General features: G+C 38.5%; 1 protein-coding gene across 17 annotated transcripts; it reads right to left on the bottom strand.

Moving 5' to 3' along the window:
- Nucleotides 1–5,239: 5,239 nt before the first annotated feature.
- On the bottom strand, nt 5,240–113,733 carry ptprfb (protein tyrosine phosphatase receptor type Fb). 17 transcript variants are annotated; one of them, XM_043260325.1, is made up of 38 exons: nt 113,344–113,733; nt 100,191–100,360; nt 85,039–85,184; nt 83,588–83,729; nt 69,768–69,953; nt 67,970–67,987; nt 64,402–64,512; nt 61,199–61,210; nt 60,473–60,487; nt 59,949–59,960; nt 57,877–58,146; nt 56,395–56,976; nt 55,486–55,619; nt 54,404–54,548; nt 52,377–52,682; nt 49,916–50,109; nt 43,777–43,803; nt 37,967–38,084; nt 36,506–37,084; nt 35,246–35,343; nt 34,447–34,703; nt 32,195–32,276; nt 31,260–31,484; nt 26,863–27,020; nt 24,781–24,792; nt 22,524–22,636; nt 18,945–19,042; nt 14,182–14,305; nt 13,879–14,054; nt 11,692–11,811; nt 11,449–11,603; nt 11,025–11,310; nt 9,875–10,053; nt 7,266–7,392; nt 7,054–7,179; nt 6,540–6,694; nt 5,651–5,786; nt 5,240–5,401 (listed from the first exon to the last, which is right to left on the bottom strand). In XM_043260325.1, the coding sequence occupies exons 2-38, from the start codon at nt 100,285–100,287 to the stop codon at nt 5,333–5,335; spliced, it is 5,790 nt and encodes a 1,929-aa protein (XP_043116260.1). In that variant the 5' UTR covers nt 100,288–100,360; nt 113,344–113,733; the 3' UTR covers nt 5,240–5,332. The 17 variants fall into 17 exon arrangements, with proteins under 17 accessions (XP_043116260.1, XP_043116274.1, XP_043116268.1 ...); XM_043260339.1 differs by lacking the exon at nt 67,970–67,987; XM_043260333.1 differs by lacking the exon at nt 61,199–61,210.
- Between the last annotated feature and the right edge of the window lie 30,446 nt (nt 113,734–144,179).

Raw genomic sequence — 144,179 nt, forward strand, 5'->3', positions numbered from 1 at the left:
TCATCAAGAGTGAACAGATAAATCAGTAGAGGAGGAGTGCTGTCACAGAGAGAGACTGTCCAAATTTCCTCAGAACATACTTCTTAGTAAACTAAACTTTTTTTTAAGTGAATTGAATGTTTCGTTACAGTTTTGTATTTTTTGGGTTTTTAAGACTTTGAAAGAAAGGTTCATTATGGCTAACAGCAGATGAACTAGAGAAAAGGGAGAAAATTAGGGAGAATGATTTCAGACGAGAGTATTGCTGGAGGACAGACCAAAGTAGTGCTCTGATTCTCTCATAATTGAGAGTTCCTCTGGCATTTAGGGAGAGTATGACACCCAGAAAGTGCTCTGAATCCCAAAACGATTCAGACTTTTTCTGGCACTACTAGCAAAGGGGAAAGGGCTTCAGAAGCACTTACTGTCAGCCACAGGTCACTTGAGACCCACATCTGATCACTGGTTATAGACCTACTTATGGTCTACTAGGTCAGCGATTCTCAATTCCAGTTCTCGTGCCCCTCCTCTCTGCACATTTTGGATGTTCCTCAGACGTTTGTTCTTTTCGAACGTATGTGCTCTGTGAAGTGGATTTTCCGCCATGATTCCAGTTCAAAGCGAACATTCAATTCAAAGTGCATTGAAGTGTGCGAGATGTAATTTAAATCAGATTAATTTATTTACAGCACAAATTTGTGAATGAATGTTCGAAGCGAAGGATTTCCCTTGCTCAGGGAGTAGAGAGCAATGAACACTGTTTGGAGACCATGATGTTCGAAACAGTTTGTGCACGGAGCTCTCTTCTTAAGAGCTGACCTGAATCAAGTGTGTTACCAAAGAGAGATGAAAATATGCACAATAAGCAGTGAGACGAGAGGACTGGGATTGAGAACAGCTGTATTAGGTGATATATTCTTATGATCATGGGTCCATTTGTCTTGTGTTGTGTATTCTAAGTCTTTGTGTAATTTATTACCATTGTTGCTTCCATGTTTAGCTGTCTGTGCTACCCCATAGCATGACTCATTAGTAATTATAGTAGTTAATTAGCTCCTCCCTCTCCTTTTTACCTCATCATCTTATGCACCCTTGCAAGACATTTATTCAAGTGTGCTCTTAAAATACTTTTTAAACAAAAAATAGGAAAGTATACTTTGTATATTTGTTATGTAAATCTCAGAAATATAAAAATACAGAAATATTTGGTATATTTGATAAGTATATTATTAATTTATTTGAGCTGTACTTGTCCTCTAAGAAGTTTTCATTCATTTTCATTCTGAACAGAATTTCAAAAAGCAAGAAAAAGCGAAGAAGCTGAATCACAACAGATTCTTTCACATATAATCTAATATGATCATCAGACATAAAACAGTTTCAAAATCGTGTAACGATATGGAATAAGCTGCTGCCCCATAAAGAGATAACGTTATGAAGCGACAAGAATACTTTTTGTATGGAAAGATAAAACAAAAATAACGCCATAGCTTCACTGTTCGCTGCATGCAAATAGCATACAATCTTCTGTGCTGGCAACACAATGGATACGTTTTCTACATGTATTTACACTTTGATTGAAACAATGGAAAATGATGCATCTATGTGTTGTGACTGACACAGAACAGTGTACGCTATTTGCAGCAATACTCCCCAAAATGGCGCTACGGAGAAGCATTTGTTGAATGAAGTTTTCCTTCCATACAAAAAGTATTCTGGTCGCATCATGACGTTGCGGCTGAACTACTGATGGCAGATGGACTATTCTGACAATGCCTTTCATACTTTTCTAGACCTTGACAGTATGTTTTGCTTGGCAGTCAATGGGACAGTGACAAGCCTCAAGTCAATGGGCCTCAAGCATGTCTCTATGCAGATGCTCTTGCTTTGGCTTCCTTGTGCATAAATGTTTGTTTTACTTCATTTAATAAACCATATCTGCGTGTGGGACCTTGCCTTTGTCTAATGCAGCATTACATGTTTTGATGGTTATAAATAATGATAGAAATAATTCTCTCATAAACACTTTAAGATGAACAGTAATAATGGTTTTCAAAGTGAGTGGACTTAATTTATGATGCAATTTAAACAATGATGCCTCCTCAAACCCATAATTTCTCAATGGTATAAAAAAATACATAGGGCAACACAAACAAACCGAGAATGTTTAAAGCATTTTTAATGTAAATAAGACACCTAAGCCTACTAAACCAACTGCTTTGCTTTGACTGCATATGCTTCTATACGGATCCATTCTAATTAAAATCTCACATATTAGCTTCTTGGGCGAGCATCCATCATAAAACATAAGACTCATTTAATGCAATGAACTTCATCCTGATTAAAATAGTCATCCATAAAAACTTCACTAACGTGCCACTGGTTTCCCTTCCAAGATTTTGTATCATATGCTCATGTAGTGGTTGGATCTTTTGAGCAAAAAACCTTTTGACCTAAACATGCTTGCTAACTGCAACGTTGTTCAATAAAACAAGTTCAACAAATAGGCCAGGTTTATTTTAGATTTAGTCTAACTTATTGTCAGTTCTGACTGAAGTGTTCATATCCACTCTGCATCATTGGTTGAGCAAATATTATCAATAGTACAAAAAATATATAATTAACAGAGTTGGGGAGTAGTTAACTGTAGCAACACTACTACCTTATTTTCAGCTTGACTGTAAAACTACATATGCTTTGAATATGAAAATTGATTCGAATGGTCAAAATTGGTTTAAAGATCGAATATTACAATTGGTTTACTCAAGCACGTTATTTGACAAAAAAGAGAAAGCGAAGAATAAAAAACCAACCAAACAAACCACTAAAACAATCCCAAAATATATGCTACTGTTTTAAAGAGATGAATAAGAGATTTCAGACAATACTGACTGTGCAGCTTATGATTATGAACAACGTTGTATGTGCAGAAAGCAACACGAGAATGCATGCATTAATGAACTTAATGCTGGTAAACTGAATGCAAAACGAATTGTTTGCTCAAATACCCACAACACACACACAAAGAGTAAGCAGCTCATCTTTCAATTTTCAGTCATATTTACGTTCAATATTACAGCATGTGCTTTTTTTAATCATTAGTCCATTTTTTCCCCACTTAATAGTTGTCATTAACTATTAAGTAAAATGATAAAAATGACATTTTATTAGGGATAAGTTTATTTAGCTGTTGTTGAGTACATGAAGAACTGTTCTCAGCATCTCACCAAGGATCAGAGAAATATCAGTCAAAGTACACAATTACCCGATGAAGCATTTCAAAGCTCTTTTAGTACTAATTTCATAAATGCGTAATATGTATACACTACACATTGCCATTGTCAGTCGGGTGAAATAACAATGGATATTAAATATTGTCCCTTCAAATAGATTCAAAATAGCTAATACAATGCAGCGAACTATTTTTTGTCTATAGTTAAAGCAGCTTCCTTAACACCGCTCATGAACCCAGTTACTGAATGAGTAAAGATAATGTAATATATAAAATGACACCACTAAACATCCGTGACCGCGTGAAGTCACTTCTTTTAACTCTGTTAAACTGTTTTTGGATCGACTGAACAGTATTCGCTTTTCAAAAAAAATGTATAACACGTTGGATAACTACAGCTAAAACCGTCACAGATCCGAGACCTTAAGGGAGTGTGTTTCGAGGGCTTTATGAAAGCAGTGGGTCGACCGATGAAGCAGCCACAACACACACAGAGGCGATGCTTTGTACAAAAACCAATTACTGAACTTTATTACATTGAGTTTTTTCCTGCAACATTTTTTATTCCAGTTTTCTTATTAACAAATAGAAAACAGACTGTGTATACAACAGATCGAACCTCTACAGCACTAATCATTCACAAGGTAAAAATGAACTTGCCAACATGTTCTGAACGTATGGCCGGGTCTCCCTTTAACATGCCGGTTGTAATCAAGCAGGCATGAAATGACGTCCTGTAGGAATTGTTTTTACTTTGACTTGTGCTGCCTCACCCCACCAGAGGAGACCGCCAAATGCCTGGGGGTGCGTGGATAATACAGTAGATATAACTTTTGTACCATGAATAGATTCACACACAGCAGTCTCTCGTGTAATTTTCTCTATGTTGGTATATCAAGAAGAGTCCAGGATATAACGTTTTGAGAGAATTATGGACAATAGAGCTGAAGCTGTTTATACACTGTATCTATAATAGTATTTATATTTATTCATAATTATAAATTTATGTATATATATATATATATTTCTGTATAAAAAGAAGAGTTGGATTAAACAGAGCTGACTCTCCCTTTGGGGGAGTGGTTTATACTGTACAGGTGCCAATGGCGATTGGTCTCATTTCAATATCAGGTCTTCAGTTGTCACTGAGAAGCGGGACGCTTTTCGTTAGGATTGCTTTCAGTTGCCGGTAAGGTCCCTCACGCGCTCTCATCAGAAGGTCGCACCTAACCCCTACCGAGTTCTGTACAGTGCCCATTTTATTAGTTAGCTGATTTACTTTCTTCTACAAAAGGCTTTTCTTAATTTAGTACCACTAACCCAAATGCATATGTCTCGCAGTTGGAGATTTTTCTTTTATCATTGAGATAGACAAAGAACATTACAGGCTTCTCCAAAAGTGAACCCGCTCATTGTAGCCCAATAAGACCAATTCTACGTATTGAAGGAAACAAAAACAAAAAAAACGAAAAAAGAAACGGTAAAATCATGTTACAAAGTCAAACCATCAGCAGCTTAGAGAACAGCGATTCTCTCGTATTAGTATCAGGAACATGTTAAAAATACATGTTCTTGTGCTAAAATAACCTATTATGAAGAAAATCAAAAATAAAACAGTACCAATTATGGAAAAGGTAGACCCGCGGAAAAGGCCATTAAGACAAGAGATGATTAAACACAAATATTCTACATAAGAATAATAACAATATTGTCGTACTGGATTTTTTAAAATAATTACAAATGATAACCATGATTTATGCTTTTTCAAAAAAAAAAAAAAAAAAAAAAAAAAATGAAAGAGCAAAACAGAAAAGAAAGAAACAAGAAGAATTAGTGCTACCAGTAGCCTTCGACTGTAGTGTGGGTTGGCGTATGCTAAAGAGAAACTAGAATATAGTTTTTTTAAGATGGTGCTTCTTGAAAGAGAGTTGTCTATATTTCTTAAAGCAATCTCTTGGTGCCAGTCAATAACGGACTGCTGTGATTGGTTAACCAGCCACTGGATAGCCTGCCTTTCCCACCCCAGATCTCTGTACAGGATGGGGATGGGAGCGGTGGCTCAGAAGGAACACTTGGTGCACTCCTGAAGAGTTGTACCAGAGGGCTGTGGTCCAGGAGTGGTTACGTTGCATAGTGATCAAAGCTCCCCAGGTACTCCAAAGCGGCTCTGTAGCACAGCTGGTACTGGTCCTGCAGGAGAAAAAAAACCAGCGTGTGTCAGCGGGACAAACAATCACCTCCTTAGCTAATAACACAGAGTTGATGCCATCTCAACCTACTGCTAAAGCTGCTAGGACACCATGCATGAAACGTCCCTGAAGACACCACTGAAGCACGTTAGCGTGTTGGCAATCAAAACTTGTTGGATAAGTCTAAATCTAAGTCTAAACCAGCAGCTTTAAGCATATTTTTATACAATTTTGGACAGTAGCACAGTACCTCTGTCTGCACCATGGCAGGTCTTTGTGTGCGCAGGGTCTTAACGGTCTGGAACAGATCCACCACACCCTCATATCTCATCCTCTCCAGGACAATACTTAGAGTGATGAAAACACCTGTTCTTCCCACTCCAGCACTGAAAAACAACAGCATCTGTCAACTTAACACCTGTTACACAAGGGTGAAGGATCTGCCTGACACGTAATAGCAGTCTTGAGCGTAATTTAATAATGAAAATAAATCATATGATTATAAGTGTGCATTTATTATTAGATAAAAATATATTTTAAAATGATTCAATTCTAAAAATTTACAAATGATTATGAAGATGATCAGATGCTTTAAACATCTGAAACATAAAAATTGCAAAACAAAAATTGTGTAAAATTTTGTAAAGGTTTCACAGATTATTAAATTAAAATAAGATCATTAAAAGTGCATTTATTATTACATAAAAAATGTATTCTGAAATGATTAAATTAAGAAATTGATAAAGATAATGACTTAAATATAATTACAGATTATTAAAATAAAAATAAAATAATAAAAAAATTAGTATGCATTATATTAAAAAATTAAGTTAATAAATAAAGTAATTAATAAAACAAATAGGTGTTAAAGTAAAATGGTTTATGAAATAAATAAATAAATACATTTGTGCAGTAGTTGTGAACTAAATGTACCCATCCACTTTTAATGTGCAAAATGTATATTCGGTAATTAGCAGTGTAATAAGCGCGCTAATGTGTAGTCATATGGTCATTATTTGAAAATTAACATTCAATATATCTTCACGATGATCATTTGCTTAGCTGACTGTATATTATCCCTTATTTTCATATTTTGCTGTACGTATTTACATCCAGACTTTAGATCACGATCAGCATACCTGCAGTGCACAGTGATTGGTCCATCTTGCCCAAACTGCTCCTTAGTTTTATGAACTTGGCCAATGAAATCAATGAACCCCTCGCCGGTTTTTGGCACTCCTTGCTCTGGCCAATCAGTGAACTGGAACTGCCGAATGGTTCTAGATTGACCGTCCTAAAGAGAATCAAGAATAAGGGTTTATTAGACTGCAGCTTTTACTCTCACATCCGCACACAACAGCTGGATGCCATTCGCAGCAGGGAGCCTCTGTCCATATGCTCACTGTATGACCGTGTGTGTACACGATTTAGCTACAAGCTTATTCATAACCTTGGTACTATTTATAGCCGCCAGAAAGCTCTGAGGTCCAAAGGATGTGAGAGTGGTGTGAAACATACGCCGCCAGCAACAGATTGCTCACACACCCCAGCGGTGCCCTCAAGTACCATCCTGAGTGACATTCATATGAAAAAAAAAACAAACACAAATAACCCTCCTCTGGCAGACTCCTGCAGGTGATGGGGTGCACGTACCCTGGCATCTGTGACTTTAAACTCTCGCAGGATGTACTGGGGCATGTTGTATTCAGCCATGGGATCCACCACGAAGTACTGATAGCGGGCCGAGCGCTCAGCTGGCCAGTACTGGTGACACTTCTCCTGCAGGATGTAAAAAAAAACAGATGATTAAATCTCCAGGATTTAACACACCAGGATGCGAGTTAAAAGAAGGAAGGAGCTTTTACCCGTCCCATCTCTCTGAGTTTGGTCAGCATCACTACAATAGTGGAATTGTGCTCCCATAACATCCTCCAGAAATCCTCAGTGGTCTCTGCTAGAGGGCCCTGAGTGGCAATATAGGCCTTTTGCTGTCTGTGGACACACAAAAATGTCTTTTAAGACCTAGATGCAAAATAACAACGACCATAACAATGACTAGAAAAGAGCTGAGCCTAAACATACCAATATAGCATTAGCAATTTTGTAATATGCCTTTACAACCTGTATTAATTTATTAATGAAATAAAACTATTTTCTTTTACTTTTTAATTTATTTAAAGTTTCGAATTTGAGCTTTTCAGAAATTTTAGCCAATAAACTTATTTCATTGCAGTTAGTTGCCAAAGAAGTTATAAGATAATTTTCCTTGATTTTTTAATTTCAGATTCGGTTTAATTATTTTCTTGCTGAATATTGCCCAATTGATAGCTGCAACTAACATCTATATATTACTAAGAATCTTTTTTTTTAAATAATTGTGATATAACATGTCAGACTACTTCAAGCATATTAAGTAAAGTAAATAAATAAATAAATAAAAAACATATCTCTGTGGAAAAAGGTCAATGTGCTTTAAACTCAAAACATCAGAAACCCCACCCCCCGCCCAAACTTTTAAGCCAATCAGAAACGCTCTCTGCCTATCAATCATCAGGTTTGGAGATGCGTCTTTGGAGGGCAGGGTTTTGTAAAGAGGGCGTTTTGTTTAAGGAACGACAAATAATTTCGTGGCTGGAAGTTGTTAAGTAATCACTTAAAAATGACAATTCGATTGTGAATCGATCTGCTGTTCCACCCATATATATATCTTGCATGGCCACCGGGTGGCAGCAGTGTACTTTGCTAAAGCAGCTCGGGCAATCAGTGTGCACATGGCACACACATCACTGTCTCATACAAACAGTGCCACGGGTTAGCAACTAATGAAGGTGCTGGAGGCGAGGCAATAACATGGAACTGGGAGATTAAAGTCTGCTCAGGGCCTTGTTCCGACAAATAAAGAGACGGCAGAGAAGAAGAGAGGAGAGATGGGGAGAGACGAGCCAGAATGAAGAGCAAAGAGGAAAGAAAGACCCCCTTCCTCACCCGACCACTCATTCCAGAAGACACAAACACACACATATACACACACACAAATATGTCGGTACGAAGAACACAAAGCAGACGTCAGGGACACGCTGCCTTTGACAAAGCCAAATTACCTCTATATTAATCATGCAGTTCTTCCTTGGAGGTTATTTTCCCCCAATCAAACAAAATGCAACACGAACACTAAAACGGTTATAAAAGGCAGACACAAAAACAGCTCTAATGACGTATTCGCTCGGCTGGCGAGGCTCTTTGTAAACTAGTAAGAAGGTCAAGCGTGTTTCTGTGCTTATCGCATTAACGCGCTGTTTAAAAGCGGCTTAATTGCTGTTTTTTTGACAAGACAACACGTCTCAGAGAGAACCGACCCAAATGCTCGGCTAAGGTTTTCTGAAGGTTTTAGAAATAAGACCGGTATCAATTACGCACCGGCACAGGTGGAGCTCCTCCGGAGTAGCTCTCATTAAGTTTTAATTCAAACGAGAGGGGCCGATGTATCAAGCCCCTAGACATTTTCTTCACAGACTCTGTGACATTTCGTGCCCACGCTTCGTTTTACGGCAAACACGACTGGCCTTTTCTCTCTCGCTTTCCCTTCTCTGATTTTCTCAAGCGTTCACCCCATTGAGAGCGCCTCCTTTTGTAATTCAATAAACAGCTGTCAGACAGAGTAAGGCAACAAAATATGTGAAGGCTGAAAATGTGTAGACAGACTGCACTATGCTGCTCATTGTTTAGGGGAATATTGCAGTGAAGGAAAAAAAAAAATAAAAAAAGAGTTATGGATCATCTCATTTACCACGTATGAGAATGAGCCTTGGTGCCTGATGAAAACAGAACAGGAGGAACGAGTAGTAGGCAAGAAATCTACTGATCAAAACCACTGGATTTATTCTGAGACAGATTTAGAGGCATAAATTAGCAGTTGCTAAGTGAGCGAGAGGAGACAAACTGTTGAATGAAGTTATTTATGTTTTCTTCGCGCACAAAAAGCATTCTGGCAGCTTTGTAAAAATAACGGTTGTTGGATGGAGATGGAGAATTGATATGAAAGAGAAATGTAGAAATGATATGACCCTTGTTAATGCAAGTGATCTGAGAAAATTTATTTGTTACTGTATTATTGCCCTCTGTCTCTCTCTATATAAATGTATATATAAAACAATTACAAAAATGTGTTATTAAAATAAATGGTGTGAAAATCAATACATTTCGGGCCCTGGATTTATTTTTATACCAGCAAACAGAAACGAGCGAACTCTGATTCATGATTCATTGAATGCGTTGGAGAGAGCGATTCATAATGCAACTCAACTGCGTGTGCAGCCAGTTTTTTTCCTTTTAGATCCACAACTGACAGAATCTTGAATGGCTCTAACAAATATGTTTATAGCAGCTGCTTGAAAAAATAAAATCTTCTAAACCTTGAGAATTAAAGCAAACACGCTCCCCCATGTTTTTGTAATGGTTTGGCACTGGCAGCTACCTGTATCCATCGATGCAGCTGGCATTGATGTAGTCAGACCCCTCCACTCCTCGGATTGGCTGCAGGCACACCCGTGTGGACTCGAAAGGCATGATATTGACGAGCCGGTTCTTGAACTTGTTGCAGGGCAGGTTGGCGCTGATGAATCGCGAGGTGTGGGCTTTGGAGTTGGCGAGTCTCTGTGGAAACAGTGTTGGGTTCAGAGGGCTAGAGCGTAAACAAGCTGGCAGAAACATAGAGGAAAACGATCTGAAACTGAATATTTTTTAAATGCAGGGGAGCCGTGTCCTATAGAGGAAAATGGCACTAAAAGCGTGTCTGTTGTGATTGTAAATTGAAGGTGAGCTCTGCAGCGGTACAGAGGGGTGCTGGCGTAATGGTCTGACTGGGAAAGCGAGGGCGTGACTGGCAGGAAGGCAGAGAAAGCACAGATGGACATCGGCAGAGAGCGCATAGAGACCGTTGGCTCTACTACAAGCTCTGTCTGTATTGGGTACGGCCAGATGCTGTTTCTACTTCTAGAATCCGCTCTGAGTTCAGCATCCTAGTTATACCAGCGTTCACTCATATCCCAACAGCTCTATTAACAGATGAAACAGTAAAGCATTTTCAATGAAACTTCATTAGGTTTGAGGTCTAAGGGTTTGAGGCATTAGGGTTTGTTTACATGCACAAATTTTTGTCAGTGCATTATAAGTAAGATATATTATTTTACACGTGATTAAAATGAAAACACTTTCATTACTTGAAATGAAAATAAAATAAAATGTTAACTAGGAAAACACACACACACACACACACACACACACACACACACACACATATATATATATACATGTATATACATATAAAAAATTATTCACGCAAAAAAACTAAAAATGACAAAGCTAGTGAAAATGTAAAACAAAAATGCATTGGTAATGATAATGTTACAAAAGCTACCTACTCATAAGGATAATTCAAAAGGATAGAGCTCATTTTTATTAAGTTACTGATAGTCTTTGTTAAAAGTACTATTCATTTTTAGTGGTAGGTCTAGTAATAAGGATAGACCTGTGCTAGAAATAATTCTAATAAGGAAAGCATGATTGAATGCACCTTTAATATGCCTCTGTAAATGAGCAAAATCAGTGAGGTGATGTGCAGTCACCTTAAACTCCAGCTCCATTGCTGTGACGGTCTCTCCCGGAGGCGGCTGGGTGAGCTTCTGGATGTGGGCGTAAAGGTTTCGGGCAGGGACTTCTGTGTTTCCACAGGTGGCAGCTTCCAGCAAGGCCTCGTGGATGAAGATGTACTGGTCCTCCGTCTGCACCATGTAGTTCCTCTGGGCTCTCATGCATGTGACGTGGCCATAAATGTCTACCGTCTTCTCGTGTTTCATTCGCTCCAGCATGGCGTCAATAACTATGAAGCAGCCCGTGCGGCCCACTCCAGCACTGAGACAGACAAGCTTTGGTTACACTACAATCTTTTCAACCAGTTCCAGCAAGTAAACCTACAACTGTTCACTTTACAAGAGAGTTTTATAAGTGAAAAGGTCAGCAGTAAATGAAAGACTGGAGACCGGCGCTAACCTGCAGTGCACTACCATGGGTCCAGCATCAGGAGGGTTGCAGGCTTTGACCCTGCGCAGGAAGGCTAGGATGGGGGTGGGATATTCAGGCACTCCGTGGTCTGGCCAGGCCATGAACTGGAACTGCCTGACCTCACGCTTCTCGCTAGAGCCATTCTGTTTGAGCAAAGTGGGAGAAAAGAGGTTAAGTGGCTGAAAATGTGGAAACTTACTACATAAGAGGACGAGGCAAGCAACTTTTTACCTTGTAAAGGGCAAAGGTGCGCACACTGTAAGTTGCCAACTCAACAGCGTCAAGCATGGTCACTTGGATCATTCCGTAAGTCTCTGTGCCACGAATGGGCCAATACTGGTCACACTTGACCTGTTTAAGAGGACAAGAATGAAACACCATTAAATAATGCACGAGTAAATGCCTAATGATTTAAGTACCATTGAAATGACAGACACTTGAATTTAAAATAAGTGTTTATTGTTATTTAAACTATATATACATACATAAACATATACATACACACATATACTACTTAAAATCTAAATATATTTTACAGCCTTTATGATATTTCAATTTTAATACCAAATCAGTATATTTGAATTCTATTTCACAATAGCACAATTTTTACAGTATTTATATTTATCCTTGATGAACATCAGACTTTCTTCTATTAAAAAAAAAACCCTGTCACAAAGAAAAATACTGTATTTACATACTATAAACAAACTATATTTACACTGTATAACGTGAATGTTTTTTTAATATCACCAGCAAAATTTGTGTCAATATACTATATTCAACATATGAGCAAACCACCTGTGCCGAATAATTTACAAGGACAACGTTTATTTTTGAAGTAAGAATGACAAAGTAGAGATTTCTCTAAATTGTGTGTTTTGTTTAGCGTTCAATCATCTATTTCGGACAAAGACCAACTAAAAAACGACACAGAGTTCATTTCTTCTTCAAGGTAGGTCCTGTCAGCAGTGAAACTAGGCCAGTTATTCTGTCTCTGTTGGAGGTTTTCATCACAGGGCTTGGGGACGCCCTTTACCTATGAAGTAATGCTTTATAGGTACACAGTCTTGCCAAAACCCACTCATTTACCACGCTAGCTCTGCCAACACATGTCTCTTTCTCTATAAGCCTTTAGCTCCCATCTGACCTCCCATCCATCAACAAAAACCTGAGTGCACGCATTCTCCAGGGGGAGGAATTACAGGTTATCTACTGTCAGATATGACATTTGAGCTGAACAGGAGACTAGTCGACAGACTGGCTCTCTCACCAACCCTGGGTACCACTGGCCTGTTGCTGCGCCCAGCACAACAGCGCACAGTGATCCGATACATAGAAACGCAGGTCTCTTTAGTGCCAAGCACAGACGGATGTTTTATAGCACGAAGAGAGTTGTGAACCATTGTGGTGTGTCATCCAACAAAAAGGATGGCAATGGTATTTTGTCTTTTATTTTATTACTATATTTTGTGAGGTTGGATAGGAACTCATACTATTATGGAGGATACCTCAGGGTGAAGAAAGTGTTCTCTTTGTACATAGAGTTTTATGCACTCTGCACTTGCACTATCATTCAATGTGTGTTTTTTTTTTTTACTCTTTCCCCACCAATTTTTGATGATTTACGCCTAAATTTGACGGCCTTGAGAATATTTTCTGCTATGCGTATACGCACATATTATATATCAAAATAAAGAACCCAGCCTCTGCTTTCTATCTTTGTGTGTTCATGTTTTATCATCACTTGAATGCAGGTACGTTTAGTCAAAAATAAAAAGTACTGCATTTTCAGGCAAAATACATTCATCTCAGATTCTTTCACCTGTAAATAATTATTTGAACAATTGAAATTGCATTCAGTAAACATTTTACATTTAAAATCCTTAACAATAACAAAAATAAAAAAATCACAAAAAAAGAAAATGAAAAATACTATATTTACATACTATAAACAAACTATTTTTATTTATTATTATTATAGCATATAGTATAAGGACCAGTTCTCAATAGGTGTTAGTTGCTTATTAGCATGCATATTTGTAACATTTTGGGTGTTTATTAGTACTTATAAAAGCACATATTCTGAATGACCATATTCTACATTCCTAATCCTGCCCAATACCTATTTAACAACTACCTTACTAATTTGGACCATATATAAAGTGCATAATAAAGTGTAACCCCCTCCCGCCCATTAAAAAAATATTCTAAATTGTATATAAAATATCACTCATTCAATAACATAGTATTTTCGTAGTATTAAATATTAAAATAAAAATAACATCACATAAAAATAAAATAATAAATTAATAAAAATAGGTGCAGGAACTACTCAGTGAAGGTTAGATCACATGAATTATTAGCTTTGAATTGATGTTTAATATGGTGTTTTGACTTTTCGATGACCCTAGTACTCACCCTGGACTTCTCTTCCAGTCTGGTCATCATGACTATGGTACTGGCTCTCTGCTCCCAAACCATCCTCCAGAAGTCGCTCAGAGTCTCAGGCAGAGGGCCCTGCGTGGCAATGTAGGCATTCTGCTTACGGTAACCATCAATGTAGTTAGAATTGATGTAGTCGCTGCCTGGAACACCTATAGAGAGAGACAACAATTCACTTGTGGCCCACTTATTTGTGCTAATTGCACGCTTCCCTTAAACATACACACATCTGTCACCATAATGAAATGTTAAAGGTCAACACATTTGTTTGACTTTTACCGTCCACGGGGGTGAGAACAACTCTCGAGTGGTCGTAAGCAATAACGTTGGCATAGCGGTTCTTTGGCTTGTTGACCTCCAAGTTGGAGTTCTCCCATGTGAACTGCTGGCCTGGATCAATGGACTGCAGGGGAAAGATGAGAAGACAAAGAGAAGGAGGGGAGAGAGAGAGAAAAATCTGTTCAGTCTTTTGAGGCACCTTGTTTGAAGCTTGATACCATAGAGTGCCGCAGGGGTAAATTTGAACTAGCATCACTTCAGCAAGAGAGGCTTTGTTTCTATAGCAACCCGACGTTTTGAACAGAGACCCGCAAGAACCAGAGCTGACTTTGCCACCAGGGGTTGTTAGAACTGATGGACTGGCAAAGCTCAAGAGTGGTAATTTGGATCCCTTTGTGGGTATATTGCAGTTCTGTCCCCTTACTAGTCATCATCTGCCCTGTAATAACAGCAAGTTCATCTACTGCATTATCACAGGCAACCAACAGATGGCTTAGTGCTCACTGACACCGTAATTCAAACATGATCACTGTAGGGGGCTCTGATAATAGTACCACTGACTCGGTATGTCCATACCTGAGCTCATCGGGGCATATGGCTTTGATGCTAAAGATTACGCTGAGAGAAGGGAGCGTTCAGACGCTCGACCCGGACTAATGGATTACTGGTGTCCATGTGGACTTCATGCCTGTGCTTGATTTTGTGCCTGCTGACAGGAGCGAGGAGGGAAGAGCAATGGCTGAGGAATAGCAGACCCAACAGGGAGAGTGTGGATTTATGGAGACAGACAGGAAGCTCTAAAGAGAGAGGACAGATGAACACATCTGGAAGAAAAGCTTGCATATATCACTGGCTGCATGCATGAAGTGACGACTCTGAATGGGTAACAGACGTTCCAGATGAGGCCTTTTTAACAGAGGTCAGTCTGCAATGTACAAATGCTTCAGGGGTCATGCCAAGTTACAGCTGTTAACATGTATTACTAAAAAGAAAAAAAAACAAACAAAAAAAAGAATGGGATCAATTATGGTTGACATGATAGACTATTGTTAATGTTGCAAACATTTAATAGTTATCATCTAACTGCAGTCGGATATCTATAAAAAATATGCATAAATAACCTTTATCAAGAAATCTGTGGCTGGATGTTTTATTGGCACAATCATTTTAAAGCCTTTTAAGATGTTTACAATTTAAAATAAAGGGAAGAATTTTGTTATCTGCTCACACTTTGTTCCTCTAGTTTGTTTTTATATTCCAAATTCACAGCTATAACAGAACTCACAAAAGGGAAGCAGAAAATGAACAACTTGCTTATAAAAAGGTTGAGACACAATTGGTATTAATAATAATGAAGTTGATGTTCCTTTGGATTGAATGAAGCACGGTGTCATGTGTTTAATACCCAGGAGCACAAATACTGAAATGCCTGTAAGTCACTGTGGATGAAAGCATCAGTCAAATAAATAAAATGTAAATTTTCTGCAAGAAATGAAAGATGCACTCTGCATGGAGCTGGATACTGGATTCCTCATCCTGACTTCAGAGGATTACTCAAGGGGCTAGAGGTGGGGAGGCACTCTCTCCTTTTCCTTCTCAAGTCACAGGTCTCCTCGGCTCAAATGACACCGGGTCGTATCGTAGCATTGATCGCCTGCAATATGCAGCAGCTTGCTCGTCCAGTCAATAATGTCACGGGGTCTCTTGTTATTCAGCATTGATCTGCCAGTTCTGGACAAGGCACTGCTTGACTCAGTGTCCATCAACCTCCACACCTTTCACTTGATTTGGCATAACATCAGCCTCATCTTGGATCCTTTCAAACTTACGCCCTTGTTTTCGATGCCTCTGTAAACAGCCATGAAGAACTCTCTTCAAAACATAACTGTTTTTAAAATTTTTCACATATGAAGGTAATGCTCAAAAATAAACAGCAACTCAGTGCTCAATATAAATAAACTGCCACATTGAAGTATCTGACGTGCTAAGTGTTCCTCTGCCAGTTTATCGGCAAGCATCTTGGAGGAACATTTACTTTGCCGTAAGCTTTCGCACGCAAGTACAGGTAATGTGCGAATAAGACAGCTGGAATGCTGACTGGCAGTGCTTGGCAAACAAGGGGAACAAATATGAGCTGTCACTACATGAGATGACAACTTGAGAGATGCGGATAATGATAGCGGTGGGAGGTGAGTGCCGGCTCCTATAAAAAGCTTTGGCTCTAGTGGGTTGACAAACATAAGCTCGTTACTGTTGAGAATCAGTGTCTGATGGGAGAGTTAGCTATTGCTATTGCCACCAGTCAAGTTGAGGAATGATCTACAGAGCACTTTAAATGCCAAGTAAAACATTTTTGGACACCCCTCAATTCAAATTCTAGTTCAGGATTATGCAGGGTAAAACTTTGAAAAACAACTGACTGCTGAGTTATATTAGTATGTATAACTGGGTGTCATATTGGTTTTCTGTAAAGATCAATCTTGTGGTGTGGTCACAGTAACGTTGACTGATTACAAGACAAAAGAACAAGAAGCTGAGTAAATTCGGTGGAAATAAGCATACAGCACAATGAAACTGAGCAACGGATGCATCAAGCAGAGCACCGAGCCAATAAACGTGCTGGTGTCCCACTGCCTTGCTCATGCTGGCAGGACTAGGCTACTCCCATTGGCCCAAGAGGAACCATCTGTCCCCTTGAGAGGGGGCCTTCCTTGACAGGAGGACATGACATCACGACATGCCAAGAGCAGGTTGTGAGCACCGCCTGGCTACGGAGGGCTTGTGTGGTGAAAACGACAAACGCATTGGAGGGAGGAGAGATTTGTCACATATGGTTGCTGAAACAGCTCGACCAGTCCCTCAAAGTGTCACTAAACGTCTGTGGAGAGGAATGAATAAAAGGAGGTCTATAAAAAGACAAAATCCTAGTCGTATTTTATGTACCCCCCCCACAGACACGTGTGTAATTACGGAAAAAGAGCTTTCCGATGGTTGGAGTGAAGTTTTAATTGCAGTTTTACTATAAATACAACTGTGGGAAAAAAAGAGACCGAAGTGAGACAAGAAGAGCAAAGGAATAAATGGAAGAAAGAGAAATGTGTGTGCAAGTTGAGTTTGCTTGTAAACATCTCTCACATTAGTTAAGACAAATCTGTGAATACACCCTCACTAGAGCTGGGCGATATATTCTGCGATATATTTACGTGTATCTCTTCGGTAAAGCCGGTTCTTTGATTAGCGGTAACTCTCAATCAGTTAATGCACAGATCACTGACAAGCTACGCAATATTGTGTTCAGTATTGCAAATTAATCGCCTGCGAAAGTGAACGGAATATTGCGTAGTTTGTCAGTGATATACGGCTCTGTGCATTAACTGCCGCTTATTTTGAAAACAGCTGATGGAGATAATCAAAGAACGGGCTTCACTGACAAAATGCCCATGAATATATCACAGAATATATCGCCCAGCCCTAACCCTCACTAAGTGTTTGTCTCAGCAAAACTGACTGGGCCAACAGCATCTGATGTTTTAATTAAATAATTCCACACCTTTAGGAGGACGACTGTCAGTAATGTTAAATAACGCTCTCAGAAAAAAGGTTTAAGAGGCTTTTCTCTCAACATCAGAAAGAACTGACAAGGGCTTTGTGTGTATTGAAGATTTATAGAAAGAGATCATGGGAAAATTAACATCTGCCTGTCTGGAAGAGGTAAGTGTGAGCAGCTGTCATAACACCGGATGTGGGTGCTCTAAGTGTTAATGGCAGGAGAATCCATTAGAAAACAACAAAGTAAGAAAAGTATGCTAGAAAATGGTTTGAAAGACAGACAAGACACAACAATCAAACAAAAGAAACAAAAAAAACAAAACAAAAAATTGAGTTTCTGCAGAGAATGAACACTTAAAATAAAATCACTCTGGCAGCGACAAGCTTCTACAAACACTGCTAAAAAAATGAACAAAAATTGTACCTTTGGGGTACAACAGATTGTCAGTGGGGCAGTACTCTCAAAAACCTGTGTCATTTCTAGCTCTAAAAGGTGCATATTAGCACTTCAGCAGTTTTAAGGTACTACTATGTACCCTTAAGCAGTAATTACGATACAAATGTGTCCTTTTGAGTGTACTGCCTGCACTAACAAGCAGTTGCAACCCCTAAAGGTACAAATTTGCACAATTTTTCTTTGCGGCGAAGTTACAAAATACCATTCATTTTCAATGAGAGTTGGTGGTTTCCGGAAACATGAGTGAAAAGCTCAACTCTATGCAAATGAGCAGTTATGCCGGCTACAAATTAGAGTGTAGATAGTGACCTTTCACTTGATACATCTAGATATTGTAGCTCAAAGATAGCTTTTGCCTAGCAGAGGATAAAAACAGTGAACCGGGGTGCCCAATCTTGTTTTTCCCTTTCTGCAGAGTTCAGGTCCAAGTCTGCTCTGTTTTCAAAGATCTTAATTAGCTGGCTCACACGTGTTTCATTAGAGTTGGATCTGAACTTAGCAGAAGGGTAGATCTCCAGAAACAGGATTTGGGAACTCCTAAACTGTGTAGGTAGCCAAGCTTGCTCCTAAAGGACCACATTCATGCACACTTCAGTTCCAACCCTACTCCAACACAACTGCCTGTTATTTTCAAGTAACCCCAAACATCTCAATCGTGTCAGTGAAGCTTAACTTCTGGTCCTCCAGAAGCAGGATAAGCAACCCCTGTCCCAAAGAGAGCAGATACAGCAGCTGAATAAGTTTAGTTATTGCCTACCTCATACTCCTGGGAAAACCGGAGAGAATCGTTGGCCTTGAGTCGCTCAATGTGGTCTGCTAGCTCACAGACAGAAATGGGAGGATGTTCCCTCATTCCTAAAAAAGAAAATAAGACAATGGAAAGTGGTGAGCACGTCACACCTGATGCATTGTAGCGTTACAACGGGGAGCAAGTCTGTCAGTTTTGAGTTTTATACGACATAAAGAGGTTCTTGCACCTTGATGTGGCATGATCCCTCTGCGAGATATGTGTTGACATATGTTGTGCCCGCTTACATCTATCAAGCTCTGAATTTCTTGTCTGGGGGGGTCATCTTAGTACCAAAAAACATTTTCCTGCTACTGCGAGCGCCTCTGAACGTATCAAGGCTATACATGCTCAGCTGGATCTGAGGAAATGTTCAGCCTGTGTGTTGTTTGATGAGGAAAGGAGGGGGTTTGTAATAGAGAGGATCTGTCATTAGGATTCCAGTGGTTGAGGATGAATGAGCAGGACTGAGATGCTTAATGGGACATGGTTGGGTATGATTCCCCATTATGAGTTCATTATGCCCACAGTGAGCACAGTAATGTCTGGACGAGCCCCCTGCCAGCTACTTCATGCAACCGTTACTGCTAGACAGTGGGCGGCAGGATCATGGGGCCACTCTCTTAATCAACCACACCGACATGATGCCAGAAAACTGGTCTTGTCTAGATAGCTGACGCATTTTACATTTCTTCTGTGGAATATGCGATACAACACATGTGAGCTATATTTGCGACTTTTCACACATTTTATCTGAAGCGAAAAAAGTCAGAAGAAAGATTTACAGCACAGGTAAGGATACTGTGCATTTAAATGCTCAAGAGTGCATGTTAAATTAAATTGTCAGTGAAAACTTTAAATCATGAATGAAGACATCCTGCCACCTTGTGAGACCGTCATATGTACAGTGTATGTGAGCAACACTAGACAAGGACAAAAAAATATGAAAATTATGTCTATTAAACAATTTAACCATACTCTAATTGGGTATCACTGAATATTGTATCCTGAGCCATTATCAAATAAATATCTTTCTCATTTGACATGTTGTTTTAGTTTGTAGCAGAAAAGTAGTCCACATATTTCACATCTATCATCATATCTTATATAACATAAATAGCATTTGCTATTTGCATATAATTATCACTGTCTTCCAGAACACAAATATAGCAAGTGAGACACATAGTAGTCTGTATATTTAGAGACTAATGGTGCAATAAGCTGCACCGTGAGCACATTAAGTGTATACAGCACAGGCTACATCCATGTTAAACAGCAAGTTAATTAGGCAGTGAAGAGCTACAACCCAGCATGCAAAGCAGGGAAAGGCAGATTACAAGATGTCTGGAATTGAAATGAACGTCCAAGGTCATTCAAGTGAAAATGCAAACAGATATGTATGGATAAGGGTCTTATAAGTAACAGACTTACTGATACATTCAAGACAACAACAGCAAATAAAGCTAGAATAATAAATTTGTGTGCTGTACATAACACACTCTTAAAGACAAAGTCATAAAAAAAGAAATAAAGGAAGAAATGCATTCCTACCTGGATTTGGGTGTTTATATATTACAGAAGAATTCTTTTTTTTTATTTCACTATATATATATATATATATATATATATATATATATATATATATATATATATATATATATATATATATATATATAACAAATTTTTATCTCGCCTTTTCTTGACCTTTTAGAAGACTATTTTCATAACCACTGCGCCATATTCTAATTAAATCATATCTTCACATATGCTGTATTCGTACAGTATCTGACATTATCTTTTTTTTAATACAATAATTTTTTAAATCATCATTTGTATTCAAATACAAGTAACGTTTGCACAATTGCTGGTTGTAATTAAAAATGAAACTGCAACTGAGGGAGAGTCATAAATGATTAATTATTTTCACGCAATTAACATTACACTTTCTCATGTTTGGTTAACCCTTTTTTTAAATTCAGCTTTTTAAGTTATTAACATTTTAATGTTGGATTTTAATCTTGAATTAAGACATTAACACAAAAAAAAAAAGAGCAAAAATAAAGGAAGGTGTAAAGGTGTATATTCCTGCCTCAGATATGGGTTTGGGTGTTTATGCATTACAGGAGAATTCTGTCATTTTTCCTTTCATTGAAATGTCTTATAGTTAACCCCCTTTTTAGAATTAATAATTAATAACATATTTACGCTGGATTTTCACATGGTAATCTTGATTTAAGACATTAAAATAAGCCAACATAAAGGAAAGCATAATAATAATAATAATAATAATAATAATAAATGTTTACAATGCCAATAACCAAAAGAATACATTTTTTATAAAACACCCCCAGGGAATAAAAATACCTGTAGCTGAAGAAAACCCCCTATATTAATATATTATCACATAATTTGTACCCATAAACAACACAAAAACAACTCAATCCAGTGTTTCAAAAATTAATCAAACGCTGAAATGTGAAGTGCGCTTGTAGCCACTCTGCTGCCATATGAAAACCGCTGGCTGTGGCAGCGGGGATTCACGGTAAGAGAGTTGTATGGCTGTTTTGCCTGTGGTAATTATGTGCTCTTCAGGACTGAAAGGGTCTGTAATAACCTGGCTCGACTGCCACCGCTCAGCTATTAGAGGAGAGAGAGGCAGGCCTGACATTTTCTCTTAGCGTCACAGATCTGCCTCTCACTCACCTTGGGAATGGAAAGCAGGAAGGCTAATTAACAAAGAGGGGTTGAAAGAGTGCAAGAGGCCTTTGGGTGAATTGAGTCCATATAAGACACTCCAAGGAGATGGAGAAGTAAAAAAACTAACAGCTGAATTCAGAGCCACTAATAGTAATATAAAATATTGTGCTTCATTACACTTTCCTACAGCTACTGCTTATTTAGTATACTCATACTCACACACAGTCATAAAACAGTTAACTGATTTTTAAATGAAAACGCCTGTTCTAAAACGTCATTTTAAAAAATGAAAAAGCTACATTGCAATAAAATATAAATAACAGACAACCAACCACCTAACAGCATTTTTGTAGAGCAGCTTATATCTGGCTTTCAGAATCAGTGTTATGACTGAAAGTGCCTCCTCTCTCATGTGCCCTGTTTTTTTTTTTATAGCTGTTGTGGGTGGGCTGTGAAGATTGGAAGATACGTACGGCAGTAATAGATCATTCTGATTACAAAGACGCGCTGTCACTTCAGTCGCTGTGTGCCTGCATGTGTGCATACGCATCCTGTTTATGCTAAATGACATATTCGGTGGCATATGCTGACGCGTGTTTGCGTACAGAAAAAATAATATCAGTGTTACCGAACAAGATACAGATGATATAGCACAATGGATGATGTGCATGCATTGTGAATGTAAGGAAGGGGCAGAATTTGTCTTTGTGCATTGTGCATATGGTGTTAAGCTCAAATATTACACACACTGAGTCAGAGGAAAAGTGTATGCGTGCATATGGTGGAGAACACATGGGGCTCTGGCAGATTGTTAGCGTGTGTCTACAGTACATATGGTGTATGGTGGGTTACCTGGTGTCTGATAGTTGAGTCTCCTCATTTCTACAGGATCAGACGAGTTGGCCAGAAGACAATCCTTCACACCGCCAGAGTGATCATCTTTCGGTAGGGGGGACGCCCTCTTCCTGTAAGAGCAAAATGGAGTCAGCGTGAGTGTTTTTGTTGACACATTCGAAGAAGTCAGACTTACCAACAGAGAAGGCCAACATATTTGAACATAGCTTTGAAACGGACAGCGTAAAAAAATTAACAAAGAGGGATGGGACTGCAAAATGTGGACACAGCGTCTCCATAACAAATTAACATCTATTAACACTTGTGTGTCCTGTGTTGGAGACTAAAAACATGATTTAGTGTACTGTAGATATTTATATAATATAATACAACAATATATGATAACATTATATATGTTTATATATTTTTTATTATTTTAAAACATAATATTTAGTTAATTTTAAGTTTTTATAAAATGTATAAAATATTCTGCTATATATTTTATAGCAAAATATTTGTATTAATCAAGGATGCATCAGACTAATACTAAAAGAAACAGTAATTCACATTGTAACAAAGGAATTTTAAAATATATACTAAACATGAAACTAAAAATCCAGAAAAAAGCATATGAGCACTAGATCAGCATATCAGAGGGATTTCTGAAGGATCATGTGAAAGGAGTAATGGCTGATGAAAATTTAGATAATATAAAATAAACTCTTCATATTTTAGTACAATGATACAATTTAATATAATAATATATTTTGCTTGGTATATATTTATTACATCTGCAACTTTCAGGAGTATACTAAAGCCTACAGACGACCTCAAAAATAAAGCTCGACCACAAGCCACGGAGCTCCAAATTTGTCTTAAAGACAACAAATGAATCAGTCTAAAAAGCACCAGCTTGATTTCCTGTTAAAGCCTCACTGCTTTTAGAGTACATTAGGAACTCCCTTCGGTATACACAAGGGTCAAAGTGATCTGAAATAAAAGCCAAACAGCGTGTTTGTTCAGCGCTTCACTCGATTCTGTTAGCAAGCTCGCTAAATATTCAGGGTGCAACGCTCCTTGTTTGTGGGGAAAACAAGGCGACTAGGTAATTAGCACATCAGCTGGATGGCACAACACCGGTAATTACGCCACTGTAGCACCTGCACTCCCGAGTGCACTCTTCCAGCAGGTAAAGCTGTTGTGCAAGTACACACACACACACACACACACACACACAGGCGCACAACATCTGTCAGTGGAAACCCATCCTCAGACACACGGACACAAATCCCTAACGAAAATGGGAGAGCCAACTGCACGGGAAATTTCACATCTCACTGCACTCAATTTGTAAGGTTCTGAGCACAGTTTTCTAGCTTTCATAAAGCCAGAAGAGCTCAAACGAGGCTGACACCAGCGAGGCGGGCAGCACCGAAGGGTTTACAGCATATGCCGTTTAACAGAACTGGGCGTACCGCTTCGCTAATCACTAGAGCGCTGGACACGTAGCCCCTCGCCTCTATTGTACGTACAGTAAGTCTCAGCACGCTTCAATTATTCAGTTTGGAGTTAATACATATACACCGGGGGCTAAAAGGATCCATTTGTACTGGGTTCAGAATAAAACGCAGAGATAAAAATAACAGAAAATGGCCATTTTGCTCTGTGTGAGAGAGAGGGAGAGAGCGTATGTGCGTGAGAGAGGCATTTCATACATTAGCCAGTAAGAAGGAAGGGGAAAAAAATGAAACCGAACAGTTCGGTGGAGGGAAATGTCAGCTTTGAAGATGAGAACATTTCTATTTCGGCAGCCGCCGGGCTGGCATTTCTTTTACAATGGGCCATTCAGGGCTCAGGTGAGACAGCAGAAAAGGCTGAATGCACGCACACTCAGTCTGAGTGACCTTCAGGAGGAGGTGAAGGATCAACACGGACAGAATCAACACAGCACGGCAAAAACAACAACCAAACATCTCCAAAAATAAAACATGACGATCACAACAGCAAGCATGCACCACTGTAAAAGACGTAACCCAAAGGACTGGAGCTTTTCAAGGACAGCAGGGTGTGAGGGTGAAATACTGCCAATCTCTATTCAGAAAGGCAAATTCAGCCAACAGCTTGTTTTGGATGAACCGAGCGAGTCATTCAAAACAACAGTGACGAGTGAGGCCACACCTGCAGACCCTGCAGCCTGTGAAGAGGGACACAGATGACACTTCTGAAATGAAAACTGTGACAGAAAGACACCTGTCCATGATCTAAAGGTACATACCTCTCCTGTTTGCTGCATTTGTATGGAGCGGAGGAAGGAAGAGACATGTGATTAGAGGCTGTCAGACACTCGGAGACCCAAGTGAGTTGTGCGGCTAACCTTGTGTTTCAAAAACGTCTTGCAGAAATCTGACTTTGCTTTTGAAGAGGTATATTAAAAAGAGAAAATTAATGGGTACTTATATGAAATATAAGTATAAGCCTCTGGTTCCGCTTATGAATATCAAGTAGGTGATTCAACATAATTTCTTCCCACATTCGGGGACGTGCTGAAAACTTTTAATTTATATGTAAAAAGACAATTACAGGTGTACCAAATATATGTCAGAAGTATATTAGTTCTCTTTTTTAATTTCAATCTTGTTCATACATCATAACATATCATGTATTTATTATACTTATTAACGAGTGGTCATGTAAATGTGATAAAGAACCGTGTTCTTTTATCAGAGTAAGGTCATTAACGGCATAAACCGCTCACAAGAGGTAGTTTTTCGCCTCATACTCCGCTCTTGCGCCGCATGTAAATGCAATAACTCGCTTTTTGTCGGCTTATTGAAGTGTGCATGTGTGATAAGCGACAGGATTGTATCATTAGTGCAGATATAAGCGCATAAAAAAGAGAGCAAACGTTTTACAGTAAAGAAAGAAAGACGGTATAACACAAAAGCAGACTTTTTCATTATTCAGAAAATGAATGTTCTCATCTCATGCAGCAGAAGTAGAAGTGATGAGACTATATGAGCTGTAAGTTTCCCGCCGACACGTTGCAAGCTTAATTTCCCAACAATGACACTTTAAGATAGTGACCAATTATTTCTATAATCTAGTTGCTTATTAGCATTCCTATCATTACCAATGTTTAATTAGCACATATTCTCCACTAACACATCTAGATCCCTAATCCTACCCAATACCTAAACCTAACTATCTTACTAACCAATAATAAGCAGCAATTTATTTATTGAGGCAAAAACTGAAAGCTAATGGTTTGTTAATGTCGAGAATAGAACCTTAAAATAAAGTGTCACCGAAACGCCTGTTAGCAACAAACAATACAGGTACTTGTGTCCTCCAGCTACAACATGACTTTCGTTGTGAACAGGAGAGAGAAAGTAAAGGCCAGTTATCGGTTCTGTGGGCATACAATAGCAGAGCTACTCGCCGGACTATCTGGCTCGCAGCGGTGGGCAGCGGAAGATGACAGCTTTTAGAATAGCATCAGCAGGGTGTGGCGGCACAGCCACATAACCGCTCGCCTGCCGAGAACGAAAGCTGACGCTGCCGTTTCGCTGTTGCATCTTCTCCCAGGAACGGCCTCGATTTGAGGCACTGCAAAGCTAAAAGAGTCCTGTAACATCAGGGGGCCTGAAATGGTGGATTTGTGTTGAACGCTGAGAAAATCAGAGCAAAACAAATGCAAGGTTTGCTCTGAAGTAAGGGATTTTACAAAAGACGGGCTGGAGGGAGAATTAGTCAGTACTGTATCAGCGTTGTGAATGGGACCACCGGGTCACGCTGGAAGCTACATGTCTGCCTTACTCGGCTGAGTCAAGATGTCATTATGAATAATGTCCTCCTTTTGTTCTCTCCGTGGAAAAGCTAGCTAAAATTAGCAGCCCTGAATACAGAGTCACATCGACAATGATGTGTAGAGGTGTATTTCATATAAAATGAGACATTCAAGGAGGCTAATATTTGTATTACCCTCACCATCTTGTAAGGTCTGAGAGAGATGCTCTCAAAAAAAAAAAAATAAATAAGGGCACACTTCACACCGCATCAACAAAATGGATAACTAAGGCCACCGATCAATAGAATCTAGACATAATTACATGAAATTTTGATTAATTAATCCCAACAACTTGAGAAACACCCCAAATCAACAGAATTCAAAAAACAAATTAAAATACCATATGATGAACAGGAACAAGTCAAATTTAATCTTGATTGTGGGTGAAATTTCGTCATTGCCGTACGAATTTCACGTTAAGGCAAACAAAAAAAAAAAAAAGTTTTCTACAAAGATTTCACAAGAATGCTGCTGCTAGAAGGAAGGAGTGATGGGAAAACTTTAGCTCACCTCTTGAAGAGAAGGATGGCAATGACTATGATGACGATTAGCACTACTGCAAGAACAGGGCCCATAACCCAAAGCATCTCAGGCTGTTCCACGCTGGGCTGCACAATGTGTTTATCCACAACGATGGGGTCCGAGTAAGGGCTGGCCGAGAAGGTCCGCTACAGAGAAAGAGAGAGAGAGAGACTTTGAGTTTGTCCACAGAGCCTAACTATGGCTGAAGAAAAGCTAGTGAGAGTTTAAATGACCCTTATCCTTTGCCTGTAATCAAAAATACACTAATACTGTGACAACTAACAATTAGAATTTCCTGTTTAATAAAATGTATAATGTTAACGTTGAAAAAAAATTGACCCAAACAATAGTGCGTATTATATTAATTACATCATGACATTTTCAGTTCTAGAAATCTTAGTTTTGTAATCCTTCCCGATTTCAGGGTTTTCCAGGATTGCTTTAACTTCAGTTGCCTGAATTAAAATTCAAAACCGCACATAGCACATCCTCACATCTGTTTCCGTGTCAGGTTAGGTTTCCCTTAACTGGGTTCCTCTTAACCCTTGCCATACACACATTCACCTTTGATTAGCATAAGTCATGTGGCCATGTAGAAGTAGATGCGAATAAAGAAGCAGAATTTGTGTGAGAAGAACTTAGAGGGAAAGGACCTATTCGGGTTCTCTCTCTCTTTCTCTCTCTCTCTCGCTGTGGCTTTGATAAATGGAAGCTGAGGAGAAGAATCATATCCTCTTCATTAGCGCTCAAACCATGGTGATAGTGAGCTGGCTGGAGGGAGGGAGGGAGTGACAGAAAGAAAAAAGAGCCAGTGTGAAGGGACATAAATGAGATCTACCCGCTGTGCCCTCTTCCATGCACACACCATGGGACAGGTTCGAATTTTGCCTCACAAACCGCCTGCGCTAACCAAAAATACGATAAAATAAATAAAAGAATAAAGGAGAGAAAGGAAGGTGAGGAAAGATGTGCCTGTCACTATCGCTCTCTTTGTCTGTTTCGGGAGAGGCCATCCACATGGACACCGTTTCCCTGAGGGCCAAACCCCTTCGCCTTCCTCTCTTTCTCTATCTCTCTTCCTCTTGCTTCATCCCGTCACACAGAGAGGGGAGCCATAATCCGGATCACTTGCTCAGCTCAGCTTGACATGTCTAAGAGCGCACAGATATTAATTGAAGAGATAAGAAGGATATTAGCTGGAGGAGAGTCATGAAGTCATGAAGACGTTGCGTTATCGCCACTGCTCATATGACAATCTCACTGTTAATGTGGTGTTTTATGTGAGCGCGGGTGGTTATGTGTGTGTGATGTACTGGAAATATACATTTCACTGCGTAATTATGGCTTTACTTTAGCAACCCTGCTGAAAAAAAACCCCAGATCAGCAGCTTAAGCTACCTTATGAAACCATTTTTGCAGGTTAAAAATCAACTTTACCTGACTTAATTTACCAGGTTTATTAGTTCTGTCAACTACTAGTCCAGTTAAACAAATCGGGACTACCTTTTGTGTAGAGTTATGTGGGGGGAAGGATTTTGGACCAATGAGAGTTCTCTGTGGGCGGAGCTATACAGAAAAACAATACTAAAACACAGTATCAAGTAACCCACAAAATGTTTAATTATTAGCTGATTGTCATGGTCAGTTAGGGAAAAGATTTAGATTATAATGGAAGAGATTTAAATGCTTTTTTACAGCTGTTAAGATAGTTTTACTAGGGTAAAGATGATCATTTTACCCTATAATGGCAAAACTCAGGCCTAGGCCATTTCTTTTGGCAAAATACAAAAAACTAATTATGTAAAGCATAAAAAGATATATATATATATATATATATATATATATATATATATATATATATATATATATATATATATATATATATAAATAAGAAAATAAATGAATAACAGAAAGCAAAGGGAATTTTTAAATAAACTACTTTTTGTAATGTATACTGTGCTTCTGATCCAGCCTCTGTAATCTCAAAGCTCTGCATTGCAGTGCTGTGAATATTGTTGGTTGGCTTATGATAAATTGCTCGTGATTTTCCTCATTTGCAAGTCGCTTTGAATAAAAGCTTCTGTTCAATGATGAAATATAAATGTTAAATGTACAATTAGCCACATTACTGTATTACATTAATGAAAATGACATTTTTTCGCATTACAGTAATGAGAATTTGAACATAAATGCCAATTTTAATGGTCCTAAAAATAGGCCTCTTTTTGTGTCATAAAACATGAGCTAGTCACTTCTTTGTGAGACTCACCCATCAAAGGGACTCAAAAATCATGTTTTTATTCATTTTCAATGCATTTTCTACTGATGTTCTAGAGGTGAATGAAACGACAGCACTCTACTTCCTCTGGCGCTCTAACACAATTTGAGTACGACGTGTTAAAGGCAGTTAACGTCACTAATGTGTTTCGTATTTCCTACAGACAAGGAGGAAAAAAGACACACACAAAGCCGAATACTAACTAACGCAAAATCCATTGAGCGGATAAGGATGGGCACGCGTCCTCAGGCAGAAGAGGAACGGTTAACGACATCATCTCAGCGCTGGGGTCTCAGTGCGGGCATTCTGCTAATGTAAACACTTTATCTGGCAGAAACAGCTCGGCCGCCACAGGCCCTCCTTCCTAACTCCACCAGCCAGCTGACGCTCTCTCTTTTTCTTTCTCCCTTCCTCTTGATTCAGTTTTTTTTCCCCTTATGCTTCTTTCTTTAAAAGTTCACTATTCTCTAATGCGCCTTTTCCTCTTAACGTCTCTTCTTTTTTTAACCTGCCAAAGTGCTGTCTCTTGCTCCCGTTTAACGTAACATCTTAAGCTTGCTTGTCTGCACTTGTTTAAACAGATTCTGTTTACACATTCGATCTATCATCCGATTTCACACTCCTCTGGGCTTGTGCATGTGCCACGAGTGATGCCTGCACAAAGCTAATATTCAGTGCTGAAGAAGAGCGGAAGATGACTCAAGTTTCAGAACGAGAAGCCTATTATCAATCCCCTATGCTAAATGAATAAATAAAAAAATCTGTTCAGTTGTACATGCTAAAAGTTGATGCTGGATAAACATTATGGGTACTTACTGGATAGTTATTTCATTTATAAATGAAAACACAAGTATTATTTTTACAAATAATATATTAACCACACACACACGTAGTTAATATATATATATATATATATATATATATATATATATATATATATATATATACGTAGTTAATATATTTTTATGCATAATAATTTTTACGTAGTCAAAATCCCGAACTTATATATCATTTAACTATTTTTAACTAGTGCTGTGAAATTATCTCAAACAATCACATGTACAACAAAACATTTGTTTACATAAAATACGAATGTGTACTGTGTATATTTATTATTTATACAGATACTTTTACTTATAAATACTTATACGCTCATGTATAAAAATGCTTTTCAATAGGGCTTTGTTTCTCTGTTGAGCCCCAGGCTTCAAATGCTCCAAAGGCCCCTGTGCTGGAGCTCAGCTCATATCCGAGCTGTTCATTCATTTCCTATGACAGCTCCGCAACAGGAGAGCTACTGGAGAGCCAGATCCGAAGGGCAGGAATCCTGAGATATTATTCTCTGACCAAGGACAAATGGCTAGACTTGTTCTTTTGAACCTTACACACTCATCTAATCGTTCTCAAATCATCAACGTGCTTGTTCAACCTCTATTAGTTAAAGAGGATTCCAGGTACAGTTTTGGCAGATCAGGGTCATCTAATGGAAGTCATGGAGTCAGGCTGGAAAGGTCGACGGAGTTAAGCAACGGGAAGACAGGACCTTTGAAGTGCTGAGTGAGGATGTGGTCCTCTTCTTCTCATAAAACATGGCAGACAGATTAATGCCTAAGCTTTAGGGATACTTAAGAGTCAGCTTCAAGGGAATCAGGACAAGCCTCCGTGCTACCAAAGCCCTGCCACGCAAATCCATTCTCCTGCTCTTTCCACAGAGCCGAGACGGAGGAGCTCAAAGTGCCAAACACTGCTGACGCTATCATGAGAGGAAATTATGAATATTTATCCAACTGGTCCTCTGGAGGTCTGGGCTATAAGTTTCAGTGATGATGATTTTCAGGTCTGTGAGGGCGCCGAGTTCAAATCTGTGATTTGTCAGAGAAGCAGATGGAAAAACGGGGCTGAGGGAACTGGCGAGGCGTTTAAGCTAATGCTTGTTTGACAAACAAAGCTTATTGAGCTTTGCTGCTTATTAGGACAAAGCTTTGGTTGGTCTCACAACAGAATAACTGCTTGTGTGCCTCCAACTCAAGCTGAGAGACACCAAATGTACAAACAAAAAATTTAGGGTTTCCACATTGTTTGACCAAATTACAAAACGGCATAGTACCTGCTTCTCATTGGCAATAACGGGGTATTGGTCCTTGAGTTCGGCCATGACAAAGCACTGAAAGTAGTTGTTAGAAAGGGGACGGTTGTAGAAGCCATTGTACGTCTCTTCATCACCCAGGGTGAAGGTCTCTGGGAGGGAGGACAGCTTTGCGGCGATGTACGACCTAACAGTGTCCGCGTGACGTCGTCTCCTGAGCAGAGCTCCCTCAGTAGACTCCAAGAGCTGTGGAAGAGAGCAGACGAATTAGTGCAGGACAACATAAACAGGATCTCAGTGATATGTGTAAACTAATGCTAAATTTGTCAACCATTTTATTAGAATTTCCTGTGAATTTAAATGTTTTTATCATACAGAAACTCTACAAGGTTGTAGGCCAGCAAATATATATAAATAAAACTTTTAGTCCTTTAGTCAATCACGTATAAGGGCACCTTTTGACATGTAAAAGTATATACTATCTATTGTCATGTACTGTAAATAGACCTATTTATACTATGAAAAATATGATGAATGCACATAAAATATTGTGGAATATATTTACTTCAATATTTTATTTAATTGGAAACACCAAAACAACATTTTAGAATTTCTAAATGGTTTCTTAAATTCAGCTTGCCATCACAGTAACACATTTTCAAAAGCTTTACAGGTCTAGCAATTACATTTGTAAAATTCCCTGACACTGCAAGGTTTCCATTTACTTTTAATTGTCCACTTTATACATTCTACTAACTATAAGTAACTTTGCAACTACATGTCTTCTAACTCTCAGAGGAGCCTGTTAGGTTAGGTTTTGGGTTAGTAGAGTAAGTTGACATGTCCACTAATACTCTAATGTCTACTAGTTTACTTACTGTTAGTGGAATGTCTGAAGTGAACTATCAAAATAAAGTGCTACCCTGGGAAAAAACAAAAAAACAGGAATATCTTACCTCATCCAGCTCCATCTCATCAGGATTAACCCACTTACGAGATGATGCAAGAGACACGGGAACTACCACAATGTAGTACCATCTATAGAGAAAACAACAACATTAGCAATCTTTCTCTCACTGCACAACAGCAACTTAAACAAGTGTTACTAGTTACACCTGAAAAGGGAGTAGATTTCAGCTGGTGGGAATTGAAAGCCCATTCCAGGTGCGCGAGAGTGTAGAAAAACTGATGACTTGCTTTCTGGGTTTTTTGGCTCCAGTTAATCATCTCAACACTACCGGTTTCTAATAATCAGCGCTATCTTTTAGACCGTAAGTGAATGAAGAGCTCAGAACGAGCTGTCAGGTGGTCAAGACAAGCATAACTTTCGGAGAGTGGCATTCAGCTGCTCATAATAAGATGGGGACGAGACTTTAATTTGGCTGGAGTCTGATACGAGAGGCATTTTCAAAATCAGCTCCAAGAAAAACTCTCTCTGTGCTTCAGAGCTCCGCCATTACTAGAGAACGAAGCGCTGTGTCTGACACGAAATCCCACATCAATCAGCGCTACTCCAAATGCCAATCTTCTCCAAGACTTTCTCATCCTCAACACTCTGGTAATCTTTTTACCAATCAAAAAAAGGCACTCTGGAGCATAGCCCTGTTCTTCTCTTGGGATTGGCAACAAGGTTTTTTTTTTTGGACCACAGTGCACCAGCTCTGATTTTGTCAACGGCCAAGACGTCAGAGAAGAAATCTCCCAGCTTGCGGTTCGGTCGCAAATTAGTTTAATTTTTTTTTAGGGAACATAATTGGCTGTGGAAAAGCGTGACTCACAAACAACATGTTCCTCTCAAAGGACAAAAACAATCTCCACTTTTCTTCCATTACCTCCTCATTCATGAAAAATTAAGTGTCGAAAATTACATATAAACATAAGTGGCCTTTTCTCATGCATAAATTATGATGACACATTTAAGTGGTACGATAACTGAAGGGCCTCCACCCATCACCAGGAGCTCCTGTGAAGAGCACTCAGCCGTAATGATGGGCTCTCTGTGGCAAGAACATCAGAAGCGAAGCAGCGTGTCTGCTTTCTACGAGCAGGATGTGTTCATATCCTCCATCACGACAGGCTGCACTCTAAGTGGTCTCAAACCAAGACTTTCAGATATATCTTCCCTTCAGCTAAGATAGAAAACAGCCTGTCTGCCAGCACATTCTCCTATTGATTTCTACGCGTTCCATCACGACTCATCCTTCGGAGCACAGCTCGAAGGAGAATGAAGTGAAAACACGCCGATGTCACTTGAGCCTGACAAGGACCTTCTGGTAGTTAGAAAAATCCACCGCTTTTCAGGAGAAGGTCAAATGTAAAGCTGAATACAGTAGGATGACGTTACTTGGGGTTTAAAAAGCAGCTGGAATCTGCAGCGTTGGCAGGATGGCTGTTTGCTGAGGTGGGGAGATTCGGTCTGAGCGTTCGGATGGGGGGGAATAATTGCATGGTAATGGTGTGTGAGCTACACTGCAGAACGGAAAGCATGCCGTCACTGACCCGAATTGGGCTACAGGCATTACTCGGGGCAGCGTCAATGTACCCGTACGGATTTATGAGGTTTAAATGGAGGGAAAGTAAGATGATTACTATATCAAATCAGCTTATTCTTTGAAAACTCTTTATGCACATACTCAAATTCTGCTAAAAGCTATTTCTGAAGATATTTTGAACGCATGTTTTAAATGTATTTCATCTCTATCCATTATGTACTATACTAAATAAAAAAATGAAACAATAACATGTATACCTTTGCACATAATCCAATTTTTACATAAACTATACTAAAAAGATTAATTACTTTTTTCTGACTTGTATTCTTAGAACATGGGTTGGAGCTTTTACTTTTGAACTCTTAAAGTGCATTAGTACAAATATAAAAAAAAACAAATGTTTACAAATGTTTTTTAAATTATTGCAACAAATATCGTATCATGGACTTCATATAGCAATATTATCGCATTGTGAGATTTTTATATTGTTACACTCCTACTAAAAATAGATAAAACCATCAGTATTTTTAATGGTAAAATCATAAATCATTTTATGTCCTAGAGCAGTTTCAAACCTGTCCTGCAGACACCCCTGCCCTGCATATTTTGTATGTCTCCCTCATCTAAAACAACTGATTCCACTCATCAGCTCATTAGTAGAGACTGCAAGAACTAAACTGGGTGTTATCTGATATGGCGTGTCCTAGAGTACTAACCTGACAGGAGCAGTGGTGGGCACTTTGGGCAGGTTGATGGTGAGTTTACCATTGCTGGTCTGGTCTGCTGTGAACAGGGCAGGTTTAGTTTTGAACAGGTCCGGTGCGGTTCGGATCGAGACCTGCTGCTGCAGGCCACCAGCGCTGTTCCCCCGGCTCATCAGCACGAAGGAGTAATTAGTGTCCGGCTGCAGTCGTGTGATCAGCTTCCTTTTGAGGTTGCCCTGGACTTCCACACTCTGCTGGTTATAGAGGATCTACGGGAGGGTAGAGGTTCAGTTTCGCTCAGTTGCACGGCTCACTAAATCTAATTTTTAATTCAGTTTCATTCACGCAAAGAACTGATTGCATAAACAGACTTTATCCCCACACAGCTGCTTTTAGAGATGGAAACAGTGTGCTGTTTTCTGAGCTTGGCCCATCAGGACATTACTGTTATGGTTTTATACCAGCGGCTGGCATGCAGAGACGCCACACAGACTGTCTGTCAAGTTCACTGTAGGCCAGAGACCATTCTGACAGACTTTCCACAACGTTTCTGCATACTGACCAATTGTGTGACTTGCAATTTTGCTAAACCACATGCGAATTTACAGAATCAGCACTTAGAACCTAATAGGCCAGATTACATTTACATCTGTCTCAGTGTAATCCCTATGTATGGGAATTAGACAATTATAGAGTTGGCTCTCAAGTGCATGCCTATAAAAAGGGTATAAAAATAGACATAAATGCTTTTGAATAATACATTTTAATGCAAGGAACTTTATTAAGTCTATGTACGTGAATGGGGTCTTACCTTAAAAGGCACTAGGGATTTATAATTTTCTGGTACTTCCCAGGTGAGAAGGACTGAGGTTTTCATCACAGCTTTGACACCAAAACTTGTGGCAAATGCTATTAGAAAGAGAACAGAAATTTCATAAGCATACCGTATACAGAGCTCAGGGTTTGAATAATGTATAAGCTAACATTTAAAACAAAACAAAGCTTCTGAAATTTTTTATATAGGGACTGTTTACCAATCTCTTGTTGTGTGAAATTACTGAGACTGCAATAAAGTACTAATATCTTATACTTACATCATTTTTTAATAAAGAAAGATATAAGATAATGGAAAATTAGCTTATTTGTTGAGAAAAAACAGTAACTATCTTCTTAACCTGCTCTGACAAAAAGCTTAAAACATTTTATTTTAGTAATTCTTTTATTACTGTATTTATTCATATTTTGAATTATCAATTATTTTTATATTTTATAAAAGTTTTTGTTCGTTTTGGTTTCTTTTAGTGATTTTATTATATTCTTTCATGTTCTTATTATGTAAGTCTTTTATGAGTTTTTGTTTAAGTCATTTTAACACTAACTTATTCCAGGTTGTTGCCAAGACAACGTCTCTAAATTTTTCAACATTTTTAAATCTATTTATTCTTCTAACATTTGTATTTTATTTCACTTATCGAAACCAATTTTTAATAAATTTTATTTTAGTTAACGATAATTCTAAACACAATCAATCAGTTCTTTCAGTTCTGTTTTTCTCAGAACTTAAATGTTCACAAAGTAAAAAAAAAAACAAAAAAAACAAAGGCAGATTTTTCCATTTGCAATAAAAAACAGACCACCCAATGTGAAGATAATTGGATTTTTTTCACAGTGCACATTTATCACGGTGTTAGCATGACAAAACGGCTATGTTATGTCAAGCGTGTGTTATTGCAAAAAAAAACCCCCAAAATAATAACATTTGTTGATTATCTAGTGTTTTTCCTATGACCAACAGTGGACAGTAAATTTCAAATATGTTAAGAACATTCCAGTGCTGTTTTCTGGCCACAGTGTTTACGGGAACATGAATAGATATGTAGTATGAGAGGATTTATGCACTGTATATCATTAAATAAAGTGTATAAGGTGCATTATAATTATGTTACGGTGCACTATAATTATCTGTAGCTTGACACAGTAATAAATTACACCTCGCACTACACAGAGGAATAAAAGGATTTCTGGATCTGTTTAAGCGGTTTAACGTAAGCCATCCAGTCTAAACACAAACCAGGTGATGTAGACATGGTCCTGCTCTGGATACTAGGACTCATGGGACCCCCTCCCTTGCTGGTGAAGGCTTGCACACGGATATCATAGGTGGTGTCTGGTCGAAGCCCTTGGATGGTCATCTGAGTGTCGGAGGTGCGATTGGTGCCGTTCTGTATGTTGTTGATGTCGCGGTACATCACTAGGTATTGCGTGATTCGGCCGTTGCACTCAGACAGGGCCGGGGGGTCCCAGGCAAGGCGGGTGGTGGAGGTGGTCAGGCCCACGACGCGTAGGTTAAGGGGAAACCCACTTGGCACGTCCTCCGGGGTGCTGATCTCTTTTATATACTCCTCTCCGGCTCCAGCGCGGTTCCTGGCGCTCAGGTGGAAGGTGTAGGTGGCGCCCTTGTGTAGTTCTGTGGCGGTGTGGTGGTCGTCAGTGCGTGCGAACTCACGCACTTCGTAGTTCTCCTCCTCCACGCGCTTGTACCGCAGTCGGTAGCCAATCAGCTCACCCACCATGTCCTTAGGAGGCTGCCATTGGATGAGGGCTGTGTTGCCAATCGTGGTGCTGATGATCATGGTGGGTTTCCCAGGCACTGCGGGGCAGAGTGAGAATTTGAAAAGCATTGTTAAATAGAGGGTTATCTGCACAAGATCACGTATACCACATGCCACTATTAGGTATCAAATAACCTGCCAGGAAATTACGTTTGATCTGGTTTATTTTGAACATTTTAAATAACTGTTTATATCTATTTTAAGACATCCTATTATTCAATAAGGGGACACTTATATATGGCAAGTTACAAAACCAACAAAATATTTTTTGTTTTTAATCAAGAGTAAAACTAATAGACATTTATAGATGGTCATAAAAAAGATATTTCGAACAAATCTTCAAAGAAATCTAAAGAAAAAAAAGCCACAAGAATATCACCTGCTTTATAATGAGTAAGTGTTAAGCTCATCTATTTTAACATACTGAAGACTGGAGTAACAGATGCTATTTTAAAAATACATTGTAAAATATGTTACAATAAACTTAAACTTTTAATGATATAATAAGTACAATGACTTTTAATTGCTCTTTCATACTGACCTTAAATCTATAATATTTATTATGTTTAACAATAATAAAAAGTGAAGACCTTTCCATTTTTTCCCCCTTTGAGCAAAGAAAAGTCTGGGGAAAGCTGCTTTTGATTAAATGTCACCAGCATGAATTGTCACTGAAATCCTTGACAGAAACATTCACATTTCGAGTCAAAGAAACAGATTTATTTTTTCTCATAACGTGATGTATTTGTAAGTAAATCAGGCCATTCAGAACAACACCATTTTGTGCCACCGGTGGAGAACAGATGTACCAAACGTGAAGCAAGTTATTACATTGAAAATTGTCTTGAATCAGTGAATAATGCAGAGCAGGGCCACGAAACATGCACTGAAATTAAACAGAGTGGATTTTGAGCTTATACCTGCTCCGGTGGTGGTGACGACTTTGGCTTTGCTGCGTGCCCCATCACCCTTGGTTGTGTACGCTGCCACAGTAACGGAGTAAGAGGTCTCGGAGAGAAGTCCAGTGATTACAGCCTCCTGTTAAACAGAACCAGCATGATCGCTGAGATGTCAAGACAGCCTTATCTACCCTCATGCCATCCCCACTGGCAGACACTGATCATAACCCCTCCAATAAACCACACGCACCCCCAACACACCCTTACTATTTCCAAACTCCCTTTTAAAACTTTTTTTTTTTCATTTCATGTTGGACATTCAAACAAGAACTCTGAAAGACTTCGAAAAGCTCTATAGAAGCTTTTCCAAGCCACAAAGAGAAGAACCAAAGCTGCCCGACTATGGGTGTCAATGTTCTTGCTTTACAAATCCTTTTTTAACAAGCCAGCTAAAAAAATAAGTCTGCAATTATATTTTTCCATTTTATAAAGGTGCCAAATCAGTTTGCACACTATTGTAAATAACGGTTTTATAGCAGAACAATGACACATCCAGTTGACGTCAACTGATAACCTGTGAGCATTTGAACAAACTCACAAACCAAAAGAGGGGAAGAGCCAAACACACCGCATAAAGGCGCATGTAGAAAACACAAACGAACACACACACACACACACACACACACACACACACACACACACACACAGTAGTTTTGATTAGGGTGACTTTTCCTCTAAGATAGCCCATAGTAATAATACATTTGCTGATGCAGCACCCACACAATGAGAATAAATGTGGCTTTCAGCAATCAAACACACCGTTCTCCAAATTCACTTTAAAATCAGAACAGACTACCTAACAATGAAATTCATCAACGCTAAATTAATTCAACGATCAAAATTAACCTGCTTAAACGGTGCTTTATTAATCACCCCTTTCACTACAAGCCATATGAATATAAAACTCTCATAGTCGTGAAGGAATAATATCTGGAAAGCGTAGTTACTTAGGTAATCTCTTCTTAGTGTACTTGTGTACACATGATGTGCTCAAAATCCTCAAGCACACACATTGCAAAGAAAAATCAAACTTGCACAATAATTAAAGCATATGGGTTCAAGTGCACGCATGGAAATAAATCATAATAAAGTCATAATACGGCACATGTTTACCTGCCACACTCATATAAAACACCAGATTCCTATATTACACATCATCCCACACATCCTCTGGTAAATTAAGTTCCTGACAATGACATTTTAAAAGCTTCTCGTTAGCCTTTTTTAGCATGCCTTAACCGTGTTTCTTCTATAATTAAGTTTTAATTATATTAATACTTATACCAATATGTGCCCAGTGTTTCACAATTTTCTTTTTTAAATGAAGATAGCTTGGCATGGTTTGCACTCCCGCTGAAACCCTAAGAGGGGGAACACGGGATAAAATGCAAATGATTGGATAAAATTTAAACGACCTTTTAAATTTGAGCGTTTATTCATTACTTTAATCACACAAAATTACTTTTTATAGGCGAAGCGATTGCATTTCCCCCTCTCATTTTCTCCATCTTAAACAGTGCTCTTTTATCAGTTTTTCAAGTAAAGGGAACGGCTCGCACTCTCACAGAACAGAAGTTTAACCAAGTAGGAGGGGTTAAAACAATTCTGTGAGCAGTACACTAGGGCACATTCACTTTCGGCAGCAATTTATTGAACATTAAGTAACGTGTGCTTAGAATTCTACCTACCAAAAAAAAAAAAAAAGAACATTTTTGTGAACTTTGCATTATCAGTGGTAATATAACAGATATATAAGTAACCGTGTTGTATCTGTATTAAGCTATATTTGTAGCTTTTATAAATATTTTTTTCAGTTTAATCAGGCTGACATGGGAAATTATGTAAGGAAGTTTCTGTCAAGAAATAAAAAGTGTTGCGCTTTTTTTCTTGCAGTATTAAGTTTCTTCTCATTAGAATTCATCAGATAACTCGAGACATTTTTATTACTCGCAATTCAGTTAAAAAGTTAAATGCCTCACTATTCATGTTCAAACTAAAATTTGATTCTTCTTTTGCTAATAAAACATTGCTATGGCATCTGTGGGGTTAATAGGTGTGTGTTTCCTCTATACACTCTGCCCAGTCACACTTCATTAGTGAGCCAGCAGCTGATGCCAACCTTCAAAATGGCTGATCGCTAGAATAAATAACAGAGGTGCGCAGATGTCACTCGCTGACACCAGCGTGTCTCTCTGCTGTCAAGCCATAATCAATGTCATCAGTGAAAAGAGCAGCACAGTCCCATTACGTGTTGCCTGTACCTCTAAATAGAGCCTGAGGTGAAAGAAATTAATAGAGTTTCTCACCTTTGATTAAAAAAAGAGGATCTAAAATGGCTTAAACAAGCTTGTCTAGTTTCTTGAAGTCTATTAACAATACAGATGTTGGGTGTTTTTCTTGGTGTGGGTGTGATGGTAAGAGAGTCGTTTATCCAGATGTCAATGTGGTGGAATCTATTACTATTTCTGTTATCTCACTTTTATTATTATCAAGTGTCTGCCTCCACTTTACATATATATAAAGCCTAGATTACAGTTAAATTTTCTTTAATATAATGATGCAACTACTGTCTCACATGGTCATATTGTTAGTATGTGAGACATTCATACCAACTTTGCTACTCTAAATGATTGCAAAGTAAAGACCAATTATCCACTAAACAGAGCGTTGTGAATGTAGAAGTGGGCATGAACCTGCAAGCGCTAGACAAGTATAAAAAAAAAACAAAAAACTTTTCATTATGTATATAAAATGAAGCTATGCATATGAGATTAAGTATACTATTTTATTTCTGTGATTTTCCCAGCCATTATAGTCTGACAGCTATGACTGATTGGATCAGGCATTAATCTGGGAGGATCAGTGTCATCCTGGCCCTAATTTCCACTAAAATACCATAATTACCACTGTTATATCGTAAAAAAACAAATCTGGCACATCCTTCAAATTGCAAAAGAAGATACCAACCTACTTTAATGGTTATATCTAAAATGCATCTGGAAAAAAGTGTTTAGTCAGTGTGATCCCAAGATGTGGAGGTGATAACTTTATATCTTACTAACAGATTATTCAATTAGCACTTTTCAAAAAGTATCTCAAGGGCTCAGCATTAGGCAATTTAATTGTCTCCTGTATCAGTTTTACTTTTATAACCTCATTACTGTTATTATTTATTATTTACTGTTATTATTTTAGCATTTTATTCTTGTACTTTTTTTTCTTAATCACACAGTTTTTATTATTCTATCTCCTACTACATAGTGTCCTTCAAATATTAGGTACAATTTTTGAAAGAAGGCATGCTTACAAAGGCTGCATTTATGTCATCAAAAATACAGTAAAACAGTAAGATGTGAAATACTATTTCAATTTAAAAGACCATTTAAAATAATTGTTCTATGAATCAATTTATTCCTGTAAAGCCAAAGCTGAATTTTCAGCATCATTACTTAATCTTTAGTGCTGCATTATCTTTTACCACAGTCAGTTGCTACAACTACATCGACCATCAGCGAGAGAGTATATTTGAAGGACAACCTCAATTTGTACACACATTCACGCGTGACTGACTAGAGACCCCAGTGACAGCTCAGGGTCACCAGGTCAAGGTGCGAATCCTTGTTTTAATGTACGAATCCAAGATTACAGAAACCCAGTTCACTGACCGGCTGCCAGACAGCCCTGAATCATGGGTGAGGGAAAAGAGAGCGATTTGGCGGGAGCAAGCGATTGGCTCACGCTGAATGTTTTCCAGGCAGGTGGCAGCACGCAGTGGCAGCAGAGCAGGTGCGGTCGCTAACAGCAGGGCTCCAGAGAGACGGCAGCCAGTCTGCTGGCACAGAGATGGGCGGACTGAGAAATGGGGTCAGGCTTCACTGGGAGGAAAACGACACTGGTAACTGAAGTGCGCCCATTTCTTTGCCTCTTTTTTTTAATGCTCCAAATCTAAGCAGTAAGAGGATTTACTAGCGTAACGCAAGCCAGGCCCCGAACTGTAGTGGGCTGTCACGCAACTATAAGAATCTTTTGAGGAAACTCTGGAACAACGAGATACACACACACAAAGACGTACTCACGGACAACACACACCTACACACACACACAAAGAGCTGTAGTGTTGAAAGCCGACTGTTGTCTGCAGCTTTCTCTTTCCAGCCAGGCTTCACTGGTTTTCAACACTCACAGCACACATAACCCTGAACCCATCCCTCTGCTGAAAGCAGGTAACATCACTGAGTGCTTTTCTTTCCCAACCCCTTCAGTCATCACACGGGGGCCAAGCAGATTGCAGCTTCTCCATTAATATCCCCTTCCATGCTTTCATGTTTTCAAAAAAAAGAAAGAAAAGAAAAAGAAAACTGACAATGCAACAAAAAAAAATCTCATTGAATTTAAAAATAATAATAATAAAAAAAATCGGATCCGTTTGTGATGAGTACTGAAATGCAGCCAATATTACTTTTGTGTAGCTAACGAGATTTATTGCACGCTCTCTAAAAAACTTGAAACTCGTCAGGCAAGACATTTTAGGGTCGAACACTATAGCATAATGATATATAAACTGCATAACTGTCTGTTGTTCCTGACAACAGATTTCTTTTCTCATAACTCGGAAATTTAATATTGTTTTTTTATTTATTTGTTAAAAAGTAGTGTAATAAGTGGCATAGAGTACAGTTAGATAATAATAAATGTAATTTTCTTAAAAAAAACGAGTTTATTTTGTAATAATGGCCAGCTAAATCCTTGCGTAACATAAAATGTAATGTGACACAATTGATAAAACTATTGTAAAATTTAAATCAGTTAGAGACATGAGATATGGTTATCAAAATGTCTTGCTGCTAACTTTGGGCTTGTTTTTATTCATTATTTTTTTTTTTACGTAAGACAGTAAAGAGCAACAATTTTTAAAAAGTGGTTAAAGATGTTAAAAAAATCTTTTAAATTATCTATTAATTAAAAAAAAAATTTGGTTAACCTCAAATCAAGAAAAAAAGCTTATAAAGATTTCATTCACACAGCTACTTAATTCAGCCTATGTCATATCTCCGGTTCTTCCATCTCTCTAGTCAAGTATTCTCATCTGTGCATGTACAGTATTTCTCATCTTTGTACGAGAGAGGTTTTATCACTCCGGTTTTTGCTTTTTGTGGAATTTTCAACAGTAGTGCACTAGTAGTGATGGTCTGTTCCATATTTGTTTTAAAGTGTGCATGTGAGTGAATAACGGGTACTTGCTATGCGAGAAGTCATTAGTGCAGTCATTACACTGTCAGTGAAATGTGCTCTCAGGGGCCAGACCTTTAGAGCATGCAGCATCATTACCATTAGTAAATACAGTACATTAGTGGGTGACCTTCAGTATAATGCTGAAAATGCTGCAATTTATTCTGGTCTTTTCACTGTGTCCGTGTGTGTGTGTGTGTGTGAGAGAGAGTTAACGACTATGTAGTTGGGAATATGTTTGCAACAGTCCTCAAAAAATACAAAAAATAAAAACAAATAAATCATCTTTGGTGCTGATTGTATATTTTTACCCCATTTGCCCATTTTCAACAAGCTGCTTGGTCCAAATTCATATTAAGCACACAGGGGTTCAATCACACTGTTAATCCCTCCTTATATAGAAAGAAACAAAGTAGAGCTGTTAGTTTCCAAAGAAATAAAGCCAAGCAAAAGAAGAAAAAGCGATAGATGAACACACAAACTCAAGAGCATTCCCGCAGGCCCAACGCCGCAAACCACCAGCTCACACTTGAGTTACTCACATATTCCGTGGACTCTTCAATTTTCCACTGATGGAAAACACATGACAGATGAGAGGTAGAAAATGAATCAGAGATGGCACTACTGGGGAGAAAAAAAAGCATCGCTACCTTTTTTTTCTCTCATCTACAGATGAACATATAGCGTTAACAGTGACATGCTACAGAGACAGAGGAGAAGGGTGGAGGAGGAGAGATGACAATATTTCACATTCGACACAGTGCTGCATAATGTCAGGTAAAAGGAGCAGCGGTATACTGCTAACAAAGGCATGGTGCTTCATTCCGTCGCTCTGTGGGAGAAAGAAATGACAACTATTGCACCACTTACACCTGGTGCAGGAACGTTTTAATCTCAGCATGGTTGCAAACATTGCAATTCATGGATACTTACCTGGACTGAATTCATAATACACCTGATAAGTGAACTCCAAAGACACCACATATGCACTGCATGGTTACATGAGTATACTTTAAGCAATTTTGTCACAATTTTATGTATGGATGCACAAAATATTGGTACCAAATGAGTTATTTTCACTTGCAATTGTTTGTTTTTAATTTATTTAGACAAATTTTTACCACATTGAAACACAAATAGAGAGAGAGAGAGAGAGAGAGAGAGAGAGAGAGAGAGAGAGAAAAGAATTTACTGGCAGATACTAAAATAAAAACTTTTTTCTTTATCTGTAGCTGAAACTCATCGGGATTGAAAGCCTTTTTCTTGGTGTGAATCTCCTGATGGTGTAGAGCATGAAATCCCATTACCCCCATCGTACTGCCAGTTTGGTGACATCAAACTTTACCGACACTGAGCACCCAGAACTGCTGCTTTTTCTTACCCACCCTCAACAAAAGGCACTCACGCATGTATCAAATCTTCCCTGGACTGAGAAGCCAGCATGGAGCCAACTCAACCGGAGTTGATATTCCTTTTCAGAAAGAAAGAGGAAATTGCTCTTTTCTAGCCGAGAATCTGCAAAGTGCAGTAAAGCATGTCAGAATATCAGTGTGCGGACCCCCACACTGTAATTTTCTATATTAGATCATTCTGCAAACATTCATCCATATCCTATAATTGCTTCTCATGATGGAACTGATGTAGATCTGTGTGTATATTGCATAACAGTACCATTAGCAGACTAGAGGGAGGCCGATATTTCAGTCTGTTTCCCTAACACACTGCTTCCCACACACAGACCTCACTCTGACAATCCTATAAGGTAACGCTCGGCCCGTGTGGCGCCTCGTTAGCCCACTGGCTACTCAGAGGTGGAAGCCTCACGGAAGCCCCTAACAGCACAAGTGAAACCAGCAGATTCACCCAGAGCATGCCTCTCTACAAGTCTGGTAACAATGACTTTATCCACGGCCCGGCTGCCTGGAGGCCCAAGCGCCCATCATTACCTTTCACGGCGAGGAGCTGAAGTCATGCTGATAAGTTGAGTGGAAAGCGTAGAGGCTGAAACATTGATCAGATATAATGGGCCGGAGAGCGCTTCTAACCCTTCAGGTCTGCACTTAAGAGCTGTACTTCAATCATTTAGTCATCGCTGTTTCACTGCATTCACTTCCTCCTCAATGGACTCTTTCTAAACTGCTGCTTTTAACTCTCCTATTAATCGTGCACAGTGTTACAGCAACATACACTTAGCACATACGCGCCGCCATCCCAAAACCGCCGCCACTCTCCACTCAGCCATCAACAATACCCACCACAGCACCGACACAAGAAACATACGCTTAAATAAGCACAAACAACCTATTTAAACTCAAGTTAATGAGATATTTTTTCCGCTTATCTGCTTTCTTAATGGGTTGTTGTTTTCACGCGGCACTTTAGCCTGTGTTAAACGTACGGACCTTTGCTTTCACAAAATTATCTCCTCAGAATCATTCCTTTTGAATGCAAGATGAATAAATTAGCCTAGTTTATTAAAAGGCTTCAGAGAGCAGAAAAACCAGGTCAGAACTGATAGGAATCTTCAGCTGGAGCCAAATGCAGCAATTTTCAGACAGGATATTAAAATAGTAATGGAAGTCTGTGTTTGTCAGATAGAGGCTGTTGGAGAACAAGAGATGAAAGGGGAAGATGGTGCTGATATTAATCAGGGGAAATAAAGGGTTCTCCTCTCTCTCCTTCATCTGGCGAGTGAGTGATTCCCTCAGAGTTGGCGCTCTTTGTGTCTCACATTCACGTTTACCCATAAAAAAAAAAAAAAAGAGACATTTACATCACAGCAATTTGCTGTAACAAAGCAACCAGAAGTCATTTACTCTTAAAGCGAGTTGATTTGAGGCCGCATGAGTGGAAACAACTGTTGGCAACATGACGGTTTATACATGTGCCATATATGAATGCATAGCAATGGGACGTAGCAACCAAAAATGGTAAACTAGTGGTAAACATATCTACTAACAACAACACACAAACCCAGTAAAAAAAAAACACCTGAACCAACTAATTAAGATGAAAATCAGTTAAAGCGATTCAGAGCTCAAATAAGACATTGACCCTCACAAAGCAGCTTTGGACACCCTTGACCTATCCCGGTGAGATGATCGTATTTTATGTTTACAGTGTTACTGGGTTGGAACCTTCCATGTTTTGGCACCATTATTAAAAACCGCACTACCCACAGCTTCAATCTCTATACGACTGTCATTTGCTCATTCCCTCTTCTATCCTACGCCCACTACTAATGCAACAAGATCCTAACCAAACAGCACAGATGACTGACAGCTGTAATTGTAGGGGACTATCATGCAGATTTATTGGAATTTTTCATGGAAAGGTTGACAGGTTTCTCCAACGGCCACTTGCTTGGCTCTCGTGGCACAGTGGAATGGATCAATTAACTCAATCTCTCGGTTAAATTTAGACCTAGAATGAGGGAGGTGGTGTGGGTTCCCAGACTGGCTTTTTTTTTTTGAAAAGAAAATTCGTTTATCCCACCCACGGACAAACAAGTGCTCGCTGGTTTCCTGGCTTTTCAGCTGAGGCCAGGGAGCCAGACGAGAGAACGGTTTCTCAAGTTGCTCAGAGTGAGACAAATGAACGGTTCAAATTATGACAATGTCTCGATACAAACTTGGTACAGCAATGGTACAGCAGTGCACCTTTTATTAAAATTGGAAAAGTCCATGTCCTATAACTAAACTTGACCTTACGTCACAATATGGGAGAATTTGCATTTAATTATGAGTTTAAGAGTTATAGGTAACAGTTTATGCAATAAAAATAAATAACAACAAACTGGATAACAAAAATACTGTTGGGATACTTGAGAGAGAAGCGTGAGGATGATAAAAAAAAAAAAAAAAAAACTTGACAGTCATGTTTTAGCCCAGTTTCAGAAATGTATGGCATTATATAATAAAATGTGTACGTGCTGATTGATGTTAACATATGCTGGAAAAAAAGTTCTAAAACGAGACAACGAAACAAGACAAATAAGCATTGTTGTTGTGTAGCTAGTCAGTTTGTAAATCTTATGTTAATGTTAATTTGTAGCCTAGCTATTGGGTTTGGATCGGTTCAGTAATGCATACTAAAAGCAAATAAAAAAAACTTTACACGCGTTCCTGTTTTCCTCCGAGATGTTTTAGGAGCCCATCCATGCAGAAGCCCATGCTCTTAAAGCCAAGAGTGTCTCTGAAGGTGGTAGAGAAACAGCGCATATTAAAAATGAACAACTGGCAACCCCCAGTAGAACAAAAATGGATGTCTTGAGAAATCCGGGTCTTTTTGTCAAGACAAAAAGCACTACACGCCATTTATCAAAGCAACTCTGCAACCACCCTGCTAAACCATTAGTGTTACACAATACACAATGGATTTTCATCACTTCTCCGACACGTTTTCTCCCTTCTTCACTAGCTCTCCCTGGCCAATTACATCCCAGAGAGCAAAGCAACAACACATTCTCTTTTTTTCTAAGGGCCAAAAAAGGAAGAAAGATGTAGACATAAATGTAACCAGAGTCTTGCGATACATCTTCAATGTCTGAGAGAAAATAGAGACACAAGGTGAAAATAAACAGGCTTGTATGGATCATTGTGTCTGAGGAACCTGATATTTATAAATACATCTAAGCAAGTCTTGCAAGTGTTTTCATGGGTTTTTTTTTCTATGACAATAACGGCGAATGAGTCATGTCCTCAGACAAACCATCACAGTTCATGGTAAATGACTCAACAACGCTTCAGATGTCACGGCGTATGAAGGGAATGCTGTTTGCCAAAGAGGGAGAGGCAAGCGCAGGTGCCCTCAGGTTTGAGAGCAAAGAGGTCGACAGCAGTTCACCTGACAGATACTGTAAACAAAACCTGTCTAATGTTTTTTATTTGTCACCGATGGAAACTAGATGAAAAAATGTTGAAAAACTCACAACAAATGTGTCTTGTATGCTGTCAAAAACATTTAGAACGGCTGACCTTGTGACATTAAACAAAGTTTACAAGTTATGACTTGTGGAGGTGTTGGACTAGAGGCGCTGGACAGACAAAACATCAGCTATACCACAAGGCAGAGTGGCGAAGGTCACAAAGGCAACTTAAATCCACTGAGGATTTTATAGAATATATAATATAAAGATGCACTGCTATGCGTCTCTTTTTCCCCCTAAACATGCATCATCACTGTGTGCAAACAAAGAGATACCATCTGAACAACACAAGAGCAATACCAATAACCAATATGGTACCAATACACGCATCCCTGATAAAATTAGCTGGAACCAATTAACGGCAAAACAGAAAACATATGTGCGCTGATGTGTAAGTTAATACATTTGCATTACGCATGCACTCTTTCACTTGGCTATGTACTTATGCAAATGAGAAATAATCTTCTCGATGCACCAGAAAACCCCCGTCACCTGCCCATTTACTAAAAACCATTAAAGCCCACAGTGGTCCATAAACATCTCTCGTTACGGTCTTTTTTTTAAGTCTAGCTCAGTGAGGGGAAATGCTTACACAGGCAAATGTGAAACTTTTGTTTGGGGGCAGGGAAGGTGCAGAAAAACACATGTCTATGCAAGTTAATTCTGAGCTAACAATTCAAGAGCAGAAGCATTTAAATGCCCCCAGTCTGATTCCCCTGATTCTCGAAAAAGTGTCTACTTTAAGATATTCATGGATATCTAAATCCCTCCTAAGGATTACTATCTTTCTTCCATCTCAGTGCACCCACGTTTCTTCAGGCAGTTTTAAATCTCCTTATATTAACGCACCATGAGCGAAACAGAAAAAAAAAAATTACAGAGTAACAAGGCAGTGCATATGTATTAGTGTTACAAAGCGCTGAATTCTTGAAAGGCCACCAATGGCGTGCGCCTATGAAATATTTAACAATTTACATAACACTGAAGACTCAGAAAAAGAGTTTATGTAGATGCGTAAACATGTATTCTGAAAATTCATAAGACAGACAACATTTCTGTTCCAACCCCTGATTTGCCTACCAAGACAGCATTTTTAGGAATTATACATTTGTAGCTAATTAAAAAAAACAGCTGAAATGAAATATATTATTAAAATAAATAAAAAGCGTAAAAATTCTAATATTTAATATTTAAAATATATATATTTTTTCATTTTATAAGATAATCAAAATAACTAAGCTAATGAAAATGTCAAGATGAACTAAAGTTAACAATATTTATAATAAACTAAAAGAAAAAACTAAAAACTGTATCTAAATAATACAGCTACCACTGTCAGAAACAGTATGGAGTCATGACAATTTTTTTATAATAAATTATAAAAAGTTTAAAAAGTAATTAAAAATATATAATTCGTTTCAATAATTTCCAAAAGATAAAGTAATGATCATTTTTAAACAAAGTTTGGCGTGCTAATGCCAAACTCTACGCTAATCAGCTGTGAGGTTTAGTTGAGTCTCTTGAGTGCTTTATATAAGAAGCATTGTTTTTGTGGCACCCATGTAAAGCTTTTCAATAAGTCAATTAAGAGGTCCGATTTCAGTTAGGATGCTATCTCAGAAGGCAGTTGTCTACTTAAGACAGTAAGTAAGCTTACTAGGGTGTGGGACAGAGTTCAACTGAACAATAACAATGACATCCAACTCACTGTGCAAACAGTGAAGTGCTACAATAAAAAAATTAGCAGGTAGTACCTGTGCTTCTGGCAGAGCGACATCCAATATATTTGGCTGACTACGTGGCTCCCCGTTCTCCAGGCGAGAGTATATGACCTGGTATCCTCGGATCTGGCCGTGCTGCTTCCCAGAAAGAGGCGGCTTCCATGTCACACGAATAGCTGTGGAGTTCACAGCCTCTACTTCAACTTTCCGAGGTGGCGCTCCAGGCACTTAAAAGGGGACAATTAGATTTAAACTTCAGAATGTAGGCTTTTTGGGTAGCTTGAGATAAAACACACTAATAAATGCTAATGACTTTTGGTTTGGCTGAGGAGAGGTATTTGTTTTATAACATTTGTTGGTTAAAAACATTTATCATGCTAGGAAAAGCTAATGTGGCTTCTGTTATTTTGTCCACAACGATTCAAGCAAGCAAAAGACTAGTGCAAAGAAACCTTGGTAACACTTTAGAATAGGTAACACTTAACTATTAACTACGACCTTTCCCTAAATAAATTCTTAATTTGCTGCTTATTAATAGTTAGTAAGGCAGTTGTTAAGTTTAGGCATTGGATAGGATGAGGGATGTAGCTGGCATAATAAATAGCATCATAAATAAGGAAAAATTATGATGCTATCATAAGATATGACGTTATGCTATGCTTCTGCTATTTTAGAGAGAAGATCCAAATATCCAGGTCCGAGGTAAGGACAAACAGAGCTAAATTGGAAGAGAATGAGAGGGATACAAAATGAAGAAAAAATGATCTGATATGCAGACATAAAGGGAAAGAGATTAATGAAGAACTTATATACAAGTTAGGACATTTTTTAAGTGTCTTATGCTCACTATTTATTAATTTATTTTTTGTTGTTGTTGATTTTTAACATTCATCAGGCATTCGTCAAATAAAATTTGCTTCAGATTTTTGTGAAAGCCATCGTATATTAACATAAAAAATCTTGGGGTAAAAAGCATCTTAAGTAAATAAATGAATAAATTTAATTCAGCAATATTGACAGTAAAGCCATTTATAAAGTAGTAAAATTTTCAAACTAATGCTGAACTATTGATTGATCAACTCATTTCCTACACCAAATAGGTTGAAATTGCAACAATACTTAAAACATTAACGCAGTTTTGATGAGAATAAGAGGCTTCTTTCAAAAACATTAGAAAATTGAATTATTCCAAACGTTTGACTAGTGGTGTAAGTCCACTTCTAAGGAAGGTGTGAAGGGCAAAACATGGCCTGTGAAAAAGCAGGGTGCTTTTGTATGCGTGCAGGACAAGCATTGCATGCTCCGGGGAGCAGAGCAAATCCCGTTATTTAGAGACAAAGTGCATGTTGTCTGGTAGCAGAGCATGCAGTGAGCACATCCGGTCTTATACCGTTCTCTACCAAGGCTTAATAAGCCTCTCTCCTTAGCCTACACTTCTAGAAACCTTATCAAAGCACTCTGGAATTGCCTTAAGTCACACGTGTTACAGCCTGGCTATATAACTTGTGCAAAGGCACAAAAAAAATTCTTAGTAGCACAACTGGGAAAGGACAGAGTGTGAGTAAGAGTGAGTAACTGCTTTCAGGGCTGATGTCTGTGACTTCATGTCTAGGTTAGGGGATTTTGAACTTTTGAGGTTAAGGATCCCAAAATGTAAAAGTATTTATTATTATGCTATGTAAAAGTACTGTCTTTCAATTTATTATGACCCCAAACTGGTGCATGTATATGTATAAAATGTATATATGCAAAATGTATTCAAATACAGCATTTTCACTGAATATTACTATTACAAATATGTTGTAGAAAAATGTATTTGTTTTTATAATTAAAAATGCATTTTGTAACGATTTTATCCTTTCCACTTCTCCTTGGACCCCCTTGTAGCTAAGGAGCATGGTTAACAGCTGGGTTTCCTGGAAAGCTGTGTCTGTTGTTTAATTAAAGTATAGGACAATTAGATCATCTTTGAATGATAAGATGACTCTGAGCTTTCAACCCTTGGTTAGTGGTCCACTAATTTTATGGTGCTCTAAAAGGATGTTTCTGTGATATTGCTCCCACCTCACTTATACAGTTCAATTATAATTAAAACTCAATGCTCCATCTACCAAGTTCAGTCACCGTTACTCTTAAGGAAAAGACACAGCTTTCAGGTTCTGGTTTGATCAAGGACAGGTGACAAATGCCTGTCTTCTAAAGCATTTAGAGCAAGATCACACCGCACAATTTTTAAGTGAAATGTTTGACAAGCAAGGAAATTAAAAGTCACAAACACTTAGAATTGAAAGCAATTCTTTGGGAAACCATCCGACTAGATGATTTTGTTCATTTCCTTCGGTGTCTTATAATTCTGGTGAGGCTATTCCAGTCACGGATAGGAATAACTGTTAATAGCCATGCTTACAATTGTCAGAAAAAGAGAAGAGAAGAGAAAGTTAGCAGCCAGCAGCGGCCCGACATTATTAGTCCACACGGGATACTTCAGACCTACCGTCCTCGTTGGTACGGACACGCACAGCTGTGCTCTCAGGGCCAGGGCCCACATCGGTGTGAGCTCTCACCCACACCTGATACTCCGTCCACTTTTCCAGGCCCTCCAGCACATAACTGGTGGCATCTGCTCCAATGTCCGGTACCTCATGACGCTCAGTGTCTTCACTGTTCACTGCCTGGTAGCTGACTGTGTAGCGCACGATAGCGCCATGGCGACTAGCGGCGGGTGGTGCCACCCAACTCACCTTGATGCTGGTGGAGCTCAGACTGAGCAGGTGCACGTCTTGAGGGGGGGCAGAGGGGGCTGCAGGTGGGGGCAAGGCAAGGGGATGGCATCAAGCAAAATTAAACAACTTAAAGAAAGCTCGCTTCTGGACTGAGAGGTTGGCACAATAAAAAAAAAAACGTCTTTGTGTATTTGTATAGACTTTATTACATATTGGTTTGGATCGGGCTCAGCGAACACCTTAAAATATATTTTAAACTGTAATAATATTTTAGAGTTTTCACTATATTTTTGATCAAATAAATGCAGCCTTGGTGAACATGGTAAAAAAAAAACGACTTCATAGTATATAAATTATAGTATAATTTTAAAATGGTAGTGTTTTTAAGAGTGTTGTTGATACAAGACTGATTAAAATGACTTGCCATTGCTAAAAGTATCCTCATTTTGCTGGTGCTGTGTGTTAATTTCTTACCTTGGTCACAGCGATCAGTAAAGTCACAACCGTTAACTGCCTTTTTCTGCTTGGGTGTTGACAAGCAGGGGAAAGGCCATCGGTTTGTGTTTTAACAGGCGTTCACACATTCTCAGTCAGCCTATTGGCCGAGAAACAACAGCCCCCGTTTGTCAACGATCCAAGTGTCAGTGAGTGTGGCAGCTGACGCGTCCGAGAGCGTATTCTACCATCCTGCCTCAGCTAAAGTGTGCTGCTAGCTTCTTTTGGCAGGCTCGGTGCCACTTCTGAGTGGCTGAGATAAGCACAGCACCAGCAAGGCTTATTTGATTAAGCCTGTGACGGATTGAGATCAGGTGAGCCACCAAATTAAATGTTCCTGCACAACACAGCACAGTCCAGAGGCATAATAAATTACATCGACAGCACAACAACAATTTACAATGATCAAAAAAAGCTAAATGGCTTTCGTTCATGCAGCTCCATATGATAAACATAAATGTGTAATAAAACAAGTGACGATAATTAACTAAGGAAGAAAAGAGAGAGGAATAAGAACAAGAAGAAGAATGTGCACTGGGATTTTAACATGCTTGCATTCCTTTGTTAACAACCAGAGCAGTTTGGTGATGTCGCACCGCTATTGGCACCCACGGTGGGATTGAGCACAAGGCGTCTCTCATCAGGCGGTCCTTAATCTGACAACTGTGGGAGAGCCACTACAAATGCCTGATGCTGCAGGAGGTGACAAAAATACTGCAGCCGTAGCTGAACATTTCAACAGATTGTAAGGTTGTTTTTTTTCAAGGGGTCCTGACACAAACCTCAAAAAGATCAAAGGGTCTTTTTGAGTCCTGGAGGAGGTGATAGACAGGTCTCTAGGAGAAGATGAGGCTGTGAGAGACTCAGGGGAAAGGAAGTACTCCAATACTGTGAGATGACTGTAAATTTTGTTACATATTCTCTGAACATTGAACATCTTTTGATATGGTTGGGATGGGGTTATACGCAAGCAGTGTTAAATTTAGCACAAATGTAGTGCTTTAGCTCCTGTTCTTGAGTAGGCTTCACTCCTCTGGCTTTTAACAGTGCAGCAATTACAAATCACATCGATAGCCTAAGAGCCAAAATAATAACGACAAAGGCACAAGCAGACACCGAACGTACCTTTTGCCCTTGTCAATGTATAAAGGTATTCTCTGGCTTAGGGGTGTGAGAGAATTAATTGTGGAGATTGTGGTAGACAACAGCTTGAGAAAGGAAGGTAAAAGAGGTCCTCTGGTTTGTCCATAGAGACAAATTTAAGTTAGTTGACATTATTTAAACAAAAAAAGAGGGCACTTACTGGACTGGGCAGTCTTGGCCTCAATGGGTTGAGTGAAGACCCCTAGCCCCATTTCAGAGCGGGCCGCCAAGGAGAATTTATACGGAGTGTCCGGCTTTAGACCTTCAACAGCGTATGAGCCGGCAGGGTCAAACGTCACATGGATCTGAAAAGGAAACATCAAAATTTACTTTACTTTTCTATGTCTATTGTCACCCCGTCTGTTTTATAAAGGCATGTTATTAACCTTACTGTGAACAATTCATCCACGAATATGTTTTTTTTTACCATGTCATTTTTAATTATCATAATCTCCTGGTGAAATGACAGACTCTGTTGACATGTCAGACCATTCCAACCATTTAGCCAGCTTAAGCCCATCCCTTTCCTACAATCGACTGCAAGCTAAAATTCAGATCTGTCTTCATCAAAAAACAACAATTATTGGAAAGAACGCAGTCCAATTCTACATGTTGTCTTGTTCAATAATCTATTTCACTCAGAAGTATGTCACTAAACAGAAAAAGATCTGTCACTACTTTTTTCATCGAAACTTTGACAGTGAAATTTAACATAAGCAAACTATTTACTGCAATTTTTATTTCATAAAACGTTTAACGTTTAACAGATACAATCGTAGGCTGCCTTTTTTCTAGTGTAAGTTTCTGATAAATCAATAAATCTACATACGCTTTTTTCATTATTCATTTTAAGATTGTAGGGCAGACGCAGAGGTTTTTCACAAAAAAATTAAAAGTCTTGTATTAGCATACAGACACAATGATGGCTATCACAATGAGTGTGCATAAGAAGTCTAATCTCAGTATGGATGAATTGAGATCAAGAAAACGCATCCAAACAGTCCATTCCAGCATCAGTTAGAAATGCTGTCAAGCACCGAGCACTGATAAGTACATTCTGTTTTTGCACAATCTAATTCTATCAACTGACTACAGACTTTTGCCTGCAGTCATTTTGTGAAATGTCAATTTTGGCTATCTTTCATTTGTATCCATGGCCCACAGCAACAGCTGCACACGTTCAATATCTGGTCTGCTTGTAATTCTGAATGAATCAGGCAGAAACAAGCACTGGCGTGATACCTTGTTCTCCAATTCAGCTTCCCAATAAAGCAGCTCATATTTGATGATGGGGTCCTGGACTGGCCACAACCAAGTAAGCTGGATCCGTGTATCCAGCTCTGCTTCTGCCTCAAAGTTGGAAGGCTGAGCAGGTACTTGAATTTCAACAGACAAAGATATGTTAGCGACAAGAGATGCACAAGTATTTTTATGATATTGGCATGACAATGATTGATGCACATTTCCTGATTCAACTAGATTCCAATTCAATTATACTTCATTATGATTCTGATTCATTCTGGTACATTTTAGTCACAATGTCAATTTTGCTTCTAAAGAAATTCTCTCCAAGCTTTTGCTGTAAATTATATGAAGAACCTTCAAATTTGGTTTATTACAAAAATATGAAATGATCACTAAAAAATAACTATAGGGCCCAGTCAATCCTATCAATCCTGTAATATATTAATTTATTTCATATGCAGAAGCAGTGATAACAATGTTCATTTATCACCCCCTTCTGATGGATCTTTATAAATGACCCATTAAAAAAATCTGACTTTACTGGTTATGATGTATGATTGAATTCACTAAAAATAAATTTAATTTATTTTTAAAACAATTAAGTTTAATTGTTCATGATTCAGACTATAATAGTCACACTGTACTGTATGTTTTTGATTCACTAAAAAATAACTATGAGTTTAATGAGTCACTTGTTCATTCAATCAGAATACACTGTTCACATTGTATGTTCTTGATTGACTAAAAAGAACCAGTTCATACGAATCCTTTGTTAAAGAATGAGCCTGCACTGATCACATGATGTTATTGTATACAACATCGTGATTGATCAGCAAACATTTTTTTTTTACTCAGCCCTATGTAAAAGCATTGATGTATTATTACTCATTAACCCTTTAACATTACCTCCTTGCTGAGTCTTGACCTGCAACACGTCAGATGGGGGTCCGTCCCCTACAGATGTGAAGCCCAACACACGTAGGCTGTAGGTGATGTCGGGAGTCAGGCTCGAGATGGTTGTGAGACGGCTGTCATCCGTGTTGTGTTTCTGCCAGGCACTGAGAGGCGCGTCCAGGTCAGATGTATAGTAGATGCGATAGCCTCTAATCTGACCATTAGGTTCTTCTGGCGGTTCCCACTGCACCAACATGGTGCTGGCACTCAGCATACGTGCCTGGACATGCAGTGGTGGGGAGGACGGTGCCTGCTCCCCAGTCCGTGTTTCAACTGGGTCACTGGGTGGACCACGGCCAATGTTGTTGACCGCCATAACACGGAACTCATACTCAGAATAAGGGCTGAGACCACCGATGCTATAGCGTGTAGTGGCAACACCGTCCACTTCCTGGAAGTTAGTGTCCGAGGACTTGGCCCGGTACTGGATAATGTAGTAAGATACAGGTTCAGGGTTTCCAGAATCCCATGTCAATGTAACACTGGTAGCTGTAGTTTCCGTCACAATTAGAGACGTAGGAGGCTTTGGGAGTGCTGAGGAGCAAACAATAAGAAAGGAAATGAAACAGATGACAGCATATGTAGGCTAAGCTGCCTACACGGTGCACTCCTAAAATAGAGAAAGACAGGCAATGCAAGACAGAATGAGAAAGAAGAAAGGCCTGCATTCTGATGATTCAGAGAAAGGCAGACCGTGCCGCCTCGTCATTGTGTCTTTAAGATTTGTGGCTGGACTCCAGATAAATGTCAGTGACATTCTCCGAGTCCATATTGATTGGTGAAGTGCAAAGTGCAATCAATAGAGGCAGCCATGATGACGGGGAACGAAGTCTGGCAGGGCTCGGTTTTGTCTGGTGGGACCAGCCGCACTGATACAGCTCCAGACATCTGGTCTGGGTAAACACATGCTCAGAATAATCTCAAGCCTTTCATTTTCTCAGAGCCCACAGTAAAATGTGGGAAATCCCTAAAGCTCAGTCAACACAGAGCAAGTGTCCATGTTTTTTCTTTGTGTGTATTCGCCAGACGTACCAAACAGCTGGTCCGAACCTTGGGGTTGCAGTTAGAAAATAACTTTTTCTAGTCTCTGACAACCTGTTCAGGGTCTTGGGTAAACTAAGAGTCCCTACAGAATCTACAGAACTGACCCTATTTATGTTCTTAAAACACATACCTGGTCTAAAACTTATAGTAAATTTATTCAGCTCTAGCTCGAGGTCATTCCATGTGATATCATTTTAAATTAAAATCCTTGTGTGTAGGCAACAGCACATTTGCAAATTATTTCAGCTCTGAAAAGCAAATCTCAACTACTGTAAGTAGTACACACATGCTTGAGTGTACATTTAATGCTTTGCACGCTCAGAGACGGAGCAGAACATGGAAAATTAAACATAGCTGGGCATTTACAGTACACTTTTTCAGGGATCTTACCTTTGACCGAAACTTGTGCGGTTGCCTCGATCATACCAAGAGATGAGATAGCCACGCAGGTGTAGTTGGTCGATTGGCGGATGTTGGTGAGCTCCAGGACATTGCGACCCACGGGCATCTCCTCGTCCTTGGTGAGCTCCACGTCTCCAGCCATCCATTTGACATAGGGCATGGGGGCACCCACCGCTACACAGGTGAGGTTGACACTGCCTCCTGGCATCACCTCATGGTTGGTAGGTGGGATAGAGAAACGGGGCGGCACTCGTCGTACTACCAGAAAGAACATCCAGTGTGAGTTTCAAAACAGGTAGCATTTTATATAAATTTTGATACAAAAGACCATATACAGGGAAATCTATCGTGATTACTACATCTCTAGTGTGAATACTAGGGCTGTGTCACTAACATGAACAAACTAACATGAAGTTGAGCTGACAGGTCAAACAAATTCTCTTCAAGGGCCGAGCTGCCACTTTTTCCATTTGTTAAAGCCTAAAGCTTAACAACTGGAGGCAGGAAGTCAATATTGAGGCTCACACATATGCGCAGAAGAGGGCGATAAACCAATACGTGCCGGGGGAAGGGTGAAGAAGGCATCGTAATGGTATTTTTTATACAGTGAGACATTAAAATTCATGCCAAAGGGGAGCTTTATTGAATTGTGGATTTGAGGGAAAAAAAAAAAAATCATCCTCGCTGAGGCATTGCGGGATGAGGAGTTTTCTCTGTCAGTTTATCGCCCAGTGGCACTGAGACCATGGTCTGTTGTTGCTCAGTCCTGCCTGGATTCGGGAACCTGCCTGAGACCTTGTGGGAGTCGCATTGTTCACTGGGCCCTTCTCTTTGTGAGTCTCTGATATGCAGATAAACCTGACATTAAAAGAGGTTCCCATGGAGACGAAAAAGAGCCTGCTGACACTGTGCAGAGATGGGGAGGAGAGAGGAGAGCTATCAATGGAATTCAAACCTGCCTTGACATATACTGACTCGACTGCATGAGGCCAAGCTCATGGTGTATGAAGAACTAATCCACAAGGATCAGCGTGAGAGAAACATCAACGTTTTTAAAGGGTATTCTGTTATCAATGCAAATACTAGGATGCCCTTCAGTCTCTATTGTGCAGGGCTCAGAGTCGTAGCTGGTGGCCATCACTGGGGACGCTAATGCTGAATTATTTACAAGAAGAGCAAGCTGGAGAGACTTTTCCTCTCCCGTCGTCCCAAAATAGGAGTATAAAACAGCAGCACATTAAACAGACTCTTCCAATTTGTGTTAATGACCCTGTTTGCCTCATGTCTGTCTATGCAGAATCGGCATAGGCAATAATTGGTTTCTGCACAGGTCCTTCTGAAATTGGATTCTCGACTATGTTCTCTCATTTTATTTTCGGATAGATACCATGACCAAGCTTGTTATTCTCCTCATTATGTTTGCACTGTAAAGGCAAAACGATAGACTCTTGAGAATTTTTTTCTTTGAATTAGTCAATGTGAAATTCAAAGTACTTCAAGTCCGCTGTTGCAAAGAAATTACAATAGCGATAGCATGTCTAAGAAATACAAAAATTTCCAGGAAACTCTGTGACACTGAAAAACCGTGACTATGGACATACAATGACAAAAATGAAAATTCAATGGAAATTCAGTGTGGATAATACCACAGATGTAAAATAAACAATCGTGATATTTATTTTATAAAGCTTCAGGTAACAGGGAGCAGGTTGTTTGAAAGCGTTTCTATTCATGAGCAAAACCATACATGCATTGTGGGATAAAATGGGCACTTGAACCTGAATTAAAAAAAAAAAAAAAAAGGCTAAAATTTAATTAAATAAAAAATAAATAACAATTAAATTAAATTATTTAAAAATGTTTAAAATTAAATATTAATTAATGTATTTTTAATATTTAATTTCACCCCTACATCATGCAAACCATCTAAACAACACATTCAGCCAGAACACACCGGTGAGGTGCGACAGCAGAGGGAATGATTGAAAACATGGGTCTCTGATTAAAGAGGGATCCAGTTTGAGGTCTGCAAGAAGCAGTTAAGAGTGAAAAGAACCAACCTTCTCGATGGTCTAAGACATGAGGTGCGAGTTTGACCAAGTGATATGGAGATGAAATTGAAAGACAAAGACAAATGAGAGACAAGAGAACATGAAAAAACATTTGTAAATAGTTTCATGGCAGTAATAAAGGATAATGCAATGGGGTGTTTAATAAAGACAGAGACACACAATCAAAACATGACACTCCATTTGAAAAGCTTGACTTGTATATATTATGCCATATCTCTGTGGATCAAAGACCTCAAGATTAAATGTAAAATAAATGTAAGTAAAGTGCCTGGTTTCAGATAGTGAAATAATTATATAGAATTAAAATAGAATTAAATATTAAATAGAATTAAAACAAAACAGGACTTTTAACAAATATTCTAAATTTAAGTGGGGTTTACACAGATTAAAAATAGTTTGGACTAAATAAGATTGTATTAGTAAAGGGAGTAAGATTAATAACAAGGGTCTCTGTTTAAAAAAGGATCCAATTTGAGGTCTGCAAAAAGTGGCTAGGAGTGAAAAGAACCAACCTCCTCGAGGCAGTGCTATATGAGGTGAGAGTTCGAGAAGGTTATATGATGGAGATGAAATGGAAAGAGACAAATGGAAGACAAGAGAACATGAACAGACAGTTACAAACAATTTTATGGCAGTTAGAAAAATGCAAAGGAGACAGAGAGACAGTCAAATCACAACACTGGAAAAAACTATATTCTACCATATTTGCTGTAGGTTTACTATGTCAAAGGCACAGTAAATACAGGCCTATTATAACATAAATATACATTTATACATAAATGGAATATCTGTAGGGAACACAATCACATTAACACAGGTTAATGGTATTAACTTAAGGTAGTTAGTAAGAGTCGCTAGTATACATGCATTTTGACATTAAAAGAAAACTATCACTTAAACAAGACAAAAAGGGGTTTTAAACTAAATTGAATTAAATTATAATGAATGTAATTAAATAAAATAGACATTTTACTGTTTGTAAAATTTAAGGTGGGTGTTTTATACAGATTAAAACTAGTTTGGATTAAATAACATTGCTATCCCTTTTAATCCAGCACCAGGTGTAATCTGTGAAAGCTGCCCCTATATCACGGAGTATCAGGCTCATGCAAACCACCTGACACAACACATTTAGCCCGAGCAAACAGGTGAGGGGCGACATAGCAGAGGGAGTGGGACTGATAAACAAGGGTCTCTGATTAAATGGGTTTTCAGTTTCAAGAGTGAAAAGAACCAACCTCCTCGAGGGTCTAAGACATGAGGTGTTTGACCAAGTGATATGGTAGATGAAATTGAAAGACAAATGGGAGACAAGAGAACATGAAAACACATTTGTGTACAAATTTATGGAGGTTAGAAAAATGCAATGGAAACTCAGACTTGTACCACATTGTACAATGTTAAAGGTAAATGCAAGCCTATTTTATAATATGCATCACTGCATGTTTATAGAGGACACAATAACACAGGTTAAAGGGATAGTACACCCAAAAGTGAAAATGAAAATCATTTACTTACCCTCATGTTATTCCAATCCTGTATGATTTTTTATTTATTTATTTTTGTATGTTGTACAAAGATGTTGTTTTGAGTAATGCTGGTAAGCAAACAGTTTACGGTCCCCAATGACTTATAAAGGATTTATTTCCCTTATAAAGAAATACTCAATGGGGACCAACAACTGTCTGGTTTTTCTAACTTCTTTAAAATATCTTCTGTGTTCAACATGAGCAAGAAACGTATACAGGTTTGGAATGAAATGACTGAGTAAACTATGACAAAATTCATATTTTGGTGTAAACTACTGCTTTAATTACAGACATTAAGGAGTTCCGGCTGTCCCTCTAGTTATGTTTTTTCTTCTCTCTCAGGGACTCTTACTAATACCAAACGTTTATGGATCAAATACGGAAGGGGAGCACATTTATATCAATAAAAAAATGAAATAATTAATCTTAAGAAAATTCTGAAGACACAATTATGAAACATTATGAGACACAAAGACACTGTATACAGTTTCGTATGTGAGCTATTAAGAAAAAGCCACAATGCAACTTATTTTTTTCTGTTCGTTTTAACAGACTTCCACAAAGAAGTCGTACGATCAGACCAGCGTGAGATAAGTAACATATTATTCAAAGTTTCCTAACATATGTCGGAGAAATTAACATTGCTGCTATACTATCCAGACAACTTGACTGAAATGACTGAACATTTTCTGACAGCTGTCACTGTATGCATGTAAGCATACATAACCATATCTCCAGTGAGGCAGAGAAGGCCACTGAGATCATCTAAAAGAGCCCTGGGCCATAATCTGCCACACATTGACACATGAAAGATGATGATGTCGGTTAAAGGCTTGTTAGGGCTGCCACTGTAACACTATGATATAAAACCATCTGAGTGACAGGCATTAGCAGTATTAAAATTCATCTTCCTTAAATATTGAACAAAGGAAAACGGACCACCGCGCACATTCACGCAAGATATAATAAACAGACATGCGGGTACGAAGTGTGCGCCCACTTCGCTCTGTTTGATTTGTTGTCAGTTTCAAGAGCAGAGGAAGGAGAGCAGAGAGTGGTTGACAACTTTTCACTATAGAATAAGCGGCTGACAAATGAGAATTCACATACACAGCCAGTATACATGACTGTGATTCTCCCAGGTGATATAGTCCTCTGTCAGACAGACGGACAGAGCGGGAGAACGAGCGGGAGAGACAGTCATAGAGCATTTCGACAGCTCCCAGAAAAGTGCTGAGGCCAAGGAAAAAAGGAAGCAGCTATTGAATGCATAGATTCAGTGACAGGCTGGCAGTCTTAGACACCCAACTCATCTAGCGTGAGCAGATAAATGAGCGGGGATGGGAGGCTGAGGAATGGTACCAGGACGCTGTGCTGAATGCCCTTGAAGAGAAAGCATGATTAGCCGTTTTATAGACACTTTGAAAAACAAGCACCCACGCCCAGATGATGGACAGATGGATAAAGGCGACCCATTATGCACCTGTCAACTCTGAGGAAGTTAGCTGTTGATATAGCTCCAAAAGTTCCTGTTTTTGTTATTCTTGTTTTGGCTGCGCACGTTCAATTTTGTTGTAGTTAAAGGTGGGGTCATACAGACTGGTATAAAACTTAATACATTAATTATAAATGTCCACTGAACTATGTAGACGAATTTCATGGAACATGTCCAGCTCATATTTTACCATATAATGAAAATAAAATAATATTTTGTGCAAGGAATGCTTATTTTAGAAGGTTATTAGGATTTTAAAAATGGTCACAGTCATTTGTCAATTTTATAGTTTCTGGTTTCATTCATGTCCAGCAATTTTTTGTCTGTACAAAACAGTTAGTTTTGTTGCTTGATATTGAAAATTGGAGTGTCTTACCAAATTACTTTAATGTATTAATGATGAACACACTGGTTTGAACCCAAGAGCGATAACTAGAAAGATAACTATATTAGGGCCCTGTGAACAATATCTCATGTTAATATTTTTATCACATATATTTTATTGTTTTGAAAGTGATTCCAACAATATTGTGCAATCGCATGGGATTTTCATGGCTTTTAATTTAAGCTGATTTAAATAAAGTACAAATGATTGCTTGACATGAACATCTAATCACTCAGAACAAAGACATTCAAATTAATAAATAAGCATCTAGATGCATTACCATAATGAGAGCATACCGGTTTAATTTTCATAAACAATGTTGAAATGCAAAAAAAGAAAAGAAATCGAGCTTATTTTTATGCACCAAACAATTTAACCTCTTTATACACTTGTGACGCGTACAGATGCCACTCGCAGCAGCATCTCGTGATCGAGTCGTACAATGACGTGTGCAGTTTAATCCCATTGTATGAAACATTTTCGGCCGTTTGTTTCACAGGAAGCATGAGAAGGCTTAGTCCTCAACCTCTTGCGTGACAATTACTGGGTGGCACCGTAACGTCACTAGCTAGAGGCCATACTGGCAGCCTGCCATAAGCTCCCTGTTATTACCTGCATGGAAAGAGCTGAAGGGGTTGACACTCATAACAACAGCACTCCCAGAGTTCTGTTTCATAGACAATGCCTCAACACCATTATACCTTTAAATCCACGTATTAATACGGCAGGTGTCCTCTGTGGCACTCACCTTTGGTTAACCCTTTTTGTCTTCTCACTCTCACAACAAATGCCGCGAGAACCACGCGTGTTTACCTTTGCTTCCGTTGCTATGAATTCAAAACATAGCGGGGAATGTTTTGTTTCCGGCACGATTTGGACAACAACTTTTGGTTTATCTTGGCTCCGAAATGTCAGGCAAAGTTCAACGTGCGTGGAAGTCAAAACAAAACTGCGACGCGGTCAAAATAAAGGTGCGAAGCATTGTTGAGGAAGCTGTTTTGATAGGGGCGGCACCTGGAGCACGTCTCTTACCTCGCACGTAGAGATTGGCGGGGGCAGAGTAGCGCGTCCCGGCGCTGTTCGTAGCCACGCATTCGTACTTGCCCTGGTCCGTTTCCTCGCTGTTTTCAATCTGCAGAGCCCCTGAAGAAAGAGAGAGAAAGAGAGAGAGGGGGGGGAAAAAAACCAACAAGAGTAAAAGTCACCTCTTTGATTTACGAACACGATTATGAATCCCCCGTCGCAACTTTTCCCACCAAAGCGCAAACTTTCACTGCAAACAATCAGTAAACACTCCCTGTTTAAATGTCAGAGCTGTTCCACTGTGAATATAGTTTATTGGCTTAGAATGCTGCCTAAGACATATGCATAAAGCTGATTTTGCAGGTTGAGTGAGTCTATAGCTCAACATATTTGCCTTTCACTGTCATTAGAAAAAGCTTTCGGGATATTAATGTCATTGAGTCAGAGCCAATTACGCTACAGCACATGACTTTATTACTGCTGCGGCATATTTATACGCACCAAAAAGAACAAAACGTCAATACTGTACAAAACTATGCAGCCTGTCTGAACGCTATAGATAAAAAAATGTGCTTCATGAGGTCACATTAGAACAATGTCTATTTAGTCTTTTAACACAAAAGTTTGGAATAATTACAGTGTTTTAATGTTTTTCTAAGATGTCTTTTATGCTTAAAAGGCTGCATTTATTTTAAGAAAAGTACAGCGAAGCAGTACTATTGTTTTAAATATTATTACAATTTAAAAGTACGCTGCTTTCTATGTCACATATTTTAGAATGTAGTGTATCAAAAATGACTTTTCAGCAGCCATTACTTCAGTCGTGTCACATGAACCTTCAGAAAGCTGCTTAAGAAATATTTATCAGTACTCTAAAACAAGAACCAAATATCAATTTTGTAAAATTTTGCATTCTTCAAAATATCGCTTTTTGAACCATACCACTGAAATTTGGGGTAAGAATGGTTTAAAATAATAATGATTTAATTCAACAAGAGCACATGAAATTGTTCAAAAGTGACAGTAAACACAATTGCAATGTTACAACAGATTGCATTTCAAATATGCATTTCAGATTGCATTTTAAATCAAACAAACATAACCGTTTATACTAAGATATTTAGCATTATTAATAACGTTTTATTATTTTTAATATTACAATTAATAATTGCATTAAGCACAAATCATGAATGATCATGACATTATGTTAAAATACACAAAAAAGAAAAGTTATTTTATACTGTAATAATATTTCACAATTCTACTGTTTTTATTGTATTGTATTTTATTGTTTTTTTTAATTAATGCCGCCTTGTAGAGAATATAAGACATCTTTCAAAAACAAAAACAAAACAAACAAAAATCGTTAGTTCACATTTTTAACTGGAAGTGTATTTATTTATTTATTGAAGATATCATTTGGAGCAGATACTTTAGACCTACCCACTTTGAAAAAGTCAGGAACATCAAACGGAAAATCAATCCGGGTGTCCTAACCACAGATATGGTGCTTGCTTTGACTTAAATGTTTGCTTAATCTAGCAAAAGCACACATATTTACCTCTGGCGGTGGTGTACCACCATAGCATAGGTTATCACCTGCAGTTTACCCCTGACTACTTCCCAGCATCCCAAGTGCTGCAGGGAAGAAATAACATGCACCACTAACCTTGCCCAATCTCCAAGTTCAGGGAAAACTGATTGGTGGTGTTTCCTACCCTGACAAGCAGCAAATTACTAATCAATTCGGAGATTGCTCAGTGCTGATTGCCATCACCCCTCAGTCCTGACAACATCTGACTGATGGTGCCATATTGTAAAGTAAAGGAACTACAATAAAGGAAAATAATACTAAATTTCATCAAAACTGAATGAGGACTGAATGAATGACTTTTATGTATTTTAAAGCAAGCATTTGACAAGTGTTTGATGTGACGTGATACATTAAAGGGACAGTACACTCTAAAATGAAAATTCTGCCGTCATTTTCTCACCCTCATGTCATTCCAAACCTGTATGACATTCTATCTTCTGATGTCCAGACGATAAAAACAGTTTTGGACCTGACTTTCGTCACTAAATAAATATACAGTAAATAGTCTTCCAAGATATCTTTTGTGAAGCAAGAAAGTCATACACATTCAAAACGACATGAGGTTGAGTAAATGACCAAAGTATTTTTATTTTTAGGTTAACTATCCCTTTAATGCTTCCAACCAGACATGAAGTATGCCACCTCATGCATTTTTAAGAAAGTACGCACACACTGTTGGACAAACGGTGTCTTGATGAAGACATAAAACTGTATGAAGATGACACATATTCCTCATCGATAATCAGATACAAAACAATATGAGTTGGGGGAGATGAATTGAACAAAGACCTGCTGTCGAGAATGAGAGGAATTTAACATCACTCCCACAGACACTGAGAATTCAGCCAGTAAAATCAGTAATCACTTGGGAACATAAGGTAGTGTCAGCTTTTTCCCGTCCTAGCAAGCCAGACGTACTTCCTGATTCATAAACCTGAGGTGAACTGGCGTGTTCCAACAGTAAGCGGTAACAAACAGGCCTTTGTTATGTGCAGTATACTTTTCCCACTTCATTTTACAGTCAAACTCCAGGGGTCCTCAGACCACTGATATTGCTAACCGTCTGACTGAAGTAGGGTAATGTCGGTTTTGTCAAGCACTCGCCTCTAGCAATTGTGTTTCTGAAATCCATGTTTCATTCAGAACTGAGAGCGACTGTGTGATTGATCGAATGCTCCATCTTAACAATCAGGGCCTTGCCCTCATTTCCCATACGTACTCATTTTAGCATAAGTAGTATGCAAATTCAATCATTTCAATTTCATCACAGCCCAACTGGAATGTAAGAGACACACTCTAAAGACGGCCTTCAGCTTGAAACCCAAACACATAGCATAACTTTAAAAAGCCTCGGGTCTCAGAAAATACCCACAGCAAATGCATGTCACAGTAACTAGCAAGAATCATTTTTTTTCCCCAACTCATCAAAGAGTTCAAAATTCTTATTCTTATTTACTCTTCTTTATGTAGTTCTGAATTTTTTTTCTTCTGTGAGACACAAATGAAGATATTTAAAAGAAACATTTCACTGTTTGTAAAACAGTGAGCAAGATGCTCTTCAAAATATCTTGCGTTTGCGACAAGGGCATGTAAATGACCACATCATTTTAAAGAATTGTTCCTATAATATCTTGATATATACACTACGGTTCAAAAGTTTGGAGTCATTAAGATGATCTCATGCTTCTCGTGATGTGCATTTTGAAGATTACTTGATAAAGAGAAAGCTCAATTTAACTCATCCTTGCTGAATAAAATGAATAATTTATGTAAAAATAATAATAAAATCTCGCTGACGCTGAACTTTTAAACAGTAGTGTATTTCTGTTACATTATTTCTCCCAGATACAGACATCAGAACACAGACAGGTTGAATGCTGGGACAAAGGTTGTGTATATACTGAACAAGCAGGAAATGACAGCAGTGGAGATGAGACAGGTAATGGAGGAGACGTTTCGTGAGACACATTTCAGCTGTCTTACCTCGTATCGGCGAACCCCCTAGATGAAGTAAATTGAATGCAAACAAGATTGAAGAGAAGTGTTAGTAGACAAGAGAGATAGACAAAGAGAGATAAGGAAAACAAAAGGGAGGGAATCAAATGAAAGTAAGCTTAATTAAACAGAATGGAATCAAGTTGAGCCAGACTACTGCTCTCCGGGGATTAGTTGAATGTTGGCTGTCTGGTGCAATGGAATTAGCTCGAAAAAAAGATCCTAGGGCAAACTTTCTATGTGCTACGATTCTGAGATAGTCTGCCAAACTCGATGCTTTAAGGAACATTTTCAGAGCTCAGTGAAACAATGTGTATTCAGGTTATTTTCGTTCACGGCATTGTTCAGAAAAGTACAGACCATGGCAAGTTAAGTGGCAAGTTTGGTGTGAAAGTATAAGAAACAGGTAGCAGCAATTCTGTACATGTGAATTGACGTCGACATGAGATTTGACTCGTTTTACTTCCATAATTTGACATATTTCAAAGTTAAACAGAATGTTCAAGCTGAAATATTCAGGGAAAAAAACATTGCGCAAGATGTATTGGAACAATAAGTGGTATTTGATTACTTGTTATTTAACCGTTAGCATTAGCTTCTAGAAAAGCTAAAATCTTGCTAACTGCTTGCTAATCTTACATCTTGCTAATAGTAGCATACAACAATAGAAGAATAGCTTTTTGGCTATTGGTAAACACTGAATAATACCTAACAAGGTTCACTCATAATTGTTATGAATAGGAGAATCTGTGTGTAATATGCTGCCTCTCAGTAACGAAAGTCTGGCCAATTGTCAGCAGCTAAAGACACTGCATCACTTTTTTAGACACACTGGTTAATCAACTGCTTTTGCATACTATGTGAGGTTAGATGAAAAACTGAATCATGCACATAAGAAAGAAAACAGAGCCCATTTCATGTCGATCACAAGATAAGGTTATGTTGCCATTACCAAGGCCATTATCAGAAAATGCTTATCTATCAGAAGTAAAACAGCAAACATGTTATTCTCTATTCTCCTAAAGACTAAAATGGCAGTTAAGCCAGATAAGACTAGCTTTATTGTCATAATTTTATGTTACGAGTGTCCTAAAAGGGCTGTAAAGCTTTGCGCCTTATGCCGTCCAGAGATAAAATCTTTGAGGAAGCAATGTTTTGATCTTTAGTGGAACAGTACATTTTGTTCATTTGACTTTATGTATACCTAAGATGCTCCTCGAAATAAGCAAGATGAAGGGATTCTGGCTTCAAAGTGCTTCAAACTTTCAGCTGTGTACTTAGACGCTGATGCTAGAAACTAGAGAATGAGCTCCGCTGTAGACTTGCTCGCTAAATGAAGTGGATTTAGTGGAGAGGGATAAACTCTGAGTCAGTCAGGAGCCATTAATCCAGCCTGGGCAAAGTCCTGTTCATCCGTCTGATCCTAGGTCAGACCTGAGTGGTCTATCCATTAGGAAGGTCTACAATGTAAATAGAGTGGTTGATCCTCTCTGCAGCATTCTCACATTCCCGTAAGGGTGCCTGCAATTACCCTGACCATTTGCACGTGGCTTAAGACTCATTTGACGTTATGGCCAAGTCAATATATTTCTCCTTTCATGGTCAACAAAGACAAATTGGCAGACCAGAGACCTGACATTGCACAAAAACAATTGAAGTTGCAATTTTTATAATGTGGGAATACTGCATTCATTAAACTGTAGTGAAACATTCATGGAAAATAAGCTGTAAGTGCAAACAGAGCTGCTACTGTGAGTGTAAGGCTAAGGAAGTGTGACATCCTTACCTGAACGAAGTTGTTTGATTCGCCCATTGCCATTGATGTCTACAGGCAGGAAGTCTTTGAACCAAGTGATCTCTGGGTCAGGGTTCCCACTGGCGGCACAGAGCATCGTGGTTGTTCTTGTTCGCTCAACCACTTTCAGCTGAGGGCCCATGTCTATGGTTGGGAAGCCATGAGGAATCTGGTTTTCTGCAGGAAGAAAAGAAAAAAACAGGTCAAGCTAGAAGCCAAAAAAGGAATAATTTGCAAAATAAGGATAATGATCTTGAATAACTCTGATTGCTATGAACACTGTTAGAAATGTGAGCCAGATGTAATTGTCCTGCAAAGGCAAATCCAGGACAAAGGCAAGTCTCATTAGTGCACTGAATCAATTTGCTTGCCAGAAAAAGACTTTCCTGCGCATTATTAAGATTAAAGCATGGCAAGGCTAATCCACAGGATCATTGTGTACCATTGCTCTAACATGTAACATCATAAGGATGCTTATAAAGTTGTTCCAAGTTTTAGGTTTTACAATTCTGGTTTTACTTACGTTGTTATAATGTTACATATACTAACTCAAAACAACTGCATTCATCTCTCGCATTCATCTGTATGCTGAATTGTGATTGCTCTTGTTTCTTACATCTTCACCTTGGCTCCTAAGAAATGTTGGTGCGTTGACACTTAGGTGCCACAGACGGAAAACGAAACATGCCACAACTATACCACTTCCCTGATGCAGAATTTAATTTATGCATAACCGTAGCCTAAAACTGCTTACCTAAACTTTGACATGTTTCTTGCGCTGTCTTGCAAACACTGCTGTTTTTTCTAGAAATGCAAATCTAGTTGGCAAATAATGCTTTGTCCTTCAATGCTTTTGGAAAACACAGTTCCCCCTCTGATACAGACCGTGACGCCCTTTCACTATTTCTGCACAAGGGAGTAACAGAGCAGATATCTCCAAGTATCAAACATTTGCATAATTAACGCAAATGATATGAAAATTATGAAAATGAACAATAATTATATCAGAATCAGGAAAAGCAAGAAGGCAAGGATGTAAACATATGGTTTCCGAGCACATGACGATATGAGCTATGGCTGTGGCACTTATTAAAAAAATATAATTTTTTTCTTCTCAAACATTCACACAAATGTTTGGATGAAAGCCCAGCCTGCGCAATATTCACGCTTGCAATAGCAACAATGTTACGGCAACATCACACTCTCTTTGATGCCAAGGTAAGCCAAAGGGTAAGGCTGAATTATTCACTTTGAGACAATCCTCTACACATGACAAACATTCCACCGCTTCTAAAGTCTACAGGGCACTGCAGACAACTGAGATTTATCTCATCTTCTTATTCTGGTGCGTTAAACATTAAATCATTGGTGTATCGATCCTTAAAGCATCAAGCAATGCTTCTCATATAGCTGAATTGAAAAGCTCTCACAAAAGACTACGACTTCAAATTCGAGACTAGCGTTCCAGGACAATGTAAATCAGACACATTTATAACACAGTGGGCAAACCTCAAAAGGGTTATTTCACGAATCGCTAACTCTCTTATGAAAACATCGAAAAGGAATAATTTAGAAGGGCGGAAAATGTTGCGCCAAATCTGCGCTGGAGGGAACTTTGCAGTACAAGGTAGCTTGGAATATAAGGCTGTTCAAGATATGCCTCATTAAGAAGCAAAAGCAGCAAGATTATTTTTTTTCCAAGTGTGACCTTCAGAAACCACAGGGAGGGTGCGCTGTCATGTATCGAGGCGTACATTTTTACCTCAGCGTGCTCAGGAGAGGTCAACTACCTGTAGGAGCGTGGGTTGTATCACTATGCTGATCCTTTTCTCTGAATAAACAATTGAATACATTTTCTTGAAAAAGAACATACAAATAATACCTACCGAGTGTCACACAGTCAGCATGCAAGAGAGGAAACGGGGCACATAAGAACATCTAAAAGACGGTGCTGTTTCTTCTGAGTTGAGTGTGAAGATGTGTTTTTCAAACGCCCATATCAGTTGGGCGGAAAAAAAAAAAAAAAAAAAGACAAACTGAAGAAAAAAGTTTCTCAAGTGCATTGGAGTGCAAAGTAATTGACATACTTGTGCTATATGTATATATTGATGAAGAATTTATTAGCAAAAACGGATGAATCAGTTATTTTTAATTATTTTATCATGTTTTTATTGTGTTTTGCTTTGTTAGTTAGCTGTATTTTTCAGTTATTTTTTAAACAAATCAAAATAACTCCAGTTTGAGATTAACTGGATTGAGCAATGAAAATGAATTCATACGTTTTGTTAAATGTGTACTCATTTTCCATTTAGTTGTGTGTGTGTGTGTGTGTGTATATATATATATATATATATATATATATATATATATATATATATATATATATATATATATATATATATATATATATATATATATAGTTGTGTTAGTGGCACCTAGTGGTGTGGATGAAGCAATAAAAAATATTCTTATTTATGGATGCCACTGCAGAATTTAGCTTTTAGGCATAATTAATTTGAAATAAAATAAAAACTCTTTCACAAATGAACGATATTCAGGTGATCGTGTGACCTTAACATGGCAGCCACCATTAAAACCATTTTTATTAGTCAACTAATGTGTCTGAAGTATATGTACATTGTACTACTTGTTTACTCATCACAACTCATAACTTTTTAATGAGGAAAAAATGAGCTGACTGTATCTTTAAAAGGATGTTGGTAATATTTTGCTTGTTAGCAATGCTTCTAATGACAGATACTTCTTTACAGGAATGGTGAGTTCTAATAAATAAAGAAATAAATGGTATGTGAAGGTAAAAACAAATGAGAAAGGGATGGATTTCTTTCACAAAAGAAAAGCACAGCGGGAAACAAACTGATAGTTAGGCTTTTGCATTTCCTAAATAAAAGCTCCATTCTCCATCCCTGAAAGCACTTTTATCACTTACACCTCTTTACTATGCATGAGGATTTAAAAAAAAAAAAAAAAAAAAAAAAAAACCCACAGAAGACTCAAAGCTTAGAAATGTGTTTTTAATACAATTCTTGTGTGCTCATATTGAGTCGAGCAAGGACTCCATTACTAAGATGAATAGGTAAGAGGGGAAAAAGTCTACAAAATGTCCCGCTCTGTTCCGAGACTGTGCCGCATCATACATGTGGGCGCTGCAGCAGATGGCAGTTTGAATTTAAAAAGCCTGCCAACGCTACTTTCATTGTTTCTTCGAAACAGTTATGACAAGGTGTTTGGCTCTGACGGGGTGATACATTTGGTGGGTAATTGGGATGCCATCTTGTAAGGAGTAAAGAGAAACTTGAGAGCGGACGGAATGAGGAGGAAGTAATGACGAGAGAGCTTTGCAGAAATGTCCCTGCGAACAGTCAATAGAGAGAAACTGAACTTTAATGGCACTGATGTCATGTTCTGAGTTTCTCTGCTTGTGTTGCAGAGTTTTATTTTACCTTTGTCTGAAAGGTTACGCAATCGACTGAGGTCATGGTATATGAGAAGCAGCAATCCTGGCAATTACAGACAAAGAGTACAGGCTCAAGTTTTTATGCAATGTCAACACCTTATTTGTATCACGTTACTTGAAAAATGCAGTTGCCTACTGGCATTTCAAGAGAAACAAAGATAGCAGCTCGACTGTGATGCAAAGCTTCATGACTATACCAAAACATTGTCTAACCTTCACGCATCAACTTCTACTTTTACACTGGGTGCGGCTCTATTGTTGGTTGTTGGTGAAGTTTGGGTTTAGTCACTATATTTTTAAAATGTTTTAAAATAAAAACAGTTATTTTAAACATTTCGAACAGTTTGTGTGACAGGTTTAGAGCATTCAAAAATAAAAGTTAATATATATGTGTGTGTGTGTGTGTGTGTGTGTGTGTGTGTGTGTGTGTGTGTGTAAGAACAAAACCATGTTTATTAAACTTATATAATATTAAATTCTGTAATATATAATATTAATTATATGAATCTAAAAATAGAAATGTTTATATTTATTTATATATACATAATAAATATACATAGAGCGTACATATGCAAACAAAAACATTTATTGTCATCACCTTAATTTTATTGATACTGGTCGATATTAGATATTCTATCTATTCTGTCATCTTGATGATCTTGATGATACAAATAATTTTAAAATAATATTAAGCATAATATTTAGTAAATCTCAAAATTAAAAAATAATAATTAGCTTGTATAAGTCAGGTCTTTAAGGTTCTTGTAAAAGGTCATCCTAGGAGTATATGACTTATATTAATCATGATTATATTAAAAATGCAGCTGGAGCGAGTAACTAGTGAAAACATAGAATAGAGTTTGATTTAGCGGTGGAGCAGTGTATTCCCACTTCTTTATCAGTCGGCTTTCGCGTATATCAATAGTATTTTTTTGCATCTTCGTATTAGCCAAAATCATCACTGTCCACCTGACTAATAGGTAAATCAAAGTTACATTTATTGAAAAATGTGAATAATGCAAAAATTCCCTAAACACATCCAGTGAAGACAGCGATGTGGTCAGCACTGAATATGTGTCCTACATGTAAAACATGGGTTAATTTTCATTTCTGGGTAAACTAACCCTTTAAAGCTTATAGGACCTCGTGACGACCTCCATAAACAGGTGCCACAGTAACAATAGTATCTGTGATAGAAACCAATCAAATATGCTTCCTGAATAGGAAATCTGCTGTTGCCATCCGGAGACCCAGAGCGGGCATTTAATGAGACCTTACTAGAGCGATAAGACCATGCAGACCCTTGCAGATGGCAATCTATTGTTTTATCTCCTTGGCTGTGGAACCAGTCCAGAAGCAGCCCAGCTTTATCGATGCATGTGACCACAAAAGGGAGTTAACAGAGTAGCATGCCGCAAACCCATCTGTAATCAGTTTTGTGGAAACAGAAGGAACATTGTTCTCTGTGAAGCAGTAAATTACGAGCTGAGACTTATATTCAATGCTATGAGCAATCTGATAAAGGTGAACACAGAGCGATAGCTATCTGATATTTACAAAATTTGAGCCGGAATGAAGCCAACGAATGGCAAACAATGGGGGAGAACTAACTCTGCATGGAAAAAAAAAGCGACGTGGTTGCCAAGAGAATAACAATGGCATTTCAGGTGGTCGGGAGTAAGTAGGACAAAACGTCCTAAAGGCAGAAGAAAGGGAACGGTGAACCCAGCTAATGTGAACAACAAGGCTGCCGCAAATGTGGTTGAGACATGCATAGGCTTCATGTCCTCAATGCTGGGTCAGAGCAAAGAGGGACAAAACACGCATTACAGTGGATCTGACATGAGGAGTCGTGTGGGGGAGGGGGGTCACTGTGGGAGGATACAGAGGGAAACGGAGGACAGGAGGGGTACATGCCAACCTCCTGCCAGCTCCAATTACCAGGGAGAATAGAGCATGGCATCCAGGGTGATGGGTCTAATCAGAACCCCGCTGAAGAGACAAGTCTCTGTCCTCAGACCCCACTGTGAAACAGCCCGAGTGCTCTCCACATCCACGTCAGCCAGAGTTATTCTCACCCCGCACAAACACGTCGCCGCAGAAGAGGATGCTCAAATAGTGATGAAGCACCGTGGGGCATTCACACCGAAAAAACAAGCCGTTCTTCGGAGATGGATCACGCATGCTTAGATCCATCTCATGTGTTCGCAGAAGTGTCCATGCTACGTGCTAATTACGTTTAAAGGAAAATTTAAAAAAGTCATTCACTCTAATCCAAACCTGTATGCATTTCTTTCTACCGAAGAATGAAAAGGCACCATAAATGTGTCAAAAAATGCCCTCGGAGTGATATGCAAGTTCCACAAACATACTTGAACAGCCCATCCTTTGCACTGAATCTGTCTACTCAGGTAAGGCAACTTCTGAACTAATGTTTTGTTTAAAGACAGTGCTGTATTTCTGTAAAAGTCTTGACAGTTCTTGAGAAACAAATGTCCTTGTAATTTCCAGAGAGTGTGTATGAGAGTGATGGATGACAGCAATTAAGGGTGACATCTCTTTTGATGGAGGGAGCAGAAGGGTTTCTGTAATGATATATGACAACAGAACACCTTCCATTTTACTACATATCTTAATTTCCACAGAGTATTTCAAGTCCGGGTTTGTCCTTCTTTAGAAAAAAAAAGAAAAAAGTTTTACATTATTCAGCTTTCAAAAAAATCAGCTTCAATGGCACATCACTGAATATTTAAAGGTCCCATGTTGTTTCTGAAATTTCTTGGCTTTTTTATGAGGGGGCCTATATAACTACCATATGAGTTTCAAAACGGTCAATCCACAGTAAACTGCAAACAGCCTGTGACGTCCAATCATCACCCAAGCACCGCCCACTGTCCATGATATTGCTGAGCAACAACAACACTGAAACCTGTCGAAAAGGTCAACTGTAACAGACAAAACCAGACCGCCCAGGATTGTTACTATGAGTGATGAATCACATCTAATGTGTACAGTAAGCCAACATCACAACAAGTTCTATTTAATAAGTTGTATTTTAAGCTCCTTATGTAGTCCAATCTGGTCGTGGTCGTGCGTCACTCAGAAAACAACAGGCCAATCAGAAGAGAGGCTCATGAATATTCCTTGTACAGGCCTTTATACTGGAAAAACTCCTGAGAGAAGAGCTGCAAAAAACATATTTAGATGCAAATATATATTCTTAAGGACATTAACACCTAAAATGAAACTCTAGGTGTACCATACGGGACCTTTAAAACTAATTAGATGTGGTAGAATGTAAGCAAAATTAAAATCAACATAGAAATGCTTCTGTAGTTGTCTCTGCATGTTAAACTGGGATAAAAATTACTTCAACATCAAAACAAAACGCACACTTCACCTTCAAATTAGATCATACTCTCACAACATAGCCTCAGCGCTAACAAATAACACAATTCTAGAGAATCAGAGCAATTACAAGTGAAAGACGACAAGCACAGTATCCGAAGAAAACAGCATTCATTCATGCAAGATGACATCAGTGTTAGGTGATATCAGTGACAGTCTGATATCAGACAGCAGAATGCTGCTTTGCCTGCAGGCTGATGTACGAGATAACTTTTACATGCTATTATATTTGCATTTTTGGAGACAAGACTGGGTGCTTTCAAAATGAAGCCAGACAGATGAAACATTTAGCTGTTTAGAAAAGGTTCTGCAATATACGTATACATGCAGTATATACAAGCACACGCGCGCACACACAGGCTCAATACTTTTATTCAGGTGCATTCGATTAGTCAAAAATGTTACAAAATGTAATTTTTTTAAATAAATGAATGATTTATTCTTTCATAATGAATATTCCATTCATCAAGAATCATGATAAAAATGATCACTGCATTCTTTTTAAAGTGTACATTTAAATTGAATAATTAAAATTATTTCAGTACAATGGCATTAACTCATATATTTTACGTATCATGACAAAGTAAAGTTAATAGGTATACTGTACTTGTAAGAGCTCATAACGATGTATTACGGGACTGGCTTACGCTGACTGCCTTATGATGATTTATTCATGATGCTTGTCTAGCTAGGCAGGAGCTTGTTTTTGGAATAGAGTTTCGGTATACAGCCATTATGTAGTCCGAATGGGTTTGACTGAGGTCAGATCTCCCGGTTCACTTTAATTGTGAGCGCTCGCTAGGAATTCATAAACTGCAGACAGAAAACAGACTCGATAATCAATAGTTGCCCCAAACATCCTCACCTTTAAATGGTATAATTGGGCGTGCAGATCCGTAAGCTCACAGACGCATGTAGTAAATAACAAAGCGGCGTGTGTAAAGGTGAACCGCACCCTAGGAGTGGTGGAGTCCCGTCTGCAGTATTTCAGCGGCACGCTGTTTATCTAAGTCGGTGGTGAGGAAAGAGGCGTAATGCATGCCGTGACCTTTGATATAATACACTTTTTCTTGCTGGGCCAGAATATTCAGGCTGACTTCCCTTCAACGGTCACTTAATCAATGTTGGGCAGGTGTGACGTTGGTCTCTCTCTCTCTCCTTTATCCGCATGGGTCCGTATCTCTGTTTTTTCTGTCTCGCCCTCCTTCCTATGTGTCCTCCTGTTTCTTGCGTCTCGGTATGATCTACAGCTCTGCCACAGGCACATAGCTGTTATTTATGCTACGGCACACTGGTTTGTACATAACAGCACATGTGTGACCCATTACCGCAACCGAAGGGTGATCTGCTCACTCCACCCGAGCGCAGCGGCCCAAGTCACCTTGAGCCATGACAGCCGTGTGGAAATAATGCATATAATAAATAAATAATAATCTATTTTAAAATTGAAAAATGTCCACTTTAAAAAACAACAACAACCACCAAAAAACGCTCCACAGAAACAAGAAACACAAGCAGCCCCGACACATTCAAACACCTTTTCAGTTGAATTACGTCTAATAGAGTTCACTTTAAAGTAAATGAGAATAGTGTAAGATGGCAGCAGCTGTAAATGAAGCCCCCTCGGCTCGGTGTATGTGACAGCCTTTACTTATTCTTTCAGTCCGCTAGACAGAACAACACAGATCAAACGCATGAACCTCTCTATTAACACATCTTCTCTTCAGGCTGTGCTAGAGCTCTGACATTGAGCTAATCAAACTAAACATAAAACAGACCGTATAGCTGCCACTCCTACCATATCCTGTCAAATCAACAGCCTGAAACACGGATAACCACAAAAACTTGAATGTATTACTTTTACAGCCTTGGAACGCCCTGTGCTTTTAGCATTTTTGTTTTTTTTTTCATCCCAGTTGCATCTTAAAAAGAGTTTTGAATACATTTTGCTTAAGTAAAAGACTGGATTTGAATATTTTTGGTTCATTTGCAAATACTCTCAGATACCAGTAAAAAGTAATTATATTCTTGCCATTAAATATATTTGAAAAAAAAAAGTTGTTTTTTGGCACCAGAAGGATCTTTTGATCCCTTATGTTTATCAAGGCTGCATTTTTTAATCAAAAATAGAACCAAAACAGCAATACTGTGTTAGACTATTACAGTTTAAAATAAGCCTTTTCTATTCAAGTACATTTTAAAATAGAATTTATTCCTTTGATTGCAAATGTGAATTAAATTCAATATGATGATATGTGACCCCGGACCACAAGTCGCATGGTTCTATTTGCAGCAAAAATATAGATGTTTCTTTATGCCAAAAATTATTAGGATATTAAATCCTAAATTCCTTGATTATATTTAGTAAAATTCCTACCTATATCTAAACCTAATTTCTGATTAGTAATATGAATTGCTAAGAACTTTACAAATCAATGGAAAACTTATTTATTCAGCTTACAGATTATGTATAAGATTATGACTTTCGAAAAATCAGCCCCTTATTGTGGTCCAGGGACACATATAACAATACATTAACTCTGTTATGGATTACATACCAGGCATATATTTGTGAAAGAATGGCATTTAGCACATTATCGTTCAATTAGGCAGTTAGTTCCTCTATATCCTCACTTCTGCAACCTAAATGACGCCCTCAAAGAAAAACAGCCTCATATTTCATTATCTGATCATAGAATGTCACGTATTTTTACCTTCGCTTCTACCTCTCCTGTTCACTGTACTACATTATTCAATTACCTAGCTTTTGAAAGTGAAAGCCTACGACCATTTCAGCCTGAAGCTACGGTGACCAGCCTGTCGGACATACGACGACTCAAAGTGTGAACTGCTCCAATTACGCGGCCTAGTGAGCATGGCTGTCAGAGCCACAGGGCTGCTTATTCACAATTACCAGAGCAACATCAGTCAAAGAATAGCCGATACAGACAATATCTACAGATTTAAAGCCCGTGTCACACATCTGAGGTCATTTCCTCCAAACTAAACTGCACTGGAAAGAGCCGACTATACAGACATACACGGCATCTGCTCTACGGTGACTGCAATGAGATCTGGCAGCCGCATACATGTTCCGTCAGGATTAATTACTGATGTTAGTCAAAATTAGGGAAAAGAGCCTTTAATTTGGATTGCGCAATAAGCCGCAGGTTAAAGCCGCAACTCAAACTAGTCTTTATTCAAAATCCAGTAAGTGAAGTTAAACCGCAATGCCCTAAAAGCGGCAGGGATGCCGATACAGACCCCAGGTGAGTGATTCCACCCAGCCATATTGCACAAGTCCTTGGGAGAGGCCGCCCTCGACAGACGCAGTTTGTAACTGTCAAACGCTCATGATCTACAGCGCTGGGCTTCAAGCCAGCAGATGGTGGGAGAAATTAAACTCGTGACACGGACCGTTGACTGGAGCCGGGGAAGCAGTTGGAGACCACACCTGTAAAGCAGAGGGGGTCTGGGTGCGTTGCGTGAGAGTGCTTTCCATGGAATGTGCATAAGCAAATGATGCCCTTCCAGGAAAACTAAAACTTTTCATTCATGAAAATGACCTGAATTGTCATTCTTCATGTCAAGACAAAAATTCATCAAGTCGATGACAACATGGTGGGCGATACTGATCCAGATCGGTCTTTACCTGTACTTGACTATGGGAAAGAATATTTAGAACAGCGAGAGACTGAGAGTATTAGAAATTGTTCATATATATACACATACATATATACAAACAAACTAATACCTAAAAAAAAAAAAAAAAAAAAAAAAACATTTGATGTTTGCAATTCTAGAATGTGCACTGCTCCACTGACGCAAAAAAATAATACATAATAATGATAATCAGACCCTCCAGAAACTAAAGAATGTGATTCATTGTTTCTCGTGAGTACTTTACAGCGAAAAGCCTTCTGAACCCCTTTTGCCCTCACATATGTGCAACACGTGACATGCTTCACTAACTGATTTGGTAAATAAGCACAAAAACACTGACCTAAAAATAAGTTATATAGATTTTGAAGAGATAAAGTCAGCAAAGCTGGAGGATGCAATAACTGTGAACAAGTAATAACATGTTGTTGTTTTTTTTCCCAGAGAATTGTACAATATAATCTGATCCGATAAGAACTGAACAGTTCTGCAGTTTGAAATCTGAAACTAAACAAGCTGCGGCTAGTGAATGCAATTGGGATTGTTTTCCAATAATTGTTCATTCTTTTTTCCCTCAAAATAAACATTCAAAAAAGTCAAATCTACGTCAGATCAATTTCCATCGTCGCTTATTGCTGGTTTAAAAGTGTAATACATGAAGTTTGCTCCAAACTGCTAAGTCGATATTCATTCACTGACAATATGAGTATGATGTTTATCAATTACACAGTCGGACTGGAACTATTTTGAGAGACAGGAGCTCCAGGAGTTACCTGTGGAGCTCTTCAAGAGGGTATTTAATGAGGAAACCGCATCCTCAATGTACAGAAATATTCCACTGATCCATGAATTAAAAGCATTCCTGTGGCTTCAGGAGACGCTGAGCGTCTTTCTAATTCCTCACTATGCGACACATCAAAGCATGTACATCATCACATCATTAAGAGACAATAAAAGAAATCGACAGGGCAAAAATGAGAGGAACTCCTTTTTTTACCATCTGTATGAATGTCAGAAAAGGTTCTGAGGAAAATGCAGCCAAAATTATACCTTCTGATCGTGATTTAGCGGATAGAATGAAAATGATTGAACCGAACAATGCAAAAGGTAAATGTAACAAAACTGCTCTGTATTCAGTCTCCGCCGCAGTCCTTGAGTGTCAGTAATGTCAAATCTCTCTGCTACAGAGAAATGAGGAGCACAAATGGGGTGCAGCTAGACAAAGTCATTATGAATTCACACAGAGCCCCATGTTGGCATCCGCACAATGTGATTACAACAGAGGCATGGCAAATTTTTATTCAACAGGCAACAGCTGTGAGCAACTAACGCCCACAACCTCGGTGCAAGTGCAGCCTGGAAGTTGAAATGAAACCTGCTGGTATCCCTCTCAATGTGTAGTGTGTGGCGACGCGCGAACCCTGAAGCCGTGTTAGGAAGCATCAGTTGCCCTCTGAGGAATAGGAGTTTCTAGAGCAACTATACAAATCATAATCACAACAGAAACGCTCTCATAATTGCCATCTGTTTAAATGGGGTTCAATTATGTTAGGTTCACATTAATTGTTTAGCGATATGATTCAAGTAGCTAATTAGAAAGGCAGACGCAGTGACTCATATTTTCCTAAGCTGTGTATGACCAGCTAAACTCAGGTGGGAGTGATTCCTGCAACTCAAACAAGTTCTAGCACATTAACACAAGTCTGTAAAGCAGGTCATTCAACATTAAGAAGTGCAGCTCGCTTAAGCACATAATGGCTTGTTGTTCGTGAGATACGGTAATTCTTTTCCCCACCTTTCGCTTCGCAAAATTCAACCAAACCGAACTGGAGCAAAAAACAAACGCAAAACAGCAAACGAAACACAAAAACGCTAAACTGCGTAAGGTTGCGCTATGTTTAACTTGCTCTCTGAAATGCTATTCTAATTGGTCAATCATGCGACAACTGCTTTCCCACATAACTGTACTTCTCACTTAACATGGTTCTCTCAATTTAATGTTAAACGGCAGTCTAATTGTGTTTATGTTGCCATAATGACTGGCTGACTGTATAATGTGAAATGCACCTTGGTACTGAATCATTATCGTATTCGTATACCATCTCTTTTCCAAGAAAGACGAATGGCCAAAGAAACGCTGTACCTATCGGATTTAAACCAGTGTAAGCGCCACAGCTTGAACAGTGATCAAAATGAATGTGTTATATTTCAGACTAATATAATTTCTATGAGCTTAAGATGAGGTGATTGCATTTCTGGCCGAGATTCCCAAGACCCTCCGAATGTGCCGCGGAGGACATCCTTTAGTAAGTCATTAGAGAACATCATTATCATTCAACTTCTCCTTTGTGCTGGTCTTTCAGCATTGCTGTAGGACACAAATGATGCATTGCTTGCTATGAACAATGAGCTATAAATAGAGCTCATTCTGTCCTGCAGGATCCTGTGGGCGTCCAGCTTATCCACTTCACTGTGGAAAGCTGCTAAAAGAGCCAAACTGCCTGACTTCAATATGGCACCTCTCTTTTCCTCTTCCTCTCTGAACAAGGCCAGAGGACTCCACATTCATCAGATGATTTCTTCATTCAACACTTCTAATTTCAACTAAATGGCCTTTGTCTGCTAGTACACGGAGGTGAAAAATAAGATTAAAGGGGATTACGCTGGGGGCACGTGTGTAATACCAAACACATGGTGCTGGGGTGGGAAGGAATTCTGTGGGATATTTTAAGATATTCATTTTAATAGTGGCTGAATTTCTGACATTTCATCACACGCTTATGTTCCAGTCTCGTGCTTCGTTCTTATTTCTTAACGCATGAATATATTGATGACTTACACGCAATCCAGGGGCAATGGAAATATGGGTCAGGGGGTTATTCTTGAAATGAGGGTTCACAACCTAATACGCTAATATTGACGCAAAACACTATATACATGTTCATGAAAGAGACACTTAGTCAAGACAATCAATGCAAATGTAAAATCTATGTACGACTGCTTTGACTAACAATAGATCTTTATAAATATGTTTATAAAAGGCCACAGCGGTGCCAGCAATCAACTAATAATTCATCATTTATTATGGCTAGAGGATTTTAAAATAGATGCATTTGTAGGTAGTGTTTAAATTCACACCCCCACCCCACCTTCTGCGGTCATTTTCCATTCTCCTGAAAAATGAAAGGCTAAAACGCATGCAAAAAAAAATACGGAATTTATCAAATGCCGGTCAAATCCCAGGCTATCAAATGCCACGTCTTACCTTCCAGCACAGTAAGTTTGGCACTGGTGTTAATTTCTCCCACGCTGTTGGTGGCTGTGCACTCGTAGATGGCCTCGTCTCTGTGAGTGCGCAGCGGCTGTATGCGGAGAACTGAGCCCGCGCCATCATCAAATTCAATCACCTGAGAAAGAAAGACACAGTGACTGTCAAATATTTTTCTCTCTTCTTGTCTTAAATTTACGACAAACCTTCAGACAGATCGTATGTCTTCAAAGAGCGGTGGGCCTTTAATCACTTCCCTCTGAACTTTCAGCCAAGTACTGTCTTGAGTTATTCGCCTAGAACTGCCACGTCTGTCCATGGTGGATAGTGTGACAGCTGTTCATGGCATGGCCTTTATTTCTTCATATGTTTAATAATAATAATAATAATAATAATAATAATAATAATAATATATATATATATATATATATATATATATATATATATATATATATATATATATATATATATATATATAGATAGATAGATTTTTTTTTATATATATATATATTTTTTTATCCTTGTCATGGCACATTAACAAGGTGTGTATGGGGTTGAAATAGATTACTTAAGAGATTATACCATTTAGGCAGACAGGGCTTAGACCATAGTTCAGTTAGGAGACTTAAGAAATTTTTATAAACAAGTTTCTTTTAGTTTAAAAAGCTCAGATTTACATTTTAGTCTCTGACTAGGCTTAAGCCTTGACTGAAAAACCGGGGTTAGTGTATTAAGGCTATTTAGAGATGTGCACTGCCTCATTTGGGTAAAGATTAGGTCTAGGCAACATGGTCGAAAAAAATTACTTCAATATATTTTGACAATATTTGACAAAGCAGTTTCAAAAAGTATCTGGACATTGAAGCCACACTTAAACACGTAAAGTTTTGAAACCTATAATATATATATATATATATATATATATATATATATATATATATATATATATATATATATATATATATATATATATATATTTTTTTTTTTTTTTTTTTTAAATATAAACATTTATTTAATTCTTAATTTTTCCTATAAAATGTTTTTTTTTTGGCAAAGTGTCCTATATTTTTTTGTTTGCCTGTAAGTAAGCAAATATGTAACATTTAATAAAATAAAATGCGCAAAACATGCAAAATATATTAAAAAAATTTTTATTCCATGCTGAAAAAAATAATGGTGCTCCAAACTGACCCTAAACCATCCTAAGATTGGTACATTCGCTTAAAATATCAAGCTCAAATCATAACAGTGAAAACAGGAAAAAGAGCAAAGGAACTGAGAGATAACACAGAGAGTTGTAAGGTGGCTGACGTCAACACAAAGGAATATGAGGAAAGCGAGAGTGTTGTGAAAACGACTGATGATGGGAAGAAGAAAGTCATCATGATGAGGTGGCATGGGAGAGACAATGACATGCTAAGGAGAGGCAGGCAAAGACAGTTAGTCACCTCAAAGCGCTGGGAGCTAACTTTCTTTCCTTTCTTCATCCATGTGATCCGAGGCTTGGGCTCACCCGCTGCTTGGCACACAAAGGATGCCACTCCTCCCGAAATCCCCGTCTGGTCCTCTGGAGATTTGATGAAATTTGGCAAGCCTTAAAAAGTGAGGTAGAAAGAAAAAAGCGAGAAAGAGAGCAGCCATTAGTTGCTGAACTGAAAGGTTGTGCAAAACCATGCTAAACTAGTTATGAACGGGGGATCCTTCACACGGGAACTAAACTAACACCTGCAGCTGAGCCTGGGAGAAGATTTTGTTAACATATGTCAGAAAAGCCCATTCGGTTTAGAACAGACGTTGTAACATTAATAAAAATTACTAGAGCTACCAACTGAAACATCAACAAATGTTTTGTCGAAATTTCTTAAAACATACCAAAGGCGTCTTTGAGTCAGTCATAAGCAGCACATTAATATGTGTCAAGATAAAAATAATTTAAGGGAAGCCTGCATTATGTTGTGACATATATATATAAAATGTTGTCAAACACAGTATTCAACATTTGAAGTGGACCAAAAAATTTTAACAAAATTGTCCTCAAGCAAGGCTGCATTTTGTTTTTAGGTTTTGATCCACTTTAAGATGTTGACTATTGTATATACATATATATAAATTAATTGCAAAAAAAATGAATTGTTTATTAAATGATTCAAAATGTATTTTTTCTCCTATATTAGCACACAAAAATGAAGTGTTAAATTGACAGACACACAAAATACACTCTGAACACATTAGTTGCCCTTCAATAAATACATTAATCACAATATTGATCACATTATTGTGACAAGCTAACCCTAGGGGCCAGACTTACTAACAACGTGCACCAGCACAAACCATAATTTGGCATTAAATTGGTACTCTCAGGATTTACTCTCAGGAAGACGTGCAATGAAGAATCATCGCTGAAAAGGGTGTGGACGCGATTTTCTTTTGCACCTGACCTCACTAAAAATGCATTTGTGGGTATTAAAATGAATCACGAAACACGATTTGCTAATGTTTGCGCTAGTCAATTTACTGGCGTTCGTGCCATTGTTTAACGCACCAAAAAGCATGTCTTAAAGCCGCCGCTAATTCCAGCTGCTCTTGGTTGATTGCGCTGGTCATTATGTAAATGATCTGGCTGTGTCAGTGTTCTTTAACGTTCTTTAACATCGTCTAAATTACCAGCAGAATTTTCTCTTCCCAACAGCGCTTTGATGGAATTGCACTTAAAAGCTAATTTGCCCTGTTTAGTAAATCTGGCCCTAGAACTTACATGCACTTTTAATAAAGAAATTAAATGAAATGCTACAGTCCTGAAAAACAGAAATTAAACGCTACGACTCACCCGCCAAAGGTGGCCCCAAGAATTTACAAACACTACACACAGACGCGTGGAATCAAAACCATTCATTCTGTATTCAAAAGAAGGAACATTATCAATAGTACGGCTAAAGGCTTGTGGCTAAACAACATTCAGGGTTGTTTTTAAACAGACCGGTCGGAGCACGCTGAAGTTCGTGTTTTTTTCGGTTTTTTTTTAGGAGAGCAGCTCACACGCCCTACATCTTTGTCATGGATTTACAATACAAACAACAATGGGACATGTTTCATCACAAGCTCAAGCTAGGTAGGGCGATGCGAAAATAAAGACCCACACATATCGGCTGACTCATTTCAAACACGTAATGGCTTGCTTTGAAGGACATCGATGCCAGATCAAGCTGAGCAATTTGGCAGAATCGCAGCTACTGCGCAACATTCTGCGGAAATAGTGGGTGATGCGGGTGAAAGGTGAATCACACGGTAAAGCCTGATATAAACATCATGGCATACAGATTATAAAAAAACAAAACAAATACAAGCAACTCTTTGCAGTTGCTCTCTCAAGGGTGGGAAATAATCTTCAAGGACAAGCAGGCCAGAGTTTGACTTTAAAAAATGCGTGCTGGTCTGCAAGGACAGATTTCTTTGCTTAGAAAATGCACCAAGCTGTTTGATTTTTTTTTAATTCACATGTTTCCTAAAATATAAAACAGTATATATAAATATAAAAAGTATATAATTTTATTAATATCATTAGTGAAATGTTATATTAAAAACAAGGCCAAGTAAACAATTATTTATTTCACAAAGTACCTTTTATTTCCTAACCAGCTGTTAATGCAATTATATTTAAGCTTGAGAAACACGTTTGATTCAAATGTATTTGTAAAAAAGGCTTTTAACAATAAATACACTGCGAAAAAGCAGGGAATAAGCAAATAATATTGTTTTGCAAAATTTTGTAAAAAAAAAAGATTAAGGCAACAGTGATGAGAAACTTTGTAAAAAAGTTCTCAAGTAAATCGACAGCAGTTGACAAATAAATAAAATATATACAAAAACTTTTTGGAAAAAAAAAACAATTGAAGTTTGTTTTAGGATTCACTTCAGACCGTATACTAATGCCATCAGATCAGAAACCCATCCTCATTAAATCTTAGACAATCCCATCTGTAAATTCTTCACCTGAACCCTGAACCCATCTTTAACCTGATCTCAGTTTATCAGTCCTATGATTTCTGATACTCTCGTTCATAAGGAGGAGGCCACAAAATCCATTATCACGGTGAAACATCTCCAGTGAACCACGGGACACGTTGGAATAGATCACAGTGTCCTAGCAGGCGGTCCACGGTGGGAATCTAATCCTCTCTTAGTCAAGGGAGAGATAAATTACAGCAGTGTGGAGACTACATGCGGTAGTACATATGATTCTCTCGGAGGGAACAAGCCGAGAGAATACGGTGCCACCGCAACGGTGTCCTTCCTCCTTTATACTCTGGGATCAGAGGGGTAGTGCTGAAGAAAACAAAATCAATACCTAGTTAACATAACATAGCTCCTACGGGTAAGGCGGAGAAGTACTGACTAGCAGACACGGGGTGTTTGTTAAATCATCAGTACGGTGCACCGGGCGGCTCGAGCTGCCCTTGCTCTAGGACATAACCCCCACTGGAGCTTTATCTGAGAAGACAACACACACAACTGTGAGACTGTTTGTGTGTATGCACCTGCATGTGGCTCCATTGTAAAATCTAAGCCAATGTGTACCACACCAGCACCCCTATGACCCACAGGAGTATTGGCTGGCCTGACATTTAAATGACATTTACGTGCCGGTTCCTCTGGAGACCGGTTTGATTGGCACCGCAGACCAACGCATACCCTCATAAAAGTCTTTCTGGACACTTTTATCTCCTTTATAACCACGCGAGAGAGTGGAAAGGTAGTTTTGAGAGCTTACGGCCTATTACTGGTTAGCTGCTTGTAGTTTAATGGGTAAAACCCCAACAAGACTCTCCAGTTACCTAGCTGGGAGTTTCCCAAAACATGGATACTTGGGTGTGCGTGTGATTTAAAGCTTGAGATTAACATCACTTTGACATTCAAGAGCGCTCTAACATCTGTCATGACAATTCTATTAGATGTACTCAGCGTGTGGGGGGTTTTTCTCCCATTGTTTACGAGCAGGGATCAGCGGGCATTAACCCATCTGGGCACATGTTTCGAATTAGACACTTCTGAGAATTTAGTTGGATAAGATGCATGATCGTGCCACAGAGGTCCTGGGGAAAGTGAAAAATCTAGGTGTAGATAAATAGATAATTGGTTCAATCAATACTTTTTAGTGATGTTCAACCATTTTCAAGTTATAGGTCTACAAAAACTAGCAGTACAACAACTGATCAAGCATTATTACTGCGGTTATTCTTGCAATAAAATATTATCCTGACATAATAATACTAATAATTGGTGTTGATTTGTTTTATTGTTAATGTTTATTCACCTGTGGCAATACTCATAATAAATTATTATTTTAAATAATGCTCATGCATTTGTTTCAGTCATAAATAATTTTGTAATAATTATTTCAACAAAAAAGTAATTATTATTTTATTAATTTATATTATTATTATTATTATTATATTAAATATTATTATTGTAAATGTTTTTAACTAATGAGCATGTAATTGAGTAAAAACAAAAACAAGCATATAAATACGTAGTAAAAATCATAAAAAGGCAGTATCGTGTGTAAAATGACATGCTTATAAGTGCATTTTTTTCTCCCCTACCTCCTCCCCGCTTTTTGGATAAATAAATTAATAATAAAATAAACAAATAAATTAAAAATATAACCCTGGCCTAGTCTACAAATTACCTGGTGTGCATTTGGAACCACGCAAGCCTTGCTAAAAAGCAAAAAGGCCTGATTAATTAGATTTATTGTGGCGTTTATTATACATTGTGATGGCGATCTTTCCAGTGGCCAGTGACTTTATCTTCTAGGTGCTCTTGACAAATTTGTAAAGCTCTCAAAGTCTCAAAGCCAACAGATTGGCGTAGTGCAGTTGTGCCCTCAACATGTTTGTAAATTGACAGAAGAGAGGTTCAGGGCTCAGGGTTACTTGACGCTCAAAGAGACTCTGTTGAGAGCACAGGTCATAGGAGAAGATGAGAGGAACCGGGCCCTGACCTCCCAGGTGGCTGCGCTGTCGTCCCGGTCCTTTTGTATTAACCAACTCAATAAATCCACAGGCGACAGAACAGGTGGCCTTGGACACCTGTTGACATTTATTTCCTACAGACCAGAGTCATGCTTTAGACAGTGGCATGTGGCCAGGGTAAAGTGAGACAGACATGTGGGGATGCAAATTCCTGACAAGATGAAAGAACTTTACTTTTACTTGCGAACACGTTTTATTTGCGTCTTGAAGTTGCGGCCATTTATAAAATGGGTCATTTAAGGGCTTCCCTAGAGAAAACTCGTGTTGCAAAATGCATCAGAATTTTAAAGGAATGTTTTAAGCATTTATATGGCTTTTAAGAAAAAAGGCTTTAGAGTGGAAATGACAAATGGACACCCGGCAATTAGCAGCATTCCAGCTCCGAAGAAACACCCGATCCGGATTGAGTACAAGGATCAATATACAAAGCAGGGAGCCAACCATTCATTCTCATTAATAATAGATTAGCAAGTTATCATTTTCACTCGTGCACTGAGCGGAAATGTGTCCGATGCTATCAGCTGTGGTTGTTTTACTGAAACTTGTCCATTAACTGGGTTTCAGACCTTTTACAGGATTTTGCTTTCAATTAACTCTACATCAAGCCAGTCATTTTGCTCTATCGGTTCAATATCTCCAATTTCCTTCATTAACACGCACAATTCCCTCGCTAGATCCCATGCATTGGCATCTGCGGCAAAGTCTCGAAGCAACGGGTATGCTTTTAGGCAAAGTAACGAATGGCTTTGGAAGTCGTCTAAAAAGAAACTTATCAGTACTTTGCTTTTGCAGGACTTGAGAGAGAGAGAAACGCAAATTCAATGGGCCAAACAGAAATAAACAAATGATCGGATGAGTGGGAAACTACACAAAAAAAAAAACGAAAGGAAAAATGATTCCCTGTGGGAATTTGTTCTCTAAGTGATCACAGTGTTAGGCTGATGTTGAGTGCGCCACTTTTTTAACGTTATTAAATTATTTAGCAGAATGTGCAGAACACAAATTCCGAGCACAATTATGCAGTTCCCTCTGTGAAGAGCATTAAAGTAATGGCTTTCCTCCTAAGACACTGCTGGAGCATTATCTTAAAGGGATAGTTCAGCCAAAAATGAAAATTCTATTATCGTTTACTCGCCCTCATGTCGCTCCAAACCTACTTTTGTTGAAAACGAAATATCTTTGATACTCAAGTAAATGAGAAGTGAGGATGTCATGCTTCGCAATAACAAAAAAAAGTCCCCCACAAAGTAGTCACACGGTTCAAGTCTCAAAGTTGTAATACAATTTTATGTGGGGGACAGAACAAATTATAGTATGATTCAAAGACAATCTTGTCATACATTCCCATGAAATCATTAAAAAACAGGTAGATATGCTGTAAAATTATTCATTCTTTTTTAAACAGACCTTTAAGTGTATTAAAACGATCCTGTTTGGATCCTGTTATCCACTAATCGCATTGATACAGTCACATAGGACATAAGACTCTAAGTCGTATTACTTTAGGAGACACTGGAGGGGACAGAATTCACATTTTCAACACAGGTTCATTGGAAAAATGCAAAGCGCCGAAGGGCGGAAGCATTGCCACTGCAAAGCGACACAAAGAAAACATATTTGTTAATGCAATATTGCCATTTTGGCAAGTTTTTACGTGGTTTTGAGCTCCTACCAGGATTCATGTCTCACGGGACTTGGCTTCACCAGTCCCATGCATATGGAGCTGTTTATGTGTTGCAAAAATAACGCATTAGTTTACGGTGTAGTGTGAGAGTTTTTAACCATGCAAAAATTCATCTTTATTAAGCTGTAATACTGCCCTGAAATCTTGGTGTGAAAATTGTTGGCTGTTTTACTGTCGCCAGCGTTCATTTCAGTTCAGTGAACTGGATAGGTACATTTTCTAACATAAATAAAATATTTTTCCAATGAGCCTATGTAGTATACTTTGTTCTGTTAAGTCATTGTATTGCTTACTGCATTGACTTGTCATACAGCACTACTTTTATGGTGCTTTTGTCATATTCGATGGTTGAATTCATCAGAATTGATGAGAATAAAGTGGCCAGCAAATAATTCATAACATCCACTTTTGTGTTCCGCAGAAGAAAGAAAAAAAAGTGTGACAGAAATGAAGATTAAATAAAGTTCTTTACACTGTTTGGGTGGAGGGTACACATGTAGCCAATGAGGGGAAAAATCATTTACTAAAAGAATTAGCTCAATGTTCCCTCATGCGTCTTTGACAAGTTGATGAAAAAAAGAGCTTCCTGTTTAATAGAGGTAAGCTGTATCATATGACCAGGCGGTTTAGTGGAGGTTTAGCATTACTTCAGTCTTTAAACTGGTGCCCATCCTGAAGTCTTCAAAGCTGTGACTCATTATCTGTCTTTCCCACTGTCGACATGATATTGGATCAAAGACGGAGACAAGCAATCATGAGGGAATATTGTTACTACCTCATTACTCGGCCCTCATGATAGAACAATGGAGTTATTCTGCCTCGCAGAGACAACCTTCCTGTTTAGACAGAGCCATCAATATTAAAACACACACCGGCTCTAATGCGAGTGCATTCCAACTGGCTTCTCATAGGGCCTTTGTTATGAGGAGCACAGAACATCGAAAGCATGCGCACAATAGGCCGGTGCCGTCCGGACCTCGCTGTTGGCAAAGAGACAGGAGGAATGTTTGCATGAGAACACAGATAAGTGAGCATAACGCTTGGTTTGCAGGTGGCACCAGGCTGAGAACTGTACTAGACAGAAGGTACAGAAAATTCTGGGTGACTCGCTTAGGGCAGCCAGGCACTATGAAAGATTAAGGAGCCATGAAATATCACCAGATTGGAATTATTTTGAAAGGTTAACCCAAAGTGATCGCCTGAGACCATTCTAGAGAGCCTCAGGAGCCTGCGTAGCACAGGTTCGTTGTTATCGAAGGCTGCAATTATGACATACTTGGTCATAAATCTGGCTGCTTTATTTGCTATGACCTGCACGTAATCCGAGTTAACCCAGCGTTTTCCTCAGAGGACTCATCTAGCGGATGACGAGTTGTAGAAGAAATATTCTAGCTTCAGCTACACTTGAAGTGAGTAATGGGAATTCTGCCTGAGGTTTTCTTTGATTTTGTTTTAAAACGAGCTTTGAAACTTTTGCCATTTTTTGTCTTTACCAAACGTGCTGGTTACTGTCGCACACCGACAACAATAACAATAATAATAAATTTTATTATTTAAAATAAATGAACAAATATTTTTTTAAAATATTTCTATTTACATTAACAATTAGGAATAAATACAATCTGCTTTTTTCTATAATAATATAAATACATATTTCATATTTAAGTACCACGTTTTTAAGTAACATGGTCTTGCTGCTGTATATTAAAGCGTGCGCCTGTACTGGTTTTGAAAGTCTTTTTCATCTTCATGCATAAACAGCTCCGGGAGCACTCAGAGGAGGGAAGCAGGGCGCTGTTAAAGCTGTTAGTTAAAGGGCAGCCATCACCTTGGCACAGCCTGTGCCATTGACTGAAGTGCCCTCAGAGGAACGGATGCGAAACATGGATGTAGGAGATCAGTGGCTAGATTCTGGATCAATGAGGACCCATTATGAGTTACGTCATCCATCACAGTCAAAGCCCCTCCGACCCACACTAACCAAATTAATGCAGCTTCCGAAGAAAAAGGCCCCCTTCAAGCCCACCAAATCACTGCTCACACATCTTTACCTATGCCCTTTTCTACAAGTCTGGAGCATTTAAACTTTCACACCATGTGTCAGGAGAAAATTTAATTACAGTCCCTTTGGACTTGACTGGAATGTTCATTAAACTGAATCCGCCATAGCAGATTCACAAATACAAAAGAGTCCATGAAACTGTCCTTTGCTTAATAGTGTTAGAACATTCAGCTACTCTAAAAACATCTTATGAACATATCTAATTAATTTTATTGAAGAAATAGTCATTATTAAAAAGAGTTCACCCAAAACTGAAAATTATGTCATTAATTACTCAACCTCATGTCGATTTAAACCCATAAGACCTCTGTTAATATTCAGAACACAAATGAATATATTTTTGAGCTTTTTGACCCTGCATAGACAGGAATGTAACTACCATGTTTAAGGCCCAGAAAGGCAGTAAGGACATCGATGAAACCGTCCATGTGACATCAGTGGTTCAGGAATCATTGTTCTGAAGGACAAATCGAGGTACTCTCACAAACCTTGTTTACACGAATAAAAGAGGATTGTTTGTTAATAAATTACTTGTGGCTTTATAAGTTATGGTTGAACCACCGATGTCTATACACTGTCACAAAGCTCTTAGTTTAATCAAAAAAATGTTCCAAAGATGAAGGTTTTAGAAATTTGGAATGACTTGAGGGTAATTAATGAAACAATTTTCATTTTTGGATAAACTAATCCTTTGACTCTTTAATTTTCTTCAGTTCTTTTATGTTGTTTCATTGATCTTTTATGGGACACAACTTACTTTCCCCCCATATCCCTATAAATTAAAATAAAAAAAATAATAATGTGTGCTTGTAACTTAGTGTCAATCCAAAATATAGCCAGAAACAACGTCTAACCTGTAAACGGTCTGGCCAAGGCTGCCCAAACGGGTAACCTAATATAAACGCTCTTTAGGTTTGGGGAAGCAGCCTCCCACAACGATGAGGGAAAAAAAAATGCTTCACTCAAGGGAGACACAAAATATTCTACTCCAGGCACCATGAACTGAACATGTGGTGCATATTTCTGCAAGAATGTTAGAACAGAGCTGTTTAGATGAGCAACTCACGAAATGCAGAAGAGGATCAACACGAAATGCCGTTCATGTTGCCAGCCTGCCCAATCCTGGAGGCCTGTGCAAGCCAAGTGTGTGGGTCACATTGTACAAGAACAAAGAACATTAGTCATTGACAATTATGGGGTCAGCACAAAGGGGACAGAAAAAAAGGTTATGATGGGAGTCAGAGGAGGATGAAGAGAAGCCAGCTTTAATGCAGATGAGAAGCAGGGGATGTGAATTCCCCACAACAAAATGTCATAAGCTCTCAGACGCAAGTCTGTACTAATGTGATTAGCTGCTCATGTCTGTGATTACATAAAAACGCTTTATGGATATTAACAAGCCGAAGTGCCCCCACAACCCTCATCTCAGATGCTGTACAGAGGCTCTTGGAGAAGCTTCTTGACAATGCAGCAACTTCACAGTGCAGCAACTGCTTGAAAATGTGCACTGTGCATCTTTTCTCACTGCGCACAGAGAACCGGAAAAATCGTGATAAGTGGAAGGACATGCAGCGGGTTCCAGACCACTAGCTAAAATAAGAAATAACTTCAAGTGAACCTAAGATGACTGCAAAGGTCACTTAAATACAAATAAATAAAAGTGTTCTAATACTCTAATATTAGTTTATTTGATTAGTATTTTTAATAATATGATTGCTTCTATTGTCCTCATTTGTAAATCGCTATAAATAAAAGAATCTGCTAAATGACTAAAATGTAAATGTACCAAGTAAAAAATTAAAACAACTGACAAATACATAAATCAATCTAAATTAAAAATGGTAAATTAATCTATCCAAATATGTAAAAAAAAAAAATAAATAAATAAAAATTACAATAATATATTAAATTGTGTGGTTGCACCCTACATGACATTGAAATGCACCGATGATCATGTGACACATGCTGGTCCTGCAGGCTTTAATCTCGTCTTGACGATGAGGTCATTCTCACAGCAGTGATATTATAAGGTGTAAGTGGCGTGGGAGGATGACATGCTCACACGTATGATGGTTCAAATAGCTTTTATGGCTGCCCTTCAGTCAAGGACACTGGATGCTCTTGTCATCAGATGACAGCACTGTATCCTGGCCACAGCTGAGTTTGGGGACCTGCCTCCAGCCTTTCGATCGACTGCCATAATTAAGCTATTAATCTCACATCATTAACCTCCGCTGACCAGTTCTTTAATTCATTGCTGTGATATTGCCATTCTGTTTTATGCAAACCTTGTTGCTCTCACCATTTCTATTTTTCGCCGGCTCTCCTCTGGTGTCTGTCATTGAAGGATCACAGCTGGGGACTAACAAAATTACCTCGCAAGTGCCACTCGATTGAGGATACGGTTACTTTTAATTAAAAAGAATCAATTTCTATTCCTGTCAATTTCACTCAGTGACCATATGGACACTTGAAAACACAATCCAATTTGCCGCCGACCACCGATTCAGGCCTGCCCAGCCCACCGGGAAAACAATAGCTTGCTTAATTGATTTATAGAGGTGGTTTTCTACATAGCGCTCCAAGATAAAATGTAAAGGGTCCTCATTTGCAAGCGTTTCACAACACCTAAGTGCTCCTCTAACAGTAGGCCATATGTGTGGGTTGTTAGACAGGGATTTTACTTTGTACTGAATATAAAGAATTAGCTTGACTGGGAGAAAAATTAAAGCTCTCTTTTTTTTTTGACTTTCAGATGGAATTTTAAGGCACCTTCAGTTTTTGCTCAAAGAACTGAATTATCACAAACCTTCTTGCCATTAGAGAGCAGGGAGCGACAGGACGGAAAAAGGATCGATATATGGACAGATGGCTGCAAGCTGCCTCTCGCAACATATAGAGACAAATAGCATCAGAAAAATTCCACTGCAAATGGAAAAAAAATTAAAAAGTAATTTGACAAGTTCAGCTAAATCAGATAAATGCAACAAGACCTTGAAGAAACCTTGCACTAGCACATTTTAGCAGCATCCTTTAGAAATGCTTTATGAAGGCCTGTAGGTCCAGTAAGGCATTAAACAACACTAAAAGTAGGCCTAGTTTCAAGCTGTGACAAACTACTGATTAAACTACATTTTTCAGTAGCTTGACTGTAGGCTGTTTTAAAGGGCACCTATTACGCCCCTTCTGACACGAGGTAATGTAATTCTCAGGTGTCCCCAGAATGTGTCGGCTCTAAACACCTTTTTTTTTTAAAAAAAGCCTCTTTTGAGTAGAGTGGCAGAAACTGGCTGTTTTTGTGCATGTCTCTTTAATGCAAATGAGCTTGTTGTTCTCCACCCCCTTTTCCAGAATAGGGTCGTGCCTTTAAAGCTTGTACTTCAGATGATCTGCCAAAACACATCTGTTTGGCTTTGAATGTCATGTTTATTGAAATCACGCGTTTTGAAGCCACATCACTGTAAACCCTTGATAAAAGTTTGATGTAAGAGTGCATACTAAGAATGCACAATATATTGCGCATGCGATAGTCATGCACATCTCGTCAGTAAAAACGTTTCTTTGATTAGTAATAAATCTTCATCACTTGTTTTCAAATGGAGTGGCATTTAATACTCAGAGCTGTAGTTCACTGACATGACTATCGTATGACATGACATGATATTTTTGCAACATGGCTATCACATGCAATATTTTGTGCAGCCCTAGTACATACACATCTGAAACATGCGAACAAAGTTTGTATTAAACAAATCTTTCATGTCTTACTGTCAAATAAACACACGTTTATTGTGTGCAGCTCAAAATGTAAAGCTCAGGCTTGTAAAATGCTATGTTACGTTACATTTTACAGATTGTGTAAATGGCTTATGATGTATGGGGATTTTTTTTAAAGGGGCAGACAGATTTTCATCATTACAAGGTGATTGTGTGCACACAGTGCCAACACACATTTATGGACAAAGAACATGTAAAAGTGAATTTTGCATAATGGGTGAAAAACAAAATAGCTTTTTAAGAAACTACTTTTCCAAACAAGCTGGAAGCTATTTATCTTACACCTCAAAAAAGACTGTATTGCATACAAGTTTACAGTTGAGATGTTCTAGGTAATGATTACTTGCTTACCTACTGTTTTACACTCTCACAAATGAAGATTTGAGAGGTTCAATTGATTTTACTGTATAGGTTTGTTCAAGTGGTTCTTTTAAATGAAAAAAAAAAATACACAATTGTGATTACATTACATCATTACATATACGGATGCTTCTATAAGATTTTGGGTTTTCTTTTTTGCACTAGTATAAAAATATTGCTCATTTTCATTAAATAAATTGAGCTGTTTTCAGAGGTTGCAAGACAAACACTAAGAGATGATAGATAGATAGATAGTTAGATAGATAGATTTCAGCTTATTTCCTGACAAAACTTAGCATATCCATTTGATCTTTCAGACAGTTACTAATTAGTTTACTTCTTTCAGCTGAAAGGAAGACCACTTCTTAAAAGAGACTATTATGTAAACCCTAGACACCACGTCTGGAGGAAGCAGTTATGAAGAAGACCCCAATCAAGCAATCTTGGTGGCTTTAAATCACACAAATGAGACATAACCACCTAAACAAGGCTCAAGGAACAACCCTCAGTCTCCGTACAGGAGCTCCTGTGTAATCGGAGTAATTCTGACTTCTTTGAGCATTCAGTATAAGAAAGTGCCTTAATTTTTCATCCGTCTGAATTAGGTAGGCTCTGTTACCATGGTGATCAACGTTCGCGACGCCCCACCCTGTAGTTCTGGCTCCACTGCCCTATAATTCAGAGCGTTGCAAAGCCAGTTCTTTCATGTTTAGCAACTCAACCCTCTCTGATTACAGACAACAACACAAAAAAGACCATTCGCGGTAGTCAATATTTAACCTCTCCTCTATTTTTAAAGTTTTATTTGTTTGAACATCTTTGCAAAGTATTTATACCATAGACGTGTTACCGTAAAGCAGAATCGCACTAGGATTTAGGTGTCTGAAACCTTAAGCATAGTAAATCTAGAGCAAAGCTCCAGGAGTTCTCAAACCATCAACAGCACCTACAGCAGCTGGTCTACAGCAGCATGTGATGACACTAATGAGGGTGCTGTGTTAATGCGCTAGACATGAACGTGGAGAATGCTAAACAAAAGACACAAAACTCAAGATAGGTATAAGAAAATAAGTGTAAAGTTTGTTGACAGTGTGACAACGATTGTCTTTATTCTGGTAAGGTGTGAAGTCAACATGATACCTGTTTTACTTCCATAATGTGATGTTTTTCTTTGGGATGCACTAGTATTAAAATTCAACCCAATCGCTATTTTTGATAAATAGTCAATATTAAAATGTTACAATCTTTTAGTCTAAATAAATAAACTAAACTCAATTATTTTAAAACTTTGTTTAAATAGTTTGAGAATTTAGGTATCGTTAGAATGCACATAAGAAAATTATAGCTGAATTTCCAGATTCCAGACTAAAAACTACATTTAACAGTGTTAATTAATCAGTGTTTATTGTCAATGTTAGATGATAGCAAAGGTAATCTGAATATAACATGACAAATGAGCATGAACAATTAAATTGCCAATGTAATATTTGATATACCATGAATTTCTAAATTACACCATAAAATAAGAAAATCGAGGCAGTGAAAACAAATATTGTAATATTGTAAATATATGCCTGTTTCACAAAAAAAGGTTTAATTCAGTAAGTCTGACTTACTGTAAGTTGATTTGGTTCAAAATAAGTCTGAGTAAAACTGCAACAAAATTAAATCTAATATGAATCTCAGATTCAATCTCAGCTGTGTCATTCTGGAAGTTATAATATTTCTATTTATATTTAATATACCTTTACCATGACTGTCCCCTCCAAGTGAAAAACAAAAAAGCTATACGTGTACAGCACTGCAGCACTTCAGAACCCTTACTGTACACACAGTTGCACTTTTTAGTTTTAACTGCATCTATTGTCCTCATTTATCAGTCATTTTGAATAAAAATGTCTGCCAAATAATTAAATGTAAATGTAACAATTCATCATCAATTGTTTCATTTGTTTTAAAAGAACGGCTGATGACACTTCAGGTTGGAAACACTCGAAATACTAAAGCGATTCTTTACATTTTTTGAAATACAGTCAGAGTTACTTCGCATCAGAGATCGTTTTGAAAAAGTCGAGAAAGCAGAGGCAAGATTTTCAATCACAAAGGCTTTGCGACTTTAAAAGTGGCAACAGAAGTCAAGAGAAGAAGCTTCAAGGTTACCCTTATGCTAGCACCGCCTCTGAACGGCTGAAAGATTTAAAGGTTAAACGAAGCAAGCGAAAAAGAAAGACAGCGAGCACGCCGATGCGAGAGAGAGAGGCCTAATGGAATTACAACAGCCTTGTGACAGCGGTGCAGACGGGTCACATGGCGAATTAAATGGCTTTCTGACCCATGCCAGAACTGAGCCTTGACCCCCGCTCGACCCGTGGCACCCACAACATTGCCATGTCACTCACGCCGCATCTCAGCGATCCACACGCTCATTCACAAGGACAATAAAGCAGTGTGGCCCACGAGAACTGCTTTCCGATCAACGGAAACGCATCCCTCATCCGAAAGCCAGCGAAAGTTCAGGTGAACGGTTTGTTTGAATTTCGGGTTCACATGGTGCCCCGCGAGTGAAGCATTAGTGTGTTCGCTCCTGCCTGCAAACAATTCCACAATGCGATGCACTTTCAATTTCACAAGGTACAGGAAAAGGCACGGGTAAAAATGACTAGTCAGCTGAAGTGTTGTACTTACTGTCTGCTTGAGAGGAGAATTGCACGCAGCTCAGCAGTAGCAGAAGAGGAAGCCCGACGGGCAGGAGGGGCACGGATGTGCAAATATTAGGCACCATGTTCCAGGTTGGCACTGCTCCCTCTCGGTCCCTGCTCTGCTCTCGCAGCTCTCACGCAATCATAGACTAAAACCTGAGGAGCACAGAGAGAAAGACGTGTTAGCATTTGATTCGAGGTAGGACGACCAGGCATGTACACTGAGTGGAGGCGTGATGAATTGAGTGGTCTGTCTAGGGGCAACAGGGTTAATGAGGTAAGCAAATGCTCTTTTATCAAAGTAAACTAAACCCATAATCTGCTGCCGGATAGCTAAATATCAAAAGGACAAGAGAGAACTGGGAATTCCCAATAACCGGCCGCCCATAAAGGTTCCCATTAAGATTGTAAAGTGGCTCTGTGCAGATGGCTCCGGATCTCCTTAAGTGTGGAGGTAATACAGTATAGCCACACACACGCACAGCTCCCTAAGGATGAATGCTGGTTTAAATTAGAGCTCACGATATTCAAGATCTATGAAACTGCTATAATATATGGGAAGTTATGTTGATACTGCAGCCTGACGAGCTAAGCTGCTCAAATTTAAAGTAATTAACTTTTTTCTAGGGTTACTAGAGTAGTGCACAACAAAACTAAATCACCACAACACAATAAAGGACTAATTTCATTGCACCGCAATTAGTTTTTGTCGTGTTGTTGCTTCTTTCCGTCACATTGCGGCTTGTTTCCACAGTGTTGTGCTAATTTCTGTGTTGCGCTGTGGTTTGTGTCCATTGTACTGTGGTAATTTTTCATTGTGTTGCGATTTGTTTCTGTTCTTTTGTGGTTTTCGTTTTTTTTGCTGTGTAGTGCTACTTTGTTACGTTACGTTCGCATGTACTAAATTGCAACTTCATCATTACAAAGATGCAATACCAAAAAGATTTAAATACAGCACATATAGGTATAAATAGAAATGACATTAAATACTTTTGCTGTGGTAAGTCGCTTTAGATAAAAGCACATTGAAATGACTAAATGTAAATGTGCAAATGCAAATGCCTGAGCGTCCTTTCTGCAGAACGCTTTTACCATATTTCAAAGACAATAGAGGGAATTATCAAATTACATATAAAGATATATTCAAGTGGGTCAAAAACACTCTGAAGTTCATCTAGGCTAATTGGAGTTATTACTAATTTAAACTATAATTCATTTTAATTTAACTGCAATTAGCTTGCAGTTAAGTGTGCAAAAACATCACGTCTGCCACTTTGACGTCAATGCGTTCTGATCTTATCTTTTTAATAATGGCCGGTGCTTTTAACAAACAAGAATTTGAATAGAAGAAAAACAAAGGCTCGAGTCTCTCACGAGGTGAGAAATGCTCAATTCACCTGAGGAGGTGTTGACTAGCCAATTATTAACACACTGATTTGGGATGCATGTTGGATGCGTGCTGATATGCCTGGCTGCCGTGTTTGTGAGAGAGTGCCAAAAGAAACAATGAACAAACAGATCCTAACATGGAGGTGTTTAAAGAGTGTTTATTTTTTCATCCAAAAGGCTTTTTGTTAATCTTTCTTGACAAGAGGGTTTGTGTTCTAAAATAACAAGAGACGACATACATGTTGAGTCATAGCTCAGTTATACCAAAACACCTGGAGGGGTTTCAGCACCGCAGCAATCATTCTAGTAATAAGCCTTCACTACCTTTGGAGGCAAATCAAAAAAAAAGAGCAGTTGATTAGGTCACCAATAGAGAGAGAAAATCGAGACAAGCGTTGCGCTTCGAGCATGACCTAGATTTGGAAAACACTGGTAGGATTAGCCAACTGATCCACTTTTTTAATACATTCCTCAAAGTCAAAAACCAATAATTTAAAACCTGCCTGCCAATCACCGAGCTCATACACCACGCCTGACTTGTTTGTTCGGGGCCAGGGTTACGGAGAGAACGAGTAAATAAACTGATAACAGCACAATAGCAGAGCGAACATATACATCATGTGAGATTTACCCAAGGAACGGTGATATTGCGCAATAAACCCAGATCAAACAACCATCAATCTCATAATGCTGTTGAAAAGTCACCGTTTCTTTTTAGAAAACTAGGCTATACTAGTGTCCATTACTTAAATTTATTGTGCTTTTTGCATGACCCCAGTGGATTATTTAGGATTATGATTTGAATAAGGATCATCATTGAACAAATTCCTCTTGCGGTTATCCGTGTACATTTTATATCACGTGAGATCACATAAATACTGACATTTATGTTTTAAATGCTCATACTTGCAGATAGCTTTATCAAAAATGTAGAAGTAGACAAAAAAATGCGCACAACTGCAAGGATGCTCGAAACTAATATTTCGCCACAGAAGCAAAATAATAATAATATATTGTATAAAGGATATCTTTAGATCTTAAATTATATAAATTATATGATAATACTGAAAAATACACGGAAATCATCCTGTACAAAGAGCAAGATTTATTCAGTTAAAATATGCCTAATATACATTTCTTATTTAATTTTTTTATGACTTTTTATTTTATTTTATTCTTTTGATGGTAAGCTGAATTTTCATGACTCCAGTCTTCAGTGTAGCATTGTTCCTTCAGCAATAATTCTAATATGTTGATTTGGTGCTCAAGATACAGTGTTGATATGTAAAATTCTAAATATCTTCATTGTCTTTTTGTTCAATTTAATGCATCTTCGCCGAATAATGTGGCGTCTACTGACCTTTAACTAGTGGATAATACTCAAGACAACACCATACAGAACAATCCGAGCAATTTTACATTGAGACATGCTAATATGTCAACGTAACTAAGCAAAGGTTCATTACTCCTTCCTCTGCAGAGAGTCTCATCAGTGCGAATGACCCAGGAATCTCGTCTTGGGTCCACTGTGTTCCTACCATCAAGGATAAATAAACACTTCTCTCCTTGTCAGTCCTTAGGCACATCTCCTTCCAAGCGCTCCGACGCCAGTGATTGCTTTTCCCTTAATGGCCCATCCAGAGATAAAGACAACAGGAGATCTATGGCAGGGCCTTGTGTAGACAACCTTATTGACGTCTTTAGGGAAGATAAAGCTGAGTCCTTACAACAAGACCTGTGTTGAAGAAAATTGTCCGACACCATAAACAGCGTGGGCCGCGGTTCCTGGTTTAGCCTGGTTTGTGCTTTCGACTAAAGCGCTGATGTTCAAGTTTAATCTTTCATACTTTGACAAGTTTATAAAACATGTGACCCAAGAGAAAGTCTTAGATAACTTCGAGAGCAAACCGGAGTCTGTAAATCTGCTGAAATCAAATAAAAGTAGAAGGTAAGCAAATTACTTTGTGCTACACTTCATGTGGGACACGGTTTCTCTTGACATAGAGGTCTGCACTGCACTGCAACAACAACATGCTTGAGTTCAGCTTATAATGGCATTTTGGGCTCACTTTGGACTTTCTGTTAAACGATTCTTTTTTATTGAATATAAATAATAGCAAATAATAAAAAAAATGCAAAACAAATTAGCACTTTGAGGAATGTGTTTGTGCTAAAAAATACGACCACAATGACTGTAATTTTGTAAAATGACGAACGCTACTAGTTTAATTTCCAGACTAATTTTAGACTAAACAGTACAAAATACTATCAGTCGTTATTATATTGGCGACAGTTTTCACAGGTATATCGTGCTTGACATTTAAACTCTTTCGCTGTGAATTGATATCTCCATGAAAAGTTCTTTGTTTACATTAAGGTATTACATTATGCCCTCAAGTACAGTGTGATGGAATGTAATATGACTCATATGAAAAAATGTATAGGGCTAGAGTATTGACACGCCAACAGTACACGTGAGACGTAAATAGAAGAGCCATCTTTAAGGTCTCTTTTGTGAGTGGCTGACCAAATATTCCCTCAGTCCTTTCCGTCACGATGTGAGCCTGCAATCACATTTGACTCTTAGATAGACGGCATCAGATGTGGTGAGCTCAGTCATTTATTCAGTATAAATGCCAATAAAAAGGTGCAAAAGCTCTCCGAAAAAGACATAACCAGGAGATTTACTGTCATATTTTTAAGATTACCAAAAGGCTTCTCATTCCTTCCTGCAGCTACAAATCAATCGCAGAGTAATTCAACAGAAATGAGATGTAGTACACACACAGCGAAAAACACACAGAGGAAACGCTTGATGTGGAATTTGCTGTCGAGTTATTATTGATGTCACAGCATGAAGCAAAGGTGCAAATGTATTGCGCAGAGAGGTTTTTTTGAACAAAGAAAAATCATTTATCTAATGACAATGCCAAATATGACCCAAGATACAGTACGTGGCCTAGTTCTACTTGAACAGACGCGATAGTAGACAAGTGCTAAAAACTGTTGTAAGCAAAAGCTGCATGAAATTGAATTATGGGTAATTAGGTGAATTAACACAAAAGTATACCAAGAGATAAAGAGTCAACTGCACACTTTATGTACAACAGGTTATTTTTCCTGAAAACTGCAAAGAATCTCAGCCTGGAGTTGAACACAAAACGAGCTCAATCAAAATTGACAGCAGAATATATACGACAAAGAAACAAAATGCCTCTGTATCCCCCACAGCCTGCTAAGTTTACCCTCAGCATCGGCACCAGTGCTCAATCCACACACAAACAAACAGAAGGCATGTCAACAAAGAACCGTGACACCTGAATCAATACCGCCGGAGACTGAATAAGCACATCTTGACAATGAAACACTTCATTAGAACAAAATGCCTCTTAAATATGGAATCTGACATTTTTAAAGTAGCTTTCTAGCCAAAGAGGTGAATACTAGTGTTGTGCTATAAACTCCATAGTCAAATTTTCCTATCATTAGCCTGTGAGATTGCAGATACACAATATTAATGTGCAAATTTATTTCATTTCATAGCCAGAGAATGAACCAATTTAATGGTAGGGCTAAAAAAGTCAAATGTTAGTGTAATCAATTAACTAAATATTCTAAAAAAAATGTATATGACCAAATTTGTATTTAATATGATAATTTAATGGAAACATTGTACATTACTAATTATAATGGTTATATTTCCTCAGTTATTCAAACAGCACCTACAGAAAAAAAAAAAAAAAAAAGAGCAAAAAATATTAACAAATTCATTATAATCAGCGAAGCTGTCTACAGTGTACGATGATGAGAAGATTTGTGCAAGAGCAGAATTCAGTCAGAGAATAACTGCAAGAAATTAAAAACATTCCTTTACGAAGGAACATTTCCACTAGAGAGATATTTCCCTTATAAAAAAAATCATCAACACCACGTCCTCCATCACTGCTGAAGACACAGCATGAGAGCCAGAGCTGCAAAGTCGAACAGCTATCTGAAAACTAAAAGCTAATCAATCTTCAGACAAGTGACTCTCTTTAGAGTAGCAGAGAATGGCATTAAGCCCGATGTTAGCAACTACAAATGCAGGTTGCATTCTTCAAGTCTGCAGTCCAGCCCTGAACACAATCCTTTCCAGAAACTCAGGTGGGGCAAGAATTTGCTTCACAATACTGGTTTTCTGGTCACGGTTTGTGGAAAAAAAATACTGTTGATAATGTGCGAACATTCTCCTTGACTGGAAGCGATGCAAGACCCATTGTTTTCTTAGGGCGTAAGTCCTTCACCGTGTTAAGACAAAGATAGGATTAACCGTAGGAGGCCTGTTAGCATACACTGTGCCAGTTTTTAGTAGGGGTACATTCTAAAGGATGAAAAAAGGAGTATTGCCATGGGAAAACAGGTTAACCTGGGAGTCATTATCTCCTCTAATTACGCAGTAAGTAAGGCAAATGAGATTTCACAGGTACAACTCATCCATTTACACAGCTGGAAATGAAGATCAGGCAGTGGAGGAACACCTTATCAGGTTTTAGGTGGACTCAAGGACTCACAAACAAGCAAATCTCATAATCAAACCGCCATTCGTTCCAAAAAACTATGGCAAACTTCAGCTTCCTGTCGAGCAAATCCTACAGGTGTGGGCAAGCTGTGGATGCATCTCACTGTGGGGTCTGCTGCCTTTCTCCCGTTCCGTCTCTCAGCTCAACAACAGACAGCTGTGGCAGATGGAGCCATATCCCCATCGGTCTCGTGAGGCTCCGGATTTAAAATGTAAAAGAGCAAGCAGCGATTGGGAAGTGGAAGAGGCGATGTCACAGGGCAGCAGACGTCAGGGACGGCTGCCATGAGAGCACAAGGCTAATTCAAGCACTAACAGACTTCCCGTCCAAGACAAACCAACAAGCCGCAGACCGGCAAGGTGGCAAGTGGCTGCTTCTTGAACACGCCTGTAACCAAGGGACAGAATTTAAATGAGGCCTGGCTTCCAAGAAGTTGGCAGATCAGACTTGATATGGGTTATTAGCTGCCTTTCTGAAGAGAAACCAACATGGAGGCAAGCTGGGCCGCTCCATTAGCATTCAGGGGTGAATCATACAAACCTGTAGTGTTGCTTCCCACCGGTGAGAACGACAGGTAAGGGAACGTGTTCTGTTCCCTTATTTCATGCAGATGAAGTCATTAGTTTCTTTCACTCCAACTTGGCGATGGTTGTAACTAACGGGGCAGTGCACAGCGAAGCTGAGAGGAAGAAGAGAGGGATTAGCCTGATAGTTGCTTTTCACTGAAACTCTCCACAGCATAAAGGGTTTCTCTGACAGCTTGTGACTCACTTTGACCGCGACAGGCAAATTACCCAGGGTTTCACTTGAAAGGAACGAGATCAAAAGAGCCACCATGGCCTCCGTCTCCAAAGCAGAGTCAATGTGCTTTTCTGCAAAATGGGTTTATACTGCCACACTGTTTCCCTCCCCATCGGTGCTATATAAGAATTGAAGAACCGCTTTGAGACAAAAGGCGAAACCTCTCACTCAAATTATAACAGCTAAAAAAGAACATCCTGCCAACTGAATTTGAGCTAATGTACTCCAAAAAAGTCAAATGTCATTGAGGTACAACAGTACAGGACATGATCAATCAATATACCTCTAAAATGTGCACCCGATGACAAGAAATCTCAAACACATCTGCTAATAACTTTGAGGTGCACATCATGTCCATTAGGGATGGGACACAAAGTCTATCTATGGATAACCCTTACCTATAGTTAACTATGGATAACCCTTACCCTAGAATTGTTTTTTAAGTGCACTTGCACTGCTCCTCAAATAAAAAGAACACTTCAAAAAACTTTAGGCTCTGAACTTGGTCCAATCTAGCAGCTATCCTGCAGAATTTTGCTCCAATCCTAATTAAACATACCTATTAAGGCATATTAGAAGATTCAAGGAAAGTGTTTTTGGGTGAGTCGGAGGAAACACCAGCAGGACACTGGCCTTCAATGACCAAGTTTGGACACCCCTGCTATTTTTTAAATAAAAATGCGAAAAATAGCTCCACTCAGGGTCATGTAAACACAGATAGTTCAGAGTAATTAGACAGATTTTAAAAAATATTAAGTTTTTAATCAGTAAGTACCTCACAGACAGATTTTGCTAATATTTCACCTTGAAGACCTCAGTGTTGTTGGTAAAGAGGTGACCGTCTGTTTAGTTGACAGCCGACATCTGACAGCATCCTCCCTATTTTCAGCTTGAGATGCTGTGAATCTTGAGGGTAAAGACTATTTCACATCTCAGCCATTACCTGGCAAAAATAGAAATCCTTCCATCTGCTTGGCCCAAGACATGTCGGCACTGTAATGTGTCGCATGAAATAGATTGTCCGGAACCTGACATAAAATCCATCTTGTTTAGGTCATCCATCTACCGCTTCGCTATCTATCTCCCGCCTCTTCCACACTGTCTAGACCTTCTTTTCCCACTCGGTGCTGTTCGATTTTCACCCTTTTGCACTCACTGCTACATACACCCACCCCCTCACCCCATGCTGTGGCTGCAGGGTGGATGTACCTGCAGTAAAAACAGTTCTCAGACTATCAATTACCTCTTCAACAGACACGCAATGTTGGCCCCCATCTCAAACAGGTTCTGCAGCTCTGCCAACAGAACAACATGCACAGACTCATGTTGAAGCAAACAGTTCACGAGAAACACCCACATTTACTTATGAACAGCAGGTTGTTTGCATGTACATACTGTATGTAAAAAAATAGTCAAGGTAGAACACTCCACACTGTATAAAATAAATGAACAAGAACGGAGATATGTGAGCCAACACTCTTTGTTTGGGGTTGTTCAACAGACATGAGAGCATGAGAGATACAGCAAGAGAGACCAAAAAGGTAAAAAAAAAAAAAAGCTCCTGTCAAGTCGGAAAATGACCAAGATGTCTTTGTGTCACGCTGGGATTTTAGTTCTTAAGAGACAGGGGTTTGTCCACATCCCAACTATTGTGTTCACATGGTTTAGTGTCAAAATGTCAATGTTCATTAAGATCTGATTATCCAGTTGTGTTTGAGGACACCACATGTCATTAAATGACAGAATCCCACCCATCAACACAGAGGACATCTTGTCTAATCGTCCCTAAGTCTGAAATGAAATAAAGCGTAAAAAAAGAAACACAAAGGCAGAAGTCAAATGTAAATATGATAACCTATAAAATAAAAGCAATACAATGCTACGAGTCATCATCTTCATAGTAAAACGGGTCAAAGACATGGCACTCATTTCTGTTTGGACCTATTTACCTAAAGTAAAAAAATGTCTCAATGGTAAAATAAAAAAAAACACTTTCAATAAAAACTAGGTTTTAAAAAATATTTTCCTTTATGTTTGACACTCATATCCATCATTGACTAAAAATAAAAAAAAATACAATAAAAACGGTCAGCAACTGCAATACAATGTCAAAGTTTACGATGACCTCTAAAGGCCCGATAGATCTCTAAAGCACTTGTTTAAGCATATGTATCCGCTTTCAATGCCAAGTCTAGCTGCCCGGCACTTGAGATTTAGATGTTTGCTTTATTTTCATATTATAGTTGCGTTCCTAACAATCCCCATCTACTCACGAATAGCTTGGCAGAAAAACTAGCTAAATCACTTCTATTTACTAGGGCAGGGGCATCTCCATTAGCTTGAAGATTTACATGGAAACAAACTAAGGATTAGCAATCCCATTAGCAAACCGAGTCCGTCCGCTGGTTTTTGAGTGTGGGATGTTTTAGCTAAGATAAGATTCATGGAGGGCACTGAGCTGAAAACACAACAATACTGTTCATCATGAATTGCATTGTGAGAGAATCCAGTTATTAATCCTCTCCAGTACATTCATTCAATGCACGCCATCTGTCGGGTATGGCACCTTCGCACAAAACGCTCTCCTAAATTATGAAACAATTTCACGTTACTAGAGGCGTAAAGTGTTTGTTAAGGTAAGTGTTGTGAGGTTTTTGTTGTCAGATGTCGTTGCCTCGAGATATAATTCAAACCCAGAGATAACGAAAACACAAAATAAAGACATCACGCAACCGAAATGAATTCATTCTCATTCGCATATCCAAAACAAGTCATCACATTCCGGGGATCTTGCTGTGCAAAGCATTCTGGGGATGGGAGGAGGATGACTAAAGCAGGGGAAAGAGCCACTCATCATGAAAACTAATGCTGTTGATACCTAATGACATTGCTGCTGCACGGCGGGGTTGGGGGTGAATTCAATTGTCTAGCAAAGAAATGAAATGTTTTCTCGTTCACAAACAAAGCGTCATATACCCTAAAGGTAATATAAAGCAAATGAACAAACAGCTCTGACAGGTATTATCCTCACACTATTATTAGTTGTGGCTGGCGAGGTGTGTGTGTGCGAGCGTTTTGGCCAGTATTGTCTACACCTGTAATAATGGTGTTGGGTTTGAAAAAGCTTCAGAAAATTTTGTTCAGCAAACCTCCTAAAGGCTTCGCTTTATATGAAAACAAGACTCCTTACATCTTCGTGTGACGGTTCTTTTCACATCAGAGTTAAAATAAAAACGAACAAAATTCTAGCGAGTGTTAGTAATGGACATGAAAACCTATATATTTACATACAATCTATTTCTGATGCAACGTTTGCCTCTGCCATGACGCGGTTGCAAATTACAAACACTCAAACCACTTATTTAAAGTCACTAGTCATGCAAAGCCCTGGGAATATCGCTGACGGACCACTCACTGACCGTTATTCTAAACATTAAAACTCGGCCAAATGGAGGTGTTTCAATCAGCACGTCCATAACAAGATGATTTAGGAGCAAAATGAGTTCCTGTGTACGCAGGGTAATGTCCTCTTTAATAAAGAGGATTTGTGCGGTTATTTCAGATCCATCTCTCATAATATTAAACGTGTCATAAAATTTAATTTGTACTCTTAATAGCGGATTTGACTTTTGCTGTTTGGACGAATATTAACAGGCGTAAAATACGGATATTTGAGTGGTGAGCACTTGGAGTTAGAGACGCATGTTTGTGAATGCTAATTACTGAAAGGCTCTCAAAGAGAAATTATTTGAACAATAGAAGTAATCACACCCTATTCAATGAAGTGCTGATGACAAAAAGAGGAGCTTTTTTTAAACAAAACATTCTTTAAAAGATCGATACCAACTTGTATTGTTCTTTATTTAAGAGTGTGTGCCTAATCGGCAAACTATGAGGTCAGTGTTACTACAGCTGTGAGGTTTCACAAATCCAAATGCAGCCCTTAGATCTCGCATGCACCGTCCCCGGCCCTGTCTGAGCACATCACTGGAGCAAAACTGCACTATCTCACAGTGGCTGCCAGGGACAGTAACCAATAAAGTACAACTGGACTCAATAATAAGGATGGTCTGCTGGCCCGACGCCAGAGAGAGAGTGTTTTGGGCCAGTTGATGGAATAGGCACTTAGCTCTTAATAATATAATAGATAAGAATATAAATAATAATAATAATACAATCAGCAAATGTATTTTTAAATATTTTTCATTGATATATTATAGCTGTATATTATCTAGCTGTTGAAAGAAATAAAAAAATTAAACACTGACATTGATATAAATGAAATAAAATTCAATAAAATTAAATAAACCATGAAAAATAAAAAATTTTGGAACACAAAAAAAGGAGAAAATGTTAGCAGGTCAAGTAAGATCTAAACTACTGGCTTGACCAGGCTAACAGAAATAATCCTTATTGCCGAACCCCGTTTGGCGGCAAAAACACTCACAGTTCCTCAGTTCCCAGAGATTCCCTCCATATCCCAGAGATATCCCAGAGGATCACTGGATGACTATGACTACACTGTCATGACCCACTAGACTTTCTCTCGATAGACAAACCATGAAAGAAAATGTGGAACGCTGAATAAAAGATACTCTTAAATGACGCGAGACGTTCAGTAAAAATGACAAGACATTTTTTTTTTACATTTATGCTAGATATCACACAGCACACGTGTTTATATAAACCTGCTAAACGAAAAGGAAAATCTATTCCATTGTCTTTTCAATCTCACTCATCTGGGTAAACCGGTTTACATTGTTTGTTTTGGGTTACAGTCATAGCAAATATAAACACATTTAATTATACAACATTTGCATTCTAATCAAATATCATTTACACTTATTCAACTACATTTTACTCATAAAAAACATGCTAAAGTAGCACTGCAACATTTTCAAAATAATCTAACGTTCCAGTGGGAGCAGCAATAAATTAACATACACTATTAAAAAAAAACATACACTGATAAAAATGTCACCACACGAGCATTATTTGTTGTGTTGTTTGTTGAGGCCTTTGCTCTTTGGTGTGATCCCACACTTTACAAAGAGCAGCTGGCGACACGACTGTGACAGAGCTGTAAAAGAAGAATTTCAGGTCACCAGCTTGATGTGGGAGGTCAAGAGTGACAGACGACGGGGTCGGCCACTAGCTATAAGACCAAAAACTCCTGTTGGGCTCCTGTTTTCTATCTTTTTTTTTTTTTTTTACACAGAGGTGGGCAAGTGCATGCAAAGATCAGGGTGGTTTAGATTCAAGGAACTTTTCCTTTAAAAAGCTTTTATCAGGCTCTGTTCTCCACCCCCCCGGCCCGTTTAAGAGTTGCAAGTCTGTGCCGGTGAATGATTAACAAGCGCGAGAGAGAGAAATGGTTCAAATTTTGCACAACTTTGAGAGAGCAACTCTCGGTTCTCTGAGGCGCAGCCCCAGGAGGTCTCAGCTTTTCATGCTAAACAAAGCGAGACAGACTTGCTATCTTTACACTCTGTTCCCTTCCCAGCTTTCCACCTTCTGAAAACTAAGAGAGAAAGGAGCCACTGGAAGCACCTTTTTCCTGATAAAGCAGCACCCAAAGTTGAGCAAGGAACCTATTATGTAACCCTCACTTTGCTCGTTGCATTGAGCTGCCGTGCACAGGCGAGAGAGCCAAACACACATTCAATTTACAGGGATGTATTTTAAAATGGTCCCGGCGTTCGTAAACTATATCTCAAGCAGACACAAGCCAATTTTCATCCGTCTCCAATAACATCTGAAGTTATGAGAGAGACAGCCATTTCAACAACGTTACAACTCACAACAAAGCCTATAATTTTCTTCTGTCACCTTTAATCAATGGTGTAGTCTCTCCTGTGCTGGCGAAAAAAAAAAAGTAACTCGCCGAGTCGGAAACCATCCAGAAAGTTAAGACGGGATCAGGCAGGGATATAAAGACAACTAAGACAACTGGAAAAACGGGTTGTTTGGACTGAGACTTCATGTGGTCTCACAGCGGGGTCTCTCACGTTATATTAGTGGTAGCTAGGGGACACTCGACGGCTCTCTATTCAAAGTCCCCTGAAAAAAAAAAACCCAAAGAAGGGCTCTCACCAGACAAGGGCAGTGTGCCAAAGAGGTAGCCAATAGAGCCAAAGTAAAAGTATTGTTTTGGTTTAACAAGTGACAATAAAAGGACAAAAGAGACCGAAAAAAAGTGTTCTGGGAGGAGCAGGAGAAAACCTCCTCAAAAGTGGAACAAACTTAAGCCAAAGATAAGGGATTACTTACTCACTTTAGGCAATTACAATACATGTTTGAAATGTTACCAGAGTTTCATTCAGTGTGTTTTATTTATTTATTTTTTTGTTAAGAAAAAATACAGAACTTGCAGGTGTTGATTTAACTTACCCATTACAATATGAAAATAAGAAAAATATCCAGAGGAAATGTGTGAAGAAGTAATCCTTTACTTAAATCCTGAATGTTTCCTTCTTCCCTTGACTGTTATTCCCAAGAGCGATTGGCAAAATATTCAAATCCTTGCGCACGTTATCATCCAGGTGGGGAGATCTATGTTAACAGCTTCAAGTGGAACAGACGATAGAGCTTTTTTTTTTTCCTTGATATTCAATCCGGCAAGTCTATGACCGACATTAAAAGAGTTGTGTCTTTATCCGCAGTTCATAAACGGTAACTTGTTTCAGTAGCTTCCCCAGTGGCGTGGTAAAACTCTTGTTGATTGTGGAGAGAGTTGATTGTAGTCCTTCCTGAGGGAAGCTTCTTCACACACTGTGAGCCATGAGTGGGCGTCAGTCTGGGTGGAGCCAGTGTGATGTCAGAACAGGGGCTCTCGGAGTACTTTCCTGATAAATGGACTTCCTGATAAAAGGCTTGTTTTTACTCACCTGTGTGCAAAGGTTGTATGTGCTTGCCCGTGTGTTCACTGACTCATCAGGAACCTTGCCGGGACTTAAATGTTAATAATTAATCATGTTACGATGCAATCGTGACTTGATACACTGTTATGTGAAGAGAATTTGGATGTAATATGCAATGCCTGAACTTTAAATTGTGTCTACAGTTTACAATAAACTGCCAAAAAAAAATAAATAAAAAAAAATATATATATATATATATATATATATATATATATATATATATATATATATATATATATAATAAATAAAAAATAAATGACAACAAAAGTGATGCATTTAAAAACGTATTTAAATATTTAGAAAGAAAGAAAGACTAAATAATGAATCAAAAGAAAACTGTGAAAGAAGCTAATTAATGAACGAAAGAAAGAGTGAAACAAAGGAAGAGAGAAAGTGGAAAAGCAAGAAAGAAAAGAAATGAGCAAACGAAATACCCTAAAGAAACGTTAAAACAGAAAGAACAATCACTTTTAAAAGGCTAAATGAAATAGGCAAAGGAAAGACTGAACAAGCCAAACGAAGAAAGGGCAAAATGTAGAATTAAAAAAGTGGGGAAAAGGATGAACAAAAGAAAGGGTGAAGAAAAAAAAACATATAAACAATCAAAAAAGCAAACGCGACGCCAAACTCATAATAAGTGAATGAATAAAAGAAAGAAAGAGTGAAAGAAATCAAATAAAATAGATGAACAAACAAACAAAACGCTTAAAACAAATGACATATTATTCTAATATGTGTAAGGTTATAGTATGAAATCAGTCAGTTTCCGGGATGGAAAGCATTGCTAGAAAGCCTAAGCAGTGATTCCCACACAGGATTCCTTTTAATGTTCTAATCTGACACAGCAATGCTTATTAGATTACACTGAATCTCAGTGGAACGTTTCTACCCCTGCACGGCTAATGGAACACTAAAAAGCCATATACAAATGATGAAACCCATGAGAAACATCCTATGCATTCTATTAAATTTACCACATAATGTTTACAAATGACACAGAGGTTGGGCTACAAATAATCCTTATCCATCATCATAGGGACTGCGTTATAATATCCTGACTCTGTCACAGTCTATTTTTATAGAGACACTCATTTTCATTTCACGGGTAATTATATAGATGCATTACATTCCATTTGCGCGTGTAGACTAAATATTGACATGACAATCGATAATATCATTTTGACTGATTCAAAATGACTGTATCTAGCATAACCTATTTCACCTCTGAGAGGCTTACATGAATTTCCGACGGCTTGCGGACCCTGTAAATTACGGGAAATTGTATTCAAACTAACTTGAAACGCCCTTAAGAAGACATTAAGCCTATTCTCACAACGCATTTCTCACTTCTGCCTCTTGTCACATGAACAATGTCTTCAGATGAGAAACCAGGGCAAGATACCGCACCGAGAGTTTCAGGCTCCTCTGGAGGAGACATTGTGAACATTAGAGACTGCTTTCTGGGGCATAATTACACTTATATCCACAATGGTCCCTCCGCTGCAGCACCCCCAGAGAAAACCCAGGCACACTGTATCTATGTGGCGCCTTCGCCACTGCAAACCACCACAATGTCAGAGGGGAAGCTGTTTCTATTCATCCTCCGTGCGTGCCGAAAGAGTGGCTAGAGGGCGAACCGCGGGGTGACCGAAGAAAGAGGTTAAGAATGCCTCACCACACCTGTTGCCCTTCCTGCCCCATTTTCTCCGGGGGCTTTTCAACCATCACATGGCAAGATAAAAGAACGACTGAAATAGCCCGCGGGCTACAGCCTGGCCCCGTGAGCCGTTAATTTCGGCGGACGGCCGTTTGAAACGGCTTTAGCTTTTACGATGAAGTCGTTAGCGCAGACGGAGAGCCCACAGCTGTCAATTACTTAATACCAACCAGCGCCCTCCCTGTAATTTAAATCAATTTACTGACACCTTACCCACAATTCCAGATCTCAGATGGGTTACTCTACCAACAGGGCAACACAACAGTGCTTTCTAAGAGAGCTCACATGAGACACAATAGAGCTGGGCAACGGGTGACTGGAAGGGTTCCCAAAGCTTTGCATGTAATGTTAAAAGTTCGGACCGAGTGAAGTGCCAGACGACAAAACAAACCAAGTATTCATGGCGATCCATGAAATGTGCTGAATGATAATTATCTAACCAATTCTCCAAATCGTATTATTTCACATGGGAGACATTTGCCAAAACTCTTCCAAAACTTCATTTTAAAGCAGCGATATATGTATACTTTGTGAAGACAGCGAGGATGGCAAGCTCAGTGAAAAACAAAATAGGCTGAATAAAATGAAAAATCTGCAATATCTGACGCAAGAGAACTGAAAACAACAACTGGCTCGTAAAGTACTAAAATGCATCAACAGAAACAGGCCAGTTTAATTAGAAGTGCATTCTATTTCTGCTAAGAGCATCACACTGCTAGCTTTAGCAAACTCTACGGAAATTAATATAGAGGCGAGCCTGTCATTCGAAGCATTATCTGAGAAACATGATAATATGTTTCATAAAATACTGATAAGTATCAAAATACTTTGCGTATGTGCCACGTATTTTTCCGCATAGCATCCCAATGTGATCTTAGCAACATGCTAACGTCAAACCATACGGATATCAACAGCCACGCAAATGATTTAAGGGCCATATCAAAAGTAAACTACCGAAAAATATCAATAAAAACTTTAATAGTATTTGTTTATTTCATCTCGTGTCTGTGCTATGCATTTTAATTTTAGATCATCACACCGTTTGCTTAGCAACATGCTATATCGTGAGTGTGACGTGGAGCAGTTGTACTTCAAATCAGTAATATATAAAATTACATGATGTTTAGGATTCATTTTTAGTGTGAGGCAGCTCACTAGCGTTTCAATCAGTTGTTGTAAAGCCACGAGGGTGATGAAATACAAAGATCAAAGACAATGTTTTGTAAATGTGCTCACCATAACCGCGTTTACACTCATTACGCCTCGCAACACGAGCATCATCTGTTGCAGGCTGATTGTATATATAGGCATGTTGTACACTGTAAAGTGTAATGTAACAATGCCTAACAAAATTTGCATATGCGTGCCCTATTTGTGCATGCATAATCTGTGTGAATGATGAAATCAAAGGCAATTGCAAGTCCTGTAATTTGCATTTACGTGTACAAGAATATGCGACGTCTGCCAAATTTGAAATGGAAAAGCGAGTTCAATTTGACATTACATTTTTAATGTCCCAACAGGTATGACCCTGCCATACTGAAAAAAAGCAAGAGCAAAGCTTCCATTTTAACTTCCTTATCACCAGACTTCCACTCGGCCAAAACTCAAATGAAAATGCAAGCCAGTTAATTGGTTCTTGAAAGTGGGAATTTTTGGAGTGGGGTGCGGCAATAATGCACAATTTGTATTTTAAAAATACATACATTTGTACAGATCGATCAATAACAAATACATGCAAAAAATGCAAATAAATAATAATTTAGCCTACATTAAATCCATCCAACTATAAAAATCGTTCCTTTTATTAAACACAATTCTCATTAAGAATTACATCATTACTTAAATCATTAGATTATGGAGAAAAGGTATTTCTGCATTTTAAAGACATTTTTAAAGGGAAAGATACTACATTGCGATATACATTGTATACAGTTTCATGTATACATACACTATTTTAAGTATACTTTTTTTACACTATCACTTTATTAACACGTGTTTATCAATCTGATCACATAAAACTAGGTCTAACCTGATTTTTAATGTGAAGAAATCCCCGGCAGGTCGCAGGTCAGAATTACCTTCTTTTATAATTGCATCCCTCCTTCTCAGAGCCTCAGGTGTGTCACTGTAAACAACAGTTGGGAAGCACCTGTGTAAGCGCGCACAGCTGTGAAACAGCCACATACGCACATGCAGCGACTGAATCCACAGAGGTTCAGACTAGTGAGCAGACTAAAACCCACAGTAACAACACACCACCTCCACTCTGTATGCAAAACGCTCCATCAATATTGAACACCGCCACACAGTCCTATTACATCTGAATGTAGATACGGGTTCTTAGGGAAGGTACGGCACTCACTCGCTGGGCGGTTAAAGATAATGGAGCTTCAAGCAGAGTGAAAGGGGCTGACGCACTCAGTGACAAGAGCGGAGAAAAAAACAGCGCACCGGAGATAAGACTCTGTGCTTGGTAAACTGACCTTGTGTGTGTCCAAGTAAAGCACAAAAGGCACACAGAGTTCAGCAAGGCCACGTTCAGTACTTCCAATTCTGTGCACTTGTGATGTGGCATGATTGCGGATTTGAGACTGGTTTAAAAAAGAGAGAGAGAGAAACGGAGAGAGAGAGAGACTCTGCCTTTGGATGTGTAGGTGAACAAAACTAATGCCATATCTTTGGTCCTGGCAAGACTTTACTTTTTGAACCAATTACCTGAGCCGTAGATGTCATGTGACGAATCACTCGCAGTGCCAGGTAAATGATATCGTGATTCTGATTGGCTAAAAACGCCTCAAGAACGAGTACAGTTGCTGAAATGTGAAAAAAGGATTCACAATCGCTTAACAAATAAATATAAATAAAATGCAAAAGAAAAAATTCTAATAAATAAAACTAATGAAATAAAAATAAGATTTTTTAAAATTATTATTATAAAAATTTAATTTAATTGCATTTGTTATTTTTATTATTATATTATTTTATTTTATTACTGAGAATAACTTCTATATATTATTTGTCTCTGCTCACATAAAGCAAAATAATACAAGATGTTACTGTGGGTTTTTCTTGTTATAAACATACAGCGTATGTCAATAAAGATCTAGCAATGCATTGCATTTATGAACATATTTTCAATTGTTATATCCCAGCGATCACAACAGGGCTAGTACTGGGCCTGCTTACAGACTACACAACTGCAGTCAGTCCAAAAAAAGAGAGCAGCACTAGACCACTGTTCTCTGTTGCTATTAAAAATTATAAACAACACACATTCTTTATTACATTAATCCGTACATCTCGCGGGCTGCATTCTCTGAGGGGAGAGGCAGAGCGTGTCGCTGAATGCGGCAGACAAATCATTTTTATCTGGGACCCCGGCGGGTATTGACAAACCAGGGATGCATTTAGATAGCCCAATTAAAATGGGGAAATGAACCGACATCAGGCACTTTGAAAACGCTGCAGCCCTCTCGTCCTCTGACTCTTCAAAGGCCAGACTCACCACGAAGAGCAACGAGGGGAAAGAGAGAGAGAGAGGTGGTGCGGGGGGCATCAAAGGGAAGAAATTCTCCTCCACGGGCGAGCAACTGGAGGCAGAGGCGAACCAAAGAGCAGAAACCCGAGGCGGCTGAGGCAAGGCAGAGCGCGGCTTTCAGACCGACTTCACAGCAGGGCTCTACGCTAACATTTCTTTCTTTTTTTTTTTTTTTCTTCAGAAGAACTTGCGCCTCCGAGTTAAAATTAGGGGCACAGTTGAAGTTCATTTAACTGTAACATTAATGTGCCATTACGGCATATGCATAATCTAGCATAAAAAACTGAAAACAGAATTCAGAAACATAAGATGGATATAGTGATGTAGGGGTGGGCTGCAGCAGTATAACAGTTATTTCTTCTGGAGATTCGACATCTGATAATTTAAACATTAGAATGAAAATAAATATAATGTCACGTCTTCATTTCATATCCGCTTATACATAATGGCACAAAATGGGCTATCTTGAGATGTAATAAAAATGTGAAATTTCACACATTACGCGCATCTCTCTTTAGAGTCGAATACAGTGATGACAGAGGATGGATATCTCTCTCAGGAAAAAAAAAAAACGAAAAAACACACCTCTCAGGACTCACACCGTTCATCTTAATTTGCAGCTTTGATGCTTCAACAAAGCCTGTAATTGGACACATTTATGTAACGCCATGCATTGGTGAGCTATATGCATTAGATATTGTTCGGATATAATCAGGTATTTTTTTGAAATGCATGTAATTAGCGGATAAATATTCTTGGTATATAACTCCCAAGTGGTTTGAGAATATGCTTTGTTTTTTATTCTGGACTGTGCGACTCCATCTTCCTTCAGCCAGCATTTAGATTAAAAGGCTTACCCCTCAAAAAAAAAAAAAAAAAAAAAAAAAAAAAACACAGTTCTGTTTACTGGGCAGAGTTTTTCTTTTTGGGTAAAATATCCATTTAATTGAATGAGCAGCCAATTTAGACACTAAGTGCTCTTCTGCGAGAATCCCAGTCCGGCGGGTCAATAGGTCTCGGATGAATCGGGACGGCTTCTCATGAATAGGCTGTTCCGGGCCTGAAGAGGGACACTGCGTTCTTACTGAGAGTCTCTCCATTCTCTCTCTGCTCTGATTCTCCTAAACAATGCAACACTGCAAACCCTATGGAGCAACAGGCACTTGTTACTTTCTATTACTGTCAAATTCAATATAGTCAGCACTGTCTTTTAGTTTCTCCAAAAGAAGAACAAATTACCAGGTTCTTCCTGATATGATCTGAAACTTATGTCGATCTTCAGTATAACTGCCCAAAGCTGTTGGTTAATGCTGAAAATACTGGGACTCCACTACCTAGCCACTGTTCTCGCTTTATCGGTTACTGCCGTGTAGTTTTTTCAATTTCTCCAGTTACTGTATTGACAACACGTGTAGTCTAGATGTCGAAGAGTTTGTTCCAATACTTCTTTTAGAGCTATCTTAAGTAAAGTTTCTTCTCTTAAAGCTACAACACCCAAACTGGGAAAAGATTTTTGAATAACTTAAATCACAATATGGTTGTTCAAGGAGGTACTTGACTCGGTCTCACCTAGTGTACTCCTTACCATAATACCCATTCACAAAAGCTCCATTTCAGCCTGCCTTAAACAAGTTGCAGTTGAGTCACTGTTTAAAAAATACAAACCTTGACTCAATTGATTCCAACAACTGTAGACCTATTTAAAAATTGCCAAAAAAAAAGTTCTGGAGGATGTTGTGCTGAAATATCCTTATTTACTTTACAATAATATTTTGATCCCTTCTAATTTAGAGCAAAATATAGCACAGAGTCTGCTTTTTAAAAGTAGCTAATTATTTTCTGCTATTTGTGGATTCTGATAATTGAGACATACTTGAATTGCAGGACTTGCGATGATCAGTGAATTCTCCTAAATACATGAAAACTTGAGGTTGGCTTCCATGGCTCTGCAGTAAACTTTTTTTTTTTGTCTTTACATGATCTAACAGGATGTTGTTGTTTTTTTTTGGAGCACTCATATTACCTACAGTGCCCATCTCCTATGGTGTGCCTCAAGACTGGGTCCAACCTTTTTTCATGACATTTCTTAGGTCTCCTATTATGTTTTTGCAGATGATACTCAACCTCATCTCACTTTAAAATCAGATATGAACTCTCTGTCTCCCCTGTTAGCACGTTTAAGCGATATTAAAAGTTGGACTGATGAAAACTTTCCGCAGCTACATGAGAATAAGAATGTTAAACTATTTGGCCCTTCACAATTTTCAGGCAGGTTTTGCTGTAACCTTGGCCCACGTTCAAGCAGTTCAGGTAGCTGCAAAACATTAAATATTTTCTTACTTTTGATGACATGGAGACCTTTGTTCATGCATTTATTTCTATTATAGGCTACATTACAGCAAAGCGTTGTATGCCAAAAGTAATCGGTTTTCTCTCTCACGCTTACGAGTGGTTTATAAAGCTGCAGCTCAATGTTGGCTCTGACAAAAAACAAAAAGAGAACACATATTGACTGTGCTAGCCTTCGCTGGTTACATGTAAAGTAAATAACTGATAGATTGAAGAGATGGTTTTTAAGCCTTTGCATTGACTTACTCTATATATAACAAGTTAATTGTTGACCATATTCATGCATTTACATTTATTAAAACAAGAAAACCACTGAGGAGATGGAAGGACGTGAAGCAGATCAGGCTCATTAGCACAGCTCTGAGCTTGTTCTGTCAGTTTGGAGAAAATCAAAGATCAAGACTTCAAATGTAACACTTTAAAGAGCTGCTCTGCTAAGTGTCGGTGCCATGAAAAAGGTAAAAAAGAATCTTACAGACTTTTTCAAAAACCAAAACAGAAGACCTCACAGTCAAGCAGGTAATATTACACTGTGTTGCACAGTCAGAAGTGTCGTCTTCTTTTAACCACACAATAATGGATATGTTCACCCCAGAGGGAGACAACACTCACAGTCAGTGACCTGAACAGAACAAGATAAGCATCAGAAATTGTTATCTAATGACGCAAATGACATTTTACTGACGACCAAAAAATAAAATCTGTTGATGTGTGTTGAGTTCAACTAAAGTATTCTACATCAATCTTTCAATCTATGCTCTTTACCGCCCTGTACGTGTCTGATGGACATTTCTCGCATTTCTCTTCTATTTCTCGCTTAAAAAAAATCTTCAAGTCTCTTATGTTTTACACCTCGAAATGTCATCATGAATCATATCACAAAAACAATATGCATCTAAAGCAACATTTTTATCCCATGTGTTGGAATACTAAGCAGCATGACTTTTTTCAACACTGCTAAAAAAAAGTTTCTTAAAAACCAAAGTAATTTTTTTTTTTCTAAAGGATCATGCGATACTGTAGAAAGTGTGCTGAAAGGAATACATTACACTTCGAAATACTTTAAACGACTTTAAATGGTAATAATAATTGATCGTTTTTACAGTATTTATGATCAAATAAATGCAGTCTTAGTAAGTTAATTCAGAAAATACATTTATATGTGCAGTATTCCTGCAATATTTTTTAATTCACAATAATTAATAAACAAAAACATAAAAAGTCAACTTTAATAAAAACTGTCATTTGTCTTTAACTGTTACTGAACTAGAATCAGTGCCAAATAGCAAATAAACGAAAACAACACGACCGCTGTTGTGCAAAAGGAAATCAACTTTAGTCATTTTCCCATCTCTGTCGCTCTTGCACGTACACGCTCAGACACACACAAATGAGAGAGCTGCCAAATGAGTGAGTAATCCATCATGGCTGCCATTTACCAGCCCTTCTTTTTAACAAAGCCTTGACGGATGGGAGGAGATAAGGGTCTGTGTGTGTTAGTGGGACTGTGAGCACAGTTCTTTCAGGCAGACACACACACCTGCACAAGTAGCAGTGGAAGCTGTGAAAGTCACGTTCACTCATCAGTCTTCTGATGCCCTGTGAACGGTGGGGGGTGTGAACTCATGCATAACCTATTCATACCCCTTCTCCTTTCCAACATCCCCCCAAGGTCTCCCTCTCAAAGCAGCACAAACACGCAGACAGTGTGCGTGCGTGCGTGTGTGTGGGAGAGAGAGAGAGAGATAAAGACAGAGTACGTGAGCTGACCACCGCTCAACTCAACTGAGCACTGAAGAACCAGTGCAAACCTGTAAAAACAACCAAAGTACATTAAGGTGAGTCAGGTCACTCAGCCGCCATCTTGGTTTCCTAGGAAGCGGTTTTACTATGTAGTCAACAGGCTTGCTGTGTAATACCGATGTTAAGCCACGACACCGGTTAAAATCACTTGCCCACCGTGACGCTGCCCTAAGTCTTTTTCATTTTTTATAATAATAATAATATTATTTAGTTTGGTGAGAGAACAGACAAGTAAAGGTGTACTCGCACTCACTCACCGTGCCCAAGCGCATTCGACCAGCAAAGCGTGGTTCGTTTGACTAGTGCGAGCGCACCAAACCGTACCCAGGCGCAGTTAGTTTAGCTGTCCCCGGCCACGCTTGAAAGAGGTGGGCCAGAGCACGGTTCAGTTGGGCTCAGCACGATTGCTTGAACATTTTCGAGCCACAAAGGTGATAGTTCGTCAATACGCTTTGTGGTGGGCTACGAACCACCACAAACCAAACCACTCAAAATAATAATTGATGGATGGTTTTGTATACCTATTTAAACTTATATTAGCATATAGCATGGTGTATTTTAATTCATTTTGATAATAAACGTTCTACGTTGTATTTAACGTGTTGCCGGTGTTTTCTTTGTTGGCGAAAATGTCAGTGGATTTTCGTTATATTTTTTTTTTTTATTTAAAATTACTTTTCGTTTGTTATCGTCTCGTTTTCCTCTATTAAAAATCTGTTGTTGATGAAAATTATGATGAAAATGATTTGTCAAGGACAGATTTTTCACAGAAGGAAACCAGACGGTAATGAACTAAAACGAATTTTAAATAACAAGGACTACAACGAAAATCTACTGACATTTTCATCAACTAATAAAAACGAGACGAAAATGTTAGGGAGGGACGATTTGGGATATCTGCTGCATGGTTCGAAGGTTAGATGCGTAACTTACATTCCAATATATCACAGCAGCAAATCTATCACGTCTCATAAAACCTGAAAAATCTCACTATGTGGGAGTAAGAAAAGAGCAGGCGTATGGATAAATTTGATGATGCAAGAGAGAACTCAATTTAGTTCGGTTTCTGAGCGCAGACGCTGAAGCATGTACACACAGAGATAGCGCATCTCGCATAGCGAGTGAGTAGTCTTGAGCGGAGAATTGATGTTGGAGAACTGACACACAAAATTATGTTGAATTGTACCATTCATGTAAATAGAGTGTATTTCGTCTTATGTGAAGGCTATTTAAAAGCGTGGGATAGGGAAGGAAAACTCAAATTAATAGAAAACAACTGCTTGTTGCCAAATTGCCGCAAATGTAAAAGTGAAGTAAAACACGCATAGCGCTAATAGGCTATTTAAAACAGAAGCAAGGAAAAGATGGAAAACTCAAAAGACCCCCACGTCACACGTCAATTAAGTAGGTAGGAGGTAACAGGTGTATGTGTGTGTGTTAAAGTGACTTCCTTTCTTGTCTTGTACTGAAATATGAGTGTTATGAATCTTCATTATTCTTAAGACTCCCATTAAAACTATGTATCCTGCATTGCCATTACTCTTTCCACAGGGGGCGATGTTCAGATCTGGAACAGGTGTGTTCAGTTTAGAGATGTCTAACTTCAAGCAAAGATGGGTTTGAACTCTAAAATCACAGCCAAGTTTGTTGATTCACATATTTGTCCACCATCTTAATGCCCCCATCTGCAACTGATGAAGCGGGAATATGATGGAAAAGACAAACAGAAGCGGCACAAAAACAGACAAGCACATAAAGCATGTCGTTTGAAATGGAGGAAACGGAACAAGTCTGGCTGTTGGACATTATTTGCTCAGTCATGCCACAGGCTGTACGGTACAGCAACACCATCACTTCTGTAGAGTAGCTGCTATTAGAAATTCATGAACGTCTCCTTCAGACTGATATAGCCTCTGGTGACTGAGGTAAAATACAGAGCAGCACAATAAAGTTTTTTTTTTTTTGTTTTTCTGAATACTGACACTTCAGTTTCACAATGTCGTTAGAGCATACAGCGTGTTATAAATATGAGGACTTTAGGTCGCATTGCACATTTGATGTAGTAACTGCTGAGCTCCAGAAATGAGCAATATGCCATTAAAATTAAATTGTTTTGTTAAACTGTTTGCTAATGTACTTTGTTACTATTCTCCCTGTAATTATTTAGCCTTGCACATAATTGTGGTCACTATGGACACTGAAATCTGTATTGAAACAGTGTTTCAATATTTATAAATACAAAAAGCGTTTTATGCGTGTACGCTACAATCCAATCTGATCTCCAGATGTACTTAAAAAAGCTGCTAATAAACGGAACTGAATGAATGGAGTTAGAAGTGAATGCATGTCATTTCTGCAGAAAAAAGCAGTAAAAAGCACATTTTGGCTATTTAATGTATGCAATGGTAAAAAGAAATTGCCAAAATAAATGGGAAAAAATGCAAAAAACCTTTAGTGCATCATTGAAACAGAGCTCAATTTGTGTATTTTAACCTGAAAAAACTGCAGACAGGCCTAACATCTCATTCCTAACACCAAGCCATGAACTCACCTTAACAACAATGCATTTTTCCTTCATCAGAGGAACGCAAAGTTCTGGACAGCAGGAGACTGTGTCCATTCTCTCTAACGTTGAGGGATTAACAAAGCCAAATGCAGCTGCCTTCTTCTGTCCACTCTCCCCCTCCCAACAAAGTAACATATACCATCTAGCCTGTCCTGAGAGGGTATGGCAGATGGATGAAATAGCACACATGCCGCTGAGTCCCACTTTGACCCAATGGTCAAAAAAAAAAAGGTTTTTTTTCCTAACAAGGATTTCTAAGGTAGTCATCTGCGCTGATACTAATCACACTTATTTCAGAAGAAAAGCCTCCACTGTACCTTTCCTCCATCCCTGCTGTTGATCCATGTGGCTCTGCAATAGCTGATCCCATCAGACAGGCTGGGTGAAATGGGAGACGAACCGTAATGCAATTTACCCTGTGTCTCCCTACGCGCCTCTGCCGCCGCGCCACTCAGAAGGGCCTTCCCACTAGGAAAACGCTCAGATCAATTCACATCTTAGTAATGAGTTTTGCCATGCTGGTTATATCAGCTATAATATTAGAACAGTGGCCCCATGAACAAATCCAGCATTTCAAAGCCCTTCAGTCAACTGAACTGCTATCACAAATGACCACAGAACTGAGCTGCACCTAGACAATGATATTAATGAAGACCTCTTGAAACCAAAATTGGATTTTTGTGGCTTTTAGTCCATGTCTATTCAATTTGAGGGCATCTCTATGCTAATAAAAGGGTTCCAAACCTTTTAAAAGTCAAAGGACTTTCCAAATATGAAGTCGCTTTATTCAGCAAGAATGCAATGAACTGATCAGAGGTGACAGTAAAGACATTTATTCGGTTACAAAAGAATGAATGAATAAATGAGGTTATTTTAAACTTTCTGGAATCCTGAAAAACTATATCGTGCTTTCCCAAAAACATTAGGCAGAACTAATGTTTTTCACTCAAATTAGTATAATAGGTGATTTTTGAAGGATTATTTAAGGTTGGGTGATTTTTATTTGTGATTTTATAAATTCTCTCAAGTGGAATTATTTCCACAATTTTATTTTATTTTATTTTTTTAAATATTAGAAAACATTACACGCGTGAGTCTGCTCTATGAAGGGCCGTAACACTGTTTAGGCTAATAAGCTTTTCATACAGAATGCGTCTTTGCAATGAAAAACAAAAGACATAAGCAGGGGAGCAATCGTTGTAGGCTGAAAGTTTCTTCACATCTCGACAGCACTCACTAAGTAGTGTAAATGTATTTCCATGCATTTCTATTGTTTGTGGAAGGTGAAAAAATGCATTAAAGAAATAGTACAATAGTACAGCAGGGTAATACCACGGGAAGTCCCTGAGAAGTACAGAACAGAAGTCCTGTGTAAATACCATGATGCTTGAATGTTTATTTATTCAGTATTGTGACATTTACCATCTGACAATCTGACGGCACTAGTTGTAACATTGGCAAGAAACTGCTGCATCAGAATTATCTTTAGGCAACAGTGTGTGCTTTAGGCAACAAAGCCAAATAAAGTCTCCTATCAAAGTTGTACATGTTAATGTTGTAAATGGCAAATAGAACTTGGCACTTCCGCGTGGTACACGGTCAGCCAACACTGATATTTAATTGGCAAAAGCTTGGAATTTATGTAACGCACCTGCGGTCTCTTGGCCAACGGCCACAACAGGATTCCCAACAGCTCAGCTTCTCACAAAACTGGGATTAAAAAACGGAGAGCTGGCGAGTTGGATACCACGCATTTCCCATCTGGTCCTGAACTGGACAATAGAGACATTCATGTGGTAAAGGGATAAGTCTGGGAACTGGACCAGAGTAGACTGTAACACACCGCCTCACGATTGAGAGGACTGCTGACTCCCTCCATTTTAAGGACCCGGGGTTCTTTCACCTTGAGGCTGTAAGGGTCTAAGCAATTTACTTCCTTAACTGAGAGCTTCAGGGCAGCTCAGCAGGAAACTCAAAGCCCCACGAAGGAAAGTCATTACCATTTTCCTGAATTATCATCTTACTTAAGAGTATGAGGATAGGATTGTTGCACTGAATGAATCCTAAATGTGTCTGGCTGCGAAAACTTATTAGATGGAAATCCTGATGATGGTGTGTGATGGCCTTCAAGAGTCAGATTTGTCTTAATTAGAAATTACGAGCATGTGAATGATCAAGCAATGTCCTATTAACAGGTGGGAAATTAGATTTTCTTCGTTTATTTCATTTATGCAAATGAGCAAATTAGGTTCCTGTTTATTTGTTTTTTGGTTTGACTATTTGCGCATTTTGCTTCTGACCTGAATATGTGAAAAGTTACCAGTGCGTGACTTTCGAAATTCAGAACCTCCCAGGGGTATTCAAAAGCAGCAACGGTTTTGGCAACAAAGTGGAACAAGGTGTCACATGAGGCAGTTTTTCCGAACTCTTCAAGTCAAATCTTCCCGAAACTCACTTTGAGATTTTACCTCACCGACCTCGGCTGTCTGCCATCATAGACTCGGGAGCGGCGTACAGTTCTGTCACAAGGCAAGAGATTGCGAGACAAGCAGCTCAGCTCACACCGCTGAATCTGTGAGATGTTGGTGCGCTGCGAACGATCCCCGTTCCCTACAGGGTCGCTGAACTTTGGCCTTGTGTGCATCGCGACTGATGTAAAGTCAACACAGATGTCAAGGTCCACAGAGAAGAGAAAAACAACACAGGTCTTTGGAGCTAAACATATGTACTTTTTTTAAAGCAAACTCTGGATCATGGCAAAACAACGTGGGTCAACATGATGAAAGAACCCAAGAAATCTGATTTTGTGCACAAAAAGCAAAATTTCCTCTGCTGGCTTCAGAGCTAGCAACCACTCCACATAACGCATAACCATCCTGACAAGCTGTCATTGAGAAAGCACTTACCAACTAGTTTTGCCCTATTCCTTCTGCAAGTATACCTAAAGATTGTGGCTGATTTTTGAGTGATGGAACAACATCGAGCCTCACAATTATGCGCAGTCTGTAACAGCCATACATCAAGCATCTGACTGCAACGAGAGCTGTTAGTTATAGTGTCTGACCTCATATACACATTTAGACAGGCTTATATCTGGAAAAATTGGATAGTACAAGAACACACAATTTTAGGTCTGTGCCTGTTTTTTTTGTTTAATAGGCAGTCAGTCAACTGTATGGACGGAATTCAATTACGGGTATAAACCAAATGAATCAAACATTCCTGTGCCTGTATCTAGGATATAAGTGCAATGCACACAAATGTCAAATGGATCCAATGAGTGTGATTATGACAAAGAAAATAAAAACAAATAGATTTTTTTGCATTTTGCATGTTGGATTCATATGGTTTTGAAAAAAAAAACCTTTCTAAAAATGTCAAAAGGGTTTTAATATACACATCCTTTCAAAGCTGTGGGAAATAGTTCTTGTTATTATCAATGTTGAACATTATGCTAAATATTTTTAGTATAAACTAGGGCTGGGTGATATATTTATTGATATATTTATGCACATCTAGTCAGTAAAGCAGGTTTCTTTATTAGCAGTACATCTCCATCACCTGTTTTCAAAAGGAACCAGCGGCAGTTAATACACAGAGCCATAGATCACCAACAAGCTACGCAATATTGCGTTAAGTATAATAAATAAATAAATAAATCGCCTGTGAAACTGAATGTGATATTGTGTAGCTTGTCAGTGGTCTATGGTTCTGTGTATTAAGTGTTGCTCCTTTTAAAAACAGGTAATGGAGATTTACCCCGACTTTACTGACAAAATATTTCGCATTAATATATCGACGAATATATCGACTAACCCTAGTGGAAACCATAATAGATTTTTTCAGGATTGTTTCAATAAATTCCATAGTACTATTCCATAGTAAAGACTTCCATTTAAAACATAGCTTTTATCCCCCTGGACCATTTTTAGCACCGCAGAGACATCAAAATTAATAAATTACATTAAATCAGATATTAAAAACACACACCACAGAACAAGTGTTTTAAGTCATTATATACATGAATTGCATTTTTTATTAATTTCTGAATAAAAGAATGAGTGCCATGCTATTGACCCAATTATCTAATGACGAAAGAATTAGGAGAGAAAGTATTAGAGGAGTTATTAGAAAGGAATGTAACCTAACCTCTGACTAGCCAAATCCAGACAAGTTTCCACGGCCATCTGCAGACAGATGGCACTGTTCCGAGGGTCCAAAGTGTTGAAAAAAGGACCACCTGTGCATAGGACGAGTGACGACCTGGCTGGCACCGTCATTTGTTACGTTTGGACTCCCATTACATCATCAGCTTAGATAGCTGGGAAATCCATCTCCTGGTGTCAGATTCCCTCACCACAAGAAGGTCACAGCCGAAACAGGAAGTCCCCGGCTGGAGTGTGCCAGCGTTCCACTTCTGCAAAGAGCTGATCTGAGTTAGCAGGGACCTTGGATCTCACTGTACGAGTTACTTTCTCAAAGTGATGGAGATGAGGCTTTCTCCTTGAGGCCTATCCATTTGCATTTAGCACTGTACATTAATTATACGGCCTGACGCAAACAGGATACATTCAAGGATGGGGACTTATATCACCTTGTGACAAAGTGCTTACCATGAAAAATACAAATGAGAACTGACAAGCCCTGTGATAGTTCATACATCCTCATGAATAAACTCCATTACGGCCCCAACATAGACACAAGAGCATAATTCATCTGCAGACCAGTCTTAATACAAATACAAAAGTTGGTGCTAAGCTAAATACAGCGGGTATCATAAATATCCCAACACGAGACACATTCTAATGAATGAGAAATGAGCATTTTAGAGATTTGTTAGAGCGTCACGCTTGCAGTCTGCTCCAAGTAAAATACAAAGCACACATTTGTGTCTTCTTGTGTGTTTCTCTTGGGAAATAATTCATGCTAAGCTAAGGCTATGCCGTAGTTGTTGCACATAAGATATAACAGACGCTACAGTGTTCTTAGTTTCAGGAGAGAGATCTAAACGTCTTACAGTCAACAAAACATAGCTTGTTCCCCTATTTCTAAAACAGGAAGCTATCAGATCCTTCTGGCACATTCCCATTATTCTTCACATAACTACTACAGTACATATACATAGTTAGTTCAGCATTGACTGACAGAGATGATTCAGGCATCGCCTAGTGGTGGGAATCAGCAGATAACTGATAATGTACAGTAATTATATCAATAGCATGGTCATAATACAATACAATTATGATTTTGTTTAGTGTGTTAGTGAAAACATTACACTATGGGACTCAGTAATAACTGGGTGTGGATTACATAATGCTACAATATGTTACTTCTCAGACAGAAAAATGTACGTTAAATAATTGGTGAGGTTAAATAAGTTTCAACGTTTTCAATCTTTAGCAGCTTCTGTTTTTCTTACTTTATAAAGAGGGGAAAAAAAGGCTAAACACCTAAATAGCTTCACTGAGGTTTTTTTTTTACATGACAATATCTAGAATACAGGATGACAAATTAACTATAACAAAATTGTGGAGATTAAACGAACACCTAATTGTTTATAACCAGTCGAAAACCTATTTATAGATCTGGCTCGACAGAAATTAAAAATAAAATTAAATTTCTGCCAAAAAAACTGCTGATCACTAGTCAAAATAAAGGCCAAAAGACAATGAACACTATTTATGAGATATTATCAGAAGAAATAAGTAAGTGCACGTGATTCATAACATTGTTCGTAAGTCCTGAATGCAATAATGTATCTAAAAATATAATTCTGTATATGTTTTGCTACCAATATTTTAACCGTTAAGAAAAAGCACACATTTTTACACCACACAAACATTTTGTGTACCATTTTAGTTTGCTTGAAATTGACTTGATTAACCTATAACTTAATAAACCACGTTTACATTGAATTCATCAAATTACAAAAAAATTATTTTTGCTTGATGTTACTAACAGAACAATCACCTGCTAAAAGTGTTTCATACCAGTGGTGACCTGCTCTGTTTTGTCTCTCTGCAAGCTGTCAGATCGATCATATAGTTTTTTTTGTTTTTTGTTGACGTGAACATTGAAGTATGTTCTGCTTGTGACAATTAATCCCAATAAGGATTCAAGTACTGAATCCTGCTGAGCACAGGAACATCAGAGAACTTGCAGAGAACTTCTCTCTGCCTTCAGGTGTTTCCGATGTTCTTGCAAGGTCATGCCTTCAACTAGGATCAAAATACATTTTTAATATTCCCATGGTTGCTTCGATCAGGGAGCAGGGCCGAGCCCTTCTCATTGCATATGCTAAAACAGTTAACATCTTTTAATTAAATCAAGCAACCGCTTTGCTTGCTCTAAACCAGAGCTTAAGGAAACAATGATCTCTCCAGCTGCGAGATGGTGATGCCGGTAAATGCTGAGACAAACACATTTGATGGATTATATTATGGGATGTAAAGAGATACACACAACATTTCCTCCCGTTTATGAGGAGAGATCAAAGCAGAACCGTGGGCCGCGAGAGCATGAGGAACAATGTCAATTCAGCAGAGCTCAAACAGGCTGAGACCCGACTAGAAGCACGTGCCCTAAGGACATTCCTTTTATCTGCCAGTCAAACAGCACGGTCAAACGCGGTCACAAGAGTGCAGGCACTCTTTAGATATAACATATTATAGGTCTAGTTCTGAATGAAGGCATCTGCGTATTCCAGTTGACCTACATGCCAAACCGCTTCGGCAATCTTGATGAAACAACAAAGCAGCAATAGTCTGACAAAGAACCGCGAGGGATCTGAGTCACCTTTAGGAAAATGTGGGGGACTGAAAGTGTGAGCTGAGTGTGTAATGTCTTGAAGGCCCCCAAAAACGGATGAAATAGCTAGAATAGAAAATGTGCATGCGTTTTTTCCAGATCAAAATGCTCGTTACAGATGAGAAAATGCAGAAAAATCAAACATTTTGATTTGTTTTTATTAACTTTTTAATTTTTAGTTTTAGAGGCAATGAAGTGTAAATGCGATTAACAACATTAGGTTGTATTTATATTTCAGTGTGTAAAAAAGCTGCGGTTGAAAATAATTATAGAAAAATATAATAATATTTAGTCTGTGTCTGTAAAGTTTCAGCTCAAAATCTCCCACAGATCAATATTTATGTAATTTTGAAAATGTCTATTTTAAGTGAAAGCAGAAAGTTTCGTGCTTTAATTGCAAATGAACTGATACTCCTGGCCACTTTTCAAGAATACATATACAGCTCGTACACGTTTATAGCATATTCATGCTTTTAAACAATATTAGTTTAAACTACTGATATGTAATGGTTTTCTGAGTGCACACATCTAAAGGAGATGAACAGAAAGTGGCTGTCAAAGGCATGCGAGTGCTAAACTTATTTCTCATTCACATACACAGACAAGATACAAAAACAGTATGTCTGTGAAGGTAAACAGCTGGGAAATCATTTAAACGCTTACATTAGATCTGTGTGGCAGAATCAATACAAGTTACAATAAACAAATATTCTCTTTTCTCTTCTAAGGCCCAGCTACCCTGTTTTGCTCAAACTTTCGCCATGACATTTGAACTGGTACAAAACTGATTAAGGAGTAGTGAAGTTAATATTATAATGAGATCCCTTTGCTGCGTCACTAGGGGAAAGAGATTAGACGCGCTCATTTTATTCAGAGCCTTGCAGGAAAACGCCTACTAAAACAAAGTTAATGGGTAGGAATGGGAATCTTTCAAACAAATTAGATAACGATACCTTGAGTTCAATACTGGTTTCTGAATGATACTTTTTACCCCACTTTATGAAATCAGTTTTAACAAGATTACATTCTCCAAAAAACATGCTTGTTGACATTTATTCAGACTCAAAGTCTCATCTCCTGAGCCACTGCACAAAAGGAACAAAATATACAAAAAAAAACATGCAAAAACCAGGCATTCGGAAATTCTTACAAACACTGCATGGTGGTTTGAAATAAGCTTTGATTAAATGCAGAATATAAATCTCATGTAGCATAATGTGCATGAATGGTCACGTAACATGCGTTTTTGGTTGTGTAGTAGTCTATTGACGAAGACCTTTTCTGAAAAGCAGTGGAAATGCCAGTATGCCAGTACTTTCACACTACCGCCTCACATGTGACCCACATCTCTGTAACCGGCGTAAACTAGTTGTGTTCTATGAGAAGCCAAACAAGTCTTTAATACCGCGCTGTTTCGTCTCAGAGTGTTCAACTTAATGTGCATTCCCACAAGAGCTATTAGAGAGCAGACTGCTCTGTACATATTCGGAACGCTCTCATGGATGTCAGTCTGCGTTGCACCATTTCCAGTCAAACAGTGTTAGGTGTGAGGGAGGGGTTAAGATTAGGTGTGCAATTTCAACAAGGGGAGTAATAATTTGGCAGGGATTAAAAAAAAAATGGACAATTCGATTGGTAGCTAAAAAGTATCAGCACTATCACTGTGATGATCTTTTTCACGTTTCCTTGGTTTGTAGGTGCACCGCATTGTTTAGCACTTAAAACCTGGAAAATGAAGATTTTCATGATCAACTTTAATATATTTAATATACAGCCATTACCTCCTTCCTTTAATGTCATCACGTCCCTCTTATTTTTTGTTTATCATGTGCAAAATAATAGAAAGTGGCGATTTGGGTGCAACCAAATTCACTCAACAACATTGTAACAAAACCTTAACCCGAAGGAGAAATCGCCATGAAACGTGACCATTTAGTTGTGGTGTGGAAGCCTGTCTGTCGTGGGATGGTGCTTGACGTGAATACCTGCTGACTGACAGGCTGACAGTGCTGGTGGCAAGAGACAGGCAGACCTGCTGAGGAGGCCCTTTCACGCTAACACAGGGGCTATTGAGTCCCCACACACAGTGCGGCCCTCTAAACACAATCCCCTTGCCTTGAGTGTGTAATAACTTTAGTAAGCACAGGGAAAAGTGTTGAGGCTGCGGTTAAATTGGTCAGAGGCAAGATCCCCAGGCTGTTGGGTGACGGCAGTGGTATGGCCAAACTGTGGAACAGCTAAACACTTGATATGCTGTATAAACCACTTAATGTGTCCACATCGAGATGGGAATGCGTGACGCTAAGCTGGAGAAAACTATAGCCTGATACGGAGTCGATTTTGGACATGAGAGGACTTGTTACTGTTGCGCATCGAATCAATCGGCCTTGGCTAGATAATGTGAAGAGGTGCAACAATGCAGCATCTGCTGAATTCAGCAAGAGTTATTTCCTCAAACGGGATGTTGAGACACATGAGAGCCGCTTCTCACGCACCGTTGCACACAGGAGGTGGAGTTTTCCATGTTTCTCACGGGTGAGCTGGAAAGAGTCTGCTGTCATCCAAAACTGCAAAAAATGAGCCAACACTGCCTCAGCGCTGATAAAGCACTTGCCTGCCTTGCCATGCAAAAAAACAACTGCATGCCACTGCATTTATAACTAAATTTGTACATTATTTCACGCAGAATATGTGAATGTTCTTGCCAATCATGCAAAACATTCTGACACAATACTGTGTTGCGGGTGCTTGCCAAAGCGTCGATCATGTGGTTGCCAGGGTCATCATCGGGGAGAAGAAACCAGAAATGTATACAGTCTCAAGCCCTGCGATGACAGGGGGCCCATTTACAAATTCATTCTGCTGAATATAAAGGCCCCTGGGTGATTTTAGTTGGTTTCTAGGGTGGTTACTAGGGCTACGTAGTTGCTTTCTGGTTCAAAAAATTTCACCAAGTAAATCAAGTCTCTCAAGGAATTTTTTTAAAAGGAATATTCCACAGCATGACAGTGAATGAGACCAATCAATGAACGTCGGTTTCAACATTATATCCCCAAGATATAAACAACAACTTTGTTAGTGATTTCAGCGTGAAAAATTTTCTAACAACTTCTATGTAAAGATATATTCAATTTGATAACTTTGTTGCCATAAAACATAACACCTAAAACAACCCTAAAAATGACAGTAACTGTACAGTTACTGTTATAGTGCTGTGTGGATACTAGTTTTAACAGAGCAGCTAGAGACATAGTTCACTCAAAATAGATTTGGAAGTACATCAGGAAGAGAAAATGATGGTAGAATTTAAATTTAAACTATTCCTTTAATAGTACTTGTAAATTTCACATTTGCGTTTTTACAATTTTTTAAAAACCCTGAATTGTAAGAGAACATGAATTGTAAGAGACTCCCCAAATGGTACTGGTACAGAGATAAAAACTGGTAAGTGGTACTTGGCATTAAAGCACAACTATGGTTCTATTAAACCAGTAATATTACTTTAATCGTCTGTCTGGCGAAAACAGGTTAACCTGTTCAAACAATGCTGAGCATGAGAAATAGTAGTGATGATTACCTTGTAGATGAAATAAAGAGATCTCTAACTGGCAAAAAGACACACATGTGGCCTGTAAATCCTCCAAAATAGCAGCCATTTTTGTCAAAAACCACAAGGACGCAAGAACTAGTTGGCTTGGCCTAAGTGTGCACTGCAGTTTGGTTAACATTATGAACAGTGGCACTTGTCTCCACACTGGTAATCATGGTTAAGGCAAGCTCTTTTATAGACACTGCTGTCATTGCTTTAATGCCTCCTGCTCTCTTTTGAGACTTTCAATCCCTCAGTCTAGACGCTCAGCTGGTCCCACACCAAACCCTACACACCAATGACACAGACACTGGCTCTATTTTCAGCACGAGGAATGAAGATGAATGGAGGCCCAGAAAACCACAACATCAGCCCAGACCCCTACAAACACTGATTCGGAGAAAAACATCCATATACCACTTTACTTTATGGCTCTATATTGTCGATAATGACAAGTCTGGATCTGGAACCTGCTATATACCGATAAACCCACTCTAAGGCGTTAAAAATAAACTGAAATAAATCTGAAAAGCTTTTCAGATGCACTCTCTGGACGAGAGCAGCTAGTATGTTGATGCTGGTCATAGAGCAAGAACAATACCTTGCATTGCCTGAAGGATACTCTCAGCGAAAGAGGGGCCCTTACTCTTCTCAGGCTTTTTGAAGACCACATCACAATGAGCTGAGTCCAAAGCTTTTTGTTGAGCTTAAGGGGGGAGGAGAAGAGTGCTGGACTCTTTTTTATTTTTCCTCGGGGTGATGGGAATGCTTGTTTATTGCAGGTTTTTCAGACCTCTTTCTAACTATATCACAGGCTTCCTATCCACCGACAACATTGCTTCTATCCTAATTCATGCAATATGAGGTCCATCCACACTGCAAAACTGCCAAGCATACTACCTGGCAACACTTATCAATGCATCACCTAATGTTAACTTCTTTTAAACAAATGGAGAAGGACTAAATTAATAAATTTAGATTGGAATTGGAATACTAGTCTCTAGTTTACATTATGGACAGTTTATCACTATGTTAACATTACAGTAGTGTCTCATTTTACACCGGTTACTTCTTGTGAACTGGAATGTGTGCAATGGACTGTGGGGGATTGGAGGATATTTGGCATATCCTTTAAAATGCAACCAATGTGAAACCAAGGCTGCCAGGATCCTTAAAATTGAGATGGTCTTACTGGAATAGAGAAGCATCAAGTGATCGAAGACTTTGATCCCTCCAAGAGCTGAATTGGACACCCATTGTACTTACAACATTATATTAAAGAGTGGACTCAAGCAGGACCACAGTGGCTTCAAGTTTCATTTTAGAATGGAAGAATCTATGATTTAGGTAATCCTATGCATAGCAATACATAAGCTGAGGAAGTACATTTGCTTTTCCTCTACACAAGATGGTGATTTGATTTGCATTTCATTATTTTCAAAGCACTGCTGCTCTTCAGAACAAAGGGAGATTCATTCCTGCTGCTTGAACACTCAAAGTGGACCGAGGCTGGACAGAAATGGTAGGTCTTGTCTATCTGGCCAGCTCTGCTGGATATTCACCGTCTGGAGCCAAACCACCTGCTCCACTGGCTGTCCTACTCTGTAGCCATTAGAAACATCAGATTCTCAGCCCAGAGTTTCCCTGGAATAACTCTGCCCATAGAGACAAGGCAAGAGATGTTTGGACAGCCTGGCAGAGCTCCACTGCTCACATCAGCCCAATGTCGTCACAGTGTGACGGTAAAGCTTGCTCTCATGTTATTATTCAAATCTATGGTGTAATGAGGCTTACTGGTTAAAGACCTGGGTGGGTAAGCAAAAGGTTTTAGGTTCAAATACCACATTTATCACTGCTGAGCAAGGCAACTTAACCTCAGTTTGCCCCAAGGGGAGTGTCTTTAAAGAAAAATGTTGAACCTATATATTAAAATACTCAAAAACACAGTAATATTTGCCCTTAACATGGCATATTAAAACAGGCTAAATATTTTTAAGGCCTTGCTGTGTTGTACACTACACCCACACTGATACGTAAAACTTATTTAAAAAGCATTAACATCATCTCATGTATCAACATTAGGAGTATAAGACACCTGCAGAAAATGACATGTCTTCTCATAACAAAACAAGAGAACACATCAAAAGCGCTCACATTTATTCACTTCAGATCCATTCATCCAGGAAACAATAGGTTGCAGATGTCAGAGCTGCTGGATCCCCATGTCCCTGAAGTCTAATAACAGGCTCAACATGAAAGTACATACTGTTCAAAAACGTGAAAAAAATTACATACTTTACAACAAAGTAAATATTTTTTACTTTAAACAGAAAGAAGACATTTATTTTGACAAATGCTTCCACCCCGACAACGTTTCCAAGTCTATAGACTGACATATTCATTATCAGCAAACACTTAATTAACGTTCATGACAGAAGCTAAATTAGAACATAACATATAATGAACAAACACATGCTGATAATGACAGGAAATGGATTCAGAGGTTTAACAGTAAACTAGAGTTTCACCACACCACGAGGACACAATTAGCACATTGTTTAAAAATAATGTGAGGAAGTGTTAATTCTCAACATTCATATTTGATGCCATTATACAGAAGTCTTTAATTTGATTTCCTCCTCGTTGTTGGGCTGCTGCCATAAATGCTTTTGGTGAATTGTCAAACTATTTGCTCCCACAAGTGGTTGATCAGTTAAAGATCAACAAAAAAAGCTAGAAAATTATATATGTCACACTAAAATCATGTTAAAGCACAAATTGTTCATGTTTTGTGGCTACAACATGAGTATTTAAACATTTTTGAATTGACCACATTCACTTTTTTTAAGAGGGATAAGCGGCAACAAGTCTGTGTGTACGTGGTACTTTCCACAAGTACTGTTGATTGAGCATAACCTGTATTGAACACAGAATATTCCTTTAAACACTTTACTACTGTGGAATTGATCTATGTCTTTAACGGTCCTGCTTACTTTACTATTTCTCTTGAAGTGCCCCAGAGTGCATTGCAAATTGTCTACAGCTTGGTTTAATTCACTATTGCTCTGAAGACGGAGCAATGATGTTAGCGTAGTGTTCACTTAAGGCCTTTAAGAGATAGTATTGATACAGACCATGTGATTCGGTCAATAAAGCAGAGAGCCATTTCAACTGCTGAAGCAAAAAGACAGATAATCAAACTCTGGACGTTCCATTAACTGACAATTCAATGCTGCGTGCAAATCCGAACGAAAAATGGAAAGTTCGATTCAAATGTGCGATTTCTTTGATTACTTACTCATCATGTTGTTGTTTTCTTTCCAATCCAAGTGTTAGTTAGCATTGGCGGAGTGATGTGTTTTCTATAGATGGAGAATTCAATATTCCTTCTGTCCGATAAGCGTTGTGCCTTCAAGAGTTTCACTTCAGAAGACATTAATTAAAATTCCAATTAATTTTTCAATTAAACTTATCTCACTTCTCATATTTACTAGAACATATTCTGATGTTGATTTGTTTGGGCTTTTTTTTTTTTCCTCAAGGAAACTGGGCAGCTGATTTCATTCAAAGCACAACGGCTTTATGCACAAGGTAAACAGGATAAGACTTATCAAAGAAAGGCGACAGGCGTCACATGTTTGCATGCAGGTCTTTTGCTGATGTAGGATCTTCATTGCAAAAAATAACAAAAAGAAAGCAATGATTCTAGTTGAACTTCACTGGAAACCAATTAGCTAAACTAGACCTAACACTTCCCCTATACACAGACAACTCCTTTCTTATTTTATTTCTTCCCTTTTTTTATTTTGTAGATCCCTCTAGCTTCCTTTAGTTGTTAAATTGCATCTTTTGTTACTTGCTGAAAAGTAATTTCTACTACACACCACAGGCAATTATTCGAAGGGAACTTTGTATCTAAAAAAGTACATTATAAGAAAGTGCATTTAAATGTCCATTTGAGGAGCATCAGGGAAAGCAAAAATGGCCAATACTTATTTAAGGTTTTATTGACATAAACTGAACATCTGATATTCAGTTTAATTCGCTTAGTCATTGTATTTTTGTATAGCAAAGCACAGCATCAACATTTGAGTAGCTGGGCCTGTAACAAAAATGCATTGTGTTTTAGACTGATGCAAATAAAATCCTTAAATACCTATATTTTAAAACAATGTAACGTGACGAGAAGGAAGCCACCTCATATAATCAGTAGGCCATAAATATAGCATTTAATAATTCAGTGATATGCAGTGCAGAATATTTTAACATGATTTTTTTTTACTTAATGAACCAATATAAAGCTGAGCAAATAAGCTATTGAAATTAATAATGATGAGTGACACCTGTTCAGAGTGATAGTATACTGAGAGAAACTGTCAGGAACGCAGTGAAAAACACCATGTGATAGAATAAGATAGAAAGACTGGAGTCATTCTAAGCATTCTTACACATCTGCAGAAAAAAAAAAAAAACACTAATGCTTTAAACTTCATACTGTAAAAGCACAGAATACCAAAAGCCCAGACCAAAAAGTAACTCCTTTCAGCACATGGACGCTCTTTTCATGATGTGAGTAACAAAAGCTTGACATTCCCCTCAAAGTAGGTCTCATCTTTCCATTGAAATTAAAAGAACCGATTTTATTCAGCAGCCGATTCTAATTACATTCAGCATGACATTCAGTTTCAACCAAAAACGGCGCCGTACGTTTTTGTTGTAGAGCTAAGGCCGTGACATTTCCTCTCGCTTCTTTTCCACCTACAGTGTTAAAGCTAACTGAAATATCACTGTCAGTGTGCAGCCATTTTTATTCAGAAAGTTTAGTTTAAAAATTGGATGAAGTGCCAAGGATTCCTGCTCTGTGATGGCGGCTAGGCTGAACGAAAATGCCAACTGCCTCGAGATCACAGCAGCTGGGAAAATAAATTATGTCATTAGAACCACTTGGGGCCATTATTACAAAATATGTTTAAGGAAAAAGGCGTCTAGAGAGTGATTTTCAATATGACGCTGCAAAGTTCACAATAAATAGCTCCATCCCAGAGTTGTTGTTTATAAAACTATGAGATGCACCGATATTGAATTTTTGGCCTGATATGACAGGACATTAACGATTTTTGCATTTGCGTCAGCATTATGAAATGAAACTAAATCAAATGAAATTAAAGTGAATTAAGTTAAATTGCGGGAAGATCATGACAGAAACTAATTTTGTGCATTTGGCAATTTCCGACACAGATTTTTTTTGTCTGCATTAATCTGCCCTACATTAAAACATCTCTGATTCTTGAACGTTGCAACTAGGCCCAAAAATCAGAGGGGGCGCATCACGCCCATTTTTGTCTGAATGCTCCTGATGTCTCTGGAGTCGAGTAAATCTCATTACCCCGTGTTCTCACACACTGTGCGCTTCTGCACAGGAAGGTGGAATTGTGTAAAAGGTAACTTGGGTGAATATCCCACAGCTTGATTCATACCGAGAATGATTTCAGCACACAAATCAAAGGGCAAGCCACATCCTGCTGTGTTGAAAGTTGGCGGGACTATCGAGCCATAACGTAACCTTTTGAGTCAATACGGGGCAATAAACATGTATTACACAACATGGAGGGTTAAACAATGTTGTTGCTATCACTTTAATACTCACTCTCACCATCTTATTTTATTTTTAAATCACATTCGGCCCCTATGCGCTTTTAACGTGCCATTCAGACGACAGGAGCAAGAGGGAGAGGCAATCTAATCAGCATTCAAAGACGCCATGCAGAGTCCTCCGACTCAAGCTGCTAAGTCACCAGATAAAGATCTGCCTGACACGCCGCCTTTCAAATAATCCACTTGCAAGTACGCCATTTAAAAATATTAACACCCCACTTCGAGAAATGCAAAGCTCTGCCATGGGCTGCAATTTTTTATACTAAAAAAAATATGTATATTAAAAGTGTGAATGTCAGTAATTACACCCTAAACGACATACGAGTCCTGAAGTCTACATCACCAACAGCAACATAATAATGAGGCTTTCACTCAGAGTTGCAGCTGGATTGCAGTGGTGGAGAGTTCAGGCACTGATGGCAGGTGATGTTGAAAAAGCATCCTCTGTCAGTTAGCATTTGAGATGCTCCATGAATTCAGTCAGAAGGACTTAACGTTACCGTGTTCCCTTTTCCAAATTCCTCTGTGTACGGCTGACCGTGCATTTCAACTTCAACTGGTGTAAACACAATAAAAGAAAGCAGCTTGAAAATATACTGTACTTCATGTTAACCCCGGCAACATTCAGTTAATTCAGGTGCATTTAAACCGAACTTAACAGTTTCTCCACCACAAGCAGTGCAAACTGCATAAAATATTTTCGAATGGCTTTTTCAAAACGTTTTTACCAGCCAGTGTTGTCAGAGTTTGAAAACTCATAAAACATCTCGCTTTCAAAAAAAAAAAAAAAAAAAAAAAAAAAAAAAAAAAAACTTCAAAGCCCTTGGATAAACATTTAGATGAATGTCAATGAAGAAAATGTCACTGCTGATAATCTTTGTCACAGTAAGCAATTGCTGTAGAAAGACTCAATTGATATTATTATTAACTTTTAAATCTTTTTGTACACTTTTTACAGTGTACAAAGACAGAAATGCAAAAAAAAATCTTTTGGTGCTAAACATTTCTAGATTTTTAAAAAGAGTTTGATTTCAGTTCTTCATGAGAGGTTGTTTGTTGGATGAGAAAGATTTAACCCACATGACTAATCGCGTACCACATGGTTTAATACCAGGTGTAAAAAAACCAAAAGTACATTTCATAATGTGAATAGCCCTTGTGGATCTCGTCAATGTGTAAATGAAGCTTTAGTCGTTTGAGGCTAAAATATAGAGAGCAAACTCAGACACACTGCCTGCTGTCTTTCCTTTGAAGCTATTGTGGCAGCATTCCTCTCATTCATTAAGAACAGCTGTGAGGTTTCATAGGCTGTTTAAATTCATTTTAATTAAAATGGAGATTATTGATAGCCTCAGATGGAGACCGTGTGACTCTTTTCAGATGCATGTTTATTATTTGAAGCTCGCTAAGTTGTGAACAATAATGTACTGATTTGATGGGCACAATTAGTATTAAAACAGCAATTCTTCCATGTAATGCTTGTACAGTTTCTGCTTTAAATGTTTCAACAAACAGTTTCGGAAGAATACTCCAGCTGAACTCAGAAGTAACCTGACATTTTCCATGTAGTGCAGCAAACAAACTTATCTGCTCTCATCTGTGTTTTCTGAAAGGAAAACCTTCTTTCGGGAGATCGGTCATCATTTTTACGTAATTGCCTGATTAATTAGGGATTGGGATTATTTTACATTTTTGTGCCCTTCAAATCACATATTACCATATGAATAGAACCAAAAAAGGGAAATGCAAATACCATTTCATAATAATGACTGTAAAACGACATTCAGTTTCAAAAAAGAACACAGTGAATGATGGAAAGTCAACCAAATTATAAATCAGTACTACCTGAAATATTTATTATTATTATTATTATTAACTATTAGATCTTGACAGTCACAGTGGAGAACCTTTGCTTTAAAGTAAATGATACTATTGAAGTTCAAGGTCAAAAAGAAGAGTTTATGGTGGTACTGGAGGGGGTCTGCCAATTGCTTTACAAAAACATACAATATCAGGGTTAATCCAATTAAAGCCTCTGTGTCATCACCGTCACACCAAACCACGATACATTCACGGAGTAATAACCAAGTAGAAAGACTGAAGTGCAAAACATCACTAAGAGGAAATGCATTGCAGAAGAGGTGACTGTGAGGAATTTTTAAATATGGGAGGAGGAAGCAGGACTTTGTGTGCACCGTGTGTGAATTTATATGTGCGCATGTTCATATAGACAAAAAAAAGGGGGCCGGAGTTCAAATGCTCACAATTTTAACTGCATT

The sequence above is a fragment of the Puntigrus tetrazona genome, chromosome 2 (genome assembly GCF_018831695.1).
Source record: "Puntigrus tetrazona isolate hp1 chromosome 2, ASM1883169v1, whole genome shotgun sequence".
NCBI classification, from domain to species: Eukaryota; Metazoa; Chordata; class Actinopteri; order Cypriniformes; family Cyprinidae; genus Puntigrus; species Puntigrus tetrazona.

Bases quoted from the DNA above. Each gene is read 5' to 3' on its own strand.
- ptprfb (XM_043260325.1), bottom strand. From the start codon at position 100,287: ATGGTGCCTAATATTTGCACATCCGTGCCCCTCCTGCCCGTCGGGCTT. The intron at 55,620-56,394 runs GTAATGTTAAAG...TTGAAATTCAAG, and splicing joins GGTCAAGACTCAGCAAGGAG to TACCTGCTCAGCCTTCCAAC. The intron at 6,695-7,053 runs GTACGTGCACCC...GATTCTCTTTAG, and splicing joins TTAAAGTCACAGATGCCAGG to GACGGTCAATCTAGAACCAT.